Genomic DNA, 129,955 nt, shown 5'->3' on the forward strand with positions numbered 1-129,955 from the left:
TATCTACTAAAACTATACTAAAGAAAGAGAAAGGAAACATCAGAAGGCTGGACAAGAATGATAATAAAATCTTGTGACTGACCAGAGAGTCTGACACAGCTGGCTGTGATTGGTCATTAAGTAAAACCAATTCACATGGCACCAATCAAAGATGCACCTGTTGGTGAGCAACCTCCAGACCACATTCCAAGCAATCAAATAATTATTGTTTGCATTTCTTTTCTGAGGCTTCTCAGCTTCTCAGGAGAAAAATCCCGGTGAAGGGATTTTTCAGGAAATGTCATGGTGACAAACCGTGTGTAATGTATTCATTAGCTTGCAGCACACCCCAGCATGCATGGTGTGAGCCAAGAACACTTTTTCTCTTTGCCTGCTCCTTCAGAAGGGCTGGCAGAAGAGGAGAAGTTCTACCCCAGGCTTTCCAAAGCACAGTTCTTCACTGGGAAACTGTAAACCAGACAATCTGGCCCTACATAATTATAAAATGTTTTTGTTTCTTGACTTAACAGCAAGATCTGCTCCTTGTAATTACTTGGAAGAGCACTGAATCAAGAGATACATTCTACTGCCTCCTCTGTAAAACATGTGGCCTTTTCTTCACGACAACAATGGCCCTGAATTTTATTTTTAATTCAATATGCTTAGTGAGTCTGGAGTCTCTACATTCTATATTCAATTATCTAATCTGAAATCACAGCCTAAAATAAACTGTGTTAATCAGAGATTAGAATATGTTGTACTTCTCCTCCATCTGCCAAACTGTTGTGGACTTTGGGCAACAGCCTCTGAATCCTTTGATGCTCCACATGCCCACGTTAATTCCTGTAAATATGAATGTTTCTGGCCTGAGAGAGGAGCAGGTAAGGGGAAAGGATGATGTGACCCACATTTACAAGCAAAACCCTCTCATTGCATTTCCTGGTACTGGTTACCCAGCTGACAAATGGAGCTTTTTAATTTGCTGGAGTCTGAGAACTCTTTGAGAATGGACTCAGGAGATGTATCTATTTCACTGGGAAAGCAACCTTTCACTGCCACCATGCAGGTGTCCCTTCAAAGCTAAGGGGCTTTGGTTTTAATGTGATTTATCTCTGTATCTCACCTCAGAATGTTAGTCTGCCCTCAGGTATTTCACCTCTCCTACACACCTGAACTTACTTTGCTGGTTTGAACCTATTAAAATTTAAAAACAAACAACAACAACAAAAAACAAACAAACAAACAAACCCCCCCCCAAAAAAAAAAACCAACAGATGCATTAGAACTGTGCAATACAGAGGATATATTTGCAAGGATGGTGTGTGGAGGAATAACAGTGTGTACTGTCATTCCTCCAAAACATGAAAAGCCATAAAACCCATCCAGCTGACCAAGCAAGGACATCTCCAGAGTCAGCAAATGCCCCGTGGGGACTCAGTGACAGAGCCTGGGGGTCACTGTAGGGACTCACAGTCCCTCTGCAGGCCTGGCCACCCAGCCAGCCACAGCCAGCAGCCTCCTACAGGGGCCAGGAACAGCTCTGGCCACCTGCACAACCCAAATTCTGCTCCAAACAATTCCAGGAGTTTGCGAACCAGAACAAGAACTAAGAGGTCTGAATCTCTGAGCTCCCCTGAGCTGATTTGAGCTCCCTACAAGAATTCTCATGTCAGAAAAACTTTTTCTTGGCAAGCAGTGAATATTCACAACTCTATTTGAAGTGCAAAGGAGCTGAAAAGACTAAAGTACTTCCAGAGTTGCAAAATTCTACTTCCGTCTTCTTTTTAAATCCTTTTTTTCCTTTCTTCTTTTGAAGGAGTGTCAGTTGTGGCTACAAGTTCATGGGGAAGATCTACAAAAGTATCTCCAGCTGAGCTGAGCCAAGTATCCAACATACCTGCAGGGAGATGACCATTATCAGTACCTGCAACCACCATGAATATTCAGACTTTAACTGCCTGGGTCCCTTATTCTAAATGGACTTCTTTACAGAAAAGTTCTGTCAGCAAAATGAAAGATCACTTTCTCAAACTGGAGGAGTTCTTACCAAAAAAAAAAAAAAGTTAAGAATGAGAATGTTTAGAATGAGAATGTTTCTAATCGTTTTTCAGTAATGCAATTCAGCAACTTAAAATATCCATATGAGTTAAGATATAGCTCCCTGCTCAGCCAAACCATGACTAAATAGGAGACAACTTGTTCCCTCTGATTCACAAAGTACATCCTGAGAATACTGTGGTGAAAACTTTCTATGCATTTATTATCTGATGAATTATATGTGATGAAACTCTTTTTAGCTGTTTATACAAGTAGGGTAAGGGATGCAGAATTCTAAACATTTCCAGGACAGTTTCTGGAAAAAAGGTTATTTCCTGAATCAACAGCTAAGGATTTAGACCTATTCAGGGTCCAGTTGGCCCTCCCTCAAAAAATTAAACCAAAATACTGAGTGCTTCACCTTGCAGGGATAATTTAATGTATTGCAAACATCAATTAAAGAATGACTACTTACCTCAACTGAGGCTTTAAGAGAGATATTTTCCTTTATAATGTCCACAGTTGTCAATGCTACACACAACCAATATCGCTACTTAAAATATTATTGTCCAAAATGAGATTTAAGAAAAGCAGCAGACATTAAAGAAAACAAAACACAAAGAAAAGTTACCAAAGAAAGACAATTTTATTTTAATCACAAGGCTGCTCAAAACCATTAATTTCTAGAATAAATTACCTTCACCTGAACTATTCATCATACTTAAGCTTGTACTGGTTAAACTACTTTCTTTTTATTAATTTCTTCTTTGGCTATCATTCCTGGCTGCAGTAATTATTTCTGCACAGCAAATAAACACACAACAATACACACAGTGAAATAATTACAGAGGAACTAAAAATTAATGAAACCTTTCACCACAGAAGTAAAGGAAAAAAGAGTCTCAAATTACTTGGAATTTTGGGAAATGCAGGATATCACTTGCAGAACTTCTCTATAACAGCAGGAAGCCTTCAAAAAGTGTAACCCATCCAGAAGAAAGTCCAAAAACCAAAGCAGTGGTGCTGAGGTCCTCCTGTGTTTTCTAGAATATCTGAATAACAAGTTCTTAGATGAAAAGACAGGACAAGATTAAGAGAAGGGCAGCCTACCACAGTTCTGTTGGAGCTATTCCTTAAATATTTAACGAGGTTACATCTGAAGGTTTAAAAAAGAATGTATGAGTGGTGCAGATTGCTAGATGAAGGAGAAGGGTCATGTTCCCTGCATACAAATGCAATACTGAATTTTACATTAATATAGGGCTTTCTAGAAAATATACAAGAAGCACTAAAGAACTTTATTTAAATAACTGCATTATTTAAATCAAAACCGAGTAGGAATTCTTTTGATGAATAAGAAACTAATTTGCCATAAAAGATTGACAAGACAAGTAAAATATTTTCCTAATATTTATGCTATTTTTGGACTAGTATTTTTGTAAACAGCCAGAACACACAGCATTTCTTTGACACTCTATGAACTCCTTTCAATTTGATAGCTCCAAATCCAACATTCAGTTCAACCTTCTGCCTCTCTTTTTCTTGTTTCCCAACACAACCAACTGCACAAACAGAGATTTGCTAGGTGTTCCTTGCAAATAAACACACTCTTAAAACAGTCTAAATATGACCTACAGTGAGTTATTGCAGGACTTCACAGATACCCAGGATGAACACCTGTCATAGTACCAAGGACAATTCCTACGGTGTCAGAAAAGAACAGCACAAAGGTTTTTCTGTAATGCTGACCTTTCTTTCCAGTTAACCTAACATTAACATTGAAACATACATGGTTGTTGAGCTTGAGTTATTCAGCTAGAACCTAATTAAACTATTCCCAGCTCAGAAATTAGAAAAAGTATATTCTTCTAAGACACCCTAACTGGCTGATGTTGTACGATGGAGCACAGAGGTCTCTGGATGTTATTGTGCAGAAGGCTTGGGAAGAACACAGACCTCAATAAGATAAATCAAACATTCTTTATCTCTGCCAGAGGTGCAATAATTTCAATATAAGGGCACACTTCTTCACAATCCACTCACTATGTTCCACTATACTGAAATAAATCAGCCCTAACAACTGCCACTGAATCCATGTAAATACATTCCTTGTAGTTTGCTCAGCAGTGGAACACAAAGATGTTTTAGTCTTATTAAATTCCTGGTGGGTTTGGGGTTTTTTCACCCTGTTTTCTGGAACTGGATTCATGTCTGGTGTTCTGGAAAACTCAGCACTGAATCACTTTTAACTGTAAAGAAACAAGATTAATGTAGCAGCATCTGATCATAATATTAAATATTTATTACTTGGTGAAATCACGATTTTCCCTTCCCTGTGAAAAATACTACACCTGCAGGAAGATGTTTAATTGGTCCAAATATTTACATATGCTTAGAAAATACGTGGAAATGTTACCAGCAGCTTCTAGTGGGGAAAGCACTCATTATCATCACTTCTTCTAAATCTGCAAGGCAAAGGGAGGTCAGCTGGCTGAGTCAGCCTGCAGGTATTTCCCTACTTCAGGAGGAGGTGCCTGAGGCTGAAGGGCTGCGAATGGTCTCTGTTTGCACTGCTCACTCTCTTGCTGGGGAATTTCTCTTCCCCATCTCACTGTCAGGTTGCAGTGAGAAACCTGACTCTCTTCACCACACATCTCTCTGCTCAAAGAACCTTAAGAAAAAACAGTAAAATACCTCTACATCATCGGGGAAACGGAGAGGTAAGGGCAGTGGGCAAGGCTTTCAACTTCTATGTGTGTCTATTACAGTTAGCTTACTGAATAAATAAAAATACTGGCAGAAACAGCTTCTGGGTTTAAAAAGCTCTGGTCTCTGCTCCAAAGCACCACATTTACCCAGTTCCCAAGGGTCTGTGATGTTAGGAAAATGAATCCACAAACACCAGAAGTTTATGTCCAAAAAGGAGACAGAGGAGTCCTGTAACTTTATTCCAATAAAGGCAGAGGCCGTGGGGCATTCCCCTGGGATCGCTCAGATTTTTGGAGGACGCAGCCTCCTTTTTATCCCAATTTCCCAGCTGCATTTCCCTTCTCTCTTTCTCCACTGGCTGAGGTACTTGAGATACACAGACTTCCCAAAACACCTGATACCAGAGATTTCCCTCTAATGTAGAACCCTCCTTTTAATTTTTAATGCCTATGGAATTTAGGGGCTTTTCTTCCCGATTGCTTCTTTCATCTTTCAATGTCTAATTTCGTTTACCAGCAATCCTAAAGTTTATTTGTAAAAGCAAATATCTTTTTCCATTCATCAATCAGTGGAATCCTTCCCATTGTTTCTTTTATCTCCCAGTCCTAGTTTTACCTACCAGCAGCCCCACAGCTTGTTTGGAAAGACAAATCTGCTATTCCTCTCAGTGACAAGCTCCCTTACCCCATGGGCTTCCCTGAATGCAGGCCCTGAGCTCCAAGTTTCCATTGCCAGTCCTGTCAGGCTGGATGACAAAAGGGACACTGTGCTGTGCACAGATGTTTATTCCAGTGCCACTGGCTCCCAGTAAACAACCAACAGAGTCCTTATGCAATTTCCTGTTCTCCTCAAACCTCGCTCCAATTCCAGCCCCAAAACAGCTCCCAGCAGAGCCACAGAGCTCCTGGCTGAAGGTGTCCCACACCTACAGCTGCCTCTGTGTCCCATACATTAGGCTCAGCTTTTCAGCAACAAGACTATTGTGAAATAGAAAGGACACAAATATTGATTTATTTCACTTGATATTAAAGTTTTAGTGTTTTTATAATCGATTTTTTTTAATCAAGCTTTCTCAATTATCACTGTCTAATTAATGCAGTATCAGGAAGTAGCTTTTTCGCTTTTGCTTTCTGTCCTGTAAAAGCACCAGGGCAAATGTTTTGGTTCTTCCCAGAATGTCTTTGGGTGCAAAAACAATACAAAAAAGCAGCTGAGAGTGTCCTGCTTGTTCTTTTGAAGATGCTTATTCCTTCTATGATCACCATCATGGCTATCCATGCATTTTCACAGGGACACAGATTTCATCTGTAGACATCACATTTCACTTTCTCTTTTTCTCACTTTGCCTCTCATTATTTTCCAAACCTTTTGGATTTGCCTTTCACCTTGCCATGTCCATTTCTGGGAGGTTCTTTATCATCATATTAACCTTCAAACTGACATAACTTAAGCAAGTTTAGTTCCTTCTTCCAGGTTTCACTGGGAGAGCTTAGGAAAAGAGAGAAGTCTTGAAATTATTGTGAAAAAAAATCGAGTATATACAGTGATTTGCAAAATTTGAAGTGTCATAAGTGGCATTATGCATGGTAAAGACTAATGTTCACATTTGAAATTTCCATCTTCTTTTCACGTGCTCACTGAGCACAAGGAAACATAGCTAAATATGCTGTTAGAGCATACTATTAAATTTAAAATGGTCTCCCTGCAGACCCTAAGAAAGGTGAATCTGTTCACATCAAACCTCTTAGCATAGCGATAGAGGAAGGTCTAATTGTGCTCTCAAGAAAACCTTGGGTTCCTGGTTCCTTTAATGAAATCAAGGCACGTTATAAATTCAAAGAAGAAAAAACATCAAGCTGCAGTTAACCTTTCACAAAAGGATTCTAATATCTAACTTCTAATGTACAGATACATCCAGTTTACAGCAGAAGAGACTGTCTGAGTTACTCTCAGTCTTGAAAACCAGAAATTTCCTCCTCTGGGTAGCAGCACTCATCACTACTCTAATTATCTCAGGATTTGTATACTTGATACAAAACTCTAAGCTCAACTATTCCAGCTGTGACAGTGTGGACTTAGATGTTTGCTAAGTAGAAATAAATAATGCAAATAGGCAAAGGGACTTTGCTTTTAGAAATGCAAGAAAAAGCAAAATTGCTAGTGAAATCTAAGTGGATATTCCAAATCATAAACCTCAGCTATTTCCAAGATTCAAAGCTGCAGCAACACTGAACATCTCATCTCATGTACCTAAACAATAAATTACAGACTGCTGTGATGTACTGCAGCAAACAGTCAAGGGAACAACAGGACTAAACATAACCTGGTATTCAAAATCAAACTTCTCACCCTCAAGGCTTTAGACAGAAGAGGTAGAAGAAAGTGCCTTGGGTTTGTATTTCATATCTCTCTCTCTAGTTGTGCCTGTGAATGTCCCCCAGCTATTACAGTTTTAACCAGATTTCTCCACACTGCATATTACTACCAAACTAACTCTAGTTGAAACACCACCTTACCTAACTACTGTTTTACAACACAACAGTGCCCAGAAAAAAGGCATTAAGCAATCCAAGTGAACTGAGTGGCACCATTCTCAGTCATATGACTGAATTAAAATAGCCAGAGCAGCACTAGTAACTACTCTGAAATCTCAATAAATAATCACTCTGATTAAAGATTTTAAAAATTTGCATGTCCACTTTAATTCTTAGTGCTTTCAGTTTTCCCCCTTCCGCAATTAAAAAGAAAAAAAACCAGTTAAATATTTCATCCTGAGGTAGTGCCATGGTTTAAGCAGCCAAAGGACCAGAAACAAATTAGCAATGAGGCTTTGAGAATCATTTCTTATGCCATAAATTTATTTCCAAAAATTAAATCACAAAAGCATCTTCAAAACACCTTTGTATGAACATTATTTTTGTTCATTTCAACATAGGAATTCTTGGTTTCATTACCTGTTCACAAAAAGCTGCCCTTTCAGTTTTCAAGAGGCACTACAAAAGTGCTGTTACAGCCAAGGACTGTACAAAAGGACTCCCCTAAAGACCCTGTTAAATCTACTTTGGCTGTACAGAAATGTGGCAATCAAAGAGGATGAAAGTCCTTGGATGTGACAGGAACCACCATCCCCAGGTTGCCAGGAATATGAATGTGATCATGAGGCAGTCAGTTCAAGCTTCATTAACCTCTTCATGCCTGAAATGTGTACTGCATTAGTGCCATCCTGGGTAGATTCAAATACATGAAAGTGAATAGCATGGAGATACAAAAAGCAGATTAACAAAAGACAAACTACAGTTTCAGCCTTTCTCTGAAGGAAGAGGCTAAAGGAGTAGCCATAAAAAAAGGAAGAACAGACTGAGGAATGATCAGGGTATTAGCAGAAAATCTGCAGTTAGAAAAGTATGTTATCACCATGTTTTCATTTTTCTTAGAATTCAGAGGTCAGAAGAGATAAAAACCCTAAAAGACAAATACATCTGCTCTGATTATCTTTGTTTATAACTTCTTGGGCAGTAGGGACAATAAGCCTCTGACAGTCTGAGGCTTGCATTTTCCCCATTTGAGAAACCCTCCTAGACCTCAAAAGGACAAACCTGCCATACGGCCCAGGTCTGGGATGCAAAGCAGGATGGGAGCTTTTTTGTGTATGCAAGTTTTCTTGTAGGTAGAAACAAACCTAGAACATCAAACAGTTGATGGATGACTCTAATCCTAGTAAAGATCACTCTCATCAGCAAGTCTGGAATTTGGTTTCCTGTAAGTATTTGCATTGCTGGTGGTATCAAAAGCACAGCTCTAGTACCTGTAAGAATTTAAAATTGATCTGGGCCGCTTAACATAAATCTTTTGTTCCCATAAGGAACACAAAGGCAGCATCTATGCAAAGGCACACATTTCCAGCACAAGGAAGGACATAGATTAATTCCATATGTAAAGCACTGTGGTAAATACTGCAGTAGCCAGCCTATGATTATATCTCTGAGCCTGGCACTGAGACCCTGCTGATTCATGCACCCCTGCATTCCATGGATGCACACCACATTAGTAACCACCCCAAAACCCCAAGGAGCCCTCTTCCCTTAACAACTGCATAGAAAAGAATGCTCTGCTGAAGACTTAAATCTCAGGAGAGGATTTGGATTCAGTCCAGATCACCTGGAACCTATGTGGACACCTCTGGAAGATGTGCTTACATCCAACAGGCCCAATTAAGAAGCCTGGTTTAAATCACAGGTGAGAGGTAAATGGGTCCGCATCTAACTTAAAATAGCCAGCACAATTCACTGCAAAGAACTAACAATATTGAAAGAAATCTATTTCCCATACTAACAGCCAACACAAGATTCCAATTCTGCAGCCAAGCCTTCTAATCCAAATGTTGAAGAAACAACTGCTCTCCAGACACATCTATTCACAAAGGCAATGATGACAAGCAAGAACAGTAGTTACAACTTTTTTTTATTTATCCCATGTTAATTCAGTTCAATCAACAGATAAATTACAAACAAATTACAAATTTGAAAGAAAAAGAATCCATTAAAAAAAATTAAAATTCAGATACATGTGACAAAAATTACTGCTTTCAGAAACTACATTCTCTCAACACTCTTACCACCCATGCTTTGCCCTACTCTTCCAGACAGAAGAGAGACTCCCAGCACCACGGGATTACTTTATCAGTGCACACCCCACACTCTGACAACTACTGACAGTCAGGGCTGAGTACAAACCACAAGACCCAGGAGCATTTCCGTGTGTATGACCAAAGCAACAGCAGTGCCAGCCTGCTGGGAGATTTCAAAGGGCATTTCACCAACGTCAGGATACTCTGTACACAAGTCCCTGCCCCGGCTGACTCATGCTGTGTCCACACTGGCATTCCCTGCATTTGTCCTGTGACAACATTCCCCCTGCCAGAGCTCCAGTGCTGGCAGCTGCTGTGCTCTGGCAGCTGACATTTTAAATGCTATATAAGACCTCTGGCAGCTCCCTTTGCTGCTGCCAAAGGTAAAGCTACATTAATTAATGCAAGAAAGAGCTCAGCAACCCCCACAGCAGAGTGGCCCTTAAAGCCCCAGAAGGCTGCAGATGTTCAGGACACAGCACATTGCAAAACAAGGACAAGGTTGAGCTTGGAGAGCCACGGAGCCAGCAGCTGGTTTTAGAGCAAGCCTCCCACCAGCTATGCAGAGACTGCCTAAAAGCTGCTTTAGAAAGGTCTCAGCACAGCCTGCTCCAAGCCCTGACATGAGGAATGAGGGCAGATGAAAAGCACCTCCCCTCCCATCAGAAATCCTAAACCAGCTATGAAATAACCAGGTCCAGCCCAGTACTCCTCAAAGTAAAAAGCTCCTCCCATCACCAGTGGAATAAAGTTATCTGAGAGCACAGAGCAAAGGAGAGAGTGGTGTCAAGCACTGAGAGGAAGCAGCAATCAAGCAGAAATGGGGAGATGGTGACAGTCCCTACCTGCCTTCCAGCCCTGCCCAGTAAAGAGGCTGGCAGGTCTGCACTGCTGGGCACTGCCCAGGCCAAAGGCACATCACACCAAGATCCTGCTGCACCTACTGTCCTGGTACTCCATGCCATGGGACTTGAGACATTCAAAAGATGCCTTTTCTTCCCTCTTCTCAGTGAGGGGATGGGGTGGAGCCCAGGCAGCTGTGAGCTATCTTTACACTGATTGTCATGACGCCTTACAAAGAAAAGGTGAAGAAAACACTTTTCATCCAGGGGAAGGCCACCTAGGAAGCTAACTCTGGGAGGATGGAATGTTCTCTATGTGCTAGGGCATGCTGAGGATGGGAAACCACTTCCTGCTTGCCCAAAGAGCTGCAAGCAGCATAATTAGCACTCACTTGGAATATTACACGTCACCAGACGTAATCTGAAGGGTCACTGGGAGCCCCTGGTGCAAACCTGAACTATTAAATTCCCCAGGAGCCAAGGGCAGCTAAAAATACCTTGACTGTCCATACTTGAGAGCTCCTGAGTACGGAGGGCACACTGAGTCCAGGCTGCTCTATTCCTTTTGCACATGACAGCCTCTTGTTTACTGCTGCCTTTGTGTCCCAGGCTGACTGTGCAACAGCAATTCCTCACATGCAGGAAGTGTGAAGTCAGTGCTTTTAAATACACTGGCTATGGCACAGCAAGCTCTTTTTGAACCTCTAAAGTAACTAAACCATGTTGATGACTTAATTATTGTCATGGTATGAATTCAAGGCAGCTCTCCTTCCTTCTTGCTTTCCCATGGGCAAGTCTTTGCTGTGTTGTGCAGAGAGACTCCTGACCCTGCTGCCACCGCCCAGCCTTGGAGTATTGGATAACAAGGGAGCCCACATCCCAGGACAGATTCATGCACTCACCAGGCTGCACATGTAAAAAGACAGCAGATTTCCAGGCTGCTGCAGATGCCTTAGATGCAGCAGTGCCAGCCTGGCCCTGTGACCAAGCCAGCAAACTCCATGTGAGATGCCCTTGGAACTCACAAACCCTACCTGATAGCAGCCCACATCCCTTTCCGAACTCTCAGCACACAAAGTGGGAGCTGGCCTGCCACCACACACATCTTACCCCCAGTGACACCGGGAAGGTTTTGACAAGTGCATCGAGAGGTCAAAAACCCTGGAACTGTGTTTTGTTTAGGCACCTAATGCCAGAAACTGCTCTGGAGTCACAAGCACACGATGGTGAAAATTTTAAGTCAAACTGGTAAAATAATTCAGTGTTAATAAAGGAATACACGGTCCTGCAAAACTCTCTGCAGTATTTCTACTTCTCTTTACAACTGAAATTTGAGTTCCAAACTCTTGTGGGAATTCATACATAAGATTAATGCTATCATAGAAAAGACAACTAACTTCCTAAGCCAGTATCTGAACACTCGGTGTCTTGAAACTAGAGTAATAAGATAATCTTTAACAAAAATGTTAATGAATCTAGGCTACTGATTTATAATTAATTAAAATAATCCCCTACTGGTTTTGATCAAAAAGATCTTGGCATGAAATACCATGCCAGAAGAGAGAAAAGCACTTGCCTGTTCATAAAGAAAACACTGCTTAAGAACTGCAGAACACAATGTTTAGCACTGAACATAAACAATTTTTTTCCTTAATCTCATGATGTTTCACTTCAGAGAGAAGTGCTTATCTACCTATTACAACCACAGGACCTGCAACACTGGTCCCTCTAAAGCAAAATAATACTTTTTCCATAGTATATCTCCCATTTAATGTTTTAATTTTCCCCTCCATTCTCAAATCTTTCAAATTAATTCTTTACTTTCTAAAATTCTGCTTCAAAATATTCATCTTCAGACACAAAAGTCTATATGGGGGTTTTAAAATACATATAATAGAAAGTAATTTAAAATTTTTTTATCTTTAAATTAGTGTCTTGATTCAAGTACTTAACACATTCAAGAAACAGTCTAAAATACTAAAATATAAAAGCATTTTAACAGATACAGAATAATTAAAAATAATTAGTGTTCTTTTTACAAGTACCTTAATTTGCTCTTTAGCCTTTTATTGATGTGTTTCATACTCAAGGAGCTAAAATCAAAGAGATTATCATCTCGTAAAAAGGCCATTTGAAGATGCTGAATTCTAGAACTTTCTCTTTTTTACTTCTACTAATTCTATTTATTCTTGCTATTAGTTCTCCCCACCATCCATATAAGGGCTGAATTTACTGATTATGTTTTTAACTTTCCTTATTGAAAGGACTGGATGGTACAGGCAGATTTTCAGAGAAATACTCCAAATTTTGCTGTGCAATGGGGGAAAAGTTACTTGAGGCTCAAACAGCAAAGTAATCAGCAGTGCAATGACCTGCTGGACTGTGATATCCTGAACTTTCACACATCTCTTCTATCAGCAGATGTGGCATTGCCAAAGATTGAAAAGGGAAGAGGCCTTGAGCTGTATTTTCTGAGAGTGCTGACAGTGCAGATGAGTTCTGAGTGAACATTGCCACTGCTGGCAAACACACAAGGGCTGGGACATTTGGGGGAAATGGCAGCACCTTGCCAAGGACTGCAAACTTCAGCTTTAGGGGTTTTGAGGGTTTAGAGATTTTTTGGGTTTTTTAGTTGGTTGGTGGGAAGGAGGTTTTTTTGTGGTTTGGTTGGGTGTTTTTAACAGGACAATACAGAAAAAACCAAGCAAGTTGGCTCTACCTCTGAAACAGGACATGGACGTCCCACTGACAGCCTATTTGAAAAATCAAAACCAGGACTTTCAGAGAAGACATCCCAAATCCATGGCATTAATCTACACAGTCCTCTTTCCATAGGCTTTCCATTTCAAAGAGGTAGGCTAACATTTCTTTGGCAAAGACATCAGTTTACAGCATCTAACTGCACATATGAAAGAGCTAGATGGCAACATTCCATTTCATTCTTAGAACTTTCTTCAAAACTTTATTAATTATTTGTCAAATCTTGGGACAAGATTCAGTGACTCCTTACAGAGAAGGAGGAATGAGAAGTGCACAATCTTTAAAGAGGCATCCCATTCCTACAGACTAATTTACAAGTTCAGCATCCTTTAAAATAGAGGTTTGCTATTTACTTTAGCACACTGACAGTGCATAACTGCATTTCCATTATTCCAGTGCATACATTAGACAAGCATTGTACTGACAGAAAACTGACACACTGCAGCACTTGTGACTCTCATTAATGTGTCTCTGAGCAAGTTTGACAATCAACAGCCCAACAAATTTACCTGTACCTGCAAATCCAGAATCAACTGCAGTCTGAGACATCAGTTTTTCTCCTTCCACATTAATAACAAGTTAAACCTGTGCTGTATTAAATGAGCCTTTATGTAAGGCCAGGATTCGCTTCATGAAACTCAAATACTGAATATTCCTCTTTAAGAAGTCTCACATAAAGAGATTAAATATTGTAGCATCCACAAATTACAAAAGCTCCTGGAGATTTAATTATTAACTAGAGATTATTACTCCATTAAAGATGTTTTATGCACACATGCTACACTGGATGTTTGCACAGTTTTAAAGGTTGACAGGAGGATCTAACAAAGTATTTCTTAAAAAAACAACTCCTGATTCTTATCTAGCAGGCATATATTTGTGGTAGCTACCTCTTTATTCTAATAGAACAATATATTTCAAAAAGTCATTGAGTTGTGCAGCTTTTTCCCTTGTTATGCACAAACGGCAGCAAACATGTAAGATCATCACATTTTAGACAGTCAAAAGAACTTTCCAAAGTAACATCTCTGAAAGCTTCTTGTCCCTGAATTCTGGATTCCTTACAACCCAGAGGAAGAATCCTCCAAGTCTGAGAGGTTTTGTGGGGTGTGTCCCCAGAGTGGAGGGAGAGGGGAATTACAGCAGACAGTCAGACACACAGTTTTGCTTCAGTGGTTGGATCCCTTGCACTGGGAGCTTGGCTCAGTTCTGGCTCTTCAACTCAAGCACCTGCTCACTGATCTCCTGGGTCTCTGGGCACCTCTGGACAACTGGAGATCACCAGGCAGCTGTGCTCCTTCAAGTAGCTACAGATCTTGACAGCATTTCTCACTTCTGCACCTTTTCTCATACCTAGATGCTTACAAAAGTCCCCCTCAAATAAAACCCCAACTAAATCCCAAACCTTTTAATGCACAACACAGCTGATAAGCATGAGTAAAACACCCCTTTTCAGAATTACATGAGTTCATTCATTTCACACTGCCTTTCCTATTAAAACCCCTAGTATTTTAGATATTTTTCTTCCTCCTGTCGAGGGCAGCTCTACAAAACCCCGTGCTAACATGAAGTAACATTAACAGCAAGGGACTCGCAGGTTCCTGTCTCAGTACTTGATTTTATCATAATAGAGCTCAAAGGTCTAAGATGAGGGGCTTTCAGGTCCAACATATTTCAAACCCACGGGGCAAGAACTCCTGTGCCAAAGAACCCTCTGACCTTTACAAGGTAAACAACTTGAACCCATTAAGTTATACAATGCAAAAGAGGTTAGAAACATATTTTAAAACTGCTTTAAGTTTTTCAATGAGACGATTCCTGTGCTTAACTCAAGGAGCAAAAATTTAAGAAAAAACAAACAAACCACAACAAAGCCAGAAACATAGCATTTCCCCAGCATACTTGAAAGATGAAAATAAAACCACTGATGATATTTTCAGAAATTACCATTTTGAAGCCTTTTTTTGAAGCATTAATATACTATATGAATAGAAACACTAACAACATATCCTAATTCTAAAAGCTACCACTTATCTCTGAGAAAGCAGAGGAACCTGACAAAGTTACACACTTTGAACATGAAAAGGGAGATGAGATCATTCAACTTTATCAAATCTTCAGTAGCCTCCAGTACAATGGGTTTCAAAAATTACCCCAAACTCCAAAACTTCATGGACACAAACCAAAACCTATCCTCAGTACTGCATTTTTCCACAAGAGGACACTAAAATAATAAGAAGAACAGTTGTGCAGAAACATACAGCTACCAAATAGCATCGTTCATTAGCCAAGTAGAATGCTTTTCATTTACAAACTATTTTGCACTGAAGTAGACATCAACTACTTTCCCTCTAAGTGTGCGTTTTAGTCATTCTAGTATTTTGGCTTTTAGTGTGTTTCAGGTGGCACAAAAAACCAGATATAGTTCAGCTTGTTGTGGACAAAACCCAACAATTAAGCAATGCCACAGAAACAGCCTTGCGCTCAGTTTGAAAACGAGCTATCAACCTCGGATTTACAGCGAGCACATGCTGAACTCCATCGCATGACTTCAAGGAACAACTTCTGGGCACCAGTACGGGCTGGCATGCCAGCGGGAGCGGGCTGTGCTGACGCGTCCACTCCAGCTGGCACCAGCACGGTAACGGAGCGAGGGAATCACACGGAGATAGCCTCCGGTGGCCCTGCAGCGCGGGGCTCCGGCAGGGGAGGCTGGGGCAGCGCTGCGAGGGCACTCGTGTGGCGGGGCCTGGCGCTCCGAGGGCGCCCATGGCCGGGGGCCAACGAGCTCCGAGACTGGCCCCGAGCCCCGCTCCCTGAGCGCCCCCGGCCGACCCGGCTCCAAGCCCCGCTCCCTGAGCGCCCCCGGCCGGCCCGGCTCCGAGCGCGGCCTCAGCCATGTGCCGACGAGCCCCGAGCCGCAGCTGGGGCAGCGGCCCCGGCGCGCTCCCTCCCCGCTCGCCTCCCCCTGCTGCATTTGCGCGGCCTCAATTAGCTTAGAAAACAGCTCTGAGGTCATCCAGGCCACCCCATGACCGAACACCACGGCGGCACGTGCAGTCTTTCCCTAAATACGTCCGCAGACAGCGCCCACTCCATTTATTGCCTCCCTGCTCCCCCGCAGGCCCGGGCGCCCCATGCCGCTCCCCAGGGCAGGATAACGTGACGGGGCAGCCACAGCGGCCCGGCACCATGGATAACCCGTGCGCGGGGCAGCTCTGGCCCGGCCGCCCACGGAGGTTCCGCGTTGCGGCTCCAACACCGCCGCTCGTGCTCGGTGAACACCGCGCGGCTCGGCCGGGCCAGGCAGCGGCAGCAGGACCGGGACCCGCCGCGGCCGGGCAGGGGGCGATGAGCGCGGCGGAACGCAGCGAGCCCGGGGTGGGGCGGCTCTCGCGAGACCCGCGCCGGCGGCCATTTTGCCATGGATTGGCGGCGGGGCGGGGCCGCGGCGCTGCCCGCGGGAGCGGAGGAGGTGGAAGTAGAGGAAGAGGAGGAGGAGGTGGAAGAGGAAGAAGAAGAAGAGGAGCAGGAGGAGGAGAAGAAGGGGGAGGATGAGCCGCGGGCGTCCCCCCGCCTCCCGCTGCTGCTGACGACGGCACTCGGTTCAGCCTGCTGCGGGCTCCGCGCCGCGCCGCCGGCCATGGTGCCCAGCGAGGAGAACCAGCTCGTCCCCAAAGAGGTGAGGCGGGAGATGGAGGCGGCGGCCACGGCGGCGGGCAGCAGGCCCGGGGCACCGGCGCCGCCCGAGGAGGGAGTGGAGGAGGCCCGGCCCGGCCTGGCTCAGCTCCGCTCCGCTCCCTCGGTGCGCGGCCCGGCGGGCGCGGGCCTGTCTTTGTGCGGGGCCGGGGGTGATGGTGGTGCGCGGGTAAAGGGGCTGGCCAGGGGAGGAGGAGGAGGCTGGAGCTGAGCCCGGGCTGCTCACGGCCCCGGGCGGCCCGAAGGCTGCACCTGTCCGTGCCGCGGCATACGGGCAGCCCGGCCTGCGCGGCGGGGCCGGGCCGGGCCGGGCCGCTCCGGTGTCACGGGGCTGGAGGCAGCGCGGCCGCTCCTGCCGGCCCGCGGGGCTGCGGCTGAGGGCCCGCGCCGAGGGGCAGAGCAGGGAGCCGGTCCCGGGAACCGGCCGGGCCTCGGCCGAGGGGCCGGCTCCAGGAGCGGGGCAGAACGGGCGGCAGTGCCCGCGGTGTTTGCCCGAGGGAACGGGTCGAGCAGTGGCTTGTTTCCTCGGCTCTGGGCCCCTCATCTCTCCTCTGCTGTAGGGAGAAGGGGACAGGCTTGGTTTTGGCCATAGGCTAGAGAGAAAGAGGAAGGCGAAGCCTCTGTCCTGCAGCGATAGGCGAATGACACGTGTCAAGTTGGAGCGATACTGTGCGGAGGAAGGAGTTCAAGTGATGGCATAAAATGTTTGGAAACAGCTACTGGTAGAGTAGTACCAGCAGAAACTTTGTTTCCTGAGCAGGTACACATTTTGCCAACTTTTCTGACAGTTTTGCAGTTCTGATAAATTACTCAGACCCTTCCCGGAGTTTTCGTCAAACGTCAGTGTTTGTTACATTTACCTGTTCCGTCGTGTATCCTCACGGGAAAGTTTGTCAGGCAAGGGCTCCGTTTTTGTGGAGCTTAGCAAAATGAGGTGCTGATCCTTCAATGGTATTCTTGAGTAGAACTGGGAAGCAAATAACAACACGGAATATTAGAAACAGTTTTTGTGCAGTTAGTTCTGCATGTAAACACAGGGTATATGTAGGAAAAAGGTAACTTTACCTCATTTTCTTTCTTTAAATACTAAGGTTTAAAAGACTATATTTTGTCTTTTACAGGAAAGTGAAATCTCCAGAAACTTTAAAAAAGAGCTGGAATGTAGTAGCTAATATACTTGAATATTAACTTTTAACAAAAATCTTCACAAATATAAAACTAGGCCAGAAGACAGAGTAGCTGATATACTTAAAGATTTCATTTTAAAATCAAAGAAACAGATAAGGGATAGTGGCAGGAGAAACATTGTGGCAGCAGCTGTAGTTAAGTGGAATAGACAAGATATTAATAAATGCAGCTAGCCAAGGCTGTGTCTTTAGTTTTATGTATTAATAGTATCCCCCTTGGCTTTAGAGTTGTATTCAGAATATACTTATGATTCAGATGTGTATTTTTAACTGACTCATTGGAGGAGGCTTTTGAATGTACTTTTATCTGTGGGGGGGAAGTCTGGGGAAAGGAAGGTGAATATATGTGATTATAGATATGGGTATCTTAAGCAAGCAGTGTGAAATCTATAAACTTTGTACATTGATAATGCTAGCGGGAGGAGTTGTTTTTTCTCAGCAAGTTTTGTCAAGTTCTTTGTTGTGTCTCTTTGCGTTTTTAAGATAAATGAAACAGAAGAGAATATTAGTGAAATCAAATTGAGAAAGAGAAGAGATGAACTGCTTGTGTTAAGTCCATCTGGTTATATCTATATATGTGTTGTAACAGAAGTTTATCTTCAACTTTTCCAGTGTTTTTCAGTATATCCTCATTTTTTTTTAGTGACAGGGAATTTTAACAAATGCTACACTGCAGCATTCCCATTAAGTCCTTCTGAGATTCATTAATAGTCCCATTGCAGAGAACACTGAGTTATGAGTAAACAGAATTCTCCAAGTCTCTGAGTTCTCAACAGCCTGCTCTTAAATATTCCTATTACGCCCCTAGGAGCAGTTGGAGGCCAAGCAGATCGTTTGGAGTTTCTGCTGTGCCCTGCAGGGATGGATAAAGGAGCACAGTTGATGGTTTTGTCCCTTCCTGGTGGGCTGGGTGGTATCACTCGTGCAGCTCACTGTCTGTGCTGCTTCAGAGACTTCAGCTGGGCTCTGAACCAGCATCTGCTAAAGATGAGCACACAACCAGATTTGCCTTGGCATTCCAGTGTGAAGGAATGAGAAGAAATGTAATGATGTTTGCTTTAGGCTGGTTTAGGGAATGACTAATCATCCAAAGCAGTGGATGGGAAAAGGATTTTGGTTCTTGTCTACAAGTTAGTGATGCCTTGGTAGATAAGTGGTAGGAGGTATCTCTAACACTGCCAGTCTGCATGTGGTGGAGTGGAAGGATGGGTATTGATTATGAGTCTTCAATTTGTGTTTTTATCCATATTTTTGTATATTAACAGGAGCTCAGGCTACTGTTTGCAAAGTAGAATTGCTAGGATTTTTTCATTAGGTTTTGTAAGTAGTACTATGTTTTCATGGATACAAAGTGGATACAAAGGTTCATCTTTTATTAGTCTCTTATGAAAGGTTTTCTTTTGGATGTTGCATAGCTTCAGCTGCGTCTCTGAAGTCCAAGTAACAGGGCCTTGTTATTTTCTCTTGCTCATAACTTTGAGACAAAATTCTTTTTCCTTTGAAAGAGATGTATGAAAGCCATTTCTAATAGATCAGTGTTGGGATTTCTTTTTGCATAAAGGTTTTTGGCTGGGCTATGCAGGTACTTAGTAAGTTCATTCTTGCATCCCTGGTGCTGCCTGGTGCTTTCCCAGCTGTTCCTGCAGTAGTGTGACCAGTAATTCCCTGTGGTGGAGGCAGTGAGAATCCCTGTTCACTGCAGCTGGGGTTCAGTGTAAACTGGTCCCTGTTCCTTTTCCTTCCTTCCTTTTCCTCATCCTCAATTCCTTTGCTTTCTTCATCTCAAAGATGAAAAGATTCAATTCAGTTTTCTTTTATATCCAATAAAAAGAAGTCACTGAGTAAAAAAGTGTTCATTGCTGCACCCTGGTAGCAAAATTTGAGCATATTCTGTAAAAATTGCTCTATTAATAGGTGTGGATTTTTACCCAGTAACCCTGGGAAGGGAGGGTGAATAGTATGAGTTAGATAAATATGAAAATAAGAAAATGATGCTATCAGATGGGAGAACATTTCCGTGTCTCTCGGTGTTTCTTACAGGAAAAGTTGACTTGAAACTTATTTTGGGAAAATCTACCTCAAATAGAAAATAATAAAATATTCTTGTCAACACAGTTGGTGAGAAAGGTGCCTATGTGTGTTTACAGGTAATATAAGTGAACTTTACAAAGACTTATCTTGAAAATCAAGATGTATGAGAACTTAGTGAGTATTGGTCATAATATGAGAAGTGTGTTCTGCTATGAGGTTTTTGAAGTGTTTGTGCTACTGATTAAATAAATGCTGTGCAAATGCTTTTTCAACATGTTCTAGCATGAACTATCTAAAGTACAGCTGTCAGAATGAATAAATATATATATATATAAATATATACTTGCTGCCATTAAATCGAGCAAGGTGGTGTGAGTTCTCTCAGCTCACTAATGGGAGTCTTTTCATCCCTACACTAATGAGTCCATTTTAATCATCTGCACTGAACAAATCAAATGTGTCTCTTGATGGGTATCATTCTGACTTCCTCATTAGAAGAGTAGGAATCTGATTAAGATATTTTGCAATTCTCTTTAGTAAAGGGATGCTGTTCTTTTCAATGCTGATGACATCCTTGTTTTTTCATTCCCATGTATCAAAAGATTCTACAAGTGGTTACAGCTTGCATAATTTATCAGTTTTTCCTGCTTTCCTTCTCGTGTGCTCCATTAGAAAACATAAAGGAATGATTGTGACAGCTAGAGAAACTAATTCATTGACTGAGAAGGTATTTTGGAAATCAAATTTAGGAAACAAACAGAAAATCCACATGGAAGTTCACCAAATAATTTGTTCCTTGCAAACAGACACTTTCTGAATGGTGTTCATGTAGGTATGGAGTTTGGTGAATAAAGCTTGGAGTAGAATTCAAGAGTGTTCCTGCTTTTCTCCAGCCACTGGGCTTCCCAGTTAGCGTCCACTTTCCCTGGCTGTCATCTGGGTGTTTAATCTGAGCACGGAAAGATGATCAGGATAATGAAGTACCAGCACCTCTCCGTCATCTCATGGAATGTTTTTGCCTAAGAGGTACCAGCTGCCTGATGGGCACCACTTGGTACTGGAGCCTCAGACTGGAAATGCTGCTGGCAGAAGTTACTACTCAGGAGAATAATCTGACAACTAAATAACTGAATACTTTTTTTTACTGCAGTGATACATTTTGAACATCATCACAAACAATAAATGCCATTTTATGTCATTACTGTTTTGTGCGTCACTGGTGATTAAAATTTCAGATTCAAAAGCATCAGTAGAGAAAGTATTTTTTTGTGCCATTTTCTGTTCTTTTTAAAACCTGTGGATATAATCAAGGCAGCCTTGCATTATAGTTTTAAAATGTTAGTTGTACAATCACATAGTGATTAAAGTTATTATTGTGCTGCCTCTTTTTCTGATAGAATGTAGTGATATCAATATAAGATTGAAACTTGTGGTGATTTACTGAAATAAACCAGTACCTTGAATTTGTGCCCCCTTTGAATCACAAGTTTCAGTCTTGTCAGAATTAAATGGGAGTGGGGGAAGTGTTTTGTTCTAAACCTTCCCCCACCAGTACATTACAACTGGTACTGTAATGCACTGTATTATGTACAAATGTTCATATATATTCATAAGTGTTCATATGTTCATAAATATTCACAGCTTCATTTTTTGTTGTGTTTGAAAATATGTTGAGTTTGATCTAAGAGAATAAAGGTGAAAGCTGTGTTTGTAGAAAATGGAGTGATTGAGTTACATGTACATATTCAGCTTTTTTATCCAGTTTGAAAAGTTTTTTTTAAATTCCTTTTTGAACATTTAAAGCTGCTCTTTTACACTTTGCCCTTTAAGATTTAATGGGGTATACCTTTGGGTGGGCTGCCATTTAGCATCTTGTTGTTTTGCTTGTCTTGACTGAAATATTCACAAAACAGTGTCGCTAGTTACTAAAGAACTGATAATTGTGAATTCTAGTAAGTCACACAATTTTTTTTCTGGAGATCTGATAAAATAACAATGAACTTGACCACAGACTAGGCACTGTGACATGCTGGGATTTTTATTTTCTTTGGTTTTTGCAATGCTTGGCATGTAGTCAGCTTGCACTGAGCAAATGCTCTTGCACAGCATTGACAGATGAAATAATTTCTAAAAAGGATGTTGTGCATGTTCTAAAAATACTAAGGGGTGAAATTGGTACAGATCATTTGATTCAATATAATTGTTGAGATTGTGATCACAAGGGTGATTTAGGTGCTTCTGAAAAATGGCAACAGATTATTTTTAGATTGGCATTTCTGTGAATAGCTTAGAGCTGGGTATCGTGCTGCAGTTCAGGTGTAGCTTCTCAATAAGCACATGTAATGAAAGCTGCCTCAGTAACACAAGCAAGTGTGCCTGAATTCCTGAGGATTGGTGAATGCTCTGGTTTTGGAGCTTCATGGGAAATATGTTTGATATAGTGTGAAAGTTTTCCCAGTAAAATAATGGCTGGACACGTAAATAGCATTTTCTGAAGAAGTTTGGCAGTGTACTACAGGAGCTAAAGGAATGGAAGGCAGACATGCTCACTGATTGGGTTGAGATCAGCAACAGTGAAGGAAAAGAAAAAAATAGCAGATTCAGAAACTTATGTGGTACCTTTTTTTTTGTTCATCAGTTTATTATATGGAAAAATTGTCTAGGTCCTTTCTCACATGCACACTGTCATCGCTGTTCCTTCTGTGGGGACACTGCTCCAGAGTTGTGTGTTGTCCCTGCAGCCCTTGGTGGCAGTGGCAGCAGGCAGAGTTTATGGCCAGGTGCTTCCATTCTGAGCTGAGTTCCCAGAGAGCTGCACAAAGAATGCCTGCTAACACACCTTGCTGTTCAGTTTCTATCTTTCCTTCCCCAACAGAAGCTGGACGGCTTAAAATTAGAGAGCTGTTAAAGAATTAAAAGCTTTGCCTGTAGTCATGTTTTAATGTCTGAAGTGGATTTTAATTTTTTAGCACACATGTCTGTTGGTGATTTTGTAGGGAAGTAAACTTTCATTTCAAAATTCTCCATGAAGAGAAAGCTCTTCTGAGTACTGGTTTTGCTCAGACTCTTAATTTGTTTTTATGCTAATGTTGCATTTGTAATTCAATCCAGCAGAAAGTTCTTCAGAATAGGAGCAACAAGGAAAATGTTTCCATAAAATTCATACTTGAAGAAATGAAGGCCGAGTTCATCCACTACTTCTGCAACTCTCAGTAGGAGACAAATATTGGAAGTATTGAGAAATATATGAAAGTGTAGTAAGTGTCTTGGGCATTCTCATATCCCTGTTTTTAGCTTTTATGGGTTTTGGTTTTTAAGGAAAACCAAGGAGCATGCTGATTAGGAAGGTGGAGAGAAGTTACAAGCAAAGGAAGCTGTATAAAAATGAGGCTGTTTCAGATCTGAGTGTAAAGGTTACACTGTAATAAATGTAGAGAGTCTGGCAGATAGATTGTGAATGTAGAGAACTTCATTGACATTTAATTCTCACAATTATTTCAGTGTGGTTACAAAACCCTTTGCAAGTTCAGCTTGGGTCAGAGGAAAGAAAATAGGATCAGCTGAAATTAAAACTTTTAAGAGTAAGAGAGTGAAATACAATGTCTAGTGGTTAAGAGATAGCTATAGATATATAAACTATTCTTTGTTACCCCTTAAGAAAACTTTGTTTGTTCTTGTGTGATCTGCAGGTATGACCAGGAAATATTTGCACACTTTTTTTATTGACAGTGGCTTTGTTTGACTTTTTTTAGGGGATGTAATTTATCTTGAATCACCTTAATTTACTATATTTAAAAGACCATAAGGAGATAAGTGTAAGAAGACTGGTTCTTCAGGATGTCCTTAGTAAGACATATTTAAAGTCTTACTTTAAATATGAAAAATACCTTCTGTAAAACTGAAAAGTGGATCTTTTGGTCTCTAGTTCAGCTCTCCCAAGACATGTGTCCCCTTACACTATATCTTTTTTCTATAGTCTTTGGAACAACCTCCAGGCCTGCACTTACTTCTGGCCCCATCCCAACTTTTTTTGTCATTCCTATTCTTTTGTTAGTGTTTTTTTACAAATGACCCAGTAATACGCAGCAGTGGGAACAAACTCTCAAAGGGAAACACTAGCCTCATAACACACTCTTTATTTCTGAGGCATAGGGTTATTTTGGACATGTTCAGAAAGTTGGAAAGAGTAGACTTTGAAGTGTATATGTATTATAAAAATAATTTGTCCCTGTGCATTTTCCAGGAGGGACAGTTGACAGCTGGCATGCAGCTGATTCAGTGAGGTGGAGCTTCCAATTCTTTTTAGGTAAAATTTTGTTAATTAGGAAGCGTTTCTGAGAAGGTGCCTTTGAAAACAATAATAATCTACACAAGACAGAGAAGAGACTAAAACATACACCCCATTTTGCAAAGGGAACAGGATCACAGAGGCTCTGTTACAGAACTGATGTTGTACCTCTTCCCTGAATCAGGTCATGCCCCATAGGGAGAGCATTTGTAGGGTTCCCTTAGCATGGGTGTCAGTGTGGCCCAGCTGCCCCTGGGACCTGCAGCAGTTACCCTGTACCCACAGCAGCTGGCAGACACTGAGCATGGCATGCAGGTGAGAGCAATGGCATTGCCACAGCCGTGACACTTTCTGCTCTTCTAGGCCTTTCCAAAGAGAAGGCGCAGTTACTGCTCTTGTCCTGTGGGCAGCACTGCCATTTACAGACTCATACCCTACCTAAGGATGGAGGGAGGGTCTCATTGCAGTCTCTTAGGATACCACAGAAAGTTGCAGTTATGTCCAGGTGGTGTTGGTATTAGTGATGTAAGCACTATTGCATATAACGCATGCATTTAAAATACTGCTACTACTCCTCTACTGCTACTGTTGACTCCTCTGAAAGCCCCCAGCAAACCAGGAAGGGGGTAAAGGTCCAGTTATTAGGAAAATGGTCACAGTCAGGATATAAATTCTTGAGTTTTGTTGTGTTTTAGGCATGTCACGAAGCAATTTTTTTCCTTACTTGTAAAGAGACAGAAGACCTCTGTTTAGTTTCACTAGCTTCAAAACATTGTCGTGGGATTTTGCCTGAAGTCTCCCCAGGTATAATGAAGAATTCATGAGGGTAAAGTATGTTGTTGAGATACTCACAAACCTGATACTTCAAAATCAGTCAGATTCAAGATTAAATGATTGTGTCTAAAGGTTGTTCAGAATTTTTTTTTGCTTCAGGAAACATTCCAACACACAATACATCAAGTTAACACCTCAAAATTACTCTGTTTAAGACCTCCTGGGATCTGTGTTTTAAGAAGTGTGTTCAATTTGCCCCAAGTGTGCTGCTAAATACGTCTTTTAAAGTGTTTTGGTTCAGACATTTATAACAGGATTCTAAGTGCCCCTTTCTCTCATGAAAGACTGGGCTGTGGCAAAGCACCTGTGTTGAGTAACAAACACCTCAGTGCTCTGACAGGATTAGTTTAGTAACCTGGATTTCAAAAGAAGGTGCTTCTTTCCTCTGAAATAAGGCCCGATGTGAGTCTGAGACCACCTGCTCAATGCCTCCTTCATTCTGAGGACCTTTATCACCCTGTGTTCACCTCCCAGGGGAGGGACCCTTCTTACCTGGCTGTACCAGGGAAGTTGGCCTCTGACAAGAGCTTCCTTGGGCTTGGGAACAAACATGGAGCATGAGTAGCCCTGTTGGGGAAAATGGGGCTGGTGGGTTGTAGGGACTCTCTGGAGTCTGTGGTTCAAAAGCACAGGGTAGAAAGAGGGGGAATGGTACCCCAGTGCTCACTGACTGTTCTCCCCTTATTTGCTGTCTATGGGAAAGATCTTTGATCTTTGCATTTTCTGCAGGAAGCACTGCTATCAGCATGTATCCAGTGTGGCATTTAATGGATTGGACCTCTTGAAATAGGTGGAAAAATTCCTAAATTATGGCTGTGGGTTCGCAAGGAGCTGATTTGATGGTCTTTAGTCATTGCTGAGAGAGAAAGGAACATTCAGACACTAACAATGGTTCAGCTGAACAGAAGCTTGTTTCAACTGTGATTATACTTCAGAAGTAAAAAGTACAGATGCAGACTACTTGTGTATCATGGAAGGTCCCAGATTTCACTTATCCTTGTAATTGCTGGAAATGTGCGTCCAGTCGTGTACATGACCTGAAATGTGCACCCCAGAGTTTGCCCAGCAGTGATGTGACTGGCAGTAGTCACTTATGTGCACTTCATATGGGAGTCTGAAGTTGCTGAAGCTACATTAGGTTTGAGAATTGCTGTCTTAGGCTTAATCATCCAAGTAATTCTGTGAACTGCTTGATGTCTGCTGCTTCCTACTGTTCTCTTTGTCTTTCCTCTGTACTGCGGTGATTTGTGAGAATTATTTACGGGGTGTGGACGTGTAGAGTCTTCTCTAGTGGTGATCCTTTTAAGTCTCAATAGGCCACTAAATTTACTTGGCAGTAAAACTTTACACATCTATTGGTTCAACTCTTGACCTGGAATTTGGAAATATTGGGTAGAATCTGTATGAAGTTTGACCTTAGCTTTAGGACTTGCTTTCAATCTCTAAAAGTAATTTTATAAAAATGAAGCTGGAGTTAAAATAATGAAATGCTGCTATAGAACTTTAATTAACTCAGTGATTCAAGGCTGAAAAATAGCAAGCCACATCTAAATGCAGTGTTAAAACCACTGCAGTTGTACATTTGAATATTGTTGTGACAGATCTAGTAACACTCTATTTTTATTGTTCCTTTATTTTCAACAAATACAGAACCTATGTGGTCTAAGCAAATGTCTGTCTTGCAGATGGCACTAATAACAATGCTGCCTTTGTATATACAGAAATACAGCTTGAATTGCTTCAGTGCAACAACATGCTTTATGCTCTGCAACTTGCAGGTGCAGATCTTTCGTGGAAGAAAGATGAAATATGTTTTAGAAAGGTACGTGGGGTATGAATTCTTGTGTAGCATGGCCCTCTAGAATGTCCACCCAGGTCAGACCTGTGTGTTGATTGCATGTTCCTATTGTAAAGAGTCTTTTTTAAGTCTGGTCTAATAGTCAGAAATCTTGTATATGCAGGTTTATCATCATCACCTTTCTAGAAATGGAGCAGTGTAAAGGGCCATAGAATGGTGTGGGTTGGGAGGGACCTTTAATATCATCTAGCTCCACCTCTCTGCCATGGGCAGGAACTCCTTCCCCTAGAGCTGGTCACTCAGGGCCCCCATCCAGCCTGGATGTGAACGCTTCCAGGGATGGGGCATTCCAAAGCTTCCCTGGGTAAACTGTGCCAGTGCCTCACCACCCTCATGTAAACGATTTCTTCCATATATCCAGTCTAAATTTGCCCTTCAATGTGAGCCCATTACTCCTTGTCTTACCACTACAGTTCCTGATGAACAGTTGCTCTCTGGTTTGCGTGTATGCCCTTCAGATACTGCTGTTATGAGGTCTTTGTGAAGCTTTCTCTTCTCCAGGCTGAACAGCCCAAGCTCTGTCAGCCTGTCTTTGTAGGGGAGGCACCTGAGTCCTCCTATCATCTTCATGTCCTGCTCTGGACTTGCTTCAACAGCTCCATGTCCTCCTTATGCTGTGGGCACCAGCAATGTCCCCAGCACTCAGGAGGGCAGTGTGGAGGAGGAGGATCCCCTCCCCTGGCCCGCTGGCCACTCTCCATTTGATGCAGCCCAGGATATTTTTGGCTTTCTGGGCTGCTAGCTCGCACTGCTGGCTCACAGTAAGTTTTTCATCAGCCATCACCCCCAAGTCCTTCTCCTCAGGGCTGCTCTCAGTCACTTTTCTGCACAGACTCTCGGTGTGTTCGGCATAGTCCCAACTCAGGTGTAGGACCTTGCACTTTGCTTTGTTGAAATTCATCAGGGTCACACAGCCCCCCTCTCAAGCTGTCAATGTCTCTCAGGATGGCATCTTTTCCATCCAGCATGTTGACAGCACCACACAGCTTGTTGTCATCAGCAGACTTGCTGAGGATGCTCTCCATCCCACAGGATTCCCAGCCTCAGCAAGATGGAGTGACTTGGGATGAAAGTGTCACTGTTTCAATATTTTTTTTAAAATCACAATTAACAGTTGAAATTGCACTTTCAAATATTTGTTGACCAAAATATTAGCCTGAGAAGACTTCTGTGCTAAAATAATAGTGGGATGGTTTTGTGAATTATAGCCTTAATTAACAGTCTGCATTTGCCCCCTTTAGGTCCTTATGCAGTTGAGGGTCTGCAACTTGTTTTCCTATGCCACTGGTGTACTATAACAATGATAATATTACAAATCAGCAGTTTCATATTGGTGGTTCTGGGACTCCATTAACCTTTGGGTCATTTTAACAAAATGTATATGGCTTTTGATTAAGAGCAGGTAAAACCAGTAGGCAGCAAAACATTTAAATTGTGTGATTTAAATCTGAAATCTCTCAAATCTGAAATTACAGATTGGTGTGTAAAGGAAACTGCTAGACACACTCTTGTCATATTAAGACTTCCAAACTGGACCTTCAGTTCAGTATGTGAAGAAAAAAATCATGCTTTATGTGTCATCCTGCTGGGAAATTAAGTGCAGTGGTCTAATTTGAGCTATTTTTGTAGGTCATTTGGTGGGGCAAACAGGGTATGTCAGTAAAGATCTTGTCAGGGCTTTTTGTTTTGGTAATCTTTACCGAGGACACAGTTGAAGGAATTTGGAGAAGATCAGTGATGTTATGAGCATCTTCATTCTCACTTCCTGTTTTTCCTTTCTGGAGAAATATAAAGTGCAGCACTTGAGATTCAGAAACTGGTTAATTTGATGTTTAGTCAGAAAACAATTTTGTGCAGTTAATGTTTGTTGTTGAATTTTTGATGATCCATCAGAGATACCAGGGCAAGCTTTCTTTAAGAGTGGTAGGAATAAAATCAATAACTTCATCTCTTTACTACCTTCAGCTGCATACTTAAAAATGGGCTCATAATAATAAACCTTCCCCACGGGAAGTAATTTAGACAGGAAAGAATAGTTTCATATGAAACTGGACAGCTTCATAATTTATAAATACATTAATAAACTGAACTACAGGGTTATATGCTAATCCTACCCTTGAATCATTTGAGGAAAAATATTTACCTATGTCTGTGGCATATTAAAGATAATCAAGGAAAGTGTTAATTTGAATTTGTATCTTGAATTGTTATTTACATTTTCTTATCCATTCACTTCTTTCTTTAGGAGATGTAGTCTATGTATTACAACTTAACTGACATTGTAACATTGCTCCTATAATAATTTAAATATTAAAATAGGCTATTCCTTCTTGAGTTACTCTGTGAATGGTGTTTCCAAACTCAGTAATGATTTTTTCAATAGTATAAAATAAAAGTCAATTTACACCTTTCAGTTATTATGACTTGCTAATTTTGTTTTTATATACTGTAGGATATGTTTTGGAGTTGCAGACAGAGTATCTTTGCTGAAATGAAGAAGAAGTTTTCACAGGTAGACAGATGAAATCAGCTTTATAAAATGATAACCAAGAAATATAGCAGCAGCATGATGCTGTGGCTTCTATTTATTTTAACATGAGCATGAGCTACATGACACTAAACTCTGTGCATGTTCTTGAATCCAAAGATGATGTACATATGCAATTCAGTCTAAATGGTAGCTTCAAACTGAGTATGTGTTGATATGCTTTTACACTGCTCTCTGAGGCTTTGGCTGTCTCTGTCTCTGCGTTTAAAAAAGGAATTGTTTTGCTCTCCTAATATATCAGATTATGTAATGGTTTAAATTAATTTCTGTGTTCCTGTTATGGATTTGGTTTGATAACAGCCTGTCAGAATAGCTGAGGGATCTATCACTGGCCAGTCTTGCTTTTCACACTATTTCTGCAGTAAAGTAGCCCCACACAAGGTGTTGCATTGTTGTCTCCTAGTTCAACTGGTGTGTGTGAATGCTCTTGGTGAGTAGAGTTGGGCTGAGGTTATTTTTGCTTTATCTATTTACTACTAACAACTTGAAGTGGTGGCAGTGTGAATGAATGACAGCTTAATACCCTTTGCTATACTGACCCTGAGTTAAAGCAGTTCAGTCTGTCAGAATTACATCTGTGAAGAAGAAAGAGAGGATTTGTGTGACGTGCTACATCCAGCAAATCTTCTGTAATCGTTTGTAATTTGTTCCCTTAATGTTATTTCCATCCCTCAGATACTGTGTGCCTAATTATTTTCTGTAGCAGCTCTAATGCAAGTCACAGCTGATTCCCCATCCAGGGTAGCAGGGAAAGTGGGAGTGGGAGGAGTTCCCTTCCCAGGGAGCTCCTGCAGGGAGGAGGGGAGTCAGTGTTGGTTATGTAAAGGAAGCAGCACAAGGAACTGAGTCTCCAGTGGAGAACTGCTCATGACATGATTATACACAGTTACATCAAGTTACAGCATCCATACAAAATCAGCATGGGGATAATTAAATCCAAATGAACTGCTGTTTTCTCAGATGATCCTGTATGAATAGTAGTGAATACCTCTTAACCCCCCTGCAGTGTTCTGTAGAGGAGGGTGGGCTCCCACCCAGAGCAAGCCTTTACCATTGCTGAGGCACATGCATGTAAGTATGGGTTGATCTTCCACGTTTGTTGGGTCTTAGCTGCTGCTCACCTTCTCAAAAAAAAAAAAAGAAATCAAAAAAGAAGACTACTGAACAAGCTTTACCTTCTCTTCCTAACCCCACAGTGAATGAAAGAACTTGCTTTTTCAGCAAAAAAGAAAAAAAAAACAACAAAAAACCACCAACAAAATAAAAAATGCTGTGCTGGGAAATTTCAAGGAATGAGCCCAGGAGAAGAAATCACTGGTGAAATTTAATTTTAGTCTACTTAAGTACAGCCCTGTGTGTCTCTGCGGGTGCAGTAGATGAAAGTGAGGATATACTATGTCAAAATTACTTTGACTTCCAAACTCTGTTTTCTTCTTAATGTGTGGTTAATGTTTCAGGAATAGTTTTCTGTGTCCTCTTGGAAAGTAGTTCATAAATGTAAAATTCTTCCATAAAGATGAAATGTATGAAGTGTTACAGATTTGCTGCAAATAATCTTTTTGATTATTTTACTTTTATTATTACTTCTAGTCTTTTTGAGCATGTAGTTAATGAAGGCTTCCACACAGGATATTTCATTTAATAAACCTAAAGAAATGGGACTCCAAAGTCTTTAAAAAAATCCCAATCAAAAGCAAACTAATGTCATACAGATTGGATCGAAGGTGGTTTTATTTGCCTTCCTCTATCAACTTTTTTGTGATGCTGATAGGAATAGATGCTGCAGTCAGCTAACATTTTATTCTATCCCTGTGTGAACACTGCCAGCAGATTTTGCCATCCCCTGGAATGAAGGCATCAGCTCGAATGTCTGTGTTCCTTTTCCAAAGGTTTCGTCATGTAAGAGCTCTCAAAAGGGGCTGTACCACTTTGGTGGTGCTCATCTGTGTTGAGAGGCTGGTTGTGTAGAAATACAGGGGATTCTGAAGATGTTCAAATCTGCTTTGTAGTTCTCTATTCTCTAGAAGCTGCTTGTGATGTTTGGCTGAGAGTTTGGGCATGAATGGAATTACTGCCATTTGTTGTTCTTATCCACTGAGAATCGTGATAGCACCGCACGTGGTTTTTTGCCTTTTTGGATGCTGTGGCCTTTAGCCATGGTCTGAGATTTGGGCGCTTTGACAATGCATTACTAATGCTTCTGTGTGTTCCAGCTTGAAAAGGCTGAATCCCTGAAGGACTAATTCCTTTTACTTACCTGATCCTTTCCTATGAGATGTGTGTTTAAATATCAGTTATTCTTGTTCTACAGTTTTGGATAATTAAGATAATTAATTGATTGTGCTTAGATTTTTGACTTCCTTGGTTTTCAGTGTTGGAAAAATGCTGTTTTTCTTGACTTACTGGGTCCAGAAACTTTTATTATTATTCCATTACCACTTTCATTCAAGATCATTATTGTTCTGATTTCAGATACATTGAAGTTTCTATTTAAACTCTCTTTACTTTGTTCAGTAGCCATTTGTCAGTGCTAATTTTCTTACTTTGTTCAGGCAGAAGATTATCTCCTGCAACTCAGACAGCTGTGGAGTTAGTAGGAAGTTGGTGGCTTGATTATGAAACTTTTTGTTTAGTGGTCAGCTTCCAAGGTTGCTTGGAAGCTTGCAAATTTTCTGGGTTGCATTCCTGAAAGTCACAAAAGGTATATTCTGCCTCAGCAGGATTTATGATTGTGTCAAAGCTGGAAGTGATGACTTGGAAGTCTGTTCCTGATTTTGAAGGAGTCTCCTATCCGCTTGCTAGTGAGAATTCTGTGTGGAACCTGAGCGGTTTCTCTGTCCCCACACCAGAACAAATTCCTTCTTGTTCTATAAAAATGAAGTTTGTTTTTATAGATTTTTCAAAACGGGAAGGTTCTTCATTTTCTCATGCTCACTTCAGAAAATAAAGTCCAGTTTTAGGAACCTGAGTTTTTAAAAGTACGCTACATTTTATTGGTGAAGTCTTGTTTGGATTTTTCAGTTAAGCTCCTAACCATTCCTGCTTTTGCTCCTGACCTGTTGTGTGCTGTCATTGCAGGCAGAGTGTGCTGCCGAGGAGCCCAGGGTGCTGTGTATAATCCAGGACACCACGAACTGCAGGACGGTGAGCGAGCGCGTCACCCTGAACCTGCCCGCCTCCACCCCGCTGCGGCGGCTCTTCGCAGACGTGGCTGCCAAAGTGGGCTACGTGAACGGCTCCTTTGACTTGGTGTGGGGCAACGGAGACGCTGCCACTGACACGGTACGGGGCTGAGCTTGCTGCTCCCTCTGGGCAGCACGCACTTCCCAGTACAGAAAAGCTCCTGCTCTGCTGCTATTGAATTCCTGTAACGTTTTGTGCTGAGTGCACCACAGCAGGCTGATGCTGCTGTGTTGATTTGGCTGAATTTTAGTCTCAAAGTGTGCTCTTTAAGGATATCGCTGTTTAATCATTAAACAAAAACTAATATGATCCTTCAGATGCAATATTAGTTTTTGTTATCAGTATGTATTTATAATAATCATGCCATGATAAATAGTCTCAATTTCCTGTAGTCTTGTTTGAGAAATGTTTTCTTTTCAGCAGCAGCATGTTGTGTAGTGAGTCCTGATGTTTCTTAGACCTATTTGAATATATTACATCTAAAAAAATATTTATATCACTCCTATGCTTTATTGTAAATCAGTGTTGATTTTAGTTCATATTATTTCTATAGATGCACCTAGAAAACTTTCTAAGGTTTGTTAAGAAATAGACAAAAGTTTATTTCAGGTCACGTTTATGCCTGCTGAAAGTAATTTTTTTTTTCTTCTTTTAAAGAAAAGAAAGTGTCTGCATGCTATAGAGGACACTGTGATGTTCACAAGAAACTTACAGACTGGCTTCTGAATAGATTAACCAGCTGTTAAGATAAACTAACTGCATTAGACTGTAATGTTTCTTAAGCTCTTTCCAAGTTATTTCAGTGCTGATGATGTGTGTTTTGTTTACTGGATAATTATTTATTTTCATGTGGTCTTACTGTGTCAGCAACCACATCAAGCAATGTACTTGGATGGAATCTGTTAATTGCATATAGATCTGTTTCTAAAAAGTGTTGTTTCTGTTGTTTTACTCTTTTTTAGCAGACTCCAATAGATCAGAACAGTGACAAAACCATTCTTGATGCTGGTTTTGAGCCAGGAAAGAAGAACTTTTTGCATTTGACAGACAAGGATGGTGAGCAGCCTCACGTAATGCAGGTAAAATCTTCACTCAGCTACATAAGCCAGTGTTGTGGGAGAGGTGTGTATTCTTTGTAGTGCTTGTGTAAGATCAGAACATGAAATAAAACTGGGCTGAATATTTCATCCTAACCTTCTTTGGGAGCCTTCTCAACAACTTTGACTATATTTACATCTATGTTCACATTTCTCCTGAGTGGGACCAATTCCATTAGTAATGATTTGCTGTCATTCTGTTCATGCTTGTCAATATTTATGTGATGTTTGCTGCAAGCAATTTTCTAAGGTTATATAATTAATTAATCTTTGACACATTCAGAGATAAGTCTTAACAATACATATTTAATCATATATCCAATCCCTTTCCTCTGGGTATTTGAAAGCAATGTTTGGCCTTTCCAGCAGAATTCTCAGAAATGGCAACCCTGCATTGACAGCAGTGAGCTGCTTCCACATTTATCTTTATGGAAAGATGAATAAATAAATAATTATAAAAGAAGAGTTGGCAGTGTTGCTAAAAGCCACCGTTTGCCATAACAAATACTTTGAAATTTTCTGTTTCTCAAATACATGATGCACATAGCTGCAATATCCTCAAATCAAAGATTGGATAGACTAGTCATATATTAAGATTTATTACTTAACTCTTGTATCAGCACAATGCTGGCTTACTTAGCCTTTTTTGTGGAGTTTGATTACCTGAAAAAGAGGGAAAAAACCCCATGTGTAAATAATTGTGCTCAAGATCAGAATTTAAGAATGGTTCTGGAAGAGTAATGGAGTGAAATTTGTATGTCTGGAAAAAATCTTATTCTGTATTGCAGTGCAGAAAACTTGAGGCACAGGAGATGCTAAATTGCCAGCTTGCTTGTTGCGTACATTGTAATAGTATAGCTGGTTGTGCAGCGTTCCAAAGGGCCTGTCTTTCTGCCAGTGCTAAAGAACACTGTGTCAAGGGCTTGAGAATTTGGAAGGCAGAACTAAAGTTACACTGTGTATCTGCAATGTTGAAAAAATTGTGTGATGTGCCTAAGCAAAATTGGTTTCTTAGCCACGAGAAAAAAGTAGATCTCATAGGTACTTCAGTAAAAATGTTTTGTCTAACTTGTGCATACCATGGGTGTCTTTGTGTTTCAGGAGGAGTCAGGTACAACAGAGGATGGTGCACAGGAGAGATTTATAGGCCCCCTTCCCAGAGAAGGCTCCATTGGATGTACCCATGACTATGTCAGTCAAAGCTATTCTTATTCTTCAGTCCTGAGCAAATCAGAGACAGGTATTTTGTTCTCTCTTGTAAAGGCAATGCTAGTTTGTCATTATTTTAGCACATTTTCAAATAGCAGCACTTCAAATTTTTTTTTAATAAATTGCAATTTATTTTAAAAATACTGACATCACTGCTACATTTTTTATTCATGTTTTTTATGATATTCTCCCATCCCTTTAGAAATGGAAGAACTGTGTTCCATCCTTTCCTTACCTGGGACAGGGTGATTCAGACTCTGTCAGGGTGCTCCTTTGCAGTGCTGGTGTGCTGCTCATCCCTAGTTCATAGTCAGGGTTGGATCAGCAGTGCCCAGCTCCAGCTGTGCTCACTCCCAGCTGAAGGAGGACTGGATACCCTGTTACTGGAGGGGCTCCTGCCCCGTCTCTCCTTGGCCTGAGAGTTCCTGCCAGGGCCTGCAGGTTTCTCTGCCTCCAGGGAGAGGAGGCTTCCCCTCTTGGAGAGGCTCCTCCTGCATCCCCCAGCCAGCAGGCCCTCCTGGGGTTCTGGGAGGCTGCTCAGCAGGGCAGGAGGAGACAGCAAATTACAGCTGAGGGTAAAGGTGCTGAGCAGCCACTAAGCTGACACTCTGGTGCACTACTTCTTACCTGTTTAAGGCTTTTTGGCAAATAACAATGTTTATCTGCCTTTTTTTTTCATTTAATAAAACTGAAAAGGTGATTTATATAGTGTAGAGTAATAAAAAAAGTACAAATGTTCTGATTCAGTTTCTTCACAGAAAATGCCCATGTGTGAAGTAGCTGCCTTTTCATTACTAGTATGGTACTGAGATTATTTTTTTTCAAGAATTTTCAGAGTATAAACAAGCATTTTTAATTCCTTTATTATATGATGCTTCAGTATATGCTCCTTGCTTATCAGTTGTTGCTGATATTGCATATTTTGGAGAAAATCTTAACATTACAGCTTAGATTAATATAAGTAAATAATTTCATTTTCAGCTAGTAAAACTGACAGTGTTTTAGTAGTTCAGTTAGTTTTTTTAATTAGTTATTTAAGGGAGAAGGGTTTAGAATAGTAGTGTTGTGTGGGCACTTGGGATTTATTTTTTTATTTCTGATTTGCAAACAATAATAAAACCAGTGCAGATACAAATTACAATAACATTATTACTAGGATACTTTTAGCAGACATAAAACAATAAGCAAGCTGATACACAATTGATTCTTAGAAAATTCTAGTTTATTCTGTAAAATATTTAAATCTGCTATTATTTATAGTTACCTACATGCCCATTAGTGTAGTATTCAGCATTAAATATTGCTTTTTAATGCAATCAAAAAACAGCTTCATGTCATTCAGGAGAACTATTATTTTCTGTTGCTTTCAGAAGTTATAACATTCCCTTCATTTATAGTGTAAATAACAGTAAATAACAACAAATGAATGCAGTTCTTAAACACTATCACTATGACAGTATTGTTTTCTTGTCAAGTGTTTTAACTCTTGAATTGATGTGCCATCTTTTTTCATTATTTCCATCTCATTATTCTCATATTTTTAGGTTATGTGGGGCTGGTAAATCAAGCAATGACTTGCTACTTGAACAGCCTTCTGCAAACACTTTTCATGACTCCTGAATTTAGAAATGCATTGTATAAGTGAGTATATAGAATCAACAACTTCTTAAATTTTGTGCTGGTTCATATTGGTAGGAGACCCTTTGGAATTTCACCTGTCAAAATTTCCTTGTTTGGATACTGGAAATCATAATGAAAGTCAAGCTGAATAGATTTGTAAATTATATCTGCTTAAAAGCTTCAGCTTTTAAATTAAATATAAGTTACTGGTTGTGGCATGGACGCTTTTTAAAGAATCTTGAAAACAGCAAACTGAAAGTTAAATTTGATGCTAAGTGCAGTTCATGTCTGTACAGTGAATGTCTTCAAAATTTTTGGTTTTATGTTCATACATTTGAAGAGTATCATTGCCACTTACTGCAGAAATGGAAAGCAACTGCATTTGACTTCTCCCAAGAAAGAGAGCTGCAGTTAACCTGTGACATGGCAGACCTGAAATGTAGTAAATGTTGATTTAATGCTTTTTTGAGTAATGTTTTCAAAGCAGTTTTATTTGTCAAATATCTTGTTTTCCAAATAGGTGGGAATTTGAGGAATCTGAAGAGGATCCTGAGAGGAGTATCCCCTACCAGCTACAAAGACTGTTTGTTTTACTGCAGACCAGCAAAAAACGGGCAATTGAAACAACAGATGTTACACGGAGTTTTGGATGGGACAGTAGTGAAGGTAATGTGCAGCTGTTAATCTACTGTGGTTTGCTTCAGCTGCTGCCTGCTAGGGACTAAACTGCTGTTCATGGGGGAAAATTTCAGAATAATTAAGAGTAATTAATAGAATTGACTTTTTCAGGGGAAACAAAATATCCTACTTGGATACTTTGTTGTGCAGTATGTTTGATTGTTAAAGGAATGGCATCTGTGAGTTTTAGGCTGTTAAAGTAAAAAGCATTAGTTTTTTGTAATTAAACTGTCATTACACATGTAAATGGTTTCTAAAAAAGTAATTCTTTATAGGAAACTTGCTTCTGTTTTGAATCACAAATGTCAGATGCCCATGTTGCATTTATGGAGTTACCCATTTTTATTGTCTACTTCAAATCAAGCACTGTGTGTGTCTTTTTTACACTTGTGGGGAGTAATTTTGTCCCATCACCTGTTGGTTTTTCCATTAGCACATGATGATGAGAGTGGGAAGCTGGGTTTTGGAGAATCAGTGCAAAGTGGGACAGAAATAAGAAGCAGTTTGTTTTATACCAGAGTACATTAGCAGTTCTGTATTTTTCACATATTCTTGCTTGTGTACACAGTTCTTGTTTATGTATAAACATAGTGAGCAAGCTGGTTGCTTATTTTTCTGGCTTACGTTGAGAGGCAGCTGCCTGTGGAATTGAACGCTGGCCCAGTAGTGACTAGGTAGTAGTGTAGGTACACACTTGAACTAATGAGTAGTTTTTTAGGAAGTATTCTTAGGCTACAGTCAATATTGGGACTAACAACATCTCCTGTTTTAACTAATAATAACTTCAATTTTTAACAGCGTGGCAGCAGCATGATGTGCAGGAGCTTTGTAGAGTCATGTTTGATGCTTTGGAGCAGAAATGGAAGCAAACGGAGCAGGTAAGCTTGGAAAAACTATCTTCATTCAGTGGTACAGTATTGTGGGCATTTTCTAATGATTGTAAAAATCATTTACTAAATTTTAAATACCAGCTTATTGAAAATCTGTGGTAGTTTCCAGTTTTCTGGTTTCTTATGATAAGCTACTGTGATGTATGACTTTCAAGAGTGTGTTGCATCTGTTTTCCTCCCCCAATTAAAAGTGGAATATTCTGCACTCTGGAATATTATACTCAGTCTTTGTTTGAAGCACAGAAAGTGACTGTGTAACTCCTACAATTACTTCCTTGCTGTCAGTATTTATTAGGCTTTGTTGTGGCCTCTAGAAGCTCAAGCTCTCCCTTCTTAATGCAGGAGAAAGTTAGGAATACATTCCTGGCGCAGGATACATTCTGATAAATGGCCGCCTTCTTGCAGGCCAGTTTTGGTAAATAGGAGTAATTGGTAAATTGTCTCTGGAAACACAGGAAAGGACTGCAGGGTCAGTCTGTTAACAATGTCTGCAAGATCAGGCTCTTTTTAAAATTCAGTTTGGTGCTTTTGTAGTCACTTAAGGCATGACTATTAAGGACACTGAAACTTATGTAACATCATTTGAGAAGCTTGTTTGATACATGTTTTGGGCAGGGCAAAGTAAAAATTCAGGAGATGGATGTCCTGCTGGGGAATAGTGTTTTAAATGTGTAGCCATGCAATTAAGACTTAATTGACAGGAAGGTATTTTCTTGTAAAACCAAAGAAATAGGGTATTGGTCATTTTTTTTAAGTCCCTGTTGCTGCATCTGTTTGTTTCAGGCTGATCTTATAAATCAACTGTACCAAGGCAAACTGAAGGACTATGTGAGGTGCCTAGAGTGTGGCTATGAAGGCTGGAGAATCGACACGTACCTGGATATCCCTCTGGTCATCCGACCCTATGGCTCCAGCCAGGCGTTTGCTAGCGTGGTGTGTACTATTATGGTCCTAATAGTGCATCCATACACACATAGAATACATAATGCCCCAGTGGTAGAATTGGTTCCCTGGTAAGTATCATCCTAGATACTCCATCTTGGGGTGTTCGTCTTTGTGCAGTGAACCAGCTAGCAAGTTCTAGAAGATTTTTCTTTTTTTTGGCTTTTTGGTTTATTTTTTGTTTTGTTTTTTTTTCTTTTGCCCTTCGATGAGTCCTACTGGTGCATGTATAAGGGGAGGGGAAATGCAACTTTATTGCCTTAGGGCTGCAGTAATCAGTTATTTTCTTCCTGATAAAATCTTCAGCATTTACTTGAGAGATTTTTCTGAGATCACAAAGTTTTATTTGGGTTGGTTTTTTTACTGGCACATCTGCTAAATTTTCATAGCTTTATTGAAAGTGTTAGTGAAAGAACAGAACATTGACATAAAATTTTTACTTTAATTGCCATGTTGTTGCTGTGCTTTTTAAAGGTCACTTCTTAGATACCATATCCTTTAATAAGCAATTTGATGATGATTCAAAAATCTTGTTCTACATCAATGTTTGTAGTCTCTTTTGCTCCAGCTTTACTGATGCTGGCAAGCATAACTATTGCTTAGTAAGTCTGTGGAAGTTCTTTTGTTTGAGTTTTTCCACCCTGAAAAAAAAGTATTACAAACTGTGAAATTCCACAGTATACTATGGATGGAGCTGTGAGAAAGAATAAGAATAAATCAAACAAGTCTTTCAGTAAAGGTTGTTTTAAACAAACACTTGTGTAATTGGCTTGTTTATTAAACATAAAGTATTTTGCCTTCTGTATTTAGTGTGCTGGCAATATTTTTAAAGCACTAGTAGTCCATAATTCTTAACGGTAATTCTGTTAAGAGTTGTTAGAATTAATTTAAACTATAGTATAGCTTCAAAGTACTTCATACCTTGAAACTTTAAATATCAATCTTGAGAAGTAATAAAGGTGAGGGACATTGATCTTGTGAAAAGAATTCAAGTAAGTAACGTCCTTTGAATTTTTCTTAAGATCAAAATTTTCTGGAACTGTCCAGCTGATGGAAGCTGTCTTAATACAGATTGATATTTTATACAGATGGCTTCCCTTTTCATCTTTTAACCCTAATTTCTAGCAGTATTCCCTGAACTAAATTTTATTTGTTGTAATTTTTATTAAATAATTAGATTTTTATGATCTATTAAAAATAATGAAAACTATTCAGTTCATATAGTTTAATTCTGCATTTAACAATGCATTGTTTGTATGTCTTAAATGGAAAGGTTTTTTTCTTCAATGGACAAGTCTGTAATGCAATGCTAAAAAAAGACTTTGTCTATTTGTAAAAACAAAACTTGAATGAATAAGGACTTAAAGTTCAGATTAGTTTTAATAGTACATGATATTTTTCCTTTCAGTCAGCATTTACTGGGTTTACTACATTGAGGAACATAGTTTTAAGATTTTTGTTACACAAACTACATGGTTGCAACTTGTATTGATGCTTCAATTTTTGAGCTTTTTCAATTCCTATTCTGATTACATTCAGTTGATTCTCCTCCCTGCATATGTATGAACAATAGCAGATGTAATTTTTAGTTCTGTAGTCTTCAGCAGTGGGGAGATATGGAGGATACTTGCTTTTGGAGAAGGGAAAAATCGCCTGTTTCTAAATGGAATTCTCTGAAGGTAGTATCCTCCATTGATCCATAGATGATGTGATTCAGTAGGTGTAGGTAAAAGGGTCTGAGAGATCAAAAACTTCACACATGCGCTAATAGGGCTTATGGAAGGGAATGTAAAACTTTTTAGACCTTGCTAGTCACCTCCTGAGGGAACTTGCAGCAGGCGACACAACCCAAGATAGGGGATCTAAGGAGGATACTACCTTCAAAGAACTCTAGTTAGAGGTAAGTGATTTTCCATTACTTTCCAATAAGAGAGAATGGATGGATGAGCCTTGAATAAGGTTAATCCGTAGAATGCCATTTGAAGAGCATTATCCCACTGTTTGACCTTGTGTATTACCAAAGAAATGCAGATACTTGAAATGTTGCATTCATTTATATGTATATTACTTCTCAATGCATGGGAACATCGAAGAACTGGGAAGGATAATGTCATGCTTTCTTTATTTCCTACTGTGAACTAATTCTGAAATTCTTCAGTGTGGTCTTATGGTTTGCATTTAGAATTGTTCTGATTTCCCACTCTATCCCACAACTCCTTGTAGCATAGCTGCAAACTCACTAGGGCAGCTCTGGGGTATTGAGATGTTGGCAGTGTGTGACTCAAGATGGTTTCTGAAAAAACACTTATGTAATCTGCATTGTTCAAGGGTATGGTGTCAAAAAACCCCTGAATCAGGCTTTTCTTGAGGTCAGTAGAAATCCAGACATAAAAACATTTGGCTTATTTCAGGGAGGTTAATGGGAGCAACAATTCGCCTTCTGATTTTCGTAGGTACTAGTGTCTTTTTGAATTTAACAACACTAGGCATAAGCTTAAATGTTTTGCAGTAAAAAAAAAATATTTCGCAGGATGAACAGTGGAGAGAAAGACGCAACTGGGAACTAGCAGTGATGCTGAAATTATGATACTAAAACAGTGAGAGTTGATTTGCAATACCAGAAAACTAGTAATGATCCAAGTGTTCTGGATGTGTGGATGTGTAGTCAATGCAGTTGTGTTTTGTTAAGTATTCTTAGTTTTCAAGATCTTTTGTACCATAGCTTTTCTTTTGAGAATGTATGTGTACAAGTAGTCCTTCTTAGGGCAGAAATTACTTTGAACTTTATGTGAACTTACTTTGTGGTGTCTTTGCCAAGCTGTTGAAGACAGAATATGGATGATGTGATAATTCCTTTTTTGTTTTTAAGGCTAGATCAGTAACAACGAGGTCTTGTATTTTTCATTGAACATACTCTTTGAGCACAGGAAAACTGATGAACTCTGAAAACCTGAGATGGCAGTTAGTTTCTAGCTTTTTCCAACAGCAGTTTTGCCTAAATGCCATTTGTTGTGTAAGGCTTCATAAAGGTCCTACTGTTCCTATCACAGGTTTTACAAATTCACACATTTATGAAGACTTGCAGTATGGCACTTGTCAAACTACTGACTAGATCATAACGCATTTTCATGGAGGGGAAAGTTCTCTGCAGTGCCTCTCTTAAGCCAGACAATAATTAGGTTGAATTGTTACCACATTTTAGTTTGCTAAATTATAGAAATCTCAGAATATTAAAAACTGAATACACTCAGAACTTGGCTGGACAAGACTGAGCAATATGCCTAAAGTTTGACCTGATTTGAGCAAGGGATTAGGATCAGATGATCTCCAGAAATTTCTTTCAGCCTGTATTGTTCTTTTGATTCTTTGAACTAGAAAGAAGTTTAAATAGCTTTTGTCACCCTAATCTGTAGCTTGATCACTTAAGCTTTACTTTGAAGTGTGTGTGTAGGGGATTTTGGAAATGCTCAGTGACTCCAAAGGTAGATAAGAGCTGCCACGTTGAAGGTAACTCCTGAGGTAACACTGGCTTCTGGTGGCACCGCAGGGCAGGGGATGTGTGCTGTGAAAGGCTGTGCAGCTTGGCAGCTCTGCCCCTGGTTTTGCTGAGTAACCTGTCAGAGCAGAGGGCAGTGAACTACACTAGAGTAGGAAGTGTATTAAGAAACCTCCTAAGCAGAAGTAACCTTGGTGTAAAGATTATGTAAGAGGGAAGAGAGTCAGCCTGGGGAGCAGCAGTGGTGATTATCCAAGGATTGAAGAATACTTGGCTATATATATAGCTCAAAAGTAATGGAGGTCCCAGGAGCTTCAATCAGGCCTTTCAAAGCACAGCTCACTATGAGTGCTAAGCAGTGAAACCTCAAGAGTGATGTAGTAATGCTTCATTGCCTTCTCAGGGGTCTAAAGCATCATCACTTCTTGCCTTATGTAAAAATTTGTAGGGTGTTTCCTTGTTAAATTGCACATCACATGAGTCTACATAAGTATTACACATTAATTTATGTCCCATCCTCCATATATTCCCATTTGTATTCATGTTGATACATGAGCTGCAACTTTTTTCTTACACTTGAAATAGATTTTTCTTGCCTTAACTGGCATTTGGCTCACAAGACAGTTCTATCACTGATTATGATGTCATCATGTGATGTTTTCTGATTCATGTTTTCTGTGTTGGCCATTAACTTTTTTGCTTTTCCTGAAATAGTTGTGCATAATAATCAAAATACAGCAATTCATTTCTTCTGCTTTCTTTTTAAGCAGGTTCTAACTTGTTTAGTCTTTTCTCTTACATTTTAGAATGAGATTCCTCACATTTCAGTACATAATCTTACTAAACACTAGCTGTCTGTGGCCCTGAAGTAAAAAGCAACTCAGCTTCTGTAGCATTTAGGAAGTAAAGACATAGACAGCAGTTCAATTCAGACTCTAAAATGTTTTCATATGTCTGGAGAGTCTCTGCCCAAGAGCTGTGATTTCAGGCTGTTCAAAAGCCTTTCTGGCTGGCTCAAAAAATGGAAACTGAGATGACTGCCTTCACTGTACAGTTGTTTTATGGAGTTTGGTAGGTCCTTCATTTGTGAAGAGTAGTCACCTGGAATAGAGTCCATTTTTTAAAAGTCCTTTCTCCTAGAATAGCAACAGAGCTTTTGGGAAATACTTGCTTTGTTGTTCTTGCTGATTGCCTCCATTCTTGGAAAGAAAGAAGGGAGGAGAGAAGAACTGGGGGCTTTTGTGAAGAACTTGGCATATCCTTGATTGGTTCCCAAAGTGGGATTTGCCAAACAACACGATTTAGATACCAGTCGTAGGTTCTGTGCCAGCCATGTTATGACTGCTGAGTTTACTCTGCCCAGTTAAGCCCCTTCTTACTTACTCAAAACTTCAGGGGAACAGCCACAGACCTTCATTAACAGATGATGATTTTAAAAATGATGTTGCAAATTGTATTTGCTTTCACCTCCATGGCTGAAGAGAGAACTTCTGCCTTCCACTTGGAGTTCAGAAACTTGGAGCCTATTGGCTTGCAAGCTGACTGGGTTATAGGTTTTAACTTTAACATCTCTGGGTAAAATTCTTCAGTGAACCCATCTCAGCACTCCTAGTGAATTCTGTTTGAACAAGTTGGTTCTCAAGTATTTACACCTTAATGTGCAGTGTCATTGCTGCAAATTGTGTCAATTTGGTTGTATTTTGAATATTGATTACAGTAGTGAGGAGCAAAATAGAAATCATTGAAGTCCTGGGTGTAAGCATTAGTGACAGAACTTGTGGGGTTTTTTGAACTACCCCAAACTAGGCAGCTGTCAGAACACAAAATTCCAGTTATTGCTTAGTTGCCTCATAAGGTTTAGCTAGGAAACTACTTCTGTCTTTATAGGAGATGACCTTACCTGATTCTCACTCCTTTGGGAGCAAAACTCAAATACTCTTCCCTCTGTCCTTTCCCCAGCTTTCACTTAAAAATAGGATCTTCAAGTGTCATTTCCTGACCCTTGGTAGAACCAGGGACTAAGGCTATCTTTATGCAGGGCACTGAGAAATTGAGTAAGACTTTTTTCTGCTGCTTCCTCTTTCCCCTTCTAAATACCGGATTGGCTTTTTTGAGAAAAACTCCTTTAGAAATGCAGAAGAATCGACTCAAAATTCTGGGAGAACAAGAGCAAGACAGGGTTTAAAAATAAGCTTATTTTCACAGCAGATGACTTTACAGACACGACTAAATGTGATGTGCAAGGTAACAGGAGTAAATGTAACTATTGAACCAAAGACAGTTGGGATGCATCAAATACTGAACGAGATACAATTAACAGTATTGTGGTTTTGCTGGGTAGAAATGTTGATTTCTGGTCATGTTTACCTAAATATTTTGTCTGTACCAAAGTTTGTCAATCAAATTTTGGTGGTAGATTTAAATGAATTATTTGTATGTGTTTGCAGTCTCATTGTAAATTTATACCTGCATAGTAAACACTCTTTAAAAATGGGGTAACGTGTTTTTATTCTTAGGAAGAAGCACTGCATGCTTTCATTCAGCCTGAGATCCTTGATGGCCCAAATCAGTACTTTTGTGAGCGATGTAAGAAGAAATGTGATGCAAGAAAGGTAAAGACTAGTCAAATGATTTGCAAAAATTACTTTTAATAAATACCAATCCTGATAACAGGGACATAATCTTGTCCTTGTTTCACTTAGGGCCTGCGGTTCTTGCACTTTCCGTACCTGCTGACATTACAGCTGAAGAGATTTGACTTTGATTATACCACAATGCACAGAATTAAACTCAATGATCGCATGACTTTTCCAGAGGAGCTGGACATGAGTGTCTTTATTGATGTTGAAGATGAGGTAAGGTATTTGGTTTCAGAGAAAAGCATTTAACTTCCTTCAAGTTTCTCATTCAGAAAATCAAAATTCTAGTCTTATAAACCCATTTTAACAATATTGTTCATCTATGTATAATGTTCTTTAGCCATGCTAGTGCTATAATTTGAAGATTTAAAGTCTGTCCATATGGATTTTTCTTTTTAATATTGCAAACAAATGTGTTCTCTGTAGTTGGGGTTCCTGCTTCCATAAGGAAGCTCTTTCAGATTTCTTACATCTTCAGTCAACAGATTTAAAGACATGAGTCTCAGGGCTTCTATATATACTGCAATTCCAGAAGGGAAGATTTGTCTGAAACTTGTGTCTGAATTGTGTTGGTCATAAGAGGTGATGTAAAGTTTCAAAACTTTGAATATTGAAGTTAGTCCAGAAATCATTAATAATTAATTTCTTCCCTCTGAATCACCATGTAGTTAGTGTATACTGTAGAAATAAGATTTTAAAAATTTTATTTTTTCCCATCAGTCTTCTGGCTTTTTACTTTTCGGGTTTTACCAAAATTCATGTTGTGCACTTACATTCACCAGGAAGTATTTACTGTGCGTTTTGCATTGAAGACCAAAGCAATTTCTCTAATTTCATTCCTGAAAACATTTGTTGGCTTGCACTGGTATAAGAGAAATACTGCCTGAATGTGCACATGGAGAGGCTTTTCTGGCTCTCTACAAACCCTTGTCTTAGGAAGGATCCCATGTAGACAATTTGATACCTCTCAGAGTGAGTGGGATAAGTAACAATGAAGATTGATCTGGGAGAACAGAACTCAGATGAAATTAAGGACTGTCAGAAAATCAAAACAATATCCAGAGGCAAGAAGATCAGGTAAGAGATGAGTATACTGAGTGAGCTGCATTCACAGTGTTGGTGACACCATGCTGTTAAGCTAGCAGAACACTAAGCAGTCTTACTGTAATACCTTGGCTTGGTCCAGTGAGTTGAAATGGAAAAAAAAGTCTTTGGTTGTGACTGAAAATATTTTCAGTCAGTTCTGATTAACAGGGCCACTTTACAACAGATTGTTTTTTGGTATCAGACTTCCAGGTACTGAATTGGGATAGCTAGTGAATGGAATAGGCTAGTAACAAATATAACTTTGCCAAGTCTGAAAACTCCTAGTTACTGTTAAGTTGCACACAAACCCCAGGAATACTGAAGAGGTGGACTGAAGACACCAACAGAAACAAGTCTGTTCTTGGTGCTGAATTACAGAGGTCTCTAGTTTTTGAGGAATTTGATTGCCTCATAGAGTGGATTTTTTCATTTCACAAACACTGTTATTTCCTGTTCCATGTAACTTTTAATGTTGTATAATGTTAGTGTGTGTCTTATTTTTAAGAAGTCTCCTCAGACTGAGAGTTGCACTGATAGTGGAGCTGAAAATGAAGGCAGTTGTCACAGTGATCAGATGAGCAATGATTTTTCTAATGATGATGGAGTTGATGAAGGAATCTGCCTTGAAAGCAATAGTGCAGCAGAGAGGATCTCTAAAGCTGGCAGTGAAAAGGTAAGATAGCACTGGCTGTTAGAGGGATGGGCAGGAGGCTGGGAGGGGGGACACAGCTGGACAGACTGACCTGCATTCACACCAGGATATTCCATGCCAGATTCCCTCTGGGCACCATCATGCTCTGCAGGAAACTGGGGGCTTTCCAAGGTTGCAGTTGTTCAGAGTCTGGCTGGGCATTGGTCTGCTGGGGGAAGGGGGTGGGGGTATACTGAGTAATGCCTTTGCATCACTGCACTATTAATTTTTTGTATGTTTCCTTTATCTATTAAACTGTCATTGTCTCCAACCACAAGTGTTCCCAGTTTTGCTCTTCTGATTTTCTCCACCATCCCACTTGAGAGGAGTAGTGACTGACTGGCTGGAGGGATGCTTTGTTCTTGGCTAGGGTCTACCCACCACAAATGTAAATGATAAAAATATAATTAATTCTGACATTGAAGGTGAGGTGAGAGGTTGGAAGTGTGTGAGTTTATTTGAATTTTCAAAAATTGACATTACAACAAAGGAAAAAATTCATCTGATTTGGAGGTCACCTGAGATACATAAGAGTCTTCCCAGCTTGACAGGCTGAGAGTTTCCAATAACTTGTTTTGCCCGCAGACCCTTAAACTGAAGACCTGTTTTGCCTTGTGAGCAGTGGTTTTACTTGTGGCCAGCTGTCAAAGGTCTGCCAGATTTAGCTGCAAAAGCATCTTGCAGAGTAGTAGGAGAAGATTGAGAAGTTTTGATCAATTTTATAGATGAAGCCAAGGGTCTAAATGTTAAATATTCCTTCAGTCATCTTAATATAAAGGAATAAAATAGCAAGTCAGTCCAGGATAGCTGCAGTCCTGCTGTGGGACATCAGGGTTGGTAGAGATTGCTGATGAACTTGGTTGAGTTTTCATGGAAAATGTGAAACTTTATGGTAATATCTACAATGTGTACTTAATGTATTGTTGTTCAGTGAACTCATCTGAAATTAGGCCACTAGCTTTCATTCAGTCTTGGTAGAAGGCTGTTTGGCTTCATCTGGTACTTTTGTAAAGTAACAGTTTTAAAGGCTGACTTGCATGTTAATCTTCTCATCTGGCCCTGTTTGTATTTACCTTGAACCATTTGAGAATGTGTTTTTGGTATATGTTCTGAATACTGTCAGTCTTAGTTGGAAATGTTGAAAAACTTAATTCTAGTCACTTGACTAGAACAAGACCAGAATATTTGATGTGTCTGTAATGCAAGTGGGATGTCCAAGTATTGGCCAGTTGTTTCATACCACTTGTTCTCAAGGCAAACAAGCTGTCAAGCCAAGCTTTTTGGTTTGGAGATCTTAATAATGGATGTGGGATATGCTGAGAACATACAGTGTTTCTTCTACATAGTCTAAAAATATCCTTGTAAGACTTGTGAATCAGTGTGGTTCAGTTTTATTTTTTAATTTATATGCAGCACTGAAGGCATGTGCTCAGTGCCCTCTATTTCTATCCATTTATCTATGGAAAAAAAAAATAGGGTGTATAACATCGAGTGTGGAGAGGGGTGATAGCAAGCAGACCTAAGATTTGTAGCTACAAACTGCTGAGTAAAGTTTAGCATAGCAGAGCTCTGGTTTTGTTCAGTGCCTATTGCATTAATTAATTTCTATTACACAAATCCACTCTTTGCATCCAACTATTTACATACCTAGGTTTGTTTCCTTATTTTAAAATTTTTTAAAATTACCATTTGCTTAGCTTTTCTTCACTGGGTATGTTTCACACCTTTTTCTTCTCTCCACAGAGTTCTTTGCTGTATGAGCTCTTTTCTGTCATGGTTCATTCTGGAAGTGCTGCTGGTGGCCATTATTATGCCTGTATAAAATCTTTTAGTGATGATCAGTGGTACAGCTTTAATGATCAGCATGTTAGCAAGGTAAAAATAGTAATTTTCGTTATGTTTTCCACTCATAAATGGACCAATAAGTTTCTGTTTTGTGGTTTTCCACTTAGCTGCCCATAAAACCAGTTTCATTATGCCTATTTCCAGTATTTCCTTGATTTTATCAACTCCTCCTAATGTTCTGCCATATGCATATGTTTCAATCATCAGCTTAACTGATTTCTAGGGGTTTGGAGAGTTTTTATTTATGTATCTATGTATTTTTGTGTGGTGGGGAAAGGAGTGTTTCTCCTTGGCAGTAATGGTGGGATGGTTCCTAAAGAAGCCTTCATTCATGTACAGACGAGGCTGTATTTCAAATTTTGTCTTCTGTACATTTGAAGAGCATTTCTTGCTTAGAGAAGTGTTTGTAGATCTGTTACAGTCCAGACTGTGCTCTTAAACCTGTCCAGCTGATGGAGGTGTTCCAGCTGTCATCCATAGGTACTATTGCAATCAGGAAACCTGTGTCTCTTTCTCTAAGAAGTTCCCACTTTAAAAACTAAAAAAGTATGTTTGCATTCATTGTAAAATGGAGAGCCAAATCACTCTGAAATTGTTTTTGGAAGTCAGCAAATAAGCAAAAATACTTTTATAATTGGAATTACTAATATAGTGTGTTGTATAATGCCATGTTTCCTTGTGAGAATAAATGCATCTCAATTAGTGCAAGTTTCTCAAATAATCATTACATTGATTTTCTGTTAGATAACTCAGGAAGATATTAAGAAAACCTATGGAGGATCTTCTGGAAGCAGAGGATATTATTCCAGTGCTTTTGCTAGGTTAGTATTACTGTAATGTTACTTTTCTTTCTGGTAATGATTTAGTGTAATGATATGAATGGCCAAGGTGCATATGCCTAACATGTTACATAAAAATTATTAGCAGATGCTGCAGGTAGTTGTAAGAACTACCCTGACTGCTGTTTCAGATGATTAAAATAATGTGATATTTATTTTTTAAAATCGTTCCTGGTTAGTATATAACTTAGATATGATATAGCTCCTTACTGAAAGATAAAGAAACCAGAGCAGCTTCTGAAGCCAATATTGTCTCCTGAGTGATAAATTCACCTGTCTCTTCTCTTCCCCCAGCTCCACAAATGCTTACATGCTGATATACAGACTGAAAGATCCAACAAGAAATGCAAGTAAGTTCAACAGCTGTATTTGCAAAAGTTGTTTTCTGGGTTTTTTTTAACTTAAGTGTTGCATGCTGTGGTTTTGTTTGTTGTTATGAAACAATGTCATAAAGTACAGTGACTTGCATGAAATGCATTATTTATTTTATCATAATATAGATGATACCTTGAGACTTTTATTTTCAACTAATTCACTTTCTGGAAGAGTATTTGCATTTATTGTAAAAATGGATTAAGTGCAGTCATCAGCTTTAGTGTATTTCTTTACTACAGAAAAGCTTCACTGGTACCAGAATCTTTTGCTACTATCGCTTTCTTGTGTTGCTGATAACATGAGCAAGGGGAATAAAAGGCTGACTTCAGTTTGATTTAAATAATATAAAAGAGAACAGGGCATGGTGTAGTGGGAAATTTGTGTGGAAAAAGAGTGGGGTGAAAAGGCAAGAAAGATAACTCAAATATACCTGTAATGCCTAAAGGTGGAAATGTAATGCTTGCTATGGAAAAACTGTATTTTTAAAAAACTATTGCTTTGTTTTTACTGGCAGAGTTTCTTGAGGCACATGAATATCCAGAGCACATTAAACAATTGGTACAGAAAGAGAGAGAATTAGAAGAACAAGAGAAGAGGCAACGTGAAATTGAACGCAACACATGCAAGGTTAGAATTTCTGCTGGACTGAGTAGCAATACATTGCTAGTGGGAAATGTTTCTACAGTAAACAGTGATTTTTTTACTACAATACAAGGGCTCCTTTGTGATAAATGTTTGCACTAACAATTCTTTTAAACTAATTGCTCACCTGTTGGAAAGCTGTACATAGTGCAGGCATCTGTTAGAGGTATTCACCATTGAATTAATGTATTGCATGTGGATTTGAATTGGTATTAAAACCAAAACAACTTAGCACTTATTTTAAGCAAAATTACTTCCAAAGAATGTGTAATGCTGCACATTGTGTTTTGTACTGTTAAATCTTTTCGTATTGTGACCCTTGACTTTGTGCAGTGGTGTTTCTTAAACTAACTCTAAATAGTTACTTGGCAGAAAGAGCAGAACTTTTTCAAACCCTAGATTTAATGGCAAAGAAAATTGGATCTCAGTGCCTTACAAGCATGGCAGTCAGCTGCTCTATCTATGAATTAAGTGATTGTTTATAAGGAAGTTCTCTCATTGCAAAATGTGTAACTCTCTATGTGAAAAAGGAATTTCACATTCATTGTTCATATGTGCATTCGGCTTTGGAGCGTTTGCTCACTGCTTGTGGCTACAAGATGTTCTGGTTATAGAAGCTGTACCCTAGCTGGGAGAAAGATTCAGATGCACACAAATACCTCATGTGCCTTTGACATACTCTGTCTGCAGCTGTATAACCAGCTGAAAGGAAACCACCCCACAGCTGAAGCAGAGCTAAAGGTGTATTTCATATTAGATTGCTTGGATATGGTGTTTTCAACTTCAATGGAAAGATATTTGAAAATGCCTTCATGATAATTTTTCTTCCTTTTGTATTTCATAGATTAAATTATTCTGTATGCATCCTACAAAGCAAATAATGATGGAGAACAAATTGGAAGTTCATAAGGACAGAACGCTGAAGGAAGCTGTGGAAATAGCTTACAAGGTATGCCATGTGTAACAGGATATTTAAATTGTTTGTATTGATTTCTGCTTTGTGTCTTCAGATTTTTAATTTGTAATACTGTGGGAGTGTTTGAGAGGGCTTGGCTGTGGGGATTTTTTGAGGGGTTGGTTTTGGAGGCTGCTTCTTGGGAAGTTCTGTATGATGGGTTTTTTTGTTGTGTTTTTTTTAAAGGTGTTCTAGTTTGCCATTATTGACTAAGTTTTCTGCCAGTAGCCATAAGCTGATTGCTGATTGGAGTGATGCAGCCTGCCCTTGTAAAAGGCAGTATGATCTGGCATACCCTTATTTTAAAAACAGACAGTGAGAGTTGCTGTAAACTCACTATGGCCTCAGCAAATTGAAAGAATTCTGAACACTTTTATTGGCATTGCAGTAAAAACCTTGTATTAGATACATAATAACAGAGTTTTTGAGAATCTTCCTGGGTAGCTAATTTCAGTAACAGGAGTGAACACCAAGGCCTGTTGATCTCTGCCTTCCTCAAACAGGTGGGAGCTGAAGACATCAATTTTTGCTCACCTACTTGTACTCTTTGCTTCTTGCTGTGTATGTTTTTGGCTAGGAGAGCACCACCGAGGCACTTATATATTTGGAATGTGCTAACATCTTCTTGAGATGTACAGTTAGTGGATGTGACTCCCTCTGGCCTCTAAGATGCCATCTGGTAGAAGTGATAGGCAATGTATTCCTCTGAAAATACTTCTGGGAAATGTCTTCATGTGCCGCTGTACATGCTTTTCAAAATTCCCTCTCTTCTGCATTTTCATGCAGGCTTCTATTTGAATTTGGAAACACGTATATATATTGCATGTATATATGCATATATAACATGTATCTATATTGCAAAATATCTGTGATGTGTTTTCTAAAACCACAGTGGCTGTTGTGAATTCAAGGGGTTCCTGGATGTATGCACAGTGAGGTATCTCTAGCTTGCAGGTTCAGAACTAAACTCCCAGCTGAGCTGTTACTAATGTTTGGGGGGTTCTGTGATGCCCGTTGCAGTTGATGGATTTAGAAGAAGCTGTTCCCTTGAGCTGCTGCCGCCTTGTCAAATACGATGAGTTCCATGACTACCTGGAGCGCTCGTACGAAGGAGAAGAGGATACCCCAATGGGTTTGTTACTTGGAGGGGTCAAGTCAACCTACATGTTTGACTTACTGTTGGAAACAAGAAGGCCTGACCAAGTTTTCCAGTGCTATAAACCTGGTGGTAAGATATATAATTACAATATATGCTTTTAGTCTATCCTTATCTATATTGTGTGATGGCACAAGCACAGAGCTGTAAAACAGCTTCAGTATAAGGTGTTGCAAGAAAAAGCCTAGATTTTACAGTCAATATTCAGAACTTCATAATGTGCTGTGCTGCTGACTTTGCTTCTAGTTGAAGCAGGTCTAAGGTATACTAAAATTTGTCAAACTGGAAGGTTTTTTCTCTTTTGGCATTAAATTTGATCAAAAAATGTAATTCTGAAATTGGACTGCTTTTTGAGTTCTTACTGTTTGTATTTAATGCAGCCCCTTACTTATTACCTCAGACAAGCATACATGTGTTTTCTTTGTTGAATTTTCTCTGTGTATATATGTGACTTTGTTTTCTTTTTTCTCCTTCCTGCAGAGGTCATGGTAAAGGTTCACGTAGTCGACCTGAAGACTGAATCTGTTGCTCCTCCAATAAGTGTGCGAGCTTATTTGAATCAAACGGTGTCAGAGTTTAAACAGCTAATTTCAAAGGTAATTTACAGTCCTTACGGACTTTTGTTACAGAGTTTTCATTCATTGTGACTGTGAAGTGTGTCATAATTTCCATACCTCAAATGAGAACCTGCACCTTTTGCAGATCATGCTGTGAGTCCTGTCCAACAGGGTTCAGTTAGGTGCTACAGCTGAGTTTGTCCACCTGCTCACTCCTGCTGAAAGCAGCAGGCTGCTCCTTGCTTCCATGCAGAGTTAGTACCTTTAACAACCTCACTGAGAGTCCAGCTGGTGACACAACTAAGGAACTGTTACCACACAACTGAACCTAAGTGTAACTTCCCCATAGCTTTAGTATTTGACACCTAACATCCAAAGCTGTCCACATCCTTCATACAATCCTTTTCTTCCCAGTAGCCCCGTGTTACCAAGATGCAAATTGATTTTTACATGGTTTGAAACTAAGGGACATTACTGCTTCCATTGCATTGGAAGACAGAGATTGCATCTGCACATTTCTATATAAAATAATTCAGTAGTTGGTGTAAGTTCATAATATTTGTTGTAAAATATGATTCCAGGAATTTGAGTTCAGTCTAAGAATTAAGTGAATATTGTACAAAACCTGTTGTTCAAGAATATTTTTAATTTTCAGTTGGTTCATACGTTAAAGATAAGACCATTGTCATAAATTATTTTCCAGTTCTCTGCAAAGCCAGGCCATTTTATGCTTCTGACCTTTTGGAAAAACTGACACTTGCTACATATTAAAGGGTAGAGGAAAGGCACTGGGACTGAACAGGTTTGGGAGGTTCCCCCCCGTGTTCTCTTTTGCAATTTCAAAGTTGATGAACAAACCTGCTCCTTTCCCAGTGAATAATCCCAGAAATGAAGCAGCTTTTTCAGTTTTGAAGGTATGTGTGATGCCCATGTTCTCTCCCTGTCCATGTCCTGGTTTAGGCCACACACCTGCCTGCTGAAACCATGCGGGTGGTGCTGGAGCGCTGCTACAACGACCTGCGGCTGCTGAGCGTCTCCAGCAAAACACTGAAAGCTGAAGGCTTCTTTAGAAGCAACAAGGTACATGCTCTGGTTTTTGATTTGTTCATTCCTTGTGTTTGTGGTTACCTGTTGTGTTACAAAAGGCATGGACGTACACACGGAATTGATAATGGATAACTGGATTTTGCTCTGTAGTGTGTGCGTTTCTGTGCCTGGTACAGTGGTGCTGGTGAATACTCTAGGCTATGTATGAAACCAAGTGTACATAGGAGAGAGTGGACTGAGAATCAGACAAGTGGCTGTTCCTCTGGGCCAGATGATGCTGAGCCTTGTGAAGAAGACTGTTAAAAGTCAAGCATTCTTAGGGAGCAAAGATTGATATATTGCTATGAAATCTGCTGTTGGATGTGTTTGCTAAAAACACCTGAACAACTGTACCGGCTCTTAGTATTATTAAACTTATTAAAAAACAAATATCAAAACTAAAAGCAAGCTTTTGGTGGGTTTCTATCTTAAATTCAGTAGTTTTCACTGTAAAGATTCCCCCTGGGCAATTTACATGATTTTTTCAAAAAAAGACTTTTAATAAATATTTCCAGTAATAATTGTATAATGCATTCAGAAGAGTAACTTAGCACTCAAATAACTTTAACATTTTAAATGCATACATTGCCCTTTTTTACTGCAGTAGAAATAGCCCATCTTTTAGCACATTTTGCACATCCTCTGTCTCTAATGTTGAAGCTTAATGTTAAATCATCTTGATGAAGAAAGATTAAGGAAGGCTTTGATGGCTCACAGCTGAGCAGAACAGTGGCACTGAGTTGCTGTTCAGTTACTTAGAGGCCTTTCTCAATCGATGTTCTACAACATGGAGCCCTTTGACAAAGGGAAGAGAGACATTTTTTTTTTTAATTTGCACTATTGTTGAACATGTCTACATTTAAAACTTCTTATGACACTGTACTAGAAAGTAAAGACACAGTCTGCTGCAGTGGTGGGTCTCATTGCTGCCATAACATGCTATTGCACAGGTGAAGGGTGCACGTGGAGTGATCCATGAATCCACTTCTGGATGTGTTTCCTGCAGCTCATCAGTCTGCTTACAGTTCACTCCAGTCTTAAACATGGCTATGAAAACAAGGAAAAGTGAAATCATTATTATACTGCAGACTCCTTGGTCTGTCTTTTTCTAAGCATGTATTTTAACATTTTGATAAAAGGTGATGTTTCATTGATGGCATTATTTCTAATGTGTGCTCAACCCTGTGTTTGCTGTTGTTGCATTTCTTTAGAATAACACTGCATGGTACAACACTTCTTTCCTGTTCAGGTGTTCATTGAAAGCTCAGAGTCCTTGGATCGCCATGTGACATACACAGACTCTCAGCTGTGGAAGCTTCTGGATCGCCATGCAAACACCATCAGACTGTACGTTTCATTGCCAGAGCAAGCTCCTGGCTCTCAGCTCAGACGGGCGCTTTATCAGAAGTCTGCTGGGGCTGCAGGCAACTTGGAGGAACCTTGTGAAAGAGTAAAAGGACCTGTAGGTAATATGAAATCTGTAGAGGCAATTTTGGAAGAAAGCACTGAAAAACTTAAAAGCTTGTCCCTGCAGCAACAGCAGCAGCAGGAGGGAGATAATGGAGACAGCAGCAAAAGCACAGAAGCCAGTGATTTTGAAAACATTGAGTCACCTTTAAATGAAATAGACTCTTCAGCATCAGCAGAAAACAGAGAACTTGACAACCAAATTCAGATTTCTGATGCAGAGAATCTGCAGTCCGAGGAGCGGTCGGACTCGGATGTCAATAACGACAGGAGTACGAGTTCAGTGGACAGTGACATCCTCAGCTCCAGCCACAGCAGTGACACTCTGTGCAACGTGGACAATGCCCCCCTGCCCCTGGCTAACGGGCTGGATTCCCACAGCATCACCAGCAGCAGGCGATCAAAGGCCAATCAGGGCAAGAAGGAAACCTGGGACACAGCAGAAGAGGATTCTGGAACAGACAGTGAATATGATGAAAGTGGCAAGAGCAGAGGAGAAGCACAGTATATGTACTTTAAATCAGAACCCTACACTGCAGAGGAGGGTTCAGGAGAAGGGCAAAAATGTATGTATTCTTTTTTAAGTGTCTTAAAATAATTCTGTGGGTTTTACTACTTAATTCATATGCTGTGTTAAAGAAGTCTAATGGCAGTATTGAAAAACTTGATTATAATGTCAAATTAAAGCTAATTGAAGTGCAGACAGGATGTGATGTTCAGCAAAAATCTATTTTGATCTTATTATTAGTGACTACATATTTGAAAAGTGTCTTGCTCTTTTGTTTCTAAGAAAATTAACCTCTGCTTAAGTGTATTGATGGTGTTCCTGAAGAGCAAGCTGAGCTGTCTTCTAGTGAAAGGAACTTAGTTGCATCTGCTGCTGCTGATTCACCTGTTTCAGAATGCACTTATTTAATGTGGTTAAAACAGCATATTTCTGTTACCATTTAGACTAACAAACCTGAAAAGCCTTAGTCATTTGACTGTAAAGAAAATTCAAATATACTCGATACTGACAATTTAATTCACTAACTGAAATACAGTGGGTACAGTGAGGCATATGGCTGACATGAAAGTGTCCAAACAAGTTCAGTATAAGAGCCTAAGTGGTATATAATTGCCATAAAAAATAAATAATTTCAACAACACTCTACCTGCATGTGCTTTATAACTAACAAATTAATAATAAAAGAATAATAGTATGTAAGATAAATATTTTCAAAGGCAAAGACTTTCATTTCAATCCAGAAATCTCATGGTAATAATAATAGATAAAGAAGAGTTTCTCACAGAGAAATTGATTTGCATCTACTAAAGCTTTGATAAAATGACTCCTTTAGCTTGGAATAGTCTTTCTTTAGGGCTAATTCTGAACTGCTTTCATTTTTCCCTGTTTTGTTTTGGTTGGTCTAGTTGGATTCAGGAATTACTTGTTTGCAGTAATTTTGATGTTATCATAGTACACATAAACGATTATCCTGAAGGGAAAGCTTTCTTTTATTTTTAGTATAATTCAAAAAATTTATTTGTTCACTTCAATATTCTGAATATTTTATTCTGAATATTGAAATTCAGATAATAAAATAAAAAAATAAATAAATAAAATAATATAAAAATAAATAAAATATAATAAATTCTGAATAATTTATTCTAGAGTGTTGTGAAGTTACATAATGATGATATAGTTTGTAGTGTAGTACAAATTGCATGTATTAAGAAACACAATTTCTAAAGGTAAGCTATTCCCTTTACGTTCCAGAATTTAATGTTACTACAACATTAAATGTTTCCTTAATTACAACATTATTCCATGAAAAAGTCCCTTAATCTGGATTTGAGCTTGTCTTGTGATAGCCTGTGGCCTTCCAGAACACAGAATTTACCTTTTTAATGCTGAAAGCCAGGAAGGAATATAGAAGAGGTTGGGTGGCCTGTGCCCAGCCAGTTCTAGCACCAAAGCAGTTCCCTGTCCTTTGAGGCAGAGAAAGCTGTAGGAGGATTTAGCAGTTGCTCCATGGAATTCTGTTTGTTTTCTTTCTGAAGAGACAAGGTACTGCTTTGCTGAATGCAAACCAGGGCACTTTGGAACTGCTGTGTCCTCCAGAAATATCTGCCCATAACCACTTAAAATATAGAAAAGTTTTTAAAGGTTATGATAACATCTTTAGATAAAGTGTAAATGTAGCCAGTAACCACAATTCAGGCTTTTCAGTACACTTTTGCTGCAAGTGCTAACTCTGAATATATGGAAATTGTATGTGAGAGTGCTTTTTTTTGGTAGCAAGGTGTTTCATACCGTTTTTATCTTTATTTTTGCTTAGGGCTGATGGTGCATGTTGATAAAAGAATTACACTGTCTGCCTTCAAGCAACACTTGGAGCCTTTTGTTGGAGTTCCATCTTCTCACTTCAAAGTCTTTAGAGTCTATGCCAGCAATCAAGAGTTTGAGAGTGTTCGACTGAATGAGACCCTTTCATCATTTTCTGATGACAATAAGGTTATTTAGAAGTTATTTTGAATCATTGAAAGTAGATTGGTACAATATAGATAAAGTTAATTTGCAACAGGTGAAATAATTCTTTTGGTCTTGGTAGCATGTTACAAAACACAATTCTGATTTTGATACCAGTTCTAACAGATATTCCTTTTGCACTCTAGATAACTATTAGACTTGGAAGAGCCCTTAAGAAGGGTGAATACAGAGTTAAAGTCTATCAACTCTTGGTAAATGAGCCTGAGGTAAGGCATTGAGTGTTTCAAGGCTGATTCATGAAAATATTGGTGTGTGCCTGGACCAAGGTTTTGCTTTGAAATCTTGGAAAAAAATGAAACTCCTTTTCTTCATATTTCTCCTCAAGGGATATAGAAAGGATTTAGAGAGGAAGTTAGAGATTATTTCTGTTCCAAGTAAGCAGTTGGAATGTGATTTACACTGTCTCTCAAGTGTCCCTATTTCTGTAGTGTAAATGGAGGACAAGTGAATTGTTTCTTTGTTTCCCTTAAATGTGTGACAGTCATGTAGCATTCTCTCCAAAGAAGAAACTGTGTTTGCTTGTGGCTGTGGTTTTCAGTGATGCTGAACTGATCTAATTCATCCCATTCATGTACTGCATAGTGCTTGTTAGGAGGGTTATCTGGGTAATGGTCCCCTCTGCATAAGGCAAGTCTGAAACAAAAGTGCCTCTCTTGCAGTAAAGCAGCTCGTAAGCTTCTTGCATCTTCTGGGACATGAAAAATACAGAAGTGGTTATATAGACTGTGGACTGGATAGATTGCAGTCTTTAGAAGTTGACTTTGTATGCACTTCAATTTTATTTTTTGGACAAAACTGCAGAAGATGTATTGATAATGGATAAGAGACTAAGCTGAGCTGCTAAATTAGCGAATAAGATAAATTTAAAAGCAACTTCCACAGATGGAGCTGTGTCTGATCATGAAAGCCAAGAAAGTGGCTTTTTTATGATGATGTGGCTTATTTAATTTGAAAGCTCCTTTGCCATTGTGTGGGATGTGAATGTAATGGTAGCACAGCACAGGCAGTCAGAGGGCTGGAGTGCCCTGCCAAAGGGCTGCTGCTACACTAATTAGTTACATCCCATATTAGTGAATTCATTGCCTACCTTGTTAACGAGAAACCTGCTGATCTTTTTGCCAAGTGGATGGGACTGGTCACAAGGCATAAACAGTGGTACACAAGGCATAAACAGTTTTCTGTTCGAAAGAATTCTGTCTTTATCTCTTTTTATTTATGTTCACAGCCATGCAAGTTTCTTCTAGATGCAGTTTTTGCTAAAGGAATGACTGTCCGACAGTCCAAAGAGGAGCTGCTTCCTCAGCTTCGAGAACAATGTGGCCTAGACTTGACAATTGACAGGTAAACCTGATGAAATATCATTTAAAAATGTGTTTGGGGATTTCTTTCCTCTTGTGGAGAAAGAAAATAATGAAAGAAGCAGAAATAAATTGCTGTGGTCTTTGAATCAGTTTGTGACTACAAACACTAATTCAGCAATTCTTGACTTTCATCTCACGCAGAATGAATTCTGTAGGGGATAATATTTACATAGAATTGCCTGTGTGCAACAAGTCTGCTGCTTTAGATCTCTCTAATGATGATTTCCTTCAGAAAGGGGAACATTAAGTAAATCAGTTCTGAAAAGAGCCACCTGCTCTCTATATGCAAGGCTGGCATAGATCACTGCAGCAAACTGCTTGTGCAGCATCATCATGTGTGTGTACAGCACTGATCTGGGCTGTCTGCCCTTTACCATAATTGGGTAATCCCTAATTAGGAAATGGTTTTCTTCCTTTAAATCCCTACATATTTCCTGCATTGAACAAGTGCAATACAGACTTGTTTCCCTTGTGTTTATGAATGATTCAGCACTAAGCCAGCAGTGATGCCCTGCTGTCAGGACTTTTTCTGAACATTAAACTTGGTCCTGTTAAACTTCAGCAAGCCTTGAATCAATGAGTTGTAGTATTTCAGTTTTGTCAGAAAATACTCAGTTTTGATCTCTGCCAGTGCTAAGTGTTCATGAGCAGATAGAAGCTCACTGGGGTTTTTTGTGATGTATTTATAGGTTTCGCCTACGAAAGAAAACCTGGAAGAATCCAGGCACTGTGTTTCTGGATTATCATATCTATGAAGAAGATATCAATATTTCCAGCAACTGGGAGGTCTTCTTAGAAATACTTGATGGTAATGATTTATTTTTAAATTAGTATTAGTGATGACTAGGTAGCTGAAATATATGCATACAAATACATAATGCATTTGTATAATTTAAGTTGGCACAGCAGTTCAGTCATCCAGTAATTTTCAGACAGGATTGAAAACACTTCTGTCATGAAGGAATTATGAACCAAAGCTTCTGTTCGTCAAAACAATTTTGGAATCAATTATTGGAGAGCAGAATATTTCTGAAATTCTGCTTAAATATAATTTAAATTATGCCATTTCTTAAGCATTCCTTTGCATATACACTTAAAATTTTGATTCTGAATTCAAAAGTGTAATTTAAGGGTAAGAAAAGTGGACCATGCTCTTTGGCGTCTAGATTAACAGATACTGCAGTTAGTGCATAGATGAAGAATGTGAATTCCATTCACTCAGGAATTTTCTTCCTAGGCATACCTGGTTTAGTTAGCTATTAGTCAAGTGTTTTGGAAGCTGTGTTCAATTCTGGTATTTTCAATTTTAATAGAATTACGCCAATGAAAGTATGAAAATTTGAAATGAACCTGGAGATTCAGGAAACCTGCAGATCCCTATGGACATATGTATCAGCTCCTGCTGTAGTTCAGCCTTTACAGTTCAAAATTTTTATTAGATTTAGACAACTGCTGTACTGTTTCTGTAGTGAGTAGAGATACAGCTCTAGACACTGGAGCCCACCTAACTCACAGACAGATTGTAGATTACAGGGCTTCCAGGTGTTCTGCAACAGTTTCCACCAAAACAAGCATGTAATGTTAGACATAAATGTCTAAGCCTCATGTTCTGCATGCTAGATGATAAAATTATAGGCTAATTAAAAATAAAAAATAAATCAGCCCTTGGATATAATTTCTGCTTATCTAATTGTAATATAAACAGTATTGTTCCATCAGCCAGAGATAGCTCTGAAAACTGGAACAAGGTATAAAAAGGCTGGAGGCAGCAAATACTAAAACTGTTGAAGGTGGTGGGTGAAAAGAAGATTTCAATAACAAGTGTAGAATTGGTGAGGGAAATCTAGAAGTTAAAAGGGAAAAGCTTATTTTGGTAAAGGAGGTGAAGCACATGAATAAATACCAGATAGCTGAGGAAGGTCTTGTGCAGATGCCAGATCTGGAGTCAGCCTCTGGTTAGGGGGATAGATCTGCCATGGATAACTGAGCTGGGCTTTATGGCAAACTGCCCTATGGCCTCCAGCAGATTGTGCCCATGGAAAATTCATTTATAGGAGCTGGTAACAGAAAACTTCAACTAAATCATTGTCCTTTCATCTTCCCCTTTTTTACAAGTGAACTGCTTGCAGTACACTGAGTTACTTAATTTGTGCATGTATCTCTAGGGCAGTCTTCCATATTAGAGTACCTTTAAGCTATGGACAAATTCTCATTTAAAATAGGATATTTTGCAATGTTAATACAAAAAATTTCTCTTTCTTTGCTAGGAGTAGAAAAGATGAAATCCATGTCACAACTTGCTGTTTTATCAAGACGATGGAGGCCGTCAGAGATGAAATTAGATTCTTTCCAGGAAGTAGTACTGGAAAGCAGCAGTGTTGAAGAATTAAAAGAGAAGGTAAAATGTGTAATATGATGCAAGTTTCTTGTGATGACCAAGAGCCTTATTGATGTTCTCTGGTGGGAAGCACAAGGATGTCATAGCTCCAAAAATCTTGTTGCGTGGTGATTATTTTTCCCTGGGAACTGATAACCTATCCCATCCCATTACCAAACCACATGAATTATCAACTTTACTTCTTAGTTTCACATAATGGTCTGGTCTGAAAGTATTTGAGTGAATACGTGCAAAAAAAGAAGTCACATCTTGAAGTTTAAACATCTTAATAGTATCTTTGTCCCTTATCAGAAAACACACATGAAAGAAAAGCTGAGCTACTGCCTCTTGGTGTTTTTTCAAGCTAATGTTTTGTTATTCCAAAATACCAAACCTTTCAGCCTCCTCATATTTGAATTTGACAACTGTTCCTGTATCAAGTAGGCTGAACTATGTTTTGGTTGGAAAGAAGTGTGGCTGTGGTATGGTTTGGTTTTACTCAAGGTCAGGAAGCTCTAACAGGTAAGCAGACCTGTCACAGCAGACCTGTGTCATGCCAGCAGAAATCTGAAACTGTTTTGATAATTCAATGTATCACAGGGTTCCACACTTGGAGAAATGTTTATTTATACATGGCAATACCCAGTTGTTAGGAGGCCACCTTGGGTGTTGAGGCCAGTAAAAATGCTGGTGTCAGTGACCCTGAGAATTCATTAAATTAGGGGTGGTAGTTCACAGGCTGGGTTTGTGTTGTACATGTTAAGCTATGGGCTGCTTTCTTGCATTCCTCAGGTAGAAATGAAGTCATAACTACAGGTTCTTGCATGCAGTCAAGAATTCCTTCTCACTGGTGTCTGAAGAAAGAGTTGGCTGCCCTTGTTTTCTTGCCTTAAGAATTGATGTGCAGGGAGCAATTTTCTTTCTTAAAGTTCTGGTAGGAAGTGCAGGCGTGTGGAGGTGGGTCTTAGTCATGCATATTTCCAGCTGTGCCTGCTCCAGATTGACTGGATAACACCTTCCATGTGACACAGGGTTCAACATGAGGCACTTGGTCTCTTTGTATCTTGGAACTTGAATGTTATTCATTAATTGTTTCTATGAACTTTTTTTGTCTCCCCTTCAGTATTAAGAGAAGTGTGGTGAAATGCTGTCACAGCAAGCATCGCTTGTGACACACACTGGTAACTTCAGAAATGTTAAGAATTGTCACTTGTCACTTCAGTTTTGTACATTGGAGGACTTGCAGATAATTCGACTTGTAGATTTGGCAGCTGTTCACTTTATGTAGACACTGTGTAATGTTGCTTTGAAATAGTATTAAATCCACCATTTCTCTTCACAGCTAAGTGAAATAAGTGGAATACCCTTAGAAAACATTGAATTTGCAAAGGTAAGTAAAATTTTATGGTTTTTTACCCTTTAATAGCACAGATGTGTAATTATAAGTTTTATTGTATTCACTAAGTAATTGCTTTTTTCAGGGTAGAGGAACCTTTCCCTGTGACATTTCCATACTAGAGATTCATCAAGACTTGGACTGGAATCCAAAAGTATCTACATTGAATGTCTGGCCCCTGTACATTTGTGATGATGGTGCAGTAATATTTTATAGGTATGTATTTCATTACAGTATAATAAACAATGCAAAAAACCTCTGTGGTTAACATTTGTGGGGTGATGTAATGGACAGGAACATAAAATACTCTTTGTTACCTTAAAGAAAAGGTTTGAAACATTCAGCTGAAATATTTGTGCTCCTCAGCTTCCTAAAAGCCTGAATATTAATTAAGGTTAAGAAAACAAGAACTGTGTCTTTTTACTCAATCCTCCCTCCTGAACCACTGAAATTAAAGCTAGTTGCTATGCTTGAGTGTGTATCTGGATTTAATTTCTTAAAATAGAACCATATCCCATGTGGAGTTAGTGAGAGTCTTGCTGTAGGTTTTGGAGAGCAAGGAATTTATTGCCTGAGTTTATTCCTTTGAGAAATGAGTATGGATTCTTTTTAAAAAGCCTGTTATGCTAAAAAATCTGTTAACGTGGGAAATGTTGATCAGCTGAGGGCAGGAGTTGAGGACTGAGAGCTTGAATATTGTCATTTCTCCTAAACTTGGTGGGGCAGCCTCATGGACACATTGCTGTGGCAATTTGCCTAATTGCATGTGAGCTGGGGAAAAGCAGCTGGTTAATAATGTGCTGGTCCTGATGAAAATGGCTTGGGAGAACATCTGGTAAGGGCTAGCTGACACACTGCTTCCAGCTGTTGGCACTGGGACCAAAAGCAAAGCAGAGCTATGGTTGTCTATAAAGAATAGGAGTAAGAGAGATGGAGGAGCATGGGCTTGTTTCTTGCCCTGGTTTGTAGTCAGGCAGAACACTGAATGTTTCTGCTGGAAAAGCAGGTTTAGACACATTGCCTGTTCCTGCAGAATAAAGCAATCCCTGAGAAATATTATGCTTAGTTATGGTTTTTACTAAGTTGCTCCAAGCCGAAAAAACCCCACAAGTCTACTTGTGGTTACTGTATTGATCTGAATTTGAACATATGTTTACATTTTAGGGATAAAACTGAAGAATTAATGGAATTAACAGATGAGCAAAGAAATGAACTGATGAAAAAAGAAAGCAGCAGACTCCAGAAAACTGGACACCGGGTAACCTACTCTCCCCGTAAAGAAAAAGCACTAAAAATTTATCTGGATGGAGCACCAAATAAAGATTTGACTCAAGACTGATACTCGCTATAGCATTTTCCCTGGGGAATTTTTTTTGTTTCCAATCAAAAGGTTCACTACTACTGTGTAGTGCCATTACGGCAGGACATTCATTAGGTGTAAAGCGCTGACACCAGCACAGCCGGGCGGGGCCGGCCGCAGGCAGCGCCCGCGGGCCACCGTGGGACTTGGAATCATGTTGTGCACTAGAGTCACATGTACTGTAAAGCTAAAAGGGATGTGCAAATAAAAGATTAGAACTCAAAAGTGGGCGGGGAGGGAAACCAGTGGAAATTGTTGAGGACAGTGTGCACATAGTAGCTAGTGAAACTAGCCTCCAACAGGATACTCATAGCTTAATAATAAAAGCTGTGCAAAGGCCATGAAAGAATTCTTTTCTCTGTTTGTTTCACTGATACACGCATTACCTCATCGAGAGTCTGGAGTAAATGTTAACACATTGGTTCTAGGACAGCGGCGGGGAAGGGCCGGGCGTGGTGGGAGTGCTGCAAGTGTCAGGGTTTAGAATATTCTTCAATTAAACAGGGGTCAGAGAGGTGTCTGCAGGAAGCTGCTGGCAGGCCTTGTTTGTTTGCAGAAGTGCTGTTGTAAGGTAAAGTGGTTTTTAATAGGTTACCGATGAGCAGCTCTAGTGTATTGCGTTCAATGTGTAAATAAAATCTGCCCTATCCATTTACCAGAACTGCAGCTCAGCTATTTACCATGCTATTCTTTACACATATCAACATTCATTGTGTACATTTGGAAGTATAGTTGCCTATTTAAATTTGTATTCATTTTATGTTTGACAATGCTGGGTACTTTAGGGTTGTACTTCCCCTTGTTAATGAAGATTTGTTCTGTTCTGCTACTTTTTGTACATTTTGTTTTTAAGACTATTACAAGTTTGCATCTTCTCCACCTGCTGAAAGTCAGTTTGTTTTTTCCCAGAGTTGATTCCATAGCTATATGTAGTCAAATATTGGGGCAACCTCTTAACAACTCAACGTACGAACTCGGTAGTTCAGGCTGTGGTGCAAAGACTGATGCAGTCAACATGATTTCATTGCAAAGCCTAGGAACAGCAATTTTTTGCTTTGGTCCATAAAGATCAGTAGAGAACAATTCTCCATAGTTTTTGGAAAAACCACCTAATTTATAACAATCAAAAGATTTTGGTAAACTTTTTCATGCCAGATGCTGTTTACAACAATGAACATGCCAATAAAACATTTGTTCATTCTGTTGTGTTATTTTAATCATTAAATGCTGTGTTTTTTATTTTAAAAATTATGGAATTGTTTCATGGAAATGCAACTTCCCCAAGGCAGTGCTGGAATTGCAAGGCTGTGTGTTTGTGTGTATGTGCACACCCCCCTCCATGTACAGAGTGTTGCAGGAACTGGTTCATAGCCTGGCTGCTGATCCTCTTTACATTCACACCACATTTCTCTTCAACTGTGAGTTTCCTTTTCCAGAACTCAATTTCTCACCAGTGGAACCTCCAAGTTCCAAATATGATTGGCAGCAAAATCTGCTCCAGAGGGAAAGGGGTGTTCAATAACAGAACCTTCAGTTCTTCCTTGCATGCTGGCCTACAGCAACCTAAAAATGCTGAGGAATGTGGCAGCTTGGGAAGCAGGCATTGCTCAGAGGCATTCCCTCATTATTCCTCTTTGGACTGGACTGTGCTGCCTCTTGGCCAACATAGGTGAGGTTGGAAGTGGGGGCGAAGGGAGTAGAGAGGGAAATTCCATCCCCTGGGTAGGGTACTTCAGTGAACTACCATTTACCACAGGTAGAGACTGCTAAAGCATCCTTAGAGCTTTTGGAAGAGAGAAATGGATCAGGAATTTTCCTCAAACTCGGGTATTTGGAAAGGCAAAAGTGTAGAGATCAAATCCAGGGATGGCAGCACCCAGAACCTGAAAGGAGAATACTGTCCTTAAGAGGGCAGTACCTACAGAGAGTTACTGCTCTCAGGGATGTGGTTTTAAACAGGAAAATGGAAGTGGCATTTAATTCCTTCTCTTTGGGGAGAAGGGGCTGTCTAAAGCACAATAATTTTATTAGGGATAGAAAGGGAGGGTAGACTCAGTGAACTCTCAGAGATGATGTCTGTGTGTGTGTGTTGGTGTGAGAATGGGTTGTAGAAACCTTAAACCACAACTAAAATAGTTACAATGAAATATTACCCTCCCTGTTTATAATGATAATGGCTATTAATTATTAATTTTGATACCCAAGGAATTTATTGAAAAGCCTTCTTACACCAGAAGTGGGGAAAGATGTGCAGATTGGTAGCACAGTCTCACACCTGCTCTTGTTACTGGTGGTCTGCTGTTCCAAACTAGACATGAGCAGTTGGGATTATCTGGGAAGAAGCACCATGGAAAGTTACTTGGCTGGAACCTCACATCTTGTTTTACCATGTGCAACAGCAGATGGAGAAATCTAGCAAAAAACCATTAATAGTGGAGGAGCCATGGTAGCAAACTGGTGAGACAGCTGGGGAGTTTGGGGGGTCAGATTTTACTCTTAGCTTGCTATTGATTTTTTAAATCAATGACCTTTTAAGATGGTAAAAATAATCACATTTTGTAACATGCACAGATTTGTGCCTTTGAAGTGTATTAAAAACACAAAACAATTCTAAAGAAAAAAACTAAAATTCCTTTAAAAATTCCTTAAAATTTGTGACTGCAACAGTGTCAGAGTAGATGGTTCTTTCCCCAGAGAAATAAAACAACTCTGAACATCCATACTCAAAGATCACTTGTACAGTTTCTAGTAACTTGAAATAATTTATGCTTGTGTGTATTTTTAATGAGTACAAGTACAAAGAAGTTTATTTCTGACATACAAGAGGAAAGTACAAATCCAGAACTCTTATGGTTCCCATTTGGCAGAAGGTTTGAAGGCAGGCACTGCATGAATTCCACAGCAGCATGAACTCCACAGGGACATGCAGGTTTGGTGCACAGAGAAGGATGCTCCTTGAAGACCTTGTTTATTGCACTTCTATCTAGTAGTGTGTGTTCAGGGTTCATACAAGCAAGATACTAAAACAAAAAAAATTCTAGAAATAACTAACTAAACTGGTGCTTTGGGCTTTAGATTTCATCTCCCAAAAGCAGCTCCTGAGCTGCCTCAGGCTCAGGCTTCCAACCTGCTTGGTCCTCCAGGCTTTCTAATTCTCTCTGCACTTCCTGGATGACACTGCTTTCCTCATAAGCAGAGAGGAGATCTTGAGGGATCAAGCTGAGAAAGGGCATCTCATCCATGATTAAGGGATCTTCTTTTTCAGTGTGCTGTGTTTCATTGGCAGACAGCTGGCACACAGATGTGGTGCTGTGGCTGTTGGGAAAAGGCACATCTGGTCACACAGTACATCATTTTGTGTTCTGCTGCCTGTGAAATTCTCCATTCCCGCCCCATAGGAAAACATGTTAAATGCACAATGAATCTACCCTAGCTGACTTCACAAGCACCTGATTCTTACACGCTTGACAGCTGGTGAGTTATAAATGTGATTTCCACATACAGAGATCCTAACAGCATAAATAGTTTGATCCTGGTAAACAAGAGCAGTGGCCCTCAAAACAACAGGTAACAAAAAAAGTCACTTGAATCTTCAAATTCAGATAGAAACTTCTGGACAGTTCAGCTATATTCACACCCCAATTAATTTCTGTTTCTGTATCCTCATCTGAAACGTTGTTCTTGCTAGACCTGACATTTGCTGACAGACCTTCCCTGAGGTTAATGGCACATTAACAACAGTTCTGGTGCTGATAGGATGGGATGGGATCAGCTCTGCTTGCTTCCTTAGGAGACATTTATGAAACAAAATGTTATCCAATTCCTTTTCAAGCATGATAAAACATAGAGTTGGACACAGAAGAGAGAAATATTAATCTGCATCTCTATCCCAGCTATGATGCCTTGTTAGAGTTAATATGATGCTGGAAAGTGTAGGAGAAAACTTGGAGTGTTTATTTCATAGAAAACATTGGTTTTGTAAAAATGCTTTTAGCAAAACTTAAATGATCTCACTTTCTCCCAGTGAAATTGCTGACAATACAAATAACTCCTTTAAAAGAAATAATAAAAGCATGACCCATGAAAAGTTTGTATTAAAATTCCTTTAACATATCTTACATTCTAAAACAAGCAAAAATCTGACAGAAACCCAGTGTCACATAGAGTTGGTGGACAGGGACTGTATGCAGAGAATGAAATTGGAATGATGCATTTCAACATTGCTAGATGCTAGCACTGACTGATTAAAAAGCAGTACCAGCCTCATTAATTCACACACTTAATTTACACTGGATTCACGTGTTGCCAAACTCAATTGGGCACATCTGTGTGGGACAAAGCAAAAGGTGCCAATGCTGCCGATGAGAAAAACTGTCAAAACCTTTTCTAGTGAGGCAGAACGTGAGAGTTCTGTAGCTATGAGCACAGCATCAGAGCCCTCCCAAGCCCAGGCCGGTCCCAGGCCCAGCTTTGGTGCTCACCTGTGCTGCTGGCAGCTCAGGCCCCCTGCACAGGGACACAGCTCCAGCACTCCATCGGGCTCCAGGTCCCAGGTGATGAGGTTGAGAAGTCTGTTGGAAGGATCATGGCAGGGCTCACCCTCCTCAGGTAAGGGTGTGCACACAGGAAACAGAAGCTCTGCAGGCCAAGGGAAAGGCGTTTTAGGAGAAGTCTTTCGCTGTCTGCTAAACTGGGGTGACCCCATGTTTAATTCTGTATGCAAGATATAAAAAGAGGCTCGACCTCTTTTCAAGCTCCCTTATGTGTGTGACAGGGAGCCATGAGCATGTTTTTTCCACTAGGTGGGAGTAAGACATTTGAAGTTCATCCTTAATGAGCAAGATCAGCCTGACTCAGAGACTGCTCTCAAGGCAGCACAGCATCCCTGGGAGATCCCAAACTCTTCTAATCCTAAGAAAACGAACATTACAGGGAATCCTCTGCAATGAGGAGCATTAATGGTTTGAAATCTGAACAGACACATACCTCTCTATCTTAAACCCTGTTATTTTTTTCTATTTCTTTGAAGAGGCTGCAAATACAGAGCAATTGTTCAGAAACTAATGAGCTTACAAGAACTACAACTCAGATATTTAATTTATTTTATCAATTCTGCTGTGGGCAAAGCTGTCTGATGGCATCTGGGGCTTGGCACCCTCGTTTCTACACAGGGCTGAATTTCAGCCAGTGTAAGACATTATTTAAAAAGGCTGTGTCCTTTGGGTTTCCTCATGTCAGTAACTCCCAATCTCAGTCTGGAATTCAGCTCTTCCAGATGTTTCTAGAAAAGCTACCTTCTTCCTGTTGTCTTCAGTCACCTCATATGGCAGGATGAAATATGAGAAGAATTCAAACTCCAAGTTTTTAAATCAGGTTTGGTCAAAAAACACATATGTGTGTGCATGCATAGACACATGTGCTTTAATCTACATGACCTATCAGTTCCCAGGTTCAAAACATTATATACTGAGCAGCAAATACTCCACAGTTTACTACAGTTTTATATAAAAATACACATCTTTATTAGGACAATCATTTGCAACTCTCCAGTGATGGAGAAAGGCCTCGAGGTTAGGCCTGACCTGAAAAACCCTAAAGCCCTGCTAAAGCAGAGAGCCATAGAGAATAAAAATTCATTGCTATTAATCAATAGCACTATTTTATGTTCTAACAAGAGTATTCTATCATTATTCATCAATGTTCTTACCTACTGAGATATATATATCTCTCAGTGTAGATATAAAATTTTCTTAATAACTATATATCTTGCTCCTTCCTAACCAAACTTACTTAGCATTGAAGGTCCACTGTGTAGTGCTCAAACATCAACATGGGGAAGCTGAGCAGATCCTCTTCACTTTTAAATGGTGCTGGAGCTTTCTCCTTTGTTTTCCTGGAATGCCCTGCAGCCTGATCCACCAGCAGCAGGCTGAGAGTGGGACAGACCCAGCCATCAGTACCAGGTCTGCTCTGGCTCACAGCAAGGGAAAAAGCTAGGGAATTATGGGAATTATGTACCTGGTGTAGGGAGCTGGCTGGAATTGTGTCCTGTCACTACTAAAGGAAGGTGAACTGTGACAAACGCAGTGAGGAGCTGATGGGTATAAAACAGCAGAAGAAACTGGACCCCAACCAAAGAGGACTGGAGATTGATTTCAGGCCCAAGACCTTCTCCTCTGTGCTCCCTTCTGTAAATCAACTTTCACATTCCCACATGGACTGAAAGCATGACCTGGGACGTCATTCCTGTGTGTCTCTTGGCTGCCTGGTCCCCACTGCATGGTGTGATGCCCTAGAAGGCTCACATGAAACTTGGGGTATGAAATGTGTCTGCAGCCTGATTCTGATGGGCTGCTTGCTGAGAGGAAGGAGAAGCCACTTTCAGCCAGCTCATTAATTCCTTCTGCACATTTGTAATCCTATCATTTTTGCTAATTGTGTGTAAATTTGACACAGAACTCCCCCTTAGAAATGTACATTTTTGTGCTTCTGCTGCTGGTTTCATCTCTAGTGTGCAACAGGCTTTGCTTTCACCAGCATGCACCCCACCAGGCTGTTTCTCACACCTGATTCTATCAAGGTTTCTAATGGAGTTAACCCAGTGCATTCCACAGGCCAAGGGAGAACAGCCTGCTGATTCCGTAAAGATTTAACCACTTCCCCTTTTCCCCACAGGGAAAAGTAAGGCACAATTCTTCCCAAGAATATTTCTGGGTTTCACGTTCTCTGAACCTCAGAGAAAGGGAAAACACAATTCTTATCACTTGCTGTGCCTGTGTTGTGCCACAGCAGAATGCAACGTGGAGATTGTTCACCCACAGTGACGGTGTTCTGTTCCATTGGCCTGTCAGGGCCAGGTGTGTGTGTGTGATTGGGGACTGTGGGTGACAGCCACGAGATTCTGGGCAGTGTGAGCAGGGTGAGTGCTTGGCAGATTCAGTTTAGATGTAATATAATGTAATATAGTATAGAATAATATAGTATAATAAAATAATTAATTAACCTTCTGATATCAATGGAGTCAGATGCATCATTCCCTCTCGCCCTTGTCGGGGTTGCCTGCAAATTTGATACCCCTAGGCTCAAAAGAGCCAAATACCAACACTCCTGCACTCTGAGCTGGGCAGGACAAAGCCCTGGGTACCTTTGTGGAAAGCACAGCAGGTGCCAGGGCTGCAGTCGTGCTGGCTCTCACAGATGGTGCCGTTCTCCCCTCTGGAAATGGATCTCCTGCAGTGGCCCCACACGCAGAGCTGCTCCCCACAGCACTCCACATCCCGAGAGCAGGGCTGCAAGGGAAGGGCAGGGCACACAACTGGCACTGCAGCACCCAGAGCAGGGCATCAGAGACAGAACTGGCACTGCAGCACCCAGAGCAGGGCATCAGGGACAGAACTGGCACTGCAGCACTCAGAGCAGGGCACCACACTCAGAACTGGGCACAGAACTGGCACTGCAGCACTCAGAGCAGGGCACCACACTCAGAACTGGGCACAGAACTGGCACTGCAGCACTCAGAGCAGGGCACCACACTCAGAACTGGGCACAGAACTGGTGCTGCAGCACTCAGAGCAGGGCACCACACTCAGAACTGGCACTGCAGCACTCAGAGCAGGGCACCACACACAGCCACACTCAGAACTGGGCCCTGGGCCTGAGCACAACAATGTCTACTTTAAATAAATGTCACATTCCCACTGTTTAGGTAGAACTGCTTCATTTCTCAACTGAAGAACACACGGAACTAGTGCCAGACAGGAACCTCCACAGCAGAGCAGCAGCACTCCATCCAGCCCGGCCTTGGGCACTGCCAGGGATCCAGGGGCAGCCCCAGCTGCTCTGGGCACCCTGTGCCAGGGCCTGCCCACCCTGCCAGGGAACAATTCCTGCCCAAAATCCCATCTAGCCCTGCTCTCTTTCAATGTAAAGCCATTGTCCCTTATTCTGTCACTACATGCACTTGCAGGATGACCCTCTCCAGCTCTCCTGCAGCCCCTTTAGGCACTGAAATGCTGCTCTAAGCCCTCCCTGGTCTCCTCTCTTCTGCAATCGAGGGAAACAAAAAATTAATAAATGAAACGTCATCAGTGGAGAACATTACTGATTTTTTTCCATTGTCAAATGCAGTCAGGAACTAAACAAAATTTTCAGAAGGATTGTTCTTAAAGAGCAAAGCAAATAACAAGTCTTACTAAAGTCTGTTTTTTAGTTGTAATAAGAACCAGACCTCATTGGTAACCAATAGTCTTTGAAAAAACTCTCAGAAAAAAAATCTCTTTGTGAATTTCTAGCTAGAGGTTGCTTTGTATGACCATTGCCCAAGTGTTTGAACTACACACACCTAAGGAATCAACCCAGTAAAAGCCGTGTGTGTCACTTTGTTTCCTTTTTTAGGTAGTTTGGTTAACAATCTTAAATAGTCCTAGCAGGTCAGCACTTCAGCAGCTTTTTCCTGTCTGTGTAAAGCCCTGTCTGGCAGCCATACAAAACCTGTATTTCGTTTCCAGTGGATCCCACAGGCAATGCTGAGCACAGGGCAAGGAGCAGGACTGCACTGGCACTACTGACACCTGATCATTGAAGAGGAAAATGCTCTGTAGCTGTCCAGCTCCTAGGGCAGGGAACTGATCCCACCTCCTTCAGCCTGAGCTCTACAACACAAGATCCAGTGTTAACTTTCTTTAGCCTGCAAGTGCTCTGCTGAGAACTGAAAAGGTGGGGAGGGGGGTGGGTGTTGGGCCATCGCAATCTTGATTTTTAATTACTCCCTGTTAACACGAAAATTTATTTTACCCTCATGCAGAAAGCTTTGCAGCTTCTTTTCTGTCAATTTTGACTGGCTGACATTAGCAACAATAACTCACTGAGTTTCTAAAGATCACATGAAATCCCATCTCACTCAGCACTTACTGTGTGCTGGGGCTTGCAGAGCTGGCATTTGTATTCCAAGGCGGAGAACTGGCAATATTTCCCTGGTTCACAGTCTTCATCAATGATACACTCCTGGAGGAAAGGATAAAAGAGTGATTTACCAAAATTCATTCTCCTTTAAAAACCAAAAGTTCTTCATTGATTATATTTCTTATTTGGGAACCAAGACAAAAAGCTTGCTGGGGTTCTTTGTTCAATCACAGCTCTGCAAGAGACCAGTGCCCTCTCCCTGGCTCATCTAAATCCTCTGGCCTCAAATTTCACCTCCTAAGCCCGTGGCAGTGAGGAGAACACAGTGAGAGTGATATATTTTTGCACCCTCATGTCTGGTTCACAGGGAGGGGATGTTTTCCCATCTAATGGTTATCTCTTAAAAATTGTGTGATTAACCCTCTTCTCTAAATATTTTTTTCCTCCAGGCTGGAAACAATTTAGTCAACAGAAGAATAACTCATAGCACTGTTCTGAGTCACCTGTTTGTGACCTGCCCAGCACTGGTTTGTACCATTGTTAGTGGAAAAGAAAAAGGAAAAAAAGGAAAAGGAAAAGGGATTACACAAAAATGCCTGAATTCTCTGAATTAAGCACTTGACTGCTCTTTGGCAGACACTAATCTCACTTGCTGGAGCAAATCACCTGGGCAACCTCTACTGAAAGTTCCCACTAAGCTTCTCCTTTTCCTCAGATCTCCTCCAGATTCAGCCTTTTGGGGGTTCTTGCCCTGGGTGAGGCAAGGCTGCTCTGCAGGAACCAGCCTTGTCTAAGTTACCCATTCTGGCCACTCAGATGGTTTCCAACAGTTTATTGTGTTCATTTTGTGCAAATTCACAGAATCACTGGGTTGGGAGAGACCTTCAAGATCATCCAGTCCAACCCAGCCCCAAGAGCTCAGCTCAACCCTGGCACCCAGTGCCACATCCAGGCTTTGTTAAACACACCCAGGGATGGAGTGTGGGTGCCCACTTCCCTGGGCAGCCATTCCAGAACTTTCTCACCCTTTCTGCAAAAACTTTTTCCTAATATCCAACCTGTATTTCCCTTGGTGCAGCTTGAGACTGTTTGATTACTCAGAACACAGAAGAGAAGCTAAACACAGTCTGGGGCCTGATTCTTTTCAAGTCCACAACTTAACATTTAAGTTTATGTGTTTATAATTCAGAAGAAGTCATTTTGGCTGTTTTAAGGAATTACTATCACCAGACCTAGGCTGCTATAAATTATTGCAATGTTTTTCTGCTTCATCTATCTGCTTCACTATCCCAGTACTGTGTGTGGGGTTTTTTTCTTTTTTTTTTTTCTTTTCTGTTGCTACATAATCAGATGGATCAAAATCCAAATATCTAAATGCTAGGCAGTATGTTGGAGGTTTTGTGCTCCAAGTGAGCAGCCAGCCTCCTCTCTTCAGGAGCTATGCTCTTCCAGGCCAACTTTGTAGCTTTGTCAGCTGCTTTTATGAATGCCCTGTATAAACCATACCCAGAACAGACTATTTCACTCCTGTTCCATCCCCTTCAGGCAAACAGCCAGGTCTTGCTGCAGTCAGGTTTTCCAGCTGTCCTTCTCCACAAAGGAGAAACCTTGTCATGATTGCTCTAAGCTCATGGAATAACTCTAGCTCTAAAACCACCTAACACCAAAGCTGCAATTCTCCAGTTGCTGCTTCCTCCTGAATTAATGAGTCCCACACCAAAAAACTTTTTCCTCTTACTGAATTGTGTCCCACCAGATCAGACATTCAGTTTTATGAGAGTTTCCAGTCAGGGAAAAAAAAATCCCTTTGTGTTTTTCTTTCCTGGCATGGCAAAGGCTTCCCTTCATATGAGCTCTGTGGAATTGTGTGCCACACTCCACACCAATTTACCTCCCCCAGACACCCACAGTTAATGCAGAACTCAGGACATGCAGATGTGTAACCATGTATTTTTAAAATTAATCATTTTTCCTTATTTAATCAGGCAACAGACCTTTTCTGATTCAGCTACCTTTAGATAGAAAAATTGCTGGACAAGGAGCAAATCTGAACACCTTCATCAGCTGCAGCAGATTCTGAACAATCCATTTTTTCCTGGAACTTCAAAACTAAATTATCTCTCAGAATATTTGGTCAAGAGCTTGGGTAAACTGAGGAGAAGGAGTGCTGGCCTCTGATGTACAGCAGAGCATACAGGCTGGGCAGATAACTTACAGACAGGATTAGGCACACTGACAGTGATGTACACCTCTCTGAAATCCCTTTTGGTGTAGTAACAGTTAATGCTGTGGCAAAGGAAGAGGCTGTTTGGGAGTAATACAGAGTGAAAGCAGCACTGCCTATTTATTAATGGGTGTACTGGGAGCCACCAACAACAGAGGCCAGGATGGAGAATCCCATGCCATATACCTGCAAGGACACACTCAGCATCCTGTGGACTCTTATTATAATACTGTGCTCTGCAATGAATGTCCTGCAGCACCTGGAAGCTATTTGGGCATTAGGATCTGTTCCAAAACCAACAGGGAAAAAAAAAACAAAAAAAAAAACCAACAGAAAAATTGAAAATAATTGAAAAGGTTCCTAAGTCTGCTGAAACAACTGCTGCTGAAAGAAATGTCAGGTTTCTTCTCTTTGGTAGATTATGTCAAAGATTATTGCTTTCCTAAAGAATTATTAGTGTCCATTTTATTTGAAGACACAGCAGTGAGTGATGTTGGTGACAGCTGAACATGGCAGCTCCCAGACACAGGGGCAGCTGGGGCAGGTCTGACTGTGCAGGCCAGAGCTGGGGGGACAAGCTTGGACAGGAGCACTTCCCCCAGGCCTTTGCACCCCGTGGAAAGGCACAGAAGAGGAGTTTCCTCTCTGTGTGATGTGCCAGCCTGCAGCCCACAGCATGCACTGGGCTGGAAGGGGCTGCAGGCAGCTCTGCACAATGGGCTCTGTGAAAAACGCCAATCAATTGTTTTTAAAAGTTTAATAGTAATGAAATGGTTATAAAAATAGCAATATAATTAGAGTGATAATAATTTGGACAATTTGGATTAGGACAATATGAGACAATAAAAACAAGGAGTTATGGACAGTCCGGGTACCTTTTCTGGGCAAAATAAGCCCGAAAAAGGACCCACATTAACAAAGGATTAACCCTTAAAAGCAACAGCCTGTTGCATATTCATACACCTCATCCATGATGCATGAATTCCATTCAAATACAGGATTCTGTCTGGGCAGTGTCAACTTCTTCCTCTGAATCCTGACAGCACAATCCTGCCCAAGCGAAGCAGGAAGAAGTTCATTTCTCCTGATAATGGAGCAATAAATTCTCTTTCTCTGAAAGATTCAGGTGTCCTGTGGCTGCTATCTCACTGTGAGTCCTTTCTTTAGAAAGAGTATCTTACATAGCATAGATTCTATTTTAACATTGTGTTATAACCTAAAACTGTATTTACCACACTACTTAAGAGAATTAATACAGCATCACTTTCTAACATAACACATATAATGTTCATTTTAATATTTGCCAAAAGCCAATCATAAAATAGGCATTTTTCACAGGCTGGAAGGGGCTGTAGGCAGCTCTGCAGAATGGGCTGGCTGCTGCACTGCACCCAGCCCAGCCCAGCCCAGCCCAGGGTGGGCCACGTCACCTCTGCCCATACCAGGGAGGAGAAACAGGGACAAGCCAAGAATTTCTCATTTCAAGTCATGAAAGCAGAACAACAAGCCAGAGTTAACCAGCTTTCATACAGAAACCCACTGTCTTTGGCAGTGCTCATCTGGTTTCTGTGCCTCACTGTGGCAACACTTTTAATGCTGTTTTGCTGGTGATATAGTATGTCCTGAAATAACACTTATTTTGCTTTCATATTTTTCCCCTTAATCCTTAATTAAAACCCTAATTGTAGACTAAAAAATATTCTGATGATGACTAATCTTCAAGATGGACTCATTGATTTTAAATTCACAACTGGCATTTGATTTATTCATTCCCTCTCCCCACTCACACTCACCCTCCCTCCACATTCTCAGAAAGGTCTTCAAAGGTAACTTTAAACAAAACTCTTCACTACTCAGATCTTCAGCCAATATTTGTCTGGGAGTGAGTCTTTCTCTCCTGGGATCTTTACTCTTCTGTTTAGAACCCAAGGAAGCAGAGGAAGGCACAGCCATGACAATATACAACATTTCTGTGGCTCTCTGGCACAGGAACGGTGAGATTCAAGCAAGAGAACCCCTTTTCCCCTCCCTGTGTAATCTACATGGCTCAGTTTGCTGGCTTATTGTGATCCAGGTAGAGTTTGTGCCTATAAACTCCTGCAGGAGCTGAGGGGAGAGGCAGGATTGTTCTCTGCGCAGCTGGTAAGCCAAAACAGCCCTTCCAAAGTGTTCATTCCCAAACCTCTGTGCACTTCAGATGCTCGAGCCATGAAGTGTGGAGGCAAAAGCAATGATTTTGGAGAGGTGAGGAAGTTCTGCCAGCAGAAACACAGCACAGGAAAGAGTTCCACACAACTGGTGTGACAATCAGAAAATGAGTTTTAGTAATAACCTTGGAAATGCATGGGAGCACCTCTCACTGCATTTTGGGACAACTGCCCTCCAAAAGCTTCTCTGAACAAAAGCCCCTTTACATGTTAATTAAAAACTCCTCATACAAAGCAATTCCCTTCTCAAAAACCTGTAACTCTGGTAAAACTCAGTGTTAGTCTCCATAAACCACAGGCAGAGATCCTTCCCAAACAGTGCCAGAGCTCACCCAGCTGCACCCGTGAGACAGCAACAGCTCCAGCCATGCTCACACTGGAACTGACCTCTCTCAGCAGTGAGTCCTTCTAAGAGTTAACATTTCTGTGTTTACCAATCCCCTTCTAGGTTTTGTTTCAATTTCTGCAAGTTGTTTCACGCAGGGCTGCTCTCCATTACTGCAGCAGATGGCAAAAACTGCTGAGTAGTAGGGAAAAAAAAGAAGCATAAAACCTGTTTTATATCCTACATGTATTTACAAAAAAAAAAAAAAAAAAAGGCAGAATTACATAGAATGGAATATTGTTTTATGGAAACTACTACCTAAATTTGAAATGCAGTAGCATTCCAGTTCCTAATCTCTCCGTTGTCTAGACAGTGCATGCAATGCATTTGGTTTTTAATGAGATATGGATTAATTTGCCTTGAAATACCTCAGAACCTCTGTAATACTTTCCAGCAGCACAAGTCTCTCACTGCTGTCCTGCCAAGCACACAACACTCGTAAAATCAGGAACTTCTGTTAAAAAGAGACGTCCTAAAAAGAGCAGACATGAGCTGAGAGCTGTGCTGGGGGTCAGTGCTGTGGGGAACGCCAGCTCTTTGGGTGGCTGCTCAACAGGAATGTGGCTGCTGAGCTCAGAACCAATAAACAACACAAAACAAGTCCCCAGGCTTTGTCTTGAACTTCTCCATAGAGCTAATCCCATCCGATTCCTTCTCCCCCATTTCCCAGAAACATTTTATTTGGGAAAACTTCATTTCTGGTTCTCCACAAGACACAATATAAATGGAGGCAAAATATGTCTACATGACATAACTGAAAGTGGCCTGAGCTTGGCTTTAGGTACCCAAAGCAACACAGGTGTGTTAGCCTTAACATGGTGTCAAAAAGGGAATTATTGAGGCAGGCTGTGATCCCCAATAAACTGCTCACCACCAGTGCAAGAACTGCATCCCTCCCTACACCACCTGTTTATTCCCCCCACACAAACAGTGATCTTGGCACTGGTCAGACCCTCGTGCAGTTAATGCTCAAAGTCAAAAGAGGAAATAAATAAAATATAATCTTATCCATGGCTTCAAGGAACCGACTTCAATGAAAGAAGAAACTACACCCAAAAAAACCCAAATAAACAAAATAAAAAAAAAATCCTGTCAAATGCCTCAGAATAGTGAGAAAAATGGTGTCTAGGTGCTCTCTCAGACCATGCTCTGTTCACTCTTGGTCAAAATCTCTCTGTATGCCTTGTAATAATTTAATAGCAGGTCACTCTGCAGAAGCAGCCACTTCATTTTCTTCCCTCATCCTTCTTTCTCCTCAGAAAAAATAACCTGATCTTTTCAGGACTACAGCTTCTGCAAATGCTCCTGTGTAGGAAACACAGTGCCAAGTACTCATTTCAATCTGGTTTGCAGTGGTATCAAAGAGGACACATGAGAACTATTTTAATTTAGTAGAAAACCCCCATAAATTATATATCTGTCAGGTAATTAACTTAGTCTGGAAACCAAGAGCTATCTAACTAGGAAAGGAGAAAAGGACTGTGTCTGTGTGTGTGTGTGTGTATACATATTTATGTATATGTGAGGTCAAAATACTGATGCACATTTATAAATAAAGCTTTCCTAATGAGTTTGCAATTAATAGTCCTACCTGAGAAATGCATCTACCTGTGGATCTGTTGATGGGAGAACAACTCTTTGACCTTGGATAACCAGGAGAAATGTCTAAGCACTCATGCTCTGACAGACCATGGGTTTTACTCCAAATGTCCTGAGCTCCAGCAGCAGCTGTGGAGCCACTGAAGGGCTGTGCCACAAACCTGTCAAGTGCCAATTATTTGTGAGCAGCAGAGATCACACAGACACAGCTTGGAGGCAGTGATGCTCCCCAGGAGCTGGGTCTGACTGCAGGCTGCTCTTGTCTCTGCAATTGGCAGCTAAAAAGTTCCTGTGATTCACGACTCAACTATGGCAGTTTTGCAAATCTGTAAATGCAAAACAAGGCAGAGTAGCTGTACACAGCGAGGATGTGAAACAGCTGGAGGAAAAGAAAAGCCTTTGGAAACAAGAGTTCTGTACTTAATAGCCGCTGGCTAATCTTCACCACCAAATGAAGAGCAGCACACTGAGAGTAAGATGTTGACCTGTGCCCCATCCCTCACTGAACTGATTTCAAACCCTGGATCTTATGGGCTTTGTTCCTTTATAATATGCTTTTTTTGGTAGTCTACGGTTTCAACAGACTTATTAATGCTGTTAAAGGTGCCAGCCAAAGATAATAATACTGAACAGAAGTACATTGGTGAGGATCCACATTCAGTGGATTTTGCCCATGGCAGAGCTGACAGTGTAGGAGACTGCTTTTACTGTATAAGAAATGGAATAGTTTATTTTCCATGAGCTCTAGATGGAAGCAGAAGAGGTTTGAATTACAGCAACAGCATTGAAATAAATCATCTCCAGCATGCAAGGATTTTGGGAACACGAGATCCATGTCTGCCTAAGGATGAAATAGGTATTTGGGTCATAGGTGTGGACTCTTTGAAGCTTTGTCAAGACCTCCTCTTTGGGGCATTTGTTGGGATTACAAAAGAGCCTCTTTTATTTAATTAATCCCTTAATTTAATTTTCCATCTGAAATCATGTGCCTAGAGGATATTGACAACATGAGATGATGACTTTTCATGAATATTCACCCCATTTCCTAAACAAACACAAATGAGAAAGAAATGAAAAAGGGTCTTCAGCACACTCTTTTTGTCCTTCCAAAAGGAACATAAGAATACGAATGTACTGCAGATTTCCACCATGTATGAAGTCCAAGACAAACACCTACCAGGGGACCAAAACCTTCCCTTGCTGACAGATGTCAGATCTCTTGGACCCAGGAAAACCACTAGGGCTCCCCTTTGCCTGACACCACCATGTCCTAAGATACTGCTCCTCCCCCAGGCTTTCTAAGGGAAGAATTTTGAGGGATTCCTCATATGACAGAAATTCAGGAGCAGGCTCTGAGTCATTTCCACACAGAATAACAAATAAACAGACCCAGAATTCCCACCCCACCCTGTGTACCTTTAGTACAACCATGCTGCATTACAGTATGTGTGACTGGAAGGGAGAAGGGGATTTGTTCTGAGGGTGAGGATCAGGACAGGGGAGGGGGGCTCTCTGTGCAGGCTGCAGAGGTGAAGAACCACAGTGATGCAATCACCAGTGCAGTGTCCCTCAGTGCTATCAGTGACAGCCTCTCGCAGGCCAGCCAGACACCCACTCCACAAAAGAAGCCAAAATGCTCTTTGTGAATCACACGGGAGGAAGGACAAAGTTGAGACTCACTCAGCTGACACAGAAATGCATTTCTCGAGGCATTGCATTGCATTTCAAACCACCATTCTACAGAACTTCCTTCCTTCCTTCCTTCCTTCCTTCCTTCCTTCCTTCCTTCCTTCCTTCCTTCCTTCCTTCCTTCCTTCCTTCCTTCCTTCCTTCCTTCCTTCCTTCCTTCCTTCCTTCCTTCCTTCCTTCCTTCCTTCCTTCCTTCCTTCCTTCCTTCCTTCCTTCCTTCCTTCCTTCCTTCCTTCCTTCCTTCCTTCCTTCCTTCCTTCCTTCCTTCCTTCCTTCCTTCCTTCCTTCCTTCCTTCCTTCCTTCCTTCCTTCCATCCATCCATCCATGAAACACTACTAAACAGACACAACTTCAATTCACCATTTTCCTTCAATTTCCATGGTTTAGCTTAATAAACCATAGTGCAAAACACCATCAAGCTGGACTGGTAACATCTCACACCTCTTCCTGACTCTACACAAATGGAAATGCTGAGCAATCACTGATCACATTCATTCTCTCTCCTCCTACTCACTGGTATAAAACCAGTATCATTCTACAGATTTTGTAGAATCTAACCCTCCTCAAGTCCAGGCAAAGATTACTTTAGGCTCATCAGATATGGAACAATGTGTTATTGGGCCAACCTCCCAGCCACAGCAAATTCTGCCACCTTACCTATGAGAACACAGATGTAAACAGCTTTAACCCATTTATCTGCAACCTCTGCATCTATCTCAACCATTGCAAGATTATAACAGATGCAAATAAAAGATTTAAAAAATCAACCTCTGCAATACATCCAGTGCTCTAGCCTATATTTCCTAAAGCCTTAGCTACTGTTGTTACCCTTCCAGCTAAGGCTTCCTCCTTAATTAGATAACATGGTTTCAGCTAAAATCTCAAATAAGCAGCTGCTGGAGCCAATGGATTAAGTTACATAATCAAAACCAGTGGGAAAAAATTTCTCATTTGCCTTAAAGCTTTTCCTCTCATGGGTAATTTGCTACATGTGTATGGCAAGAGGAAAGAAACACAGCTGATGAACCTTCGATGAGGAAAATCCATACTATGATCTCTTAACAGATGTCCCTAGATCACAAAATTGCCACCAGCACACATAAAAGATTCACTCTTCTGGATGGATGTTACCAAAAAGAGAAGAGAACCCCAAACATTTCTCTTAGAATAAACAGGTTGATCTAGGAGAGGCAGAAAACAAAATCATTCATGGTGATTTGTTTTTATATCTCCCTATGACTTGGCCATGATCTATAAAATACAATTGCACAGCCTTGGATCCCCAAACTCAGCGTGCTGTGAGTGGGAAAACTGAACCAAGCCCAGGGAAAAGGCAAACAGGCTCCCTTTGACTCATGGCTTGCTGGCAGAGGAGTTGTGGCAACCAGCATGCCAACAAGGGAGAAGCAGGAACCTGCATCCCTCCCTGACACGGAAAGCTCCAGACAAGGCAGGATTTGTTCCCACAACCAACAGGAATGCTGAGAGCTTTAGAAGTGCATGGACACTGCTGGAGCACTGGCTGGATGAGAGAGTTTTGTACCCTTCAGGAGAACTCACTGGTTTACCAATCTTCTCTCACTAACCATGCCTGGAACATTGAATCAGCTCTAGGCACTGCCACTCTACTACAGTGACAGGTCATTTTTGGTGAGGAGACATTTATCACAAGAAGAGCTTTCTCTCCTCAGTATTTAGCTACTCAAAGGGTAACAGCCCAGGGAGGGAAAAACGCTGAGGTGACTCTTCAAACAACTTAATAAAAATATTCTTTTTCTTTGGAGTTTAGCTGGAATAGAATTATCACATTACAGCACATGAGGATCTGGAAAATTTCTTAACAATTCTAAATACAGGCACAGACTGGAATTGCTAATGAAGACTTTTGGAATATCTGTTAGTACTACATAGTTGTGTTTCCCTAACTCGACAGAAAACAAACAATTTAAACTAAACTAGACTAGCAGGAAATATGAGAGAAATCCTAGTCACTCTTTTACTATTTTTTTCATTATTAATCAAGGAAATTTACTAAAGTTATCTAAACTGCTTCAGACTCCCACTGATACAAACCAGAGCAGGATTTGATACCTTTATTTAGGAGTAACCCTTTTGCTGTTCCATCAGTTTGCTTGTCTGGAAATCTAAGCCACCACTTAAGAGGGGGGAAAAAGAAAACCCAAAAAAGATACTGATCTGTGTTCTCTGACATGGCTGGTTGTGTTTTCAGCCAGAACACCTGCCTGGCTTGCCCCTTAGCAAAAGGCACCTTGTTTCTCCTGCCCCTGGCAAGGTCTGGCAGCTGCTCCCACTTTTTGCTTTTTTGCCGACGGTCAGTGAGTCCCAGAGCTGAACTGAGCCTCACTGCTCACACTGTGGCCACTGCACCCTGCAGGGCTGCACAAGCCCCTGATGTCTGTGCTCTCTGTCCACTCTGTGTGCACCCACAGCTTCCCACACAGCCCTCTCAGGGAGAAAACCAGCTCAGGCTGGATCAAGCTCAGCAAACAAAGATGGGGACACTGGGGAGTGTGTTGGGCAGCTGGTAATTACAGGGATTTCCCACCTTCCTCCTCAGAGAAGTTTCTTTGTGCAGGATGAGACCTGACACTTGTATTTCAAACTCCTCCTGGCAGCTCTTTCCAGTCACTGAGGCTAACATTCAGACTGGTTTCTGGCCACAGCCTAGTGAACATCAGATGGCTGTCAAAACCACTGGGTTTAGACACTCTGTGACTGGCAATAAGGCCATCCTCTCATCCATGACCTAAATTAAATCCCTTAATAGCTTTTGCATCACTAAGGAGCATTTGCTGCTTATGGAGTTACCTATGAAGTCTCAGAGATATGCACACAGTCCATCACCCCCTTCATACAAGAAAAGTCCCTCTCTACAACAAGATTCACAGTCTGAAAACACTCCAGATTAATAAGAGCAACTCAGAATGTTAATTGAACAATTCTTCTCATCTTTAGCTAAATCCACTTTCCCTTTGCACCCTTCTCTACATCATTTTCTACTCTAACAAACACAGGCTACTTGTCCCCATGAACTATTCCCACTTGCCCCAAAGCTTCATATTCTACACTGCTGAGACCAAAACTGAAAAGGGAACCAAAAAAGGGGGTTCAGTAAAACATGAAGAATTGGCTGAGGATGTCTAACCATGCCTGTCTGAGGAGCCATGGCTCTCCAAAACAAGTCCAATTTGCCTTATCTGCTCCTCCTCCAAGGATCCCCAAAAGGGTGGGTGCTGTGCAGAACAGACCTGCACTGCCCAATGATTAATGGAGCAGAGCAGGCTGGACAGCTAACAGAAGAGCAGACTCAGAGTACCAGGAATCAAATTATTAAACATACAAAACCTACCAGATTTAGATATTACGTGATTTTTGGCTAGACAGAGACCTGGATTTCAACCCAGGAATGCACTCACAGTGTCTATTGATAGTTTAATGTTGTTGAGTGCAAGTCACCGGGGGTTAAAAGTTCTGTGAAAAAGGCAACAAAAAAATTGGACCCAAATATAAGATTGCCCAAAACAAGTGTCCTCCCTGAGATATTAGGGAGCAGAAGGCAACACCAAAATGCTGCATTTTCAAACTTCTGCCATGATTCCTCTCCTGCAGTGCTGCTGATTGCATGGAAAAAATGCAATTTCCACTCCATTGAGTCTTTCTTCTCAATTTCCAAAGCTTCCTTTCTACAGAGCACTGGAAGGAACTCCTCTCCCTGGAGCAGGATGAGCCTCAAAGAGAGCAGCTCCAGCACATGTGGCTGAGAATACGGTTGTGGCAGGGAACTGGGAGCTTGAAGAGCTGCAGCTCAACCATGTAAACCACTCTTTTTCTCTAGAAAAGGGGGAAATTGAACTGTTTTCTTTCTTTTTAGTACTTTCCTGCTAGAGTAAAGGTAAAGGCTGACAAAGGGTTTAAATGAGGCTGTTATAGAAGGGATATATGTATTCCTGTCTGTAGAGATGAACCAGAACCTGCCAGGTCAGCCTGGAAAAGCTGTTCCACAGTGACACCTCCCTGCCCAGAGCTCCAGGGGCGCCTTCACATGGAAATGGAGGCCTGGGCATCCCAGGGTCTCCTCCTAAGGACAGGCTGGTGTTTGAAATCCCTGAGAGAACAGCTGCTCTCTGTGTTTGCAGAAGGTGGCCCACAAGGAAACTTTGACCTGTGCTGTGTAACCAAAGAGGAGGCACAGCCCTGCCCTCAGCAGCCTCTGCCACCAGGGGCAAGCAAAAGGCAGGAATCTGTTCCACAGTGCCAAAGTGAAATGAGAAATGTGCTATATTCTTCCAGTTCCCTGCTTCACTCTCCCTAGACACCAGCATCATTAAAAATCTCTTTCAAAAGAGAGAATTGAAAGCTAACAGATATACTTCTACTAAAATTTGAAAAAAAAAAAACCAAAAAACAACTGCAAACAAACCCACAAAAACAACCTAGCTAAAAAGAGGCATTGCTTTTTTTATTATTTATCATATTACTAGAGAGAAGAAAAAAGCTCAGGTGCACTAGCTTTGAATTACAAGAGAGAGCTTATAATAGAAGAGAGAGTAAATTACTGCTCTGAATGGAAGTGAGAAGAAATGCAACTAATCTTTCTGTAGCAAACCTTACCAGTACCAGTTTTGCTTCCTCTTATTTTTCATCCTTGCTTTTCCTTGGTTAGGCTAATATATCACACCTGATACAGGCCTAGCCAACAAGCTAGAAAAGATTTTGATCTTCATAGGATAATGAGGAATGCTGTTACTTTTTGCTGTGCTCTGTGCTTGAACTTTTGACTGAAAATACTTTATTAATTTGCAAGCTACCCAATGCTCCCTGAAGAAACAAATTACAGAGTATTTGAGCCTTAAATCCAGGAACAAATGGATGTGAAGCCCTCCACAGACTTTATGCCCATCCAGCTACCTCTTGCCTGTGTTTGGCCTCTATAAAGACACAAGAGTGCTGGATTGAAGCCTGACATCCACAGGGGCGACTGCCAGCCCTCAGTGACATCTGAGAAAGTGAATGTGAGTCTGGGAATGCACTTGGGGCCTCCCAGAAATGCAGTGCCTCTGAGGAACTGGAGTGCACTGCCAGAAATGGCAACGAGCCCAACCCCACTAGTGGAGACTCCAAACAGCCCCAGCCACAAAAGCCCTGCCAGAGGAGCCACCACTAACAGAGAGCAGCCTGAGGGGAATGCTGCTGGGATGCAGAGCCAGGAAGAAACAGTCAGAAAGGAAAAGTCTGTGTGGGGAGGATTCTCCCTCGTGTTTCTGTCATATCTGCCCTTTATGTATGTGTGCATGCTTATGTACATTTATTTATATGCTCTGTTTGTGCGCGTATTGGTACCTGCTTCAGGAGGACAAGCACTGAGATTTAAAATGCAGGCACAATCTGTTTTCCATGGAGCTGCTTCTCCAGTGCTGGATTTCTCATTCCAGCTAGTAAGTGGATTTATTATTGCAATGCAGACACTTCTTTGCCTTCGTGTGAGGCTCTTGCGTCATCTCTCAAAGCCCAAAAATGTCACATGAAAAGCTTTCAGTGATTTCAGAGGCTTATAACTCAGCACAGAAAATAAATGTAAACTGGGGAGGGGTAGGGTTCCAGTTATCACAAATTACCGCAGTAATGAATGACACTGAGTTTAAATTTCAGAGCATGTGGTTTGTGACAGTGCTTGGAAAATTCTTCTTTCTACCAACCAAATTTGTAAAGAGCAGGAGCTGTGGGAATCCCCAACTTGTACAAGTTAAGGCTACAAACTGAGCCTGTGCAACCAGTGGAATGACACACTGGAATGTGGAGCCTGTGGCCTGGAGAGTGACCAGGACATGTCACAGTGTCTCACAAAACTTCAAGGATGAAAATCTGTGTACATAAAAGTGACCTAAGGGCCCAGTGCAATGTTTTCTGCAACTCATTTCCCAATACTTTTACCTTAAGTTTACAGACCTAAGCAACAGTGCCTTTTCATTTGGACAAAATCTTTCTTCTGCTTCACAGATCTCTCCACAGCACCACTCCTTCCCTTGCTGTAACCTAAATCTTCCAATTCTTAATTGCATTACTCCTACAATATTTCTTTGTGCTTGTAATAGCAAAAGTGATTCATATTCCCCCTTCATGTCTAAAGTTTGCAAGCATTTTCAGATTTGCTCCTTTTAGGCACCTCTTAGTCACATTAATTTCACTCTCTCCTTAAACAAGGACCAAGTACATCTGGAGGCTGCTTTTCCTCCAAGTTGGCAACCTCTAAATAAGGTGTTTGTAGCCTGGGCATGCTGAAAGTTCAGAATGAGTGCGAGGGGGGAAAGGAGCATGAACAGCTCTGCTCCAGCAGCCTGCAGGGGGCTGTTCATGGGGGTGCTGGGGAACAGGGGGTGCAGGATGGCGGCGAGGAGGAGCTGGCAGCACCAGCTCTGCGCTGAGGCTGCCACCACCAAATCAGACAAAAATCTGCATTCAGCCCTCACATCCTTCAGCTGGAGCTCTGAGAGCACTGGGAGAGCTCTGGATGCAGCACTGGCTTGGTCAGTGAGGCAAACTTCCCAGATGGAAAATGCAGCTGTACCTTGATATATGAAGCTTATAAGGAACTGTGTATGAAACCTGGAGAAAGTTCATTTAGAAATAATTTTTACAGCTGTGAGAATAATTAGCCACCACAGGCAAGCCAAATACATGATGAAAATCACTAGTGTTGTGTTGCAGTGCTAAGAAGGTTAAAAAGTTTGCCTTTGTACACTGGGTTTCAAGATGATGATCACATTTGCTTGGAAAAAAAAACTGGATTGTCTTCATTACTTATTAAAAAGCGCTGTGTAGGATGCTAACACTTTGTATAGAATCAGCCGCAGTTTAGAATAGTTAAAATTTATTTTATACCTTGAGTTTTCACTTAAGCTACAAGCTTTGCAAAATAGTAAAAAGAAAAAAAGTAAAGTTGCTTGTGTGTGCTATATTTTGCTACTTGCCATTTTCAAGCTTAAATAGCAGTATAAAAACATGAGCCTGCAAGAGGGAAAACTTTAGAAAAGAGGCACTAATTTCAGGTTCTATATCCATTAAAAATCGGAACTAATGACATAATTTTTCCATAATTATATTTATATAATGATTTCCATAATTATATTTATAAAATAGTTACAGAGCTGCTTCTGTGAAAGAACTGGAGGTAAGTTCTTCTAAAAAAAGCCAGGGTATGTTGAAGTAAATCAAATCACAAACTATTAGTTAGATGAAGCCAACTCTCAGAGGAAACCTGGCAAGCCCAATCTTAGTAAGACCACAAAAAATAATCCATTTTGATAAGACTATAACCAAAGAAAACTCAATTTTTTAAAGCAGTGCTATGTGCTGAATTTCTCATGTGACTACTGATGTTTAACAAATGTACTTGTGCTTGCAAGACTCATTAGTGATCTTTTAAACTCCTTTGAGAGTCCTTAAACAACCATATTTTGAGGGGAGGGGGATTTATTGTCCCATGTCTCTCCCTTCTCTTCAAAGTGGCATTTCAGAACCAGTTGTCCATCACTTGTTAGGCTTGAAAAGCAAAGAGAGCCATATGTTGTTCCAAAGATTCCTCATAAATGATTGATTTGGGGTTATTTATTTTCAACTGTTTAAATCTAGGAAGCATTTTTTTAATGGAAGACAAGATCACTGTTATACTAAGGATTTATCCACACTCACTGGAAAGGGCAGTGTAACTACCTTTGCTATTTAACATTTACATTTGACAGACAAATAGTCAAACATGTCTATGAACCCCAACACTGGAACTCTGTTTCCAAGTCATAATAGTCTTAAGTTAAACTAATTAAAAAACACAGACGTTTTTGACTGCTTACCCCAATGGTTTTGTGTTTCAAAACATTCCAAAATTTTGTTAGGTGAACTCTCTCACAGTCTTCTGAACAAGGAACCCAAAGTTTTTGTTTGATTTTCAAAAAGAAAGAAACGTGCTCACTCACATGATTCCTTTTGTTTTCTCCATCTCTTATGGATGTAATAACTGTCTCAGAAAAAACTGTTGATCCAGTTTTGTTATCTGTAACCTGATACCAGAAAAGAACAAAATATCAAACTACAGTTTTTATTAGTCCTTTGTTACTCTCAGCCCTACATCCTGCAATCATTAACCCACTCCCACCCCCTCTTTTTTTCCTATTTTGCTGTCACTCTTAATAAACCATAATCAGAAGGGAAAAGTAGATGACAGAGCTACCTCCCTGTCTATTTAAAATGACACTGTAAAGGAACCAACTGAGCAGGAGATGGTTGGGTTTTCCTTCCCCATGTAATAGCTGTAGCTGTGTTCTATTTTTAGCAGGCCCTTTTTCAAAATAAATTGTTATTTCACACTAACCTTTCGTGACAGGTGTCCTTAACACCGTGACTAGTCAAGCACAGAAGATACAATCAAACCCCAAAGTAATTATCATCAGGAAAATTGACACTCCAAATTATTTTGTGAATAAATGTGTAAAACTGGGCTGGAGGAGGAGGGAGGTTTGAAGAAAACCTGCTTAAGAATGGAGAGCTCACCATATACAAGTTTTCTCATACCTTATCAATTTCTTGATGGGTCTGAACAGTTCTGTTGCCCACTCTGGTTTCCGTGTTGGACTCGTTATGGTAGTTGGGAGGTAAGTCCTCAAAGCTGACTTCTGACAGCTTTTTTGCCCCTTCCTCTTCAGCTTCCATCTGCCAAATTAAAAAAACATAACATAACAACTGAAAGTTAGCAAAAATGTCACAAAAGAGGCCGAGCCATGCTTCCTGCGCAGGCCCCAGGGACAGACACTACCTGCTCCAGACACTGCCTGCAGCTGCTCTTTTCAGGGGCCAGAAAAACAGGGCTGAGCTAAACCCTTCAGCTCTGGGCTGGTGAAGCCAAAGTCAGTCCCTGTGAGGGGGAAAAAGTGTGGAGGCCACTGGCAATTTGGTATCTGCACAGGCTGGTGTCAGTGGAGATCCCAGCTTTCTGCTCTTCACAGAAAACCGCTGAAAACTCCAAGCAGACTTTCCATTCTGACAAAGAAGAGAAGAGAGAGAAACAAAAGCCCCTTGAAGTCAACCCTGTAGATGAGGGTGCACACATCCAGAATTTAATTCTCTGTTTCAGTTCCTACTGTCTTTGTGGGATGAAGGGTGTGAATCTTGTAAACACACAAGAATAAATCTGTCCTTTTATTTGCAACTGCTGTAACAGAGCTGGGAGGCCAAAAGTTCAACCAGGATGAACAACAGGATTTTCCCCAAGACAAAATCTCTCCTTTTGGTGTGTCTGTTTATTTCAAATAACAGCTGCAAATCTTTCTAAGTGCAAACCATTTATCTCCTTAGACTCTGCTCAAACAATTCACACTTTGCACTGCATCCAGGCAGCAATCCAGAGCTGACTACAGAAAAACAGACAGAAATTCTGATTACACCCTTAAGCATCTTTGCAGCATTGTAAAGAATGGTTTGCCTCAATGTATTTGCAGTCTAAATGAAGTGGATAACAGTGGTAGATTTCAGAAACCATCCAGAGGACAGCAAAAGACCAGAAATTAATTTAATTATAGTAAACCAAGGTCTGTTTCTGCAGCAGGTTGTCAGTAACAGGTGTTTGCAGACTAAGTATTTTTGAATGAGAGGAAAAGAGAACTTGAAAGGAAGATTCTTAACAGGTGGGGAATGAAAAGCCCACAGGAAAGGTGAGTAGAGGGACAAGGTGTTTTGACAACCATATGAGACACTGGTTTGGGGTCTGGTCTCAATTTCTGGCTCTGAAACAGATCCTGGGCAATTCTGGGCCAGCAATTTCAGATCAAGACACGCAATTACACCACAGGCAAGCTGCTCCTCCACGCATTTCCAGGACACTTACAGCCCCGAATGCTGGCTCGGGATACCCTGGTGCTCCTTAGCTCCCGCGGCACAAAGACCATCCCGTAACTCTTCCCTCCGCTCCTCCCCTCCGTCACTTCGGCTCCAGCGGGACCATGGCCCGCACCTCTGCCCACCGGCCCGGCCCATCGCATCCCATTACCCCATCCCATTACCCCACCCCATCCCGGGATGAGACCGGGCGAGCCCCGAGGGCCGGCGGGCACCGGGCCGGGGAGCCCGCGCTGCCCGCAGCCGCTCCCTCGGGGCCGCCCCGGGGATGCTGCCCGGCCGGGGAGCTGCGGGAGGAGGGAGCCCCCGGCGCCCCTCACCTCCTGCACGGCGTTGCGCAGCTTGTGCTGCGTGTCCTCCATCAGCGCCTCCACCTCCCGCAGCATCTCGCCCAGGCTGGCCGCCCGCCGCCGCCCGCCGCCCGCCGCGGGCCCGCACAGCGCGGCCACCAGCGCGGCCACCAGCGCCCAGCGCCGCATCGCAATGGCCCTCGGCTCCCCGCTGGCCCTGCTGGCCCTCCGCTGGCCCTCGGCTGACCCTCGGCTGCCCCCGCTGTCCCTGGGCTCCCCCGCTGTCCCTCCGCTGTCCCTCAACTCTCCCCGCTGTCCCTCGGCTCTCCGCTGTCCCCGCTGTCCTTCGGCTCCCCGCTGTCCCTCAGCTCTCCCCGCTGTCCCTCGGCGTTCCCCGCTGTCCCTCGGCTCTCCCCGCTGTCCCTGGCTCTCCCCGCTGTCCCCGCTGTCCCTGGGCTCTCCCCGCTGTCCCTCGGTTCCCCCCGCTGTCCCCGCTGTCCCTCGGCTCTCCCCGCTGTCCCTGCTGTCCCTCGGCTCTCCCCGCTGGCCCTGCTGTCCCTGGGCTCTCCCCGCTGTCCCTGGGCTCTCCCCGCTGTCCCTCCGCTGCCGCCGCGGTCGCTCCGCGCTCGGCGCCGGCGGGCGGGCCCGGCCCGGGCGGGCGGAGCCGCAGCCCCCGCCCTGCGAGCGGGGAGGATGCTGAGAGACGGGGGAGATGCCGAGGGGACGGAGCGGCGCGAGTTTCCCGCTCAGACCGGAGACCTTCTCGGTGTTTTGATCGGAAGAGGACGGTGGGAGCTGCGTGGCATCTCCACCGTGTGCTTTGCTTTCCAGTGAAGGCTCTGGAGAGATGCTCTCGGCTCAGAGGGGTGACCTGCATCTGACTGGCAGTAGTAGAATCGTAGCAGAATCCACCCCAGTCGCCAGCTTCGAAAGCTGATCTTCTCTGATATCATCCTAATAATTAAGAAGCTATGAACCAGCATTAGCCTTTTAAGCCAAAGAAAGAGGGTTTCCCCCCTCTTTAATGGTATGCCTCAACTAAACCCCAGCCCCTGATTTTTTATCATGCTCACTTCATGACTCACTTTCTCTTTAATTATCCAACCCATTTCTGCCTGACTATTTCCCTTCAATTTTTTTCTAAAAAAGATTCAGGCAGTGTGGGAGTTTTGCAGGCACCCCCAACATGGATGAGGATCTGACTCCAAGTTTCAGAAGGCTTGATTTATTATTTTATGATATATATTATATTAAAACTATACTAAAAGAATAGAAGAACGGATTTCATCAGAAGGCTAGCTAAGGATAGAAAAGGAATGATAACAAAGGCCTGTGACTGACTGAGACAGTCCAGACAGCTGACTGTGATTGGCCATTAATTACAAACAACCAACATGGGCCAATCAAAGATCCACCTGTTGCATTCCACAGCAGCAGATAACCATTGTTCACATTTTGTTCCTGAGGCCTCTCAGCTTCTCAGGAGAAAAAATCCTAAGGAAAGGATTTTTCAGAAAATATCATGGCTACAAGGCAGCATCATCATTTTGTATCTGTGTGTGTCTTCCCCAATTTCCACATCATTTTTCCTCCTTGTGCTGTACCCCAAGAATTTCACTGACATTTTTTGCTGCAGTCAGCTCACAGCTCCAGGACAATGCTGTAGTGCTAGGATAGAACTGTCCTATAAGTCTCATTTTATTGTGGGGCCTGGGTGAGGGATAATGGTGGGTAAACTATGAAAGTCCTGAAAGTTCCCTGCAAGTGCATTATTCCAATAATCACCAGTATAAATCCAGTGCTCCTGGCAGGCTGGGGCAGCTTCAGGCAGCTCTGAACGCCGGCAGAAATGCAGCAGAGCTGGGGATGTGCCTGTCCCCTCAGGGAAACCCTTCCCTCCATCTCCCAGCAGCCACACATGATGCTTCTGTCCAGTGCCACAGAAGGTCTCGTTGTGGACACACCATGAATCTTAGCTTACTGGTACAATAGTCTGACTTTTCCTTTTTTTTAGATGCAAACCTCTTGGACAACACAGTGTAAAGAATAAAGAATGTTAGCAGTTATCAGGAATCAATTAAGAGTTCAACTGTGTTCCATCACATTGCAGGAAACATGGCACATGAAACTGTGTCAGCAGAGAAATATTTAGACAAGGAATTCCTCTTTTCCATCTCTGCCTTTGTAGTTAGGTTCCCAGTTCACCCACTGCCTCAAATCAGCTCAATAATATTGACAATGTACAGGTGACACTTAGGTAACATCTAGAATTTAAACTCAGCTTTGAGCAGCAACTGAATGTTAGATTAGGTACAATGAGGACATTAAAAAAAATGCCTGAGGCCCAAATCCCCAAAGGTCATCAGACTCCAAGGAAATAACTAGAAGCTAGAAGTTAGATAACTTTGTGAATTTGAGCCTCAAACCAAATTCCCCTAAGTTCCAGAAGGACTTACACTCTAAACAGAATAACTGAGGATCAGGAGTTTGTAGTATTGATCACCTTTTCTGGTCATTTGTTCTACTGTTTTTATCTTGTATGATTAAAGCAACAGAGACAAAGTCTACAATTAAAAAAACAAACCAAACAGAAACAACAAGCCAAACACATCTGTATTTAATATAAAGGAACCCTTGTAATCAGGCTCTCTCTATCGACTTTTTACAATGGTAAAAATGTCATGTTTATTGAAAATACTGCTTCTGTATAAAAGCAAACAATGAATAGTAGGTTCTTATTTGGACTGGAACAAAGTCTTGTCCAAAATGATGTTAGGTAAGTAATGGATGCCAGAGAATGTTTTGAACTATACCAAATTTTTATAGGTAAGGTGCAGCCCAGAGAGCTAAACTTTTTCTGAGGCAAACTAACACAGCTACAAAGCATCTCATATATGGTACAAAAAACATACATCACACCAAAACTCATATGATCTTTTTGCCAAGGTATAATTTATTAATTTAGAAAGAACATAATGAGCCAGAATAATCTTAGAATATATACACACATAGTTAGAAAAAGCACATTTCAGAGCTATTACATGAAAGGAATTTGTAAGACTTAGGTCAGTGTCAATACAAGCCCCTTGAGATGGATTGGAGGCAAAACCAGCCCCCTGTCACAGGGAATGCACTCTTGTCAAAGGCATCATCTGAATCAATGATTCTGAAGAACAGAAATCACCTTCTGCTTGGATGAGCTTGCAGACAAAAGACCACGTTCCTGAGAGCAGCAGGGTAGGGAGTTGTACATCTTTGATTTATTTTTTTCCCACACATTGTTTATTCATTTAGACACAGTATATTATATTCTGCTCTCCATGTTTCAAACATCTGGGGTTTTGCATGTCCATTTACCAATTTACTTAATAGTTCTCTTCCCTTTCCAGCAATTGTACTTTTTGTGGACAATCTATCAATCGGTCAGCAGCAGAAAAAAGGAATAGCAAGATGTTATAAGAATGCTTTTCCACTCATATGAGGTTTTGCAGTATTGAAACGTGTAAATGTTGGGACAAGAACTTTAAGTTACTGATTATTGTAAAATTTTCTAGTAGTTGGATTATTATATGTCAGGGAGTCATTAAACACTGACCAGCACACAGCATGCCCTTGGCAGTTTCCTCAAGCACAGCCCTCATGTGGCAGCTGTACTTTACTCAGGAAAACCAGAATTACACTAATACAAATATTGTTCACTTTTAATGGATAATTATTTAGCAAGGTAGCAGCTGTACATCTGAAATAGGAACAGACTTTGACCTCATTTTTATTGCTTTGTGGACTGTATTTTCTTTTTAAGGTACTCCAGGTTTTAACTGGTGAAGACCTAACTAATGCCCAGTGCTTTTTCCATAGTGTGCCCTGCATTGTGTCAGTTCCTCATGACCAGAGCAGATGGAGCAGTGAGTCACTACCTGACCTTAGCAGAGCTGTGACAACAGGAGACCAGCTGAAACCTCTAACCTGGATCTGCTTTCCAGCCCAGAGAAATACAGCACATTGAATTTGCTCTGACTTACACAGACTGCACAGCCTGGTAAGGGCTCTCCTCTGCTGTCACAAGAGCAGATCATGTATGCAGGCAAGCAGCTGCACTCTAATACCTGGCCTAGACACTTGAAATGCCTCTCCAAGACATTGCTTCTATTTAAAAATAATGTTGTGTGGCATAAAGGCTCTGAAAGTTTTAAGAAAGTATTTATTTATTTTTACTTGTAATGCATAAGTCCATGGCAATAGATGGGACTATTTTTGCTTCTCAAATGTATCGTCCATATGCATTCAGATATGCAGATGTGGCACTCAGGGATGTGGTTTAGTGCTGGGGGTGGCAGTGGAAAGTTAACAGTTGTTAAGGTCTCTTGTGGTATTTTCTGGGGTCCCCTGTCGTGGGGAGGAAAGATGAATCTGACTCCATGTTCTTAGAAGGCTAATTTATTATTCTATTGTATTATATTATATTATATTACATTCTAGAATGCGGTACTAAAACTATATTAAAGAATAGAGAAAGGATACTTACAGAAGGTTTAACAGGACACTAAAGATAAACTCGTGACTTTCCAGAGCCTTAACACAGCTGGACTGTGACTGGTCATTAAGTCAAAACAATTCACATGAAACCAATGAAACAATAATTACTTAGTAAACAATCTCCAAACCACATTCCAAAGCAGCAAAACACAGGAAAAGTGAATCAGATAATTATTCTTTTCATTTTTCTCTGAGGCTTCTCAGCTTCCCAGGAGAAGAAACCCTGGCAAAGGGATTTTTCAGAAAATATTACAGTGACAGTCTCTAAGTGACCTTAAGGATCTTTCCCTTACCAATGGTTCTCTGATTCTATACAGTCAGTTCATGCCTTAAAACTCCTGCATGCCATTTTGTTTCCAACTTCCCAGGAAGCACAATATTGTCTGATGAATGAAAAAGTTGATTCTCTTTACACAAGTGTGCACATGTTTTTCCTGGAGAGGAGGGAGAGTGTCAACTGACAATCCACAGCCACAAACACCCTCGTGAGGACTGTGGTAGTATTTCATGCTTTTAAGACTTTGTGGTTAAGAAAACTAGGAGTGGAATACAGAAGCTCTACCTCCTGATGTTTAGCAATACCATAAACATTTATGAAGTTAAGAGGAAAACAAAATTATATATTAAATCATCAAAAACATAAGTTTTAATTCATTAAGACCTAAAAAAATAGGTCTTTCTAATTAATACACTGTGAGTTTTGTTATTCAAATTTTCTTATTCATTACATAGTCAAAAATTAGTTTAATATCATTGTCATTTCAAAATAAAGAAAAATGCAAAGTAATAAAACCTTGTAAAAAAGCATTCCTATACTCTGATTTCCCATTTGCTATTTTAAATGTTTTGAACTTATTTCACCTGTGTGTATCTAACATCACATTGTTAATTTCACAGAAGCCAGAACAGAATCCAAGCCAAAATTAGGCATTGTACTTTCACAGGTTTTAGCAGATTTGCCATTATTTATACCCACGTAAGAGGAACAGCTCCAACGATTCCAGTTTAAAATTGTCTGCCATTATGAATTACTGTATTTTGTACATCTTCCCATTATGGAATTGAAGCTGGCTTAAATTAATATTCCTTCAAGAATGGGTGTTGCTGCCTTTTTTTATTTTTACTGTTTCATGCCACACAGTTTTTAATGGTTGTTATGGTGAATAAGTTTGTGTCTTACATGAAAGAGAACAGAAATCCCACAATAAAGGTTAGCCATTCACAGCTGGCTGCTTCCCTGAGGCTACAAAAACACATGAATCCTTCATTTGAAAAGATCTGACTTTTAAAATCCCTAAATCAAAGATGGTCTAATCCCTCTTCTCAAGGCAGGGCCAGTGTTCTCAGCTTACTGTGAATCTTCAGAGCTGCAAGAGCCAGTGCAAAGTCACTGCCACGCTGATATTTAACCTGCACATGGTCTTTGTGAAAGTACACAAGATAAAGCCAGGCAGTGGTTCAGAACAAAGAAATGCATTTCATTAAGGAAATCTAGGTGCCCCCTCCATCTCGACTGCTTGAGTTTGTAAATCATTACACAATCCATTTTTCTTGCATTAGTATGTTTTTTTACTTTAGCACTTCTCTGTGAATTTGGCTTCCTTTTTCCAGCTTTTTTTTTCCCCCAATATTTTCTGGCAAGATGCTGACATGAGTTCCTATTGAAATATGGAGGGCAAAGTTCATAATCTATATGGAATATCATCTGCAAAAAAAACACCCTGAAGCACATCCCTCTGTAAGTTCACATTATCTGCAACCTATTGGAACTGTTATGCTTTTTTAAGTTTAACACAAGTTTATTATGCACAAATAACATTTTTAAGCAGTTTTCTTTTAAATTCAGGATTTTTAAAAATTGAAAGTAATGGACTGGTAGCCTTTGTAGTTTTTGACATGAAATTTTTATTTTTTTATGTAAAAAACCCCATAAATCTACTGGGATAACAGAATTGAAACAGAGTCATTTACAGGGAAAGGTTTTCATATGCATCCTGATTTAAAAAAAAATCAAATACTTCTGCATAGTTCAATACAAGGGAGGATTCCACTTTTAATGGAGTCCTGTGTTTAAGAATCAGGACGGATCAGGGGCAGAGGCAAAGACAAAACTATGAAAATTAAAACAAGTCCTTTTGAAATGCTTGGATGCAAGTGGGCCAAAGTGCTACTGTGGAGTGAATTTTTGTGGTCACAGTAAAGGAACAGGGCCTGCCAACCCCATGCAAAAAAAAACCCTAGGTGACACTGACTTCACAAAGGAGAGATAAAATGTGCTGGATAAAATGTGCTAGAGGAATGGCATGTGGGTAGCAATGGCAACAAGAATTGCTGCAAGAACTGTGAAAATAAACAAGCGATACCATGAAAGCCATCTGGCCAAGCTCCTGGAACATGGAGGTTGTCATTGACCCTAAAATGCTGCTAGAAATGATCGACAGCAAGTGCAAACAAGCACCAGCAGGAGAGGCTTTGGCAGCAGCAGATGGTGCAGCTCTGCAGCTGCAGGGACAGGGAGGCAGCTCGGGTGGGGCAGGAAGGATTGGCCATAAATGTTATCAGAACTCTGTGGCTGCAGCTGAGCAGGATCACCTCCTGCTGCACAGCCTTACTGACAAGCATTCAGCCTGTATTTGGTTTGGTTTAGGGCAAATTTGGGAGAGAACTCTTAGAGGGTTGTTTTTTTTTTTAGAAAAGCAGATTCAATTGGCCTCTCCCCCAACTGGTTTGGGAGAAAATACCTCCTTAGAGAAAAGTGGAAAAACCCTGTTTATTAAACAATAAACCCTAAACAATATTAAACAATAAAGCCCCTTGCTGCTCCAAAAGAGATGACAAACTGAGAAAGTCCCTCCCCGGGCTGCAGCTCAGCTCACTCAGTCTCTGATCAGTCCCTCAGTGCTGGAAATGTCGCAGGCCAGGCCCGGCCCGGTGGCCACAGGTGGAGCTGCTGGTGCTCCCCTGGGTGTTCAGTCCAGAGCAGGTTTAAACAGGGCCAAAGAAAAGGGAAAAAAACCCCACAGTCCAGGGAACTTCTTTGCCTCAGCTAGCTAAACTAACTAAAAGCAAAGGAGAGCTCTGTCCCGCTGTCTGTCCATCCACAGACAACACAGGCCAGGAGCAGAATGTGGAGGAGTGAGTGCAGGGTCTGAAAACAAACTGCTGCTGCTTCTCTGCCCCCTTCACTGTCTGAAACAAGGCTTAAAGGTGCAACACTTATTATTCAGCATAAACAGACAGACAACTGGGGATAAAAGCACCATAAAGTCAAGCCAGGACACAGCCCAAAGATGGGGCTGGCCAGGGAGCTGCAAGGCCTGGAGATGTATTCCTGGTGCTGATCCTACCCTTGTGCAAGCACAGGAAGAGGAAGGATGGTTAGAAAGAGTTTGCTTCATAACATGGGATTTGTGGTTAGAAACAGGCTGTCAGAAAGAATAAAAGAAAGGCTGATGATGGGGCTAGGCTTTAAACAAAGCAAAGGCAATAGAATCACAATGCCTGCTGAAAAGCAGAATGCTCATTAGCTGTAAGGAATAACTGGGAGGAAAGAGAAGACAATTCATCAGAGAAGAAAATTCATCAAGAATACCTCAAAAGCATTATCAATGGCCACTTTATTATTGCCTTATTCAAGAGAGGAAGAAACATCCAGGATTAGCCCAAAATGAATATAGGGGTAAAAGAAATTACCATTTTCTCAAAAGAGAGAATCTGGGGAAACTGAGGGAACATGATGTATCTGACACAGCCAGGCAATCAGTGACTGATTCAAACACAGTCATACTTCAGGATAAACCAGTGAATCAGCACACTTGTCAGCCTGCAGCAAAATCAATCATGGCAACTTTCTGGAGATGAGATCAGGAGTGCAAAACAGGTGTGAGACAACTTCAGTGCACAGTGCAAGGAGGGATTCATGGCACTGAGGTGACCGAGTCATTTTCTGGGCACATTTCAAAGCACATTCTTTTCACCTAGGAAGCATTTCTGGTTTTGAGTAGTGTGACTTCCCTGGGCTTTGGAGGTTGTTAGTCTTCCAAAAGCCCACTTTTAATTTCAGCATCTTTGAGCATCCTTCTGGGCTTCTGAACATCAACAGATTACAGGTTGTACCCTTGCCCCTTGTGGGGTTGGTCAGCTTCGTGTGCTGATGGGAGAGTTTCCTACACCTGTGTGAAACCTTTGCACTCACCATGAGGTTTGGTGCTTGCTGCAGTGAATGCTGCAGGTTTTAGTTGCCCCTCCAGCTGCAGCATGGAATATTGACTGTGCAGAGCCTGTCCTGACCCAGCAAGGAGGTTGGCACCAGCAAAGGGGCTAACAGCACCACAGACCCCTAAGAGCTGTCTGACCTGTAAGGTGGTGGTGGCAGGAAACAATTGCTGCAGTGCAGTAAGAAACAATAAGGACAAAAACCCTGTAGAAAGGTAATTCAATTTTGTGTAAAGACTGTTTTTTCTTTCTTTTTTTTTTTTTTTTCCTATCAGCCAGAAGTTTCTGTTTTCTCCCTATCAGAGCAAAAAGTACTCTGGGCGTGCAAGGAATCTTTGATTTCTACATCCTTCCATATCTCAAGGCTCATGATTTGCAAGTTGAGTCCTCACTTTTTTCCTAGGCTGGCAGAGCCTCAGAGAGGCAACCTGTGGCCAGGAGCTGGCTGGGGACATATCACCTTCACTGAGCTGGAATAAAACATTCAATACTTCAGCTTTTCCATTTCACAAGGCTGCAGCCTTGCTTATATCTCTGCCTGACTGCTCCCAAGCCTCTAGTCAGACAAACACTTTCACCATCACTGACCTGTCAAGTCCTCCAAAAGCAAAGCCCAGTTTCTGATCCTGCTATATCCTTCATCCTTCTGGGATGCATATGTGGTACAGAAATAGCAAGGGGCAGACACAATTGTGTCTCATTTACCAGAAGGCTACAATATTGCCATGATTTGGGGCAATAAAGATAGCTTAATAAACTAAAAGATAGCTTAATAAGCCATCAATCTCAAGGTTTTATTAGTAAAATAATATGCTTTTTATTTATTATACTTTTTATTAGTAAAATAATATGTTTTATTAGTAAAATAATATAAAAGGACTGGTTTTCCTATGGAATTTCAAGATACACATGTTTCTTTCCAGCATAATTCACAGAAGTGGGTGGATTTGTGTGTATTTGCTGCATGTACTGGGTCAGTCATGGAAGAAAAAGGGTTTCACCCTAAGTTATCTACTTTGGCAGCACTGTAATGTTGAATCCATTCAGATTTTTTTTTCCCCCATTTCAGTCACAGTCTCTCTCTGGTTTCTTCTGGGACAATTGCAATGAGGGTGGGAGGGCTGGGCTGAAGCTGATCCAAGGCACACACCGAGCTCACTGCTGGGCCTAAGCCTGCTCAGAACTGGGTCTGCTCTGAGATCACTGGTGTCTCTACAGCTATTCAGCTGGTGAGAAATGGCTTCTAAATGACATTCAAAATTGTTGTAGGCTCTGAGAAGTTTGATTGAAACGGTTTCCCTCTCTCCTGTGGTGGGAATGTTGTGGAAGGATAAAGATGTGCTGGTCTGATAAGGAGCTGTGACAATGAGACTTGCTGTTGAGCAGCACAAACCATGATAGTGGTAGCATTTCATAAAAAAGATAAGAGAAGGTCATACTTGCAGCGTGGAACACAACAAAGCTGTAACAAAAGCATTTTCCAGTGAGAAATATTTTTTTTGTAAATGCCAGTGTTAAAAATGACTCACTATAAATGATTGTCTTTACTCTTGTCTATAATTCATGTGCTGCTTTGGGCTAGCTCTCAGCTGCTGTGCACCACTCTCTTTCCAGCTCTGCAGGGCTGGAAAACAAAAGTGGTTTTTAATCTGGGGGATTCTGTAACCTCTGCTGAAGTGCAGAGCTGAGCTCCCTGATGCCTGAGTGTGTCCCAGAGGGTGTCTGCACCCCCACAGACTCATCCCTGCCTCAATGCAAAGGCTGCTGAGCTGGGGCCCTATCCTGCCTCTGCTACCTGCTACCATCCTGCCTCTCCCCCTGGGCTGACCTTTTCTCCCTTTGGTCACAGCTGCTGGACTGTGATTATGGTGTTCTCTCTTGGAGTTTGTATCTCAAACCCTCTGCCTACCTCACTGCAGGCTTTCACCCATGGTGTTTTGGTCTCTGGGATTCTTTCACTTCATGTATTGGAAAAGGGATCTCAGCATTGCACATGCATGAAGTTAATTTAGTTGTTGTTTTTTTGGTTTTTTTTAAGAACATGTAATTATCAATAAAATTAATTATATTAATTATAATTATCAAGAAAAGCCTTTAAAACAAAGCTTCTGATTCTTTTCTTCCAATGGTGTGTAGTCAAACTGAGACATTAAGATGCTCCTCCCAGCACTTGCTATTTTAAGTTCATTATTTTAAGGTAATCGGATGTTACAGTTTGAAGAAGTAGCAATTTGCTGATAAAAACAAAAAGAGATTGGGCAAACACTTCACTGAAAACCTGAAGTTACAGAGAGCACCTTGCTTTAAAATAAAAATTTTATTTAGGTTGTCTTGGACAATGATTTCTGGCAGTTCCACTGGGTTATGTCACCAATGCTGGAAAGTTGTCCAGAATTAAACTTGCATAGATTACTGGCTGATGGTTTACTTCAGAAAAACTGCAGGCTGTGGATACATTGCCAGTTTTCTTACTTGTGCTGTGTACAAGCAAGGAGATGGGGTTGGAAGTTGGGGGGGGGTTATACATACTCTAGCTTAAAGCATGCCTCCAATTTGCCATTTGAGATACTTCTGAATGAGTAAATTAAGAGGGGGACAAAAGAAAGTACTTCAGAGAATCTGAATTGCAGCTGATGCTAAAAGAAAAGCTAACTGGGTCACAGACACACAGCAGAGACCAAGGAGTTAATTTGTTCTGATGGATCATCCCTACATACTTTTCCCAGTCACCAGCTGAGTTATTTCTCAAATGCCAGCCAAGAACTACCTGCAGCTGGCAAAACCATTAGTATTTATAACGAATCAATGCTGGTCCAGTCCAAAAGGGGAGAATCTGAGAGGTGAGTGAGCTGGTGCAGCCCAAAAGGGAGAATCTGAGGGGTGAGTGAGCTGCTGCAGCCCAAAAGGGGAGAATCTGAGGGGTGAGTGAGCTGGTGCAGCCCAAAAGGGAGAATCTGAGAGGTGAGTGAGCTGCTCCAGCCCAAAAGGGAGAATCTGAGGGGTGAGTGAGCTGCTCCAGCCCAAAAGGGAGAATCTGAGAGGTGAGTGAGCTGCTCCAGTCTAAAAGGGGAGAATCTGAGAGGTGAGTGAGCTGCTCCAGCCCAAAAGGGAGAATCTGAGGGGTGAGTGAGCTGCTCCAGCCCAAAAGGGAGAATCTGAGGGGTGAGTGAGCTGCTCCAGCCCAAAAGGGAGAATCTGAGAGGTGAGTGAGCTGGTGCAGCCCAAAAGGGAGAATCTGAGAGGTGAGTGAGCTGGTGCAGCCCAAAAGGGGAGAATCTGAGGGGTGAGTGAGCTGGTGCAGCCCAAAAAGGGAGAATCTGAGAGGTGAGTGAGCTGGTGCAGCCCAAAAGGGAGAATCTGAGGGGTGAGTGAGCTGGTGCAGCCCAAAAGGGAGAATCTGAGGGGTGAGTGAGCTGGTGCAGCCCAAAAGGGAGAATCTGAGGGGTGAGTGAGCTGGTGCAGCCCAAAAGGGAGAATCTGAGGGGTGAGTGAGCTGCTCCAGCCCAAAAGGGGAGAATCTGAGGGGTGAGTGAGCTGGTGCAGCCCAAAAGGGGAGAATCTGAGAGGTGAGTGAGCTGGTGCAGCCCAAAAGGGAGAATCTGAGAGGTGAGTGAGCTGCTCCAGCCCAAAAGGGAGAATCTGAGAGGTGAGTGAGCTGGTGCTGGTGCAGGCCGTGCTCTGAGCCCTGCCCGGAGCCGGGACTGTCCTGTGGAAATGTCCCCATCTAGTGGGGTCCCCGGGCTGAAAACACACCAGGACACTGCTTCAACAGCAGTTCCACTGAATCTGTTATTTTCCTCAAGGGAAATGAAATTAGGAACCTCCTACTGTTTGTAAAACTATTTCCAATTTTACATGGGCATTCCAAAACCACGTACAATGGTTAGTGTGGAGTTTCCATTACTGACTGCTCTGCTTTTTTCACTACAGAGTCCATTATCCCTAAAACCCACAAAAATATCTCTGGTGGCTTGTCCAGAAATTTTCTGAATCTGTTTTAAAAGAAATAAAAAACACTGAAAAGTTTTCAGGCTTGACATACTCTGCCCACAATTAATGCTTTTCTCAGAACATATTTTACATACGAGGAAGGAATTTTATTAGGGTTTGAGAGCTGCTATGTTTGTACTTACTTGTTACTGTGTTCAAGACAAACTCATCTGAAAAGATGAAAATACAGTATTACCCTAATGTGAAACATAGCTACAAAATTCTGCATCTACTCCCTCTACTGTTTTTTGAGGGAGTTGTTCTTAGCTGATGGGGGGAAAAAAGGTTTTTTCTTAGACCCACTAAAATTAGTAGGAGTTTTGACATTAATAGTGTTAGGGCTTAGTGAGGAATATTTCAGGAAGGAAAAGAGCACGACAAAAATGGCAGTACATTCAGTCCCACAGAAAGTACAGTCAGCAATGGTTACCCAATTAATGCTTTCTTACTTGTCTTTCTCAGAAAGGATTAGTGGCTGCAATGGTGTCATAGTTATTTTAGAAAGGTTGAATAGTGGCATCTAACTAATCCGATGCCTACTGCTGATATTTGTCAGCAAGGCTTCAGGTCCTCCACCATCCCATCCAGGCTAGGTATTTCTGCCCTAAATCCAGCAGCACACCCCAGGTAGAAACTGAGAAGGTTTTCTGGAATGAACCATGTAGCACCTCACGTGGCTGGAATTGTAAAAAGTCCTTATCTTTCTTGTCACATCTTTTAATGTTTATTCTGTTATCAACACACAGAACATACCTAGTTTTATACACACACATATATTCCTAAGAACAGGTAAGGTCCTTCCCCTACAAACACACTTATGAATACATATTGCTTACTCATGTTTTTCCTTTTCAGCAAGACACCCTCAAAATGGTTTCCAGTGCCCAAGGTGTTGTTTTAAACTGCAGGTTTGAGCTCTATGGCTGTGAAAGCAGGGGATTAGTGTCCTTAGCTCAAGGCAGGCACCATGGGGACAGGTGCCATGCATGTTTCTCTGGGTAGTTCTGCCAGTGCACATTAATCTTGATCTGCAGCATTCCTGCTATTCCAGTCTTGGGCCCTTCTTGTGCCAGATTTTATAGTTTATTTGTTTACAGCTACAGCAGCGCTTACAGTGAGGCAGAAGTTATTGTGAATAGCTTTTGTGCATTTTCAGCTTTCACCTCTTCCTCTGCTGGCTGGATAGGTCTCCTCCTTAGAGCCTGCTATGAAGGGAAGGGCCCAGACACGAGGCTGGCTGGCACTGCACTAATCCCATGATTCTACATGATCTGGATGCCAAAAGCAGAGAACCCCGAAGTTAATCATTGCTTATGATGACTGACTCAGCCTCTCTAATCCTTTTCCATCCCCAGTCCTTGTCACAGTGCCACTTGGCCTGCTTCCTCAGGGCTGCAGAGTGGGGTGTGTGCCTGCCACGCACTGCGCTGCAGCTCAGCCTGAGGAGGGGAGTGTCACCACATTTCTCTTCACAGAGAAAAGCAAGGCACGATTCTTCCCCAGGATTTCTGGGTTTCACATTCTCTGAACCTCAGAGAAAGGAAAAACAATTCTTATCTCATTTGAGATGCTTGAGCACATCCAGAGGAGGGCAACGAGGCTGGTGAGGGGTTTGGAACACAAGCCCTGTGAGGAAGGTTTGAAGGAGCTGGGGTTGTTTAGCCTGGAGAAGAGGAGGCTCAGGGGTGACCTTATTGCTCTCTACACCTTCCTGAAGGGAGGCTGTAGACAGAGGGGGTTGGTCTCTCCCACCAGGCAGCACCAACAGAACCAGAGGACAAAGTCTCAAACTGCATCAGGGAAGGTACAGGGTGGATATTAGGAAAAAATTTTTCGCCAAAAGAATAATAAAGCACTGGAATGCTCTTCCCAGGGAGGTGGTAGAATCACCATCTCTGGGTGTGTTTAAAAAAAGACTGGACATGGCACTTGGTGCTACAGTCTGGTTGAGGTGTTAGGGCACAGGTTGGACTCGATGATCTTAGAGGTCTCTTCCAACCTCATTATTCTGTGATCCTGTGAATCTGTGCTGTGCCTGTGTTGTGGCACAGCAGAATGCAATATGGAGATTGTTCACCCACAGTGAGGATGTTTCGTTCCCTTGGCCTGTCAGGGCCAGGTGTGTGTGTGTGTGTGTGTGGGGACTGTGGGTGACAGCCACGAGATTCTGGGCAGTGTGAGTGCTTGGCAGATTCAGTTTAGATGTGATGTAATATAATGTAATATAGTCTAGAATAATATAGTATAATAAAGTAATTAATTAGCCTTCTGATATCAATGGAGTCCTCCTCATCATTTCCTTCCTTTGTTGGGGGTGCCCTGCAAATTTGACTAGGAAATCATCCTGAAAACTTCAGGGTCACTGTGAGGAGGGATGGTGACATTGAGCTCCCTGGACATAAAACTTGGCATCTGATGCAGCTGCTCACCCCTCTCTTGCTGTGCTTGCAGCAGAACCACTTCACCTTTCAAAGCAGAGAGGAGGACCTGATTCCAGATAAACCAGACATTTGTGTGCAGGAGTTTTGGCTCCAGCACTGGGAGGAGAGATGCAATCTCCTGCCACCACCACACCTGTTCTGAATCTGCAGGAGGTCACTTTAATTTCCTTTCACGACATTTATTACCCCTGGCAGAGGGATAAGGGCAGCAGAACACTGCTGGGCAACTGATGAACACATGATGATGATGAACACGTGATGTACTGTTCTTAATTGAGGACTGAGGTTGTGCATCCCTCAGCTCACACACTCCTAGTACATCCTGTGTACAGAAAGAAATGGAATTATGTGTTTTGCTCCTACTTTGCTCACCTTATATATTACACTGAAGAAATGAAACATGCCAAGTACTTGTAAGAGTAAAAAAAATACAAATTTGGCCTTTGTAAAACATCCTGTGAGCTGATATGTTGATTTCTAACAGCTTTCCTCTGTTCTTGTGGGGTTTGAATAGAATCTTTTCTTCTGTTTCTTGCAGGGTCCCTTTCTTGTGCAGAAGGAACCAGCTATTTATACATTACCAGCAAGGCAAAATAAAGTACAGAACTATAAACCGTGGAATCATGCATAAAACTGGTATTTCCAGTTTTAAGCAGAAAAAAAAAAAAAAAAATCTCGATTTTAGTTCCTTAGAGCATCCAGCTGGTGGTGCCAAATAGTAACTGCAAAGGACATTTTTTCTGCATTTTGAATGCTTGGAATACAAATTGTTTGGATAAAGTCTTAGCAACTGTCCCTCTCACTCACAGTGAACTTAGCAGGTCAGCTTCTGAAAGTCAACTGTTGTGTGTTTATGCCTCACACCAAGGGAGATGACCCCTTCTACTCTGATTTATTTGAAAGCTTACTCCGTGCATGGGCTGTAGAAGATGCAAATACATGTACATGATCATAAGCAGTGGAAAATCAGGCCCAGGACATTTTGGCCTGGCATAATATGTTTCTTACTTCATAAATCACAGGAAACCTTAAGAACACACACACCTGTTTCCCTGGGTGGTGAGTATCTCTGTACCTGGCATTTATAACTTGCGTGCCCTGATGTCCTGTCCAGGCTCCTTAAGAGTCCAGCCTGCTGATGAGTCAGCTTGTGACCTTCTTTTTCTGTGAAGTTCAGTAGTTAAAAGTATTTAGCTTGGAAGAAGATACCTGTTTTCAAATTTGAAAAGAGGCGCAAGGGGGAAGTGATGAAGGAACACCGTGTTATGTTTCACTGGCCAAACAGTGACCTACAGAATGTGCTGGTGAGAACAGAAAATGTAATGCACCATTGGCTGCAGCCACAGTTTGTTTTCATTCTTTTTGCTATTTGATGATAAGGGTTAGAGCAGGGGGAAGGGAGTGCTAGACTGAAGTGCTACCTTTCCTGTGGCTCCCTGCCACCTAAGTCAGGGCTGATTTGCAAGGGTCGTGTTCTTTGCTGCCAGGCACGAGGCAATGAGCAATAAACTGCAGGAGGGCTGGTTCTTACAGCAGGTCATAGTCAGGCTTGTTTCAGGGAGTGTTTTGCCCTGTTCTGCAGGGTGCCACTGCTGCCATGGAACTCCTGCTTCCCGCTGAGATTGCAGCAGCCTGCTGCTTGCACAAGCTGTGCTCTGCTGAGCGAGGCCAGGCAGGTGGCACAGCCTGAGCGTCACCAGGCAGGGCAGGGAAAGTGTCACAGGGGTGAGTCAGTGATGTGGAGAGTGACACAACCCAGCCATGCTGCCTTCACCTGGAGCCCAGAGGTGCTGGACTCGTGGCCAATACACTTCATGCAGGCACAGTCATTTTCCAGAGAGCAGCTTCTGTATCTTGAGCCACTGAAACAGAGCAAGAAAATGGTATGTGCTGAGTGAACACTGAGAGGGACCTGGCTCCAAAGGCATAAGATTCCCACTTGTCCACTTTCCAAAATAATTCCTTACTTGATTCAAGGGATGAACACACTTAAGTATGGGTCTTTATGGTAAAATCATGACATGTAAAGGAATATCAATTACATTGTAAGGAAAAAAATTGTGTATAATTTCTGGTGCAGTAAAATCAATCAGTGTGATTGGTTTGCTCAGTATTTTAAAGCACACTGTGCAGTAGAGATATTAGAAAAACAGCTTGCTGTGTTCTGAGATCACATGTCCAACTGGTGTGACTTTATGTTGCTGTGCTGAAGCATACCTCATAAAATCTCCCAAAGTATTCCCTGTGCCACTCTGAAAGCTAATGATTTTACTCAGACTCATTAAGAAAATTAAATCCTCCCCAAAGAGTTAGGCCCAAACATTCTGCAAGTGTTTTGAAACCCAGTGGCTGCACTCTGCCCCGGGGGCTCTGGTGAAATCCAGCTGTGGTGAACGTGTGAGGACGGGGTTGGAGCACAGCTGGATGAGCACTCCCAGCTCACCTGCAGAGCAGCTCTTCAGGGAACTGGGCAGATCATTTAAACCCCACAGAACCACTTGTTCTTCTCTGCACAGAGCCTTGAATGTGTCTTACAGCGATGGCCTGGGATGCAGCAAGGAAGAAAGGCAGGATGAGCACTGCTGGCTCTGAGATCCACATAGACAGGGAGGTACAAGAGCGGTGCCTGGTTCAGCTCTGGCTCTGCTTTGGCTGCTCAGCCCGGGCTGTGTGGCTGCAGCAGGGAACAGAGGGTGGCTGCCTGTCCTCGTGTGCATGCCCAGCCAGCCAGCATTCCATGGAACCAAGAGTGTGGGGGTTCCAGTTGGGGGTTTCTCTGGGTCTGGATTGAAGGCACTTGAGACAGTAATTCATGTTCAGACTCAGGTGTTTATTATTTCTTATCAGTAAAACAGTCTCACTACTGTGAGTTCAGCAGCTTTTCATTAGAAGGCACAAAATGGCCAACAATCTCTTGTTACAAGGGCTTTTAAAGCTAAACTATCCAATTAAGAACTGACATCTGGATTATTTTCCCTTTTAACCCAATGACTGATCCCAAAGAGCTGCAATGGGGACTTTTCTGCCCAATTACAAAATGCCAGCCCAAACCCGTGGAGAAGAAGGAAGAAGCATGAAGAAGAAACCCAGGATAGCACCCTGTGCCCTCCATCTTGCTTCCATCCACAGCATCCTAAAAATCCTAAAACCTCGATTTCTCACCCAGTGATACACCCACACTGCTCTCTATAATCTATTTCACACTTTGGCGGATTCCAGTCTGTCTTGAAGTCTGGGAAACTTTCTCCATGGATGAGGGTCAGAGTCAGTGCTGGCCTGGGGGTCAGGGCACCCCAGAGCAGACACAGGAAATATTGCCAGTGCCCTGGTTTCCACACAAGAGGATAAATTGTACCATGGATAGAACTTCTCAAGCTCCCCACCTGCTTAGTTAAATGAGCTTTTCCTTTTCCTGCAGGCCAACAAATAGTTTCCTTTTTTCCTTTTGATGTCTCAGGACTCTGTTTTATACCCTGCCTGGCTTGCCTTAATTCCTTTTGATAAAAGAGCCTTTTATCATGCCTGCTAAAATTGTTGGATAGGTCTATTTGTCATGCCAGGATGAAAACAAATAAGCAGCTTTTTTTAAACCCCCTGCATCAGTTCATTTTTCCATGTCTCATCAATGGATTTTCACAATGTCATGGGAGTGTCATGATTTTTGGTGGTTTGTTTTTTGTTGAGCTCCAGCTTCTGGATTTTTTTACCTAAAAATAAATATGAAAATACCTTACATATTAAGCTATGGTTGCTGAAAAGCACTTAATAACCTGCTCAGTTTTATGCGAAAAGCAAATTACAGGCATATTTATTGTCAGAAAACTCCAGACTAGGGCCATGCTTATCAAATGCTTGGGATCAATGATATTTAATGCACATATTTTCTTGTTGTTTGCTATCAGGCAAGCAACAAGATAGGATTACTGAAACATTCTGGATGAGGAATTATGTGACTATTTAAACATACTTACTGACTGTGCTGTCTTAGGCATATGGTAGTTTTCAATATATCTAGAAATATGACTATTAATTTAGCCAATTACTGTAAAAATTAAATGTATTTATGGGCTGGTCAGATGACCTCCTGCTTATGAGTTTTTCTAAACCAGGAATATCAGAGCTACTTAATGAATGTGGCCTTTAGTTACTAGGAAACACCTACAATGAACACAGTATTTTAAAGAATGACTGGAAAAAAATAGGATTTGTATAGCTTTTTAAAAATAAAAATCTTTATTAGATATAGAATTGTAAAAAAACCCTCAACAATTCAAGGTTTTGCTTGGATAAGGGTTTTAATTTTTTTCTTTGAAACAGTTGTGTGGCTTGAAAACAGCAGCCTATTTTTATACCCTATCACCTTTCTTTTAAACAAATAACTTTGCACTCAAGTTTTCAGTTCTAACCTAATTAACACAGAATCCTGTGCAGTAAATAATGGTAACATATCCTTCTCTTCTGACAGAAGGTATAGAAAGATACTCTAATTAGTGCCTTGATTTTTCACTTGTCTAAACTAAATTTTAGGAAGTTTTTTGACAGACTGGGAAAGTACGACTATAGACCTTCAGTCTGCAAGGAATTAAGTACATATGGCAACTTGAAGACTCTAAGATGTAATTTAGCAAGGTCAGTTCTTTTATTATATTATGAAATTTTTGATTTTAGCCTTTGCTCCTGCATTTCTGGCCCCTGCAGCTTTTCAAGACCTTAGGACTGAAGCTTTTAATAAGCTACTTTGATGTGAAGGTTTGTTCAAACCTTGAATTTTGCACCAAACCTCCTGTAATGAGAGAGGGGGAAATTTGTTTGTTTATCAGGACTGAAATCAATACAGAAGCAAGCACAGAGGACACATTTAGCTGTGAAATGTGGGAGCAGGGACATGCTGCTGTATAACAGTTTTGATTTCATGAGCTGAGTTTTACAAACCCTGTGTCTCTGCAGCCTGTAAAAGCAGAGCTGGCTCATTACACAAGGACTGGAAATGAGCTAAGAAGGACAACAGGAAGTGATGTCCTCTGCAGAAACATCTGCCCCAAATGTTCCATCACAAGGGCAAGTATGTCTGCCTTGTGAAATAGAATAAATAGAATAAATATATAAAATAGATGGATTGACTTTATAAATAAAGGACAGAGTCTGAACTAAGTTAGATTCTCAATGACATGCTAAAGCTTGTTCTTTGATACTGCACTGTTCAGTACTTGAACAATCACACATCGTTTTCTGACAGGCAGGAATTTACGAACTTACTGTTCAAACTCTGGTCTTACCCAGTTTTTCTTCCTCTAGTATCTGAATCTTAATTGCACACTGATCTACAAAACCAGCATTAATTACTGTTGGGTTTTTTCCTGGTCTCATTTTTATTGCAGCAAAAAAGTAAAAAAAAATATTTGTAATAATTGGCATTCATCCTTCATGCATAAATGGAATAAACCAGATTCCAGGTCCAAGAAGTTGTTTTCTTCCTATTTTGTTTCCAGAACACTTTTAATTTTTCTGTGAGTGTTTGTTCTCCCTGTGAGAGAAGATGTGTAAGCAACAGGGCAGAGGCTTTCTAATGACAAACGCGTGCCTAAACACGGCAGGGCTGTAGCAGATCCCCAGGCAGAAATATCCATGGAAAATTCGATACATTTTTCAATTATCCAATATCAAACCTAGCAGTGCCTAAAAAAATACTTCTCACCTGACACATCTGTAATCTGCCCAATTTTTTAGAATATATTTTGTTTGGACACCTTCTTCTGCTCAGTTTCCTCCTCCCTCCCCTCCCTCCCTCCCTCCCTCCCCCCCCCCATAATCACACAAAACTTGTTCAAGAAATGCAACTATTTTCCCTTAATTTTCCCTTAAATTAAACTTCCAGTACTTTACACAGAAGGCAAGAGGCCAAATCCACAGCCAGAATTTTTCAGGTGGCAAGGTAGCTCAGCTGAGGGCTGCAAACATTCATTGCTCAGCTTTTAAATTAGAGAGCAGCTTCTCTCTTTCAGCTCTCCTATTTCTAGTGTTATCTTGATGGCTGTTGCAGGTAAAAGCCTCACAGCATTTGCATGCTGAGGTGTCCAGTTTGGAGGATGAAGGTTGAAAAAAAGGAAGCTTAGCAACAAAAGTGGTAAAACACTAAAATAGGCATTGGGTCAGGGCAAAGTGCAGAATATTTGTGTCAGAAGAAAGAATGCTATAGCCCAGTCCCTATCTCTTGCAGATTTACTTAGCTTAGCTTTACTTAGCATGCTGATTAAAATCCTTTGAGGCTGATAGGAGTGAATATTTGTGGGTGAATTTAAGCTGATATCTAAGGCTTGAAATGCTGCATATTCCTAATAGTCAGGTTCTCTCAGCAGCCACCCTGACTTTTTCCTCGTTTCTGCTGTATCCTTCATAGATATAACCAAAGTTGGAATTTGTTGAATTTTCCAGTTCTGACCCAGGTCCTCCAACATCCCATTTAACCACTCACATGATAAAATTATTTGCAAATGTTAAATCTTTGCAGGATTATGATCTAAAGGAGTATTAGAGCCTGATCCAGCTACTTCAGAGGCCTGCCCTAGATTTTGGTGATCAGTGTGTCAGAGCCATACTAAGGGGATTAAAATGCTGCCAGTGCTTGCTGAAGGTGAGGTTGGCCTAAAAGCACAGTCCAGTGTCTGACACATCCAGGGCACATTATGTGAAGCAGCTCACCCTGCTTGGGCTGGCACCCCTCTGATGGGTTCCAGTGGCTCCAGTAGCCTTCTCTTTGTTTATGCTTCCATCATCCAAATGCTTAGCAGTGTAAATATTTCCTCTCTGTGGCTGCACACACAGAGAGATGGATTTACTTATCCAGAGTGCGAGGCTGTGTCTTGGAGACGTGTCAGGGCTTTGCCAGTGCCTGTGTGACACAAGTGGGTCACTTGCTGCAGTGACAGGGAGGCCATCACCTCCATCCACCTGCATCCTTTCACTTTACCTCCCTGATTCCCTGTGTCAGGAGAAACTCCCCCTCCTTTCACAGGTGTGGCAAGCAGAACTGGGGAAATGATACAGGGAGAGATTTGGCTCTGTTTTCTTTCACCTGATGGCAGGAGATACAGGCAACAGTGAGAGAGGGATGCCCTGAAGGTCCAAGAACCAGGTGACTGAAAACTAGGCAAAAAAACCTCCCAAATCTCTTTTTCTTGTGGTGAATCATTTTTTTGTGTGTTGTAAATCTGCTATTGCACCAGAAAGGCTGGAGGCCTGTTGCCCTGATTTTTAAAGTTTTTCTAAGCCTTCTGATGTTTACATTCTTGTAACGAACTTTCTCACACACTTTCTGTAAATAACTTATTGTTTTGTATTCTTTTCTAGAAAAAGAGAAATTTGATGGACTGTTGGTTTGCCCAGTGTCATTGGAGAGGTGGCACTGTCACACTCCAATCCACTGTCACTTTTAAAAATCTATAAATAATAGAGTCAGAAATTAAAAATTCTCTTTTTGCCTTAGAAGAGCTGTGTGTCCACATTGTGTTATTTTGTGTCCTGTAGTGACAGAGGCCCAGAGAAGGAAAGCAACGAGCTAGACTGAAAGACTTTATGTGCAGAAAAAAAAGCTATTTCTTTTTCCCCATCTGATTTGCCACTTGTTTCAGACCTACAGAAATGATGTTGTCTTGTCTGATCTGATGGTAGCCCTGTTATGATGTGTTATACAGTGTGCATGTGTATCCAAGCACTTTCACACCCATCACAAACACACATTAGTTCTGCTAAGAACAGTAAGGGAAATAAACCCTTTTATCACTTCTCTTTTGTGGCCGGGATCTGTGATGTAGCTGTGTAGCATATGGACATGAAAACTCTGTGGCAGCCAGAATCTGAGTTCCCTTGCCAGACCTCGGTGTCTAGTTTAAGAATTCTTCCTTCCTCATTATGTTACATCACAAGGAACAAATGATACTAACTGGTGTAAAATAATCATTCTTGCATAATACCTTTACCTTTCATCTTGGATTTCAAAGCACTTTACAATCATTAATCTTTACTTCTTAACCCACTAATCACATGAGTAAAGTCTTCCTCACAGAGAAGAAACATTTCTAAATACTTTTACATCCTGTAGAAGATGAGAGAAGAAGCCAAGTTTACTCAGACAGGAACTGGGATTAGAACTCGGTGCATCTGCTGTCCTTGAGCATTTTTCTTCCTTCAAATGTATCTACAGATCCAAAAGACCAAATAAATATTGACATGTAGGTGGTTTTGTTGCATATCTGAAACCTGATGCTGCTGGGTTTAAATTTAGGATCTCCAGCTGACACAGCTCTGTTGCTGTGCAGAGACATCATTCTGTCATGTCACGTGTGTCACCACAGCTGTCTTGGCCTGATGATACTAATTCCTTAAAACAGCCAAAATGACTTCTTCTGAATTATAAACACATAAACATGAATATTGAGTTGTGGACTTGAAAAGAATCAGGCCCCAGACTGTGTTTAGCTTCTGTTCTGTGTTCTGAGTAATCAAACAGTCTCAAGCTGCACCAAGGGAAATACAGGTTGGATATCAGGAAAAAGTTTTTTGCAGAAAGGGTGATAAAGTTCTGGAATGGCTGCCTGGGGAGGTGGTGCAGTCCCCATCCCTGGGTGTGTTTAACAAAGCCTGGATGTGGCACTGGGTGCCAGGGTTGAGCTGAGCTCTTGGGGCTGGGTTGGACTGGATGATCTTGAAGGTCTCTCCCAACCCAGTGATTCTGTGAATTTGCACAAAGTGAACATAGTTTGCTTGTCCCACAAACAGCTTTCTTCACAAGCTGGACTTTGTTGAATATGCATTACCAGTTCTGGCCTATCTGTCCAGCAGTATTTGGAACAAGAATAAGTCTTAACTAGATGAAGAATCTTCTCCCATGTGGATAACCAGTGACCTCTAACCCACTCAATCATTCTGTGTAAATTATACAAACCAAATCTATCAATGGGACGAGAACAGAGCTTAACTCAGAAAAGGTTGCAGAATATTAACAGCAAGTTACTGGAAGATTTAAATTCTTCAAAAAACATAAAACACCACTGTGACTTTTCAAAGTCAAACATTATTTGTCATGTTCTGTGTGCTGATTTTGCCCTGATTAGTGTTGTACTCATTTTTGTTCAAGGGTGAATGGGCTTAGGGCCAGTGTAAATGTGGCCTTACTGTGTGAGAACCAAGAGTGTCAACCCTGTGAATGAAATTATTTCTTCTGATAGATGTAACTCTGCCACAGAAATCCACAATATCAGGTTTTGATCCCTGCATAGCTGTGTATGATATTTCCCTATCTGCTTCTGCAAAGCCTTGATCACCCTTGTGTTTGTTTCTGGTGACCAAAAGCTGCCTCTTTGATATTACATATCTTTAGAAGGAATAGGGTTGGCAACAATTCATAGCCAGAAACCCAGCTGGCACTGAGGCCTTCTAAATATAACCACCTACTGAATTTACTGATTTTATTTTTTTTTTCTTTATATGGAATTGCTTTTCAGCTACTGTACCCTTTTGGACTCAGGCTAATTTTCCTGTTGAGGAACAGTATTTCAAGCATTTGAACATTTTCTTTTCACCACTTGTAGGAGAGTCCTAGGCTTTGACCCTGTCAGCACCTGAGATGTTTTGAAACTTGCCCACACCTTTATTTACCTCAGGCTGGATTACTGTGAGCCCTGCCAGACTTCCTGCTCAGACACTGCTATTAGAAGGTTTTACTACAGTCAACACAGTGAGAGCAGAAATTTATAGTATTTTTTAATTTTCCAGTCACTTCATTATTGATTCTTTGCACTGTGTGATGACATGTCCCTCTTGTAATTCATTTTATACACAAAACCATATTTTCAGCTTTGATTGTAGTCCAATACTTAAGGGGTATAGCTGGGATGATTAAAGAATTTTTTGACCAAGGAGCATTTTTACTGAATTGTAAAAATGGATAAAATAGACTAAAACCAGATGATATACCAATATTTTAACTGGGAAAAGGAACTTCAGAATAGTTACTTTAAGACTGCCAAACGCAAAGTCAGACCAAATTCAGACAGTTTGCAAAAAGAAAATAAATAATTGATGGTGCCATAAACAGCATCAGTTGATAAAGTTTTATGGGTGGTAGAGCTTGACAATAGACATGTAACATGTATTTGTAAGTGTGGCTTATAAACACACCTATGTTTATTGAATATATTATTAAATTGTCCTTAGAAAATTCTGATTTAAAAAAAAAAGAGCGAGAGAGAGAGAAATGCAGTGTTGAATACGTGGTTAAATGATAGTAAAGGCAAGGTGACTGTCAGCTCCATAATCAAGCAGAAGAAACACCCTAAATTTGGAAGTAGGAACTAGATATGTTCAAGCTACAAATAACCTGCAGCAGCAGGAGTTTTTTATTCTGAGGCAAGCTAGCTCTTGGTGCAATTTCTTCTTCTGCAATTTCAGAAGCTTCTTTAATATTTTAGCCTTTTTAATTAAGGCAAAAATATTTCTAAAAGAGGTACTATAATGCTATATACAAAAAGAACATAGTTAAAAATTAACAACTGGCATTAGTTAGGAAATCAAATTAAGATAAAGTTCCTCAGGTACTCATTTATGTATGTATCTTCCTTTGAGTCATATTTTCCTTCTGATTATCACTAATCTCTGATATCAGGGACATATTCAACCTGTATTGAACTGGTAGAAGACATGGCTCCATTCCTGTTATTTGCTGTCTCACACACATACATAAAACAATTCACATAGAACTTTATCAGGACTGGTAAGGTAGTGAATTGTTTTAAAATAATCCATAACTTTGAGTGTTTTAATGTCCAGTTTCAGCAAATAGCATGGCTGAAGATGCTCCATTTACTTTGCATGACAATTGCATCACTGTTGAATAAGGTGCTGCACGTGGGGCAGCAGCAGCCCCCAGCCAAAGGCCATAACTGAGCTCAGAAATCATTCAGCCTGTCCTCTCTGCAGCCTCACCTTTTTGTCATGTGTGACCAGCTCCCCAAAGGGCACTGAAGAACATGGTTACAATTTGTTGTAAGAAAAGAAGTCATTTTCTCATCACCCAGATGCAGTGCTGATCCTGCAGCAGTGAAGTGGGGTGAGGATGAATGGGTGTTAAGTAGTCTTAGTGAACCTTTTGTGTGTGCAAAAATGTGCTCAGGCTGCATCCCTGCAGGTCAGGGAACAGTGAGGATCTTTCAGGGCAAGTTAGACACAAGGTTTTAATCTGAATTGTCACTACTTCAGTGAAGGCCTCTTCTCCTGTGGTGTTTGTGCTCCTTTTGGAACTATTTCTGGCATAATTGACAGATCCTTGCTTCTTAAGCACTTCTTAACTGAAGGCCAGCTGATATCTTGCTCCTTGGTGAGGGGTTTAATTGTTCTGTCTGACAGGAAATATTAATCAACAGCAGTTCTTAATTTGCCTGGTCCCAATGAAGTTTGCATCTATGATCTCCCAGGAAAGGTGCACAGAATTCCCTGTGGAGGGGATGTGACCAAGCTAAACTCAGGCAGGTTTGCTCTTTGCATCCACAACCAAACTCATCATAGCAGGGCATGGGGAAAGTGCAAAGGAGAAACTAGACAAGTTACCCTGCACAGAAGAAGTGAAGGACTTTTTAAGAACACAAGAGAAACAGGGGCCTTGGAAAGTAACGCTGATGCCCAGTGTTACTTTTTGTTCTGCACACAACTTATTTTCCTCCATCTACTCTAAAAATGCAGTTGTATAATGACTTTTTGTTAAATAAAAGGTACACTGTTGAACTGTTTAATTATACTTTGGCTGACTTTGGCTTGTATTTCCAAATCCTTATTTTCTAAGAATTTTAAAGTAGATGGAGTTTTTCAAGGTCTCTTTAATTATTTCACCTATGTTTACTTGGGGAGTTTTCTTTTAATCCAATTTCCTCCCTCTCTTTCCACCTTCTTTGCCTCTTTCCTCTCTGTTGCAGAATGCAGCACAGGCATTCAGACTTGGGCAGCTGTCCAAATCTATTTTAAAACAAAATTTTAAATCAAAACTTCTTGCAGCTATAGGGCGAGGGTCACATGTCCTTGCCCTGGGTCAGCAGCAAAACTTGTGATGGTGTTGCAGACCCATCTCTCTGTCCACTCCCAGTAAATACGTGCACCATGTCAAGCTATAAAAATGTTATTTTTCAGAGGAAGTCAAGGTGACCTTGTCCCATATAGGACCAGTTGAAAGAACGTGGGCTTGGAAAAAAGAGGGACAGTGGGTATATATTTCCTAAGAAACATAATTTTTCCTGTTTAAGAGAAAAGACTTAGCAAAGCATATGTAGAGTTAATGAGCAGTTTCATTATTGCCAAAAAAATATCCCTGGGTATCTGAGGCAGAAAACTGGAAGCTGAAATGCCAAGAAGAGATGGGAGAAGCCACAGCATTCTGAAGACAGTGAGACACACACTTGCTCTTTTGTAAGAGCGAGTTCATTGCTCACACACGTCAGTTTTCCATCCTGAACCCCCAGTGAGCCTGCAGTGACTTAGAAAGGTTGGTGCTTGGGACAAAGCTTGCAGTAGACATAGGTGGTAACGCATCAGAAACTGCACTTGCAGCTGAAAACGTGCCCGTATTTTGATTTCCCCCGATGTTTCCATGGTAGCTATCCCTGCATGCTTTCCATGTGCTCTGGAGCCCTGCTTTGGTGCTGGCTGAGGCAGTGAGAGCAGTCCCTGCAGATGAAAGAGCAGCAGAGATAGGGCTGGAATGTGCCCTGGGCCGTTTATCACAGCGACATTGTCAGGCTGACACCGACACCCCATCCTTATTTATCCAACAGCTTCTGGCACCAAAGCAGGCACTGCAGGATGGGGCACCCACGGCCATGCCAGCCATATGCCCACAAATGGCCTGTGAACACTCTCAATATGAATTTAACTTAGTTAATGTGGAAAAGGTCTAATTTCAAAACCTCATTGTGGAAAGGGTTTAATTTCAAAACCTCAGTGTGGAAAAAGTTTCATTTCAAAACCCCTCTCTCATTTGTACCTATTTACCACATTCCTCTGCCACTTCCAACCTGTTTTAAGGACCTGCTTGAAAAAAACCACAGTGGCATTAGAGAAAGGCTGTTTAGTCTCTCTGAAAAAAGCAAACCTAAATAAATTGAAGTAGGTATCAAATGAAGGTAATTTGCTGGCTGTCGATCATGTGTGTTCTTCTGCTTAACAGCCATGGTCTCATAAACTCTGAGACATGAATCAGGTTCCAAAGGGTCAGCATGATTCTGGGGTTTTTTAGATTAGGACAAGACTTGCAGGTGATGCTCTCTTTAAGCTAAATGGCTGAAATGCCAGAAATGTGGTGCTTTTACATCTGGACAAAAGGAAACACATCTCCTTTTCAGCTGTGGAGTGTGGAAGAATTTCTGTGGTTGTAGCCATGATGAATCATGCAGATTGCAGCTATGCATCGGCTCTTGTTTTAGGATGGAACTCCATCCTGGTTTTGATAATGCTCCTGCTCTTGAAAGAAGAATTGAGAATGCTTCTGCTCTGTGTTCCAGTTCCATCTCCAATTTTTTTGCAGATTAATGTGCTGGAGGAGGTTTATGGATTATTTAAATAGTGTTCACTTTTGTACATGGAAAATGTAGCAACATCTCTCATATTCTAGAGCTTAAAAATTAGCAGGGAATTAGTAAATAAGCTGAAAATCATAATTTTAACCAGTTGTAACTCCAATATAGTTTCTTATGCAAGATAAAAGTATAAAGTACTTCTTCATAATAATGCCCACTACAGCCCAAAGAAGAGTAGTGGGAGACTTGTCCATGTCACAGTCTTTGGCCATTACTTTTGAAATATAATACAGTGGTAGAGTAATTACAGAGATAGAAAGCATTTCATAGTGAATGAATGAAATATTATCATTCTTGAAGAACAAGCACCTAAGTGCTCCCAAATGACAAGGTGAACAATTTCTAACATGTACCTTTAGAACTAAAAAAAAAAAAAAACAACCCCAAAACCCCAAAAGAATCAGTTTAAAGAGTATTTTGACTCATCAGTCAGGTTTTGAGCATGTTCATGATTTTCTCCCTAGTTTTGAATCCCATGTTTGGGAAGTGACTGGACTGATTGGCTGAGTCATTTTCTGGTGTCTGAACAGGAAACACACTGCAGAAGGCTTAGGGGGGTTATAAATAGAACATGTTCTGAGGGAAGATTGTTACTCAGAGAGCAAGGTCTCTTGCTACATGACTGCACAGACATTGTCTGCTGTACACCACCAGTATTCTTAATGAAAATTTTCCTGGATTTTTGTTTTTTGTTTTTTTTTTTTTTAAATTTAGATCCCTTTAATTACGTAACACTATTTCTTTACATATTTATTTTATTTAGATGAATGTGTAGGGAGAGTAATCACTTTATAACTTAAAAATAAACTTCCTTCATAGCAGTTCTTTAGTTTTCAGGGCCTGTGCTTTTAATTCCAAGAACATGTATTTCTTTAAACTTGTTAAACTGACAAAATCCTGATTTCCTGTGCACTTCCTATGGGCTTTCTTCTGTGACACAGCCTGGAAATGTCACATGAACAGAGAGAGCAGAAATGGGACATGAGCTAGATATTGCTGTGTTAATTTAACTTCTGCCATTGGCCAACTAGGGAGTCACAGGAGACCAGTTTTCCTATCACTTCCTAGAGCTCTGATTTATCTTCTAGAAAGAAGATAACATTGTTCTTCTGGAAAGGTGGGATACCAACTATTCCTCCATTTCAGAATGCTGAATACAAAGAATGACAGGATACTGGGTGACTCCCCTGAAGCCAGTGACTGCCCACAAAGCCAGAAAGAGGCTTTTCACCCTTTTCCATCCAGCAGCAATCTTAGGATGCCTATCTGGTCATATTGCAGTGTAATTTACTGACAAATGGATCACTTGACTGGAAAGATCAGTTCTGTCATTGTTTAAAAAGCAGCTATGTTGTTAACACAGGCAAAGCATACTGTGAACAAGTAATGGAAATAAAATCCAAGACCCATAATTTACAGCTAACTCAAAGCCAGTAGGAGTCTTTCCACTGACTTCATTAAACTTTGCAGTTTTGTGCTCAGAAGTGCTGGTAACAGAGCCCAGCCAGGCCCTGGGAGATGCTCCAAGGCCTTGTTCTCAGCTGACCCCCTTTGGCCAGAGCTATTAGGGTGGAAGTGGGGCTGCACACAGTATCAGGGGCAGGCAAAATGAAAATCTGGAACAAAAAATACTGCAGAAATGCTAAACCACAAGCACCTAGACATTTATAAGTAATGACATGCAGACATTAGTTTAGTTTCAGATGCTTATTGGTGCTTTGTAGACTAATGTTTTAAGCCAAACTGAAGGCAAGACCTGGCAAGTTTCCAAAGTCTGGATATGTTGTGAAATAAAAAATACAAAAATATAAATCTTCTCTCTGTGAGCACCCAGCAAAAATCCTAACACTGTGCACTAGGAAAAATGTCCTGCTCTGTCATTGACTGGAGTAAATGGCAAGAGAAGTGGCATGAAGGAAACCAGACCTTTAACTCAATTCATTAAAAGGGGAGCCTGCTCAAAATGCAGAACTTTTTTTTTTTTGATAAGGAAGCTTCATCTGTGAAGTTTCACAAGAAACCATTCTCTGAAACAGTCTTGGACAGCATTCATATTGTATTGAAGTTCAATATGAAATATCCACGTACCACTAAACTTTTGTTTACCATCTGAAAACAAATATTTGTCTCTGGGAGAGTGAAAGTAAAAGGCCAGTAATCTCTGATCACCAGGAAGTAAATAAACCATTGGAATTCAGTGGAGATATTTCAAACTGACTTTTTTTAAATTCTGAAAATGCCTTTTAGTCTTTATCTTATACATCGCTAAACAGTGTGTTGGTGAATGGGTGATGGCAGATGGTATCTCGAAAGAGCAGCATGATTGCTGCTCATTAAGGAATTGCAAGGGTGCACTACAGGGAGCTAAAAGGAGCACTCACATGCAGAAAGAAGCTTTTTGAGCTGTGCTGTTTCACAGGTCGGTCCCACTCCCACGTGGGAATGGCAAATATTGCCAGAAGAAAGGCACTCAAAGAAATGTCAGCTCTGGGAGCAAAGAAGAACAATCCTGCAGCCATCTGATGGCCAGGGTTTCTGCTGAAGAGGATTTGCCCTGGGAATGTGGCGTTGTTAGTGTTCATTTCAGTGGCTGAGGGAATGCACTTGTGCCCAGGCTTTGTTCCCTCCCCAAGTGCTGCTGCTGCTGCCTTTCCAGGCACTTCTAAGTGGTTTTGCTCAGTGTGTTCAGGCTCTTCCTCCACTAGCTGGGAGCTGTTATTTCAGACTCTGGCTGTCGAGGAGCAGGAAGGGATGCCATCTGCCCTGCTGACAAATTTGCAGATGCACGAGACCTATTTTTGTTTTTTTTTTTTTTTTTTAATTAGAGAATACTCCTTTTTTTAATGCTGGCACGGACACAGGAAAGCGACTGGCAGATGGTGCAAGCCTGAAAAGGTCTCCCCGTAAGCTCTGCTTGTTTGTTTGAAGTTGCCACCATGACATGTTTAAACACTAAATGGTGAAGTTCATACAAATATTTTGCAGGTTGTCAGGAACAATATTGCTGGTGCTGCGATCGTGTGCGCTGAGGCAGCCAGGGAAGGGAAAGGAGGCTGTTCAACAAGCCCTGCTGTCACCCTGGCAGCTGGTGACAACTTGTGGGCAGGCACAGCTTTGCCAAGCACTGAGCTAATGGCCAAGTGCTGGCAGGAGACGTGGTCCTGCATCCCTGGGGAGGCAGCAGCCGCAGCATCCTCGGCATCCCCAAAACCACAGCAGGGAGAATGGCCATGGCCTCACCCCACACACGGTCCCAATGCTGTCAAACACATGCTAAAAGCCCTGTTTGGCTGTGCCGGGGGGCTGTGGCACTGGCTTTTCCTCTTGTTAGCAGTGCTGAAGGGCCTTGTCCCCATGGTATTTGCTGGGAGCCCCACGGCAGAAAGGAATGATGAATCTGACTCCGTGTTCTCAGAAGGCTGATTTATTATTATTATTTTATGATACTCTATTATATCAAAGAATGCTATACTAAACTACTAAACTAAAGAATACAGAAAGGATACTTACAGAAGGCTAAAAAGATAATAATGAAAACTTGTGACTCTTTCCAGAGCCCTGACACAGCTTGGCCCCAATTGGCCAAAGAGTGAAAACAACTCACAGCAGAATGCAATGAAACAATCACCTGTGGGTAAACAATCTCCAAACACATTCCAGATGGGAGCACAACACAGGAGAAGCAAATGGGATAAAAATTGTTTTCCTTTTTCTCTGAGGTGTCTCAGCTTCCCAGGAGAAAAGTCCTGGGCCAAGAGATTTTTCAGAGAATGTGAATGTGACAGTCCCTTCTTGAGCCCCTCTGAATGTGGCAGAGGGGTTCTGGCAGTGCTGATGTCTGTGCACATCACCAAGGCAGCACTGAGCTTTCCTGGGAGCACAGATGTTAAGTAAATCTTCCCCACAGGGTGATGGAAAACTGACAATGCTGGCAGGGGGCCAGTTTAACTGGGAAACTGAAGTTGACTAAGCTTGAATAACTTAATTATCCCACAAGGTTAAACAGGTAAATGGCTTTAGGCCCCATTCAAGAAACCAGGGATGAAAGGGTGGAAGCAGGAATAAACTGCTCTTTTTTTTTTCTTTTTTTTTTCCCCTGTGATCAGATAAGAAAGAGAAATCTTCAGTGCTGCTGTAGCTGGATAGAAAATTAAAAAAGAAAAAAGACTGGAGTTGCAGTGAGTAGTTAAAAAGCAATTAAACTTTGAAGAGCATATTCTTGAGTAGCAGGTTGAGAACATGGCTGTATTTTTACCCAGCAAGAAATGCAATCTTTTGAGGATAATTTTCCTAAGTTTAAGGCAGTGATTAGAGACCTCTAGCTCTCAATTTTATAACACCAAGTTTGGGGGAAAAGTGTTTTCTGTGTCTGTACTGTGGGCAGCCTGGCAGTGCCGGGAATACCTTCAGGTTTAGCAGTTGTGTTGCTGTGCTGCCATTTGTTGTTATATTTTCTTTCTTTTGTTTTTTTTCTCTTTTTTGGCAGTGAGCAAGTTCAGAGGAAAAGTTGGTTTCTGGTTTAAATGAGCATAGCATTGACTCCAGTGAAATGTAGAAGGCTGGATGAATTTTCTCTCTTAACAATAGGAACAGTAGTGAAAAATATCAATATGCACATTTCCCTGGGCATACCCACTTAACCTCCTAGACCATGACAACTGATCAGTTTTGGACAAAGTTTACGTATACAATTATTTGTAACATATTTAAATCATACTGAAATGTAAACCTATAGGTAAACCAAATTTTTATCATTGTCAGCACTTCTTGCTAAAGTATGTTCAACTATAATGAGCAAAACATAAGTGGAACCTATAGGTCCTCAGTTATTCCCCTCCTATTGACAGGATCCTCTGACCATAAATGGCATTAAATGTGCATAACTCTTGTATCTTAGCAACCTTATTTTTTAAACAAAGGGGGTTTGAATACATGTAGTTTATTAATTTTATGCTGTCAAGACAGACAATAATGTATAACAGACAAAACTCATGCCCAGCAGTTGCTGGTTGTTTCCTATTATCTCCATAGAGCAGGTCAGAAACATTTGTGTTAGATGATTTTAAAAAAAGAACATATCTTCTTCCTGGCCATTCCTTCCTGGCTGAGCATGAGAAGTGAGGTCACCTCTCCTCTAACACATGTAATGCAGCACAGTAGATGATCAGTCACCAGAATGTCCCAAAGTAAACTCTGGCATTGCCAAAGAAAGTACATCAGTACCTCCTTCCCCGAGGTTCAGCACCGACCTTGTACCAGAGCTTTGCTCATGTGTGTGGAGTCACAGCAATTAAAGCAGCAATTTCAGCAGCACAGACCAACTGCAAGTGGTTAACTTCAAAATGAAGACTGTGAGACTGGAAGGATGGCCCTGAGAAGTGTTGTGGTTTCATCTTGAGTTAGGCAAGTATGTTTGAGTGTTCAGCTGAATGAGAAATGGTGATTTCCCTAAAATATCTCTGCATTCAGACTGATGGTCCTCCCTGGTTCAAACCCTCTGTCACTCTTCCATTAATGACACTCAGGGAAGTCTTTGTTCAGTAACACCCACAAAACATAAATAACATTTAATTAAATAAAGTCTCTGCTAAGATTTAATATGCTAAGATCAAAGCATGTGGAAAGTGATCTTTGTCTCTGACAGAAGGTTTCCCACAGACAAAAAATAATCTAGATTCTTGCTGACAACACGTACAGAAAAGTTAATTTGTATTAAGAATATGTTCACAGAATGTTCCCCTTACTCACTGACAGTCACATTCTAGGAACTGTTTCCATGCAGGTGTGTGAGCTGTTTCTATTGTTTGGGTTTGTTGTTTTTTTTTTTTCCCTTCTCTCACAAAATTTCCTCAACATGTCTCTCACAGAGCTCTCTGTTTTTCTTCTGATACAATCTGAACCCTCTCTGCCTGTTTTGCAATGTGACAATCCCTCAAGCAGCTGGTAGTTACTGGCTCATGCAGGTGTTTTAGCACTGCAGCAAGGCAGAATCTATTTCCCAGCTGCACATAGCCTGGAATCACTTGGCTTGGAAGAGTGTACATTAACTTAAATTCCTTTATCACTTTATCACATCAAAGTTTCATTTTTCTCTGCAAAGCCTCAATCTGAAATCAAGTATGGCCAAAGTCAGAGCACATTTTCAGGGAAGGTGTTAGCACGGCAGAGCAGGAAGGAAATCTTATCAGCTTTGCTGAGCTCGGTGGGTTAGTTTTACAGAGTGCCGTTTGTCAGCACAATCCAAAGCAGCAATGCTGCAAGCACTGGCTGGGGAAATGAGGCCTGATCCAAAGCCGCCTGGAATCCATGCAAAACAACACCTACTTACTTGATCCTTTTCTCTCTGAAGTCAGTGAGATGCTGACATTTATTTCAACAGAAGCAGCTCCATGGCTTTGATATCTCTCATGTATTTCTGAGTACTGACTTCTGCAAACCAAAGCAGAATCAAAAGCTTCTTTTTTTATTCTTTTGAGCACACAAACCCAAGTGTCAGAAATGAAAATATTAAATATCTGTGGAATAAACTCTGATGACTTAACATTGATAAAATGAAGGCTTTTAGTGGTATTCATAAGTGTAATAATAAAAACATATCCTTATGAAAGACTAAAGCTTTTAAGAGCTGACTAAAAGACTGGCTACAAGAAGGAAAGAAAAAGATGCAGCTCTTTTTCATAATGGTTTATTCCGCCCCTCATAATGTCCACCTTATTTGATTATCTGTCAAGTCTTCTCAAAATTCAAATACACCTTACAAGATTATATGTGCCCCATGAGAGGTTTAAAACTTCTTAGGGTTGTGGCTGTTGCTTTTCAGAACTCAAAAAGTGTTTCCAGGATTTGTAATTACAGCATCACCAGAGCTGACATTATCCCTTAATGAAGTAAAATGACACGGAGACATGACTCCATTATAGGAATAAATAGGGGACCATAATTTCATGCCTTACTGAAATTAAAGTTATCCTAGAGATTCTAAGATTAATTTCTTCTGCCTTCAAAGAAGGAATTTTTTTTGATTCATGAGCTGAAGATTTTGAAGAGGCTGGTGCTGGCTAGCTGGTCTGTCTCTCTATGAAATTGCTTTTAGCAAAGTGTCTTGGGAAATGAATCAATTAATGGTGAATGATACAAGAAGCAAGAGATCATCCTGTGCCCATATTTGGTGCATTATTAAAAATTTCACACCCTTTTAACCTCAGGGAGATTTAGCCAGCAAAGACATGTGACCCAAAGAGTGAAATTTCCTAGATTTGTGTCAGTAACATGCATCAAACAAGCACTAACTCCTGTTTGTCAAAAAAGCAGAGAAAATACACGTGGAGAACTAAACCCACCCCCACACGTGCCCAAAACCCAAACAAGAATATTTGCATGGAGGGAAGAAGCACTAATGCTACCAGCCTGGGGGTGTGTTACTGAGCAGGTGTGCTGAGGGATGGTTTGTCAGAGCCCCCAAAGGACAGAGGTAACCCAGGGCAAACACAAACCCTGGCAGCCAGGAGAGCCCTGCTCCTGTATCTGCAGCAGCAGCACCGAGTGTGTGAGAAACTGCTCACAGGAGGAAGGCAGGATGATGAAGGACCCATCCCCAAACTTCCCTAACAAATGAACTCGGAGCCTCCTGTGGGAAAAAGGCTAGAAAATTAGCTGTGTATGCTTCACAGGTATTTCTGTCTGCTTTTTTCTAATGAATCAAAGTGTTTTGAACTCTGCCTCTATAGACCTGTATAAATCTGTTAATGTGCTTGGAAACTTGAACACAAATATTGTTTGGAAGGTGTCTCACACTGGAATAGTTCCATTATATGCCAAGGGTATTATCTGATACACCCAGGACTGGGTAGGAAGGGCTATTTCCTGCACATGTGGTAAGAAAATCCAGCTATTCCAGGCCCCAGGAAAATTACATGCTCCCACGTAAAGAATCCAGCTTCCTTTCCTTAGATCTGTTTTCTTTTCCTCACTCTATAAAGCAAAATTCCTTTAAAAGAACCACCCTAATGGCTTTCTGTGTTGATACAAACCAAAAAGCATTCATGAAGAGAACATGAAAATTTGTATTTAACTACTGATTCTCACCAGAGATGAGTACAATGAGGAACTTCAAAACAAGAGCAGGAAAATACCCATAGTGGCCTTTTACATGATGCAGCAGAATGCCAAAGTTTCAGCCTCATAGAAGGGTTTTATCCTCATAACCTCCATAAAGCAAGGAAGGAATAGAGTGCTATTACCTGCACCCTACAGATCACAAACTGATACATGATGAATTCTCCAAGTCATAAAGAAATGAAAAGATTGTGGAGGGAGCTCAGCGTGGTCTCCTGAGAGCCAGGCCACAGCCAGGCCACCCCTCTTGTATGAAAAATTCAGTTAACTTTGAAGACACCCACAGTTCATCAGAAAGGATCAGACAAGTTGTTTGAATACCACAAAAAGGGTATTCAAACTGGATATTGTGCTGGATATGTAGATAAGAATCCCTTTACAAGAATTTGAATAGACAGGCTTGCACACTTCAGGAAAGGGAGTGCTGCGCATCACCAGCCACAGAGAGGGATCAATATCCTACAGCAGAGTTAGCAGGCACAGCTTTATACCAGTTAATAAGGCTGGATTGTTTTTTGTAAGGACCATTCTTACTCCTTTCTCCTCTCCTTTCAATGCAGCAGAACAGGCTAGGATTCAACAAAACGATTACAAAGCAGCCACAATGTTAAAAAAAGGGTCAGGAACTTGGTTCTGGGAAGGTGAGGCTGTGCAGCACCTGGGGAAGCTGCTCTTTCCCTTTGTGCTTGTGTGTTCCACACCTCAAAGGAGGGAGGGTGGGCTAGGATATCCCACAGAGCCCCATGTAATGCCAGACTGGTGGCTCCTGATTAATGCTTTTAGTCTAATCTTTAACTGATGTGTGTTCATCTTAGCCCAGAGTGATTATCTCAGTTTGAGTATCTCAGTTATGTTGTCCTTTGCAGAGAGGTAGGTGTGACTGTGAATAAAGAATTTCTTAATTCTGGTTAAGTAACATCTAATGAAACATAATTTTTGAAGATGGTTGTGATAATAGTTT

At 41.2% G+C, this 129,955-nt stretch overlaps 2 protein-coding genes across 3 annotated transcripts; one reads left to right on the forward strand and one right to left on the reverse strand.

Annotated features, from left to right (window-relative positions):
- The first annotated feature begins 16,430 nt into the window (after nt 1–16,430).
- USP47 (ubiquitin specific peptidase 47) lies at nt 16,431–66,104 on the forward strand. Of its 2 annotated transcripts, none has more exons than XM_036383345.2 (28): nt 16,431–16,636; nt 32,478–32,681; nt 33,545–33,661; nt 34,781–34,919; nt 36,433–36,529; nt 37,029–37,174; nt 37,985–38,064; nt 38,860–39,009; nt 45,031–45,126; nt 45,217–45,369; nt 46,745–46,912; nt 48,674–48,805; nt 49,520–49,596; nt 49,909–49,964; nt 50,504–50,616; nt 51,476–51,580; nt 52,607–52,814; nt 53,223–53,338; nt 54,260–54,379; nt 55,635–56,418; nt 58,174–58,349; nt 58,511–58,591; nt 59,611–59,726; nt 60,436–60,554; nt 62,014–62,144; nt 63,466–63,513; nt 63,605–63,735; nt 64,684–66,104. In XM_036383345.2, the coding sequence occupies exons 1-28, from the start codon at nt 16,598–16,600 to the stop codon at nt 64,856–64,858; spliced, it is 4,077 nt and encodes a 1,358-aa protein (XP_036239238.1). In that variant the 5' UTR covers nt 16,431–16,597; the 3' UTR covers nt 64,859–66,104. The 2 variants fall into 2 exon arrangements, with proteins under 2 accessions (XP_036239238.1, XP_036239239.1); XM_036383346.2 differs by having other exon boundaries at nt 33,548–33,661.
- Nucleotides 66,105–67,621: 1,517 nt separating this feature from the next.
- DKK3 (dickkopf WNT signaling pathway inhibitor 3) lies at nt 67,622–92,363 on the reverse strand. The gene is made up of 7 exons (XM_036383347.2): nt 92,112–92,363; nt 90,472–90,609; nt 89,877–89,960; nt 73,790–73,882; nt 72,024–72,168; nt 69,361–69,517; nt 67,622–68,194 (listed from the first exon to the last, which is right to left on the reverse strand). The coding sequence occupies exons 1-7, from the start codon at nt 92,268–92,270 to the stop codon at nt 67,951–67,953; spliced, it is 1,020 nt and encodes a 339-aa protein (XP_036239240.1). The 5' UTR covers nt 92,271–92,363; the 3' UTR covers nt 67,622–67,950.
- Between the last annotated feature and the right edge of the window lie 37,592 nt (nt 92,364–129,955).

The sequence above is a fragment of the Molothrus ater genome, chromosome 6, assembly GCF_012460135.2.
Source record: "Molothrus ater isolate BHLD 08-10-18 breed brown headed cowbird chromosome 6, BPBGC_Mater_1.1, whole genome shotgun sequence".
In the NCBI taxonomy this organism is placed as follows: Eukaryota; Metazoa; Chordata; class Aves; order Passeriformes; family Icteridae; genus Molothrus; species Molothrus ater.

What these genes read in the sequence shown, in the direction of transcription:
- DKK3 (XM_036383347.2), bottom strand. Translation starts at nt 92,270, where the DNA reads ATGCGGCGCTGGGCGCTGGTGGCCGCGCTGGTGGCCGCGCTGTGCGGG. An exon ending in TGCGCAACGCCGTGCAGGAG is followed by an intron (nt 90,610 to 92,111) that starts GTGAGGGGCGCC and finishes TTAATTTGGCAG; the next exon opens with ATGGAAGCTGAAGAGGAAGG. An exon ending in CTGAGCTGCCAGCAGCACAG is followed by an intron (nt 68,195 to 69,360) that starts GTGAGCACCAAA and finishes TTTTCCCAACAG; the next exon opens with CCACAGCACCACATCTGTGT.
- USP47 (XM_036383345.2), top strand. Translation starts at nt 16,598, where the DNA reads ATGGTGCCCAGCGAGGAGAACCAGCTCGTCCCCAAAGAG. An exon ending in CTAGACTTGACAATTGACAG is followed by an intron (nt 59,727 to 60,435) that starts GTAAACCTGATG and finishes ATGTATTTATAG; the next exon opens with GTTTCGCCTACGAAAGAAAA. An exon ending in GGTGCAGTAATATTTTATAG is followed by an intron (nt 63,736 to 64,683) that starts GTATGTATTTCA and finishes TTTACATTTTAG; the next exon opens with GGATAAAACTGAAGAATTAA.